The sequence below is a fragment of the Aulonocara sp. 'chitande type north' Nkhata Bay genome, linkage group LG3 (assembly GCF_057382095.1).
Source record: "Aulonocara sp. 'chitande type north' Nkhata Bay isolate Kocher_YH1m ecotype deep benthic linkage group LG3, A_spYH_male_GT1.1, whole genome shotgun sequence".
NCBI classification, from domain to species: Eukaryota; Metazoa; Chordata; class Actinopteri; order Cichliformes; family Cichlidae; genus Aulonocara; species Aulonocara sp. 'chitande type north' Nkhata Bay.
The window spans coordinates 32,265,787-32,399,750 of record NC_141346.1 but is presented as its reverse complement, the minus strand read 5'-3'; the positions used below and the strand labels follow the sequence as shown (position 1 = coordinate 32,399,750).

At 39.7% G+C, this 133,964-nt stretch overlaps 4 protein-coding genes and 1 pseudogene across 4 annotated transcripts in view; 4 read left to right on the top strand and 1 right to left on the bottom strand.

Moving 5' to 3' along the window:
• Positions 1–4,907: 4,907 nt before the first annotated feature.
• Positions 4,908–8,693, bottom strand: LOC147335223 (uncharacterized). Its single transcript, XM_086287465.1, has 6 exons — positions 8,599–8,693; positions 8,461–8,512; positions 7,849–7,899; positions 7,507–7,566; positions 7,365–7,427; positions 4,908–7,206 (listed from the first exon to the last, which is right to left on the bottom strand). The coding sequence occupies exons 1-6, from the start codon at positions 8,691–8,693 to the stop codon at positions 4,981–4,983; spliced, it is 2,547 nt and encodes an 848-aa protein (XP_086143591.1). The 3' UTR covers positions 4,908–4,980.
• Positions 8,694–12,065: 3,372 nt separating this feature from the next.
• Positions 12,066–15,579, top strand: LOC147335222 (G2/M phase-specific E3 ubiquitin-protein ligase-like). The gene is made up of 3 exons (XM_086287464.1): positions 12,066–13,759; positions 13,942–14,156; positions 14,448–15,579. The coding sequence occupies exons 1-3, from the start codon at positions 13,674–13,676 to the stop codon at positions 14,705–14,707; spliced, it is 561 nt and encodes a 186-aa protein (XP_086143590.1). The 5' UTR covers positions 12,066–13,673; the 3' UTR covers positions 14,708–15,579.
• A 21,918-nt stretch (positions 15,580–37,497) lies between these two features.
• On the top strand, positions 37,498–64,907 carry LOC147335221 (uncharacterized; annotated as a pseudogene).
• Positions 64,908–73,985: 9,078 nt separating this feature from the next.
• On the top strand, positions 73,986–107,988 carry LOC147335220 (adhesion G protein-coupled receptor F5-like). The gene is made up of 34 exons (XM_086276895.1): positions 73,986–74,011; positions 74,744–74,899; positions 74,996–75,163; positions 75,463–75,492; positions 77,121–77,168; positions 78,511–78,666; positions 78,766–78,933; positions 79,219–79,248; positions 79,756–79,794; positions 80,669–80,824; positions 80,918–81,085; positions 81,694–81,723; positions 82,034–82,072; positions 82,274–82,312; positions 84,504–84,659; positions 84,756–84,923; positions 85,539–85,568; positions 85,879–85,917; positions 95,943–95,981; positions 96,286–96,435; positions 96,568–96,735; positions 96,872–97,140; positions 97,234–97,286; positions 98,807–98,928; positions 99,025–99,237; positions 102,048–102,251; positions 102,436–102,567; positions 102,686–102,864; positions 104,143–104,319; positions 104,404–105,777; positions 105,872–105,913; positions 106,462–106,512; positions 106,633–106,699; positions 107,018–107,988. The coding sequence occupies exons 6-34, from the start codon at positions 78,516–78,518 to the stop codon at positions 107,074–107,076; spliced, it is 4,512 nt and encodes a 1,503-aa protein (XP_086133021.1). The 5' UTR covers positions 73,986–74,011; positions 74,744–74,899; positions 74,996–75,163; positions 75,463–75,492; positions 77,121–77,168; positions 78,511–78,515; the 3' UTR covers positions 107,077–107,988.
• A 9,009-nt stretch (positions 107,989–116,997) lies between these two features.
• Positions 116,998–133,964, top strand: part of LOC147335219 (uncharacterized) — a 17,983-nt gene continuing 1,016 nt past the window's right edge. The window contains exons 1-15 of the mRNA XM_086276881.1: positions 116,998–117,134; positions 118,315–118,335; positions 119,385–119,540; positions 119,637–119,804; positions 120,057–120,086; positions 120,878–121,033; positions 121,137–121,304; positions 122,999–123,028; positions 123,654–123,692; positions 126,603–126,758; positions 126,855–127,022; positions 127,164–128,029; positions 128,136–128,188; positions 131,338–131,459; positions 131,556–133,964. The exon at positions 131,556–133,964 is cut by the window's right edge and continues 1,016 nt beyond it. Of these exons, the coding sequence (XP_086133007.1) occupies positions 117,077–117,134; positions 118,315–118,335; positions 119,385–119,540; positions 119,637–119,804; positions 120,057–120,086; positions 120,878–121,033; positions 121,137–121,304; positions 122,999–123,028; positions 123,654–123,692; positions 126,603–126,758; positions 126,855–127,022; positions 127,164–128,029; positions 128,136–128,188; positions 131,338–131,459; positions 131,556–131,818 (2,454 nt within the window). The 5' untranslated portion in view covers positions 116,998–117,076 and the 3' untranslated portion in view covers positions 131,819–133,964. The remainder of the gene's footprint in view (positions 117,135–118,314; positions 118,336–119,384; positions 119,541–119,636; positions 119,805–120,056; positions 120,087–120,877; positions 121,034–121,136; positions 121,305–122,998; positions 123,029–123,653; positions 123,693–126,602; positions 126,759–126,854; positions 127,023–127,163; positions 128,030–128,135; positions 128,189–131,337; positions 131,460–131,555) is intronic.

The window sequence follows — 133,964 nt, the reverse complement described above, 5'->3', positions numbered from 1 at the left end:
GGCTTTCAGAATCATTCAGAATCAGCATACTTTATTAATCCCTGAGGAAATTATGTGGGTTACAGTCTGTTTCTGTTACAGTAAAATAACATAAACAAACTAGACTATTTAACAATACAATATGTTACAGATTTAAGAAATAGCACAATGTGTACAAATCACTCAATAATAAATATCAAGGATTGACAGAGGTGATAATAAATAAATATCAAGTATATTGACAGCAGCATTATTGAGTAGAAAAGCGCGTGTGCAAAAAGGGTGTATTTATGAAACTCATTACATTGAAAAAAAATTGTTCTCAGTCTGCAGCCCCCCCTCCCTGGACACAAGCATTTCACTGTATGCTGTACTTATATGACTGTGTATGTGACGAATAAAATGTCAATTTGAATTTGAACTTGATGAACATGCTATCGTATAAACAGTGTGTTTTGAATGAAGAGATGAGAAAATCCAGAGGAAAAATGAACTGTTTAAAAGTGTCCAGAGTTTGAAATGTAAAACATTTATTCTGTAAAAAAATAATTTTCACTTTCTATTGAGCTTCTCTGAAACATTACTTTTCCTGGAGATATCAGGTCAGTATCAGGTTAAAAAAACAGGTCTAACAACAATTGCAACATTCCTCCTACTGTTTGTTTTCAGTTTCACCACAGTTTGTTTGGAACATTCACACAAAAAACACAGATACATTTTTCTACTAGGAAAAATGAAGGTTAACAAGAAATGTCAAGAAGTCCTTCTAGCTACCTCTGACTGGTATCAACAATGAAAAAAGAGCTTCTGGACCTGCTGCTGCACTACAACAAAGCATTGCAATGAAACATTGTGCCATAATAGATCACATAAAATTACCTAATGTCTAAATGACTGTTGTTTTTAAGATTCACTGTAGGCCTATAGCTTTCACAATAATATAATGAGCAAGTTAACAAGAATAACATCGTATATCAGTTTTAAAATAGCATTTGTCACACCCAAGAGAGTTATCTTCTTCACAGTTTGAAGATTTTATTTTTAATGTTTTACTTTTTACTGTCAATTCAATCAAGATTTTTGGATTCAGTCTTACATTTTTTGCAGAGGTCTCACACACACACACACACACACACACATGATTAAGTTTAACAGGAAGAACAACGTTTCCACTATAAAACACTAACTTCATATTTTGAGTTGGCACTACTGCCTCACAGCAAGAAGGTCTCGAGTTAAAAACCACTCACTGGCAGTGGTCTTTCTGTGGAGTTTGTGTGGGTGCTCCAGGTTCTCCAGCTTCCTCCCACAGTCTAAACACCAGTGTAGTTGTTATGCCAAAATCAGGAACGCGTTAATCGTTACTGGGATTTAGATAGGGTCATTATTCGTTACTTCTGGCTATCGTGGAGCTTCCACAGATTCAGTAAGATTAGCAAGTGGTGGAGGCCAGCAGGTGGATGATGGAAAGTGGAGGCAGGAGGAGAGACCTGAGGCGGCCGCCGGACCGAGTGTCAGGTGAACTGAACTTCAGGTAAGAAGTTATGACCTGCAGTCTATCTGGGTCAGATATGAACCAAGTTTAGGTGGAGTTTATTTTTGTTATGCTGACTTTTTCGTACTGCGTGCTAGCTAGCATGACGGGGTTTCTATACACCTGGGTGGGTGCTGTTACTGATGTTGAACTTTATTTTGTTCATAAGGTTAGTTAGTAGAGTTGCCAACCATCCTGTAAAAAACGGAATCGCCTCGTATTCAGAGAAAATATTACGCGTTTCGTATTGAGGTGAAAAGGAACAGTTTGTCCCGTACTTCAGCTACAATGAAAAAGACACAAAGCTGGAGTTATTCTGCGTCTTTGCTAAACAGCTGCCTCTTCTTCTCTCATTCTCTCCCTCCCTCTCCTGTTGCTACTTCAATCATGAAACTGATCAATGATCAGCTGATCGGCTTATCTGTCGCAAGTCCGGTCTCTCTTGTTTGTTTATCGCCCACATTGCACCAGAAAGAAGAAACCAGCAGAGGTCGCGTTAAACAACAGCAGCATGATTAAGCTTGGTCAGCTGGTGTTAGAATTTATTTAATATTAATTTCTAGTATCAGCTGATGTTTCCTGAAACCACAGCCATAAAAGCTGCGGGTCATGATTAGAGATGGACCGATCTGATATTACGTATCAGTATCGGTCCGATACTGATGTAAATTACTGGATCGGATATCGGAGAGAAATAAAAAAATTTAATCCGATCCATTAAATATCAAAAAAGCACCTCACAAAACTTGCGACATGGTGTAACTCGACTCATAACCGTAGCACGTGGGAGCAGTGTGGTCACGTGATAGAGCGGCTGTGTGTATTTGTAGCCTCGCTACCAAACCAGCATTTCATCTCTGAGGAAGTTATCCCAGAGAGAAGTAAAGCAAGTGTGTAAGTTCATCTCTGAATGTTTGTAAAGCATTCCCACGTTAAGCTTAACAACCAATATATGGAGCGACTGCCTCTCTCCCTCCCTCTCCTGCTGCTACTTCAATCATGAAACTGATTAATGATCAGCTGATCAGCTTTTCTGTCGTGAGTCCGTCTCTCTTGTTTGTTTTTCGCCCACTTTGCACCAAAAAGAGGAAACCAGCGGCTGAACAACAGCAGCACGTTTAATCTTGATGAGCTGTTGTTAGAATTTATTTAATATTACTTTCTACACCAGGATCTTTTTCTACGTAGCTGACGGCTGGTAACTGTGCAGGGGCGGATCTAGCAAAGTTTAGCCAGGGGGGCCGATAGGGCATTAACAGGGAAAAGGGGACACAAAGACATACTTTTCTTTCTTATTCTCATTTAAAATGTCTAGCTTTTAATAAATAATTATCTGAATCTTACACCCAAAGTTTTAATCTTGTGTAAAATATATAGAAGTCCATTACTGTATATATTAACTGTTAAGTCTAATATACCCTAGTAAGTAGAGCAGGGAGATATGGCCAAAAATATTTATCACGATATATATTTGAAAATTTGCGATAACGATATAACTGATGATATAATTGATGCGAGACAAAATACAACTCCACAACATTACTAGCGCAAAAAGACAACCTTCCATTTATTTTCACTTAAAGAAGAAGCTGGTTTTTATGTACATTAAAGCTTTATAAAAATGTAACAGTGCAAATGCAAATTCCTTTAGTTTAACCAAAAGGCATTTCCAGTAGAAATGGGCTGACATATCCTGAGCATAACCATGTATAATATCCACTGAAGTTAAAAAGAGGTGCTTTGCAACATTAAACTGCAGTGTGCAGTACGTATTTTTCGGACCATAAGGTGCACGGGATTATAAGGCACATTAAGCGAAACAAAGCAGTCAGATAAATCAAACTTTATTAAACTCATTCTTCTTGCTTCCTCCACTTCTGTACCATTGATTCATTAATGAATGAATTCTGCTCTATTCCCATGTTGTTGCAGTATATTAATGACTAACCTCGTATTGTGGATGGATTATCTCAGTTGTTCTCCTGACTGAAGTTTGGTCCGTTTACAGCATCCTGCCGTGCGATTGCATTTGTCTCTAACCACGAGGAACCTTCACGTTAACTTTTATTAGTGGAAATGTGTTAGTGTTCGTCCTCCAGCTTCACTGTTTATATTATGCTAACATAGCTGTGTCGCTAGCGATCAGGTAGCACATCATTATATACCAGCTAGCCCAACTTCAGTAACCCTACAAACGTCACTGCTGTTTAGTTTCCTGTCTTCATTTATGTTGGAAGTGATAACAGAGCTGTACGTTTGAATTTTTTCAGAAATCTCTCAGTCAGAACATGCTATATCATGCTTAGGTAACTAGCGAAACTAGTGAGCTAACTTCTGCTAGCTTCCCCATATGGAAAAGATATATATAAATCTTGTAAGGTTTTTATCTGTCTTGTGTGAAACTTGTATGAAAAATATACAAGAGTGAAAATACATATAAGATCCCTTAAAAAATTATATAAATGAAACTTGCATGTTTTGGATACTTCTTAAAAAAATATATGACATTAACCCGACATATATTATCCTAAGAAGAAAAATGTAATATCATACTTATATGAGTTAGACAATCATGAGTGAAACTAAACTATTGTAAGTTTTTCATAGAGAACAAAAGATTTACTTGTGTTATCACAAACAGGAAACAACTAACAATTAACATTGAATGACAAAAAGATGTGGGGGAAAGCCACAAATTTACGAGAAGTTTGCTTTGAACATGTGATTAAATAAAACCCTACATTAGAATTTCCCTCTGGGATTGATAAAAATGCTTTTCATTCATTTGTGTAAAGTTTATTTATTTCTTTGTTTAGCATTTTTGCAAAACTAGGCATCCTATTCCTGACTTTCAAATAATGTTTTTTCCCGTTATTGCATTGACATTTAAAGAACAAACTTTTACAATAAGTTTGACAAATGATTAAATCAACACAGTAAATATTCAAAATACATCTCAAATGTATTCTATATAGATGGAAAAGATATTAGACAATATTCATATTGTAGAAATATTTTTAATTTTGCACAGAATCAGCAGATTACACAAAGATGTAGATAAAATACATTTTATATATAATATATTTCTGTCTTTTTACATGACCCAGATTCATTATGACAGTGCTTTAAGGACCATTTAAACACCACACCACTAGCTTAATGGAATTACATTGAAATACATAAATGTTGTGAACATGCATTGCAAAATGTTTTGACAGAATTATTTTTTTCCCCCAAGTCAGAAACCCATATTTCAATAAGAAATATGTTCAGAAATGACAGCGTGAATGCGCCACCTTTATGAACTGCTATGGCTTTAGACCTTGTTAGCTGCACATTTCACTCTTAATTAGAATGACATTTGACACAATTGAAAGCCTTTGAATCTCTCCCATAATCAACCCCATAATCAGTAGCTCCACCTTCACATTTGGATTGAATCATTTACAATAAGATTTAAGATTAAATTATTTACAATAGTACGTATTCAGTAGCTGACATACAATTGAGGTAGAGTCTGGACACTGTATGTACATACGTGGCCTAACTATCTGAGTAGCATTTATGGCTTTGTAAAAGCCTGTGGGAAAGTGAACAGTTGACATATAGCTCAGCTGAGTTCTTATAAGAGAACCTCTGGCTAACTTTTGCACTGTGCAATTACCATATTTTCCTATAGCATATAAACAATGACTATCCATTTCAACAAAGTGTGAGACAGCAAAAATACTTCCATTTTTTAAAAGCACCACATAATTGTTTCTTTGTTTTGTTTTGCTGTACGTGTAACCGTGAACAATGTCTCCATTCATAGAAATTCTCTTGTAGTAACTCACCACAGAGTTTGTGGGAACCTCTCTAACTGGGTGGAGAGCAGCTTGATCTCTCAGAGATATTTGTCTTACATTTGGTGAACCAAGGGCAGTCACCTGAGTAAACTTTTCATGCTTCTTGACATGCTGGGTTCCTTGTCCCATTTCATTGCAGAACTGTTTAACTTCTGCAGCTGCATTTGTTAAGAACTGCTTAGCTAAACGAGGAAAGGCACGGGAGACTGCCACTCGTTTGCATATTTGTTGTGGTACAGCTTGACTACTTTTTATTTGTTTCAAGAGGTACCCATTGAAACTTTCAAACATAAAGGCTGAGTGAGCCCATAAAGGACCCCATTGCACAACACTTTTACTCAAATGCAACAATGAATGAACATTGAATGTCATGTGCTGTTTTCCATACAGAGATTGTACACCTCCAACAAAGTACACTAATGCGTTGTGTGCGTGGCTTATCAGTTCAGTATTTAATTCGGACCCCAAGAGAATGCTTATCCCTTCTACCAGTAATGCCCAATGACAGTGATACTTCTGTGGAAGTATGCCTTTCAGAACTGGCAAGCTACAGTACAAAAGCCAATGCTGCCACTCATGAGCTTTCCAGAATTTGCGTTCAATTAAAGATCTTGGAACTCGAGCGACGATACCTGGAGGTTTAATAGCCAAGAGGTGTTTGTCTATGCTTGCTGTTTGTACACCAATGTACCATGGCTCAGAAGTGTTTTTAGAATCCATCCATAAAGATGCCATGTATCTGCACACACCAAGCAGTACACAGTGCATGTAGTCAGGGACCATTCCATTGATAAGATCAAACAATGGCAAATCTGCAAGAGGAGATGAGCCCTTTATCCCCAAAATAGTCTTCCCTTGTCTTTCAGCTATTTGTCCTATTTCTACTGTGGTTTTATGATTTCTGTCACTTGGCTTTTCATCAGGACATGCGTAAACCCTTGTTTTTCCATTCCCTTTCCTTGTTTGCATCCCAGGATGAAGGCAAACTCCACAGCCATATTCACCATTAAATTGCTTGAAATTCTGTAACAATGGTCTTGCTACAGCATCACACACACAGCACAATGTCTGTACTTTCATGTGTCTCCGTGCCTGATTGTTAGGATCTTGCCACTCAAAACCAACTTGAGAAAGATTTGCACACTCCTCGACAAATGGTTTAAAGAAGCAGGACATGTCTGGCTTTTTGGATCCAAACCATAAAGCACATAGAAGTACATGTTTGTCTCTACTCTCCGGTGGTATCTCATTAATGCAACACAATATTGGCCAAATACTAAATTTGGAAGACTGAAAAACTGGTACACCATCACAATTAAAAGTGAGGGACAGAAAATCATCTTTACTGGTAGACTTTAAGGTCTGATACAAGCTGCCATCACAGATGTCCTTTATTACATGGCTACCACTGGGATCACCTCTGAAACATAGATCATGCACATTGTAGTTCTCAAGAATGTCTTTTAGCTGATCTTTTAATAGTATACTAATAAAAAAGTTACCTTCCTCTAAACTGGCTTTCACTGTTGTGAATGAAGAACATGACACACAATTAAGTGTTTCCTCCAAAGATTGTGAAGACCCAATGTACTTAGTACAAACTCTACAGTAATGATGTTGTTTAAACTGGTTTGTAATATCAGCGAAGGGTTTCTCCAGAAAATACCTGCTTGATGGAACTACAGTAGTCCCAGCAGAATGTAACTTGAGCAGTTTCAGCAAGTCCTCCATTAATACACCTGTAGTGTTGTGTCTCAAAGCAAAGGAGAGGATTGACATGATGCTTTGATTTTCTGTTAGTCCACTGGAGCAGTTCACATCAACTCCTGCTTCAGGGACGTTCTCCTGAATGGTTGAAAAAGAATTGTGTTATATTTGAGCAGGTTTCACTTGTTTTCATATGTAGCCTTGTTTTTTTTTTTTGCAAAACTGCATTTACAACATAAACAGCAGTCATAGCGACGTTTGTCATAGTTAAAAATGCAATTAACCGCAAGTCTTACCTGCACCATTGTGACCATTTCTATTCTTTCCTCCTGTCTTTGGGTGGCATCTTCATTGTTTCCCTGAGAAGTATTCAAATTAACTACTCTTTAAAGAAAAGAGAGCCATAGAAAGGGAACACATCTTGCATTTGTTTCTTACCAGTGACACCGTTTGTGGTTCTGGTATCTGCTCATCTCTTTGGGCAGCATCTTCACTTTCCTGTGAGGAATACAACCCAAGTATTGAATATATATATATGAATTAAATATCCGAATGATATATTCCAGAACAAGTAGTGAGTCTGTCACTGACATATTTAAACAGCTTAATGGTGAGCTGTACTTTTCACTTTTACAATGTGATGGAGTAGCGTAGAAGAGACATAAGAATGAAAGTAATGCTTTATTGTGGCCTTTTTTCTGTATGTTGCTTTTAAAAGGAGAGAGAAAGAGAGAGAGAAAGAGAGGGAGAGAGAGACTATAATAATGTATTTTTATTTACCATTGGAACTGTGAAAGTTCCTTCTCTCTGGCTGTCATCTTCACCATTGTCCTTGAAATGATACAAATGAACAACTTGTTTAAGATACATTTTTCACAGCTCCGCTGAAAACAGTCGGGATGAAATTTCCATGTTGTTATTATTGTGATTGTTATTATTCTTAATGTTTTTATTGACCTTTAAATAAACACAATGAAAGAGGTTGTCTTCTAAGTAAAAAACTACATTTTTTTTATTATATTTATCATCTCACAATTACTTAAGTAGCACTTCAGATTACTTTCAATGCAGAAACATTATGAATATAGTCTAGATTCTCAAATACTTTGCATTTTCTTATCATAACTAACCTAAACAGAATTTATCAGTCATTTGGCAAACACAATAAATTATGTTGCATAACTTATCATTGAAAATAAATATCTATGTAAGTGTATGGAATTATTCGTTTGTTAACCTACTTAGTACACACAAGACAAAAATATAAGCCAAGTTATGGGTGTCAAATTAGAACTGAAATGTTCCACTTAACCAAAGTATTAAAACCCAAACACTTTGTATCAAGTGCTACTATGGTAGCTGATAAGACATTAACGATATACATTCACTTACTTGTTGTTGTGTGTTGTGCTGTCCGATGTCAGTCAAAGCTCTGTCGATTTTTATAAAAAAGTAAATAAATTCTTGTAGCTTTCATAACAATGACAGAAACTGACAACTGTATTAACTTATTGGCAAAGGTGCACATACCGTTTTTTCCATCTGGTCAAAGTACGTGAAGGAACGTTTTTCCGCATCCAGTCTATTTCACTTGTGTCAGATCTATAATGTTTTCTTTTCGGCATCACTGTCTCTTAAGTTACAAAACTCAGTTAGAATGTCAGTATAGTCTATAATCTGTGAAAAACATATTCTACCGCCAAATAGAGAAAATACTGACGTAGAGCATGAACTCAAAAATTTGTTTTCAGCTGTGAGTGCCATGATTGGTTAAGTGTACGGTCAAATATGAGGATACACCAATCAAAGGCAAAGTAGGGCGGGCCATGCTGCAGCGTACAGGTGGCCAGCTTTCACCGCGAGACCTCACACGGTCCTCATCAGGTAACGGCTTCCTTACGTAATTTAACAACAAGCGGGAAATCGGTCTAATAAAGTGTGTCTTGCAAAGATGGAGACTACGGAGACGAATAAAACTAATATCAGAGGTAAGTCGCCTAAATGTTTTCGAATTTGAATGACTTAGCTTAAGCTAATAGCTTGCTAAAAGTGGTTTGATGTTTTACGGGTCACATAGAAACAAGTGACCAACGTGGAAATGCTCTTTTCAGAGAATTATGCATGCGACATAGCACTTGGCGGCATTAAAATGGTTCAAACGGTAAAAGTATGCCTATAGAAACCATGTCAAATAGAATATTTTTTGATAAGAAAAAGCCTTTATTAGCATATAGCCCGTAGCATTCTAGCTAGGAAATAGCAACTTTTTTTCCTCCCCCTTCATTTACTACAGAACACGAGGAGAGGAAGTTTGCAGTGGTGCTGTGGAGTGAAGGGGAGGACTATGGAAAGCTTAGTGAAGTAAAAACTGTTAACATATGGGGGTATGATGACTCCAAGATGGACCAGCATGGGAATCCCATTTCCACTTACTCGGCAGTTATTGAATGGCGCCATGGGAAGAAACAGCGAGGAGGGTGGCCACACTACAGGGGCACTGTTGTTTTTGTCTCTGGTAAGTAATTGTTAATGATTTGAAATGTAGAATGTCCTTCTCTACTTGAAAGTAGTTCTGTAAAGAAAAACTGAATTCACTCTTTTTTTTTTTTTTTTTTTTTTGTGTCCCGTTTGGATCTTTAGCCATCAGAATTGTTGTCTTAAGGCCAAGAAAGATGCCAAGCGGATTTATTTTACCAAGTGGATCATCATGGCCTTGCCATATTGGTCCATTTGATTGACCTTTATTATAATTATGAATTTATTTTATTTTCAGTTGCTACAAACGGGACAGACATAACTGGGGGATAGGACAGGGAGAAAGAATGAAAGAAAGAGAGGGAGAGAAAGAAAACCAAAGGGGAGAAGAGACGGTGAGAAGGGGGGGGGGAAGAAAGAAAAAAAAACAAACAAAGAAAAAAAAAAAAACACCTGGGTCACCTGTATGGAGAAAAAAAAACAGAAGAGAAAGCAAACAACAAAGAGCAACATAATAAAAAAACACGGCACCATCACAATAAACTAGCTAGCAGTAGATATCAGTAGATACTAAATAATAAATGATATTGTGCAGCACGCAAGATAGACAGCGCACAATGTGCTTTGAGGCAGCAGCCAAGAAAGCTGTAGTCCGCGTCTGTGAATACCCGTGTGTACACCTGTGTGCACACCTGTGTGGATCAGCATGCTTGTATTCCAAAGGTTTCTCCATGTAACGATCTGCTAGGGAGTGTGGGGAGCCACAGCCCCGTCCTCCAGGGTATGAAGCAGGTATGGAGGAGATCAAAACTCCAGACATCCAGAGGCCCCCAGAACACAAGAGACCAAGGAAGACCCACAGAGGGGCAGCCGCGCCACTGTCCCAGTAAGAGCTGAGGAGAGTCCCAGATGAGGGCTCACTCAGCAGCCGCGGAGCAGAAGCCAGGGGGAGTTGCAGTGACGCGCCCGTGAGCTCCGCCGGCAGCCAGCTGTGCCTGAGTGACCGAGCCCCAGGCCGAGAGGCCGGGGGCACCCCACCTCCGAAGTGGCCCGAGCGAGCCCCAGGCTCCAGGCCCCGATAAGGGGCCGCCAAGGAGTGAGCCGGTGTGTACCCGGACGCCCACCCCCAGACACAAAGAACCACCAACGCACCGACACTTGAGGGAGTCCGCCACTGGCAGGGGAAGTGTTACATTCCACTTCCCATAAACACATGGAGCAACACAACAAGAACAGAGAGAGAGGTGAAGTAGATCAGATTTTCACCATTGCTATGTGTGGTTGGAATAACAGGGAAACTAGTAGGGACAGTAGTGTTAAAAAGGGTAGGAACAGTGGGAGTAATAATGGTAGGGACAGTGGTAAATTTAAGGGGAGAGATGGTTGTAGGCAGTGGCGGAGCGGGGGGGTGGCTTACTGGGCTTAAGCCCGGGTTGTTTTTTCAGAAGTCCGGGGTCTTTTGGAGTGTAATTTTTTCATAGTTATAACTATAACCTCTGCAGAGAGGGAGAGAGAGGAACAGAGTGGGAGATGGAGAATGAGGACAGAACAGAGATGGAACAAGAGCAGGTGAGACACACGTGTTAGTCAAATGGTTGTTTACCAAAAGTATCACCATATCATAGGTACTCATGTATCTCGTACCTAGTGTTTCTTTTTAGGTTTGTTATTTTTCAAATTCTGTATTTATTAAGTTATGCAGGCTAAATAATTATATAAACTTTTCTGAATCTAAATAGGGGTGGCACGGTGGTTAGCACTGTTGCCGCACAGCAAGAAGGTCCTGAGTTCAATTCCACCATCAGGCCGGGGTCTTTCTGTGTGGCGTTTGCATGTTCTCCCCGTGTTTGCGTGGGTTCTCTCCGGGTACTCCGGCTTCCTCCCACCGTCCAAAGACATGCAACTTGTGGGGATAGGTTAATTGGATAATCCAAATTGCCACTAGGTGTGAATGTGCGAGTGAATGTGAGTGTGAGTGTGAATGGTTGTCTGTCTGTGTGTTAGCCCTGCGACAGACTGGCGACCTGTCCAGGGTGTACCCTGCCTCTCGCCCTATGACAGCTGGGATAGGCTCCAGCGCCCCCCGCGACCCTGAAAAGGATAAGCGGAAGCGAATGGATGGATGAATCTAAATAGTGGACTTTGGTAGAATTAAAAAAATAAGTGTAGTGCAGGTCTATGATGATTTTTAGTGCTACTATCATCTAGTTCTGATTCTGGTTCTGTCTTGGTTAAATCCTAAGTAGTCCTGATTTTGAACTGTTGTAGTCCTGTTTTAATTCCGGATCAATTCTGGGTCTGGTTGAATTGGGGTTTAGTCCGCGTGTCTTGATACAGCCCCGACTTTGTTCTGCCTTGCTGCTTAATTAAAAAACTACTTTAAGGTGTCCTGCAGATGTGATATATATTTTTTTCCTATATGAAGTCATTCTTTTTTAAACAAAACTCAAAACAGAGCCTAATAATCTTTCATTCATTTCTACCCCTCCCAATCCCACATGCATACTACCCTTTAGGGCTAAGCCCCGGGTGTATCAAATGTCTGCCTCCACCTCTGGTTGTAGGTGGTGATGTTGGGCAGATAAAGTTTGAGTCACTGTCAGTTCCTGAGGAGGAGAATGTAACAAAGCCTAGTGGTGTCTCTGTGATGGTGTCACTGATCCATTTCTGGTATTGGGACAAACAAGTGTAGATTGAAGGTCCCCAACAAGTACTATAACTCGTAATTTCAAACTGGACCCAGACTGATTCTGCCTTTATCATGAGTGGTTCTCCTTGATCTACCTGTGAAAAGATATTCATAAAAACTGTGTAGACAGGTCAGTAACTTTTAGAAGAGGATGTGTCTAAGTAATATCTATCTTGCCGAAGCACTAGTCTTATCAACTTTAAACTAACTTGTTATTTTTATTTTCTGAATAGCAGGCGTGAGAAAATTTCTAAAAGTTTCATTTGACATCTGAGCTATTATTCTATTACTGGGTCTATTGTGTAACTGCAAGCAAGCTACTGACAAATGTATTAAAGAGTCATTTTACTAACAAGCTGCTTCCAGTGCTGAAAGTTTAAGCCAATCACTTAGCATTCCACCCTCTCATCCAATTATCCAATTATCAGAACTGGCACTAGTGTTAACTGAACTGGAGTTTTTTTCAGTTTCTTATTTTATCCAATGCTGGATATAAGCTACTGGCTTCATTCATCCCCCGCTGTCTTGTGCTAACATTGAGGTCATGAAATGTCCTTTGCAGTCAACTGTTTAGACAATCTTTAAATCTGGGACTCTCCACCATTGGACCCTAGAACTGAAGAAGCTTCTCGGATGAGAGGTGAAACGTCTTCAAGCAACTTAAAGAAATCCAGACGCTTTTCTCTCGAAGCTCCTTAGACTACGATGACCTGGATGACTGAGAACCTTCACAGACATATCTTTAATACAATTTCTACCAGAGGGCTGTGGACAAGGCCTTAAAAAGTCCAAATGGACATCTGGACTTGTTTCTTCGCTTCCTCCTTGGTCTTTCACTGCAGACCAATCACGATCTCCTACAAGGCCTGCTGACACAAACAGGAATCAGCTCACAGATAAATAAGAAGACAGTCCATTACAGTACATTAAAGAAAGGATGAATGGCACTCTCTCTCCAGAGAAGAGCATCAATCTGCTCCACTGTTTGATTTAACTGAACAATGACACTATAGTGAAGGAGGTCCAGCATCACCTGAGTTCAGGACAACTGTCTAAAGTTGATCTTTCTCCTGCTCAGTGGTCAGCTCTGGTCTTCATCATACTGTCATCAGAAACAGAACTGGATGACTTTGACTTGAGGAAATACTTAGCTTCAGAAGAGGCTCTTCTGCAGCTGCTGCCAGTGGTCAAAGCCTGTAAGAAAGCCCAGTAAGCATCCAGTTTGATCCTGGCAAGAGATTGCTTTAAAGCGTTTCTTTGAAGACTTTGGAGAGTTTACTAAAATGTATGTTTCTAGGCTGAGTGGCTGTAACCTCACAGAGAGAAGCTGTGAAGCTCTTTCCTCAATTCTAAGTTCCCAGTCCTCCAGACTGAGAGAGTTGGACATGAGTCAAAAGAACCTCTGCTTGATTACTTGACCAATGCAGGATGCCTGAGGCCTATGCGTTCACTAAGAGACAGGGATCTGCTGGTACATGACATTGTCATGTTTCAGGTCATCCACAGGGTTCAACGTCCATTTCAAAGGTATTTGGGTATTCTGTGTTTTTCAGATTAATTAAAATGGTGATAAAAATCTTACCTATTAATCAAAATGGCCAGTTAATAACCTAGTATAATTGATTGTGCCAAATTGATAATATACAATTAACTTAGAAGCATGAAATTGCAGAATTATTGAATAAAATTTCTTTGTGCTGTTTATCCAGATTTTGTGAAGGTCTGAAAACTCTTGGGGTTCTCGAGAAAATGAGGAGGCATCCAGACAGTTTTCGCCCTCTGTTCTGCTATGAGCCACATATGCTGACTGCTGACCAGGTGGATGATCTTTTTAACATTCATCTATCTCCAGAAGGAAGCAACAGAAGAGCTGCTGAGGAGATGGTTGTTACCTTCTGGAGAGACTATCTCCAAGATGCAGAAGGTAATTGTCACTTTAATGCACAATAAATAGATGTAACGATTTATAGGTTAGCATTTCTGAAATCTTTATTTTAAATAACATACTCATATAACAATAACACCACATTACCCTCTTGGTTGTAGTAACATTTTTACATAGTTCTTTGAGACTATTGAAAGATGAAAAGCATGCTCTATAGTCATTGCAATAACAGTCATTAAAATTCTTGCTTTAGATTAGTACTCACTGACAATTTATGTTGGCCAAATGAAATAACCTTTTAACACTTTTTTCCTTCTCTGTTTTATGCAGAAGAAGAAGAACCTTCCAAATTACAGAAGATATTGGCCTTTGCAACTGGAGCAACTGCGGTGTCACCTATTGGCTTTTCCCCAGCACCCTCGATTGAGTTCATTCATAGAGGAGACGATGACTTCTCTTCTACACCAATTTTCCCTCTTGCCAACACGTGTGTTAACTGCATTAGGCTGCCACTGCATGTTTCATACCAGCTGTTCAAGGAGAAGTTTGATTTTGCATTAGGTAACACTTACGGCTTTGGCAGGGTATGAACACATTATGCTGGAGGAGTTTGCGTGTTTCTCTTTTGTATTGGTCTCTCTATTGATTCAAAGTGAGTATTGAGTATTAACTTGTTAAGGTTTTAATATTTCCAAATTTACCTGCCTCAGTCAAATTGATGTTTTAAGACATCAATTTGACAAGAAGTGATTGTTCTTCAGGATTCATACAGGTAGATACCAATTGTTTAACAGCACGTCAGAAGTTAATTTAGATTGTTGAGTTTGAATATATAAAATTTGTGTCACTTTACTCATTTCATGTGTATGTCCATCGGTTTTTGATTTGGTTGTCTTTGTGTTTGTTTATTCTTCTGCAGTTTCTGTTTGACAACAGAGCTGTCATTTTATCAGTTTAAAGAAAATGGTTTCAATATGTTAGTTTCGATCACATATGTTTTCTGAAATGTTTGTTGTATAAATTTAATTTTTGCAAAATATTTTATTTAATTCAGAAGGTGTAAAAGTGAAGAAAACACATCTATTCCATGATTTCCATCATTTTCTAATGGATTCACTTGTTGAATTATGTTCATTGCAGTCTCATTTATGTTGATGTCAATATCTGGAATATTGACATTATTGTTTGTTTGAAGTTCTGGTAATGGCCCTTCTTTATCAACGCCATAATAGTTATCAACATGAAAAATGTCATTTATAAACGACAGGATTCCCACATTGTTTGTGACACCTGTATGCCACAGCTGAAGAGGGGTCTGTCCTCCTTGTGTAGAGAGACCATGGTTGTTCCACTGATTGACAAATTCTGTTAATGCTCTTTCAATCCTTGGCAAATAAACATAATGCAGACAAAAAAGATGTAGCTCATTCAGTGAATCCAACATACCCTGTTCTTCCATAAAGTTAAAGATATTTATAAAGTGTCTTGATACAACTCTGTTGAGTTCTGCCCACAGTCTTTCAATTCTTTGGTTATGTACTGAAACACCTGTAATAACACTGCCTACTCCTATTCTCTGTAACATAAAACGAGCAACCTGCATATTTTCCATACCATGATCACACCTGACCCTTAAGGGCAAACCAAAGTTTTGTATTCCTTCCAAAAATAATGATAAGACACTTGAGGCTCTGTTATTGGATAAGCAACGTAAGTATATGATAGTTCGGCTGAAGCCATCAACACAGCCATGCAGGACCAAGCGCCACCTAATCAACTTGTGGTTGCCGTCAAAATGCCTGTTGAGAGATCAGAAAGCATTACTACAGTTCCACATGTTTGTTCATATTATTTAGTAGTGAATTCCTGACCCTGTACTTAAACAAAAACTAGAGGTTTCATTTTGTACATTTACTTCAACAACAGCACACCTCTCTCTCTCTCTCACACACACACACACACACACGTGCTTACATGTGCACACACATACACACAGTGGCATAAAATGTCTTTTTCCACACTACGTTTACCTGGCACAATTGATGTTAGAGATTAAAATTGTGATGTAAAATAAAGGATTAAACAACTCAACAGTATATACATTAGAAAACATCTAAATTGATGTACTATGAATCTCCCAAATATTTAACATACTTATATCAATTTCAGTTTTTTTGGTTATTGTTATTTTTTATTATTATTATCTTATGCTGATCATATAGATTAACTTCAGTAATGTTTTGAATGAAGGACCTTTAATTTTGATGTATTGTGTTAATACTTTTAAACAGAAGGCCTGGCCATTTGTTTCAAACCAGTGAACTTACCATAAGTGGTTGGGGGGCATGAACACTATAGATCCTTCGCCTTATCGCATGACGACGTCTAAATGCACGTCCAATACGATCCACTTCCTGTAGACTTTGTCTGACCCTCCAACGTTGAACTCTTAAGCCACGAGATCTCAGACGTCCAAGAATGTATACTTCCCCTGCATTTGGAGTGTTCTGTAGGATATCCGTCACAAGGCCATTCAGTTCTTGATTTGAAATATCCACATAGCTTAATGGCTCAACTCCCAAAGTTTGTCTGTGTCTGTACAGGGTTGTTCGACTTATTCCAAAGCATGATGCAATTCTCTGCCATGTCATACCAATGGAAACAAAGTGAGAAATCTGTTCAGCAGATATAGTGTATCGTGGCCGACCTGGATGACCACTCAAGGTGGTTGGGGGTAACAATCTGTGGGTCACATAAGCAGATCTCTGTCTAGCATCATATTCATGTAGCAATCTGCAAAAGCATCTATACAAGGATCCTAGTAGGTTGGTGGCAACCCTATTATTGGGATCATATCGAGATACAGCAGCAAGAAATTCTGATAGAGTTCGTGTATGATCATCTAGCTCTCTATAAAGCTGCTCTTGTCTGATATTGTCCGAATTTTCATTTTGGAGCGCCCCAATACATTGCAGAGCACAAGTAAAAAAATCTTTCAACATCTTCTTCATTGGTTCTCACTTCAAACAACAAAGAATGTATGTAAAAAATGACAAAGATCCGATGTAATTTCATTGTAGATGAGGTACTGTCAGACACAGTCTTTCCAGATTATACGGGCAGCTAGCATAGCCAGGATGCCCCGACTTGTTGCAATAGGCTGCTACCCTACAACAATGTTTGGATAGTCACTGATGAAAGCAAAAGATTTTTCAATTATACCTCTAACAGACTGTTGTAGACGTCACCGCGGTGTTAGCTGTGCATTAATGTGTTATTTGTTTTTCCTCACCTTCCTGTGCAGCTAAAATACCTTCCTGTTCAATTGAAATCTTCTTGGTTTTCAGTAGTGTGTGTGAGAGCGTTTCAGTAGTGTGTGTGAGAGCGTTTCAGTAGTGTGTGTGAGAGCGTTTCAGTTGTGTGTGTGAGAGCGTTTCAGTAGTGTGTGTGAGAGCGTTTCAGTAGTGTGTGTGAGAGCATTTCAGTAATGTGTGTGAGAGCGTTTCAGTTGTGTGTGTGAGAGCGTTTCAGTAGTGTGTGTGAGAGCGTTTCAGTAGTGTGTGTGAGAGCGTTTCAGTAATAATGTCCCTTACGGCACCTCATAATTAAGAGTCTCTGCTGGTCCCTGGTTGGATTGGGTGAGCTGTTTTGGACTTGTTTTGATATGACAGCTACTGATTTTCCATTTAAAAAAACTGCCTCCAGCAGCCATTCCTCTTGCAGCAACTGGCAGCAGCAGCAAACCCTTTATTGTTTAACCCTGTGTGTGTGTGTGTGTGTCTGACGCACAAGGGTTTTAGTATGAGGGTAGCGCTTGCCTTTTGTTTGGCTTTTGTTTCTCGTAGGGTTTAGGTAGCACTACTGTGGAATAACTTGTTTTGCGTGTTGTTTTGACCTTGTTTAACTCTGGAGGTTATGCTTTCAGTTTTGGTATGATTAGTGTACTCAACCTTCAACCCTATCACCCTTTTTTAACCCTTGCTCTCCTGTACCCCCAGTCTAGGGTGCAACATGAGGTGGGGGCTTGTATGCGTTTTTTCTGGGGGAGGTGGGGGTATTGCCATGCAGGGTTTTCTGGCGTATCAACCATTGGCCAATGGATTACTATAATTTCCTTATGTGTATTATCTTTGCTTATAGTGGTAAATAAACTGCAGTGAACAGGATTTATGAAGAGCTCATATATAAAATAGAGCAATTATGCATTTGCAAGTGTCTTTTATGACTCCACCCAGTCATTTTTGGCCATATAAAGTATCTTTGCAAAACTGTTATAATTGTTGCTTATATTTCTGCTGCCCTCATGACCAGAGTGCTCTTAAAAGACATTTTAATGTCATGTTTTAATGTCAGTGACACTCTTTCATCCTCTTTTCATCATCCAGTCCTTAAGTGGCTGGAAAAACTAGAAGCTCTTGCAGCAGGTGGGTGCATGCAGCAAGAACAGCCAGCTCACAAGTACCTGGGAAGAGAGAGAGCAATACACAAAACTAAGATTGGGGAGTGGACCCCAGGAAGTGCTGGGACCATGACTATCCAATACAAGTTGCCAATACTACTGACAATAAAACAAAAACAAACCTGCATAAAAAAAAAACAAAAAAACAACAGCAACAATAGTAAAAACAATCATTGCTGAATCGTAGCTTTAAACACTACAGTTCGTTGAGGAACTTTGTGTAGAAATGTGGTCCAGCTGGCTACACAACATCACAGTGAATGCATTCTTTCAGCAGACCAAGTGAAAATATGAAGACCATTATGTTTGATCTTTATCTTGTATAGGAATTTCTTTTACTTATGTATTAATCACATTATTTTATTGTATGATACCTTGGTGCCACTGGATTTTAACAAGTCTCACACTCATACAGTAAGACAAATGGTGGGGGTGTAGTAAGGAAGTTGGGGGAAGCAGACCACTCCACAGGAAGAAACTTTTGTCTCTTCGAGGACTCTGGGAGTTAGCAAGGGAGTGTGAACCTTAACGCTGTGTACTGCCTTTTGTTCCTGAAGAAGGTATTTAACTGAGAGCCATGCTAGGCTCAGGGAGACTCTGTTGACCGTCTGCCCCGCGGTCATGCAGGGACTTCATCAAGCTTGGTTGTCTGTTGTTTGTGTGTTTTGATTAAAGATTGTTAGCTACCGCTCACCGCTCGTCTGCAGGCTTTATTTAAATGGAAAACTTCCACAACAAAATGGCGTCGTGAACAGGATGGTCCGTGTGGTTGCTGAACAACGGTTCCGTGGACGGGCTGATCACCCCTGAGGAAAAGGTACCTTTGTCCTACCGGCTGTTGAAGCAAAGGAAATGGAGATGTCACGGAGCCGTGTGTTTCAGCCACCACCGAGACCATAAATTTTGAGGGGACTCCTGCAGATGGGTGAGTTGTAGCTAAGTTGTATATACAGTCATGAGGAGTTTTTTGTCTGGCCGAGCCGTGAAGTGCCTGCTGCTCCGGAGTTCAAGTCTCCGTAAGGAAAATCCTGGGGTTCGAGTCCCCAGGCTTGTGTTCGGTTCCGGTGTTGTGCAAAAGAAAAGCAGTCGTCTGCCAGAAAGTAATTGCAAAAACACCGGTCCATCACAGGGAACGGTGGTTTGAGTCCACCGTTGATAATCACGTCTGCACAATACAGTGTGTGGAGTGATGGTATTTTAGCACTTTTCTGCCGAGAAGGGAAGAAGGCCATTGCAGGGGACGCTCTGAATGTAAATATGGGATCTAGATCCAGTAGCAGCGGACGTTTCACCCAGTGGCCAGAGATAAAACTCAATATCTGACTGTATGGTAAAAACTGAGTAAATGTGTGGTGTGTAAGACTGCAGAGAATGGTTGTGTGGGAAAAGTTGATGTGTGTGTAAAAACAGAAAAAATGGGGTTAAAAAATGTTGAAAATGGGGAACAAAAAGAAGAGAGAAGTGTAGAAATGTGTGTAAAAGTTGTTTCCAACTAGAGGGAGAGGGTGGTACTGCAGGCCACCAGCTCCCCTAGGAGCTCCCCTACACACATGAAAAGGTCTTTTTTAGCAGACTTGTTGATGAAAATAAGCAAAAAAGAAAAAAAAATAGGAAGAGGGTTTGGTGTTTTTCAATGTAGAACAACTACAATCTCTCTGGGTTTTTAAGAAAGGGGAGTTCAGAATCAGAGAGAGGAGATGTGTTGTTTTAAGCAGTGATAAGAATGATCAAAATGTCTCAGTGTGTCACAGGTGAAGAGCAGACCCGGATCAATTTTCCACGTGCCGCAGTCAGAAGAAAATTATAGCTTAACTTCCATGTGTTTGTCACCTTGAGAACACAAGCTCCAAGAATCTCTCCCTGAAGACAAGAAATGCAGTTCCAGAACAACGAGATGGATATCAAGAGCTTACAGCAGCATCCTGAGTAGTGAAGAAAAGGTCCAGCAGCAACTGTGCAAGACAGCGGCAGCAAGGAGAAAAATGGCATCATCATGACTGGATGGATGGATGTGCATTTCCAACGAGCTGCAACTTCACTGTGTGTGAATGGACTGCCTGAGTTGCACATTTGCCACTTTTGGAGCAAAATGGCAAGATGAGACAGTGGAAAACAGGACAAAGCTGAAAGACAACTGACTCTCACTGGACCGCCTTAAGGGGGGGGAGATGAGATGAGACCACAGTGGAAGGAGCAGGGCAGGACATGGAGGAAGGCTGTTTTAGTGTGGGAATGAAATTTGAGTTTAGGAAACTGGGAAGAAAAAATGACTGCCTTGTGTGGAGAATTGAAAAGTGTCTGGAGCACCGCAAAGAGGAGAGGTACACAAAAATTACACAAACAGAAAAATGCATTAATCCTACTAACACAAACACACATGCAATGAAGCTCATGAAGATCAAACAGTATTAAGCATGCATTTCTGTTACCATCATTTTGTCCGGTTCACTTAGCAGGTTAAGAAGTGATACATAGACTAGTGAACTAGTATTATTTTTGAGGAAGGATGATTGAATCATAGCAGGGGTGAACAGAATGCTGCAGGGGGTCAGATGAGTGGAGACTAATAGTTTCTTGTTTCTGATGTGTGGGGGAGGTTTTATCATGACACACATCTGGGTACATGGGGGAAAACAAAAACTCTGATAGAAAATCTGATAGAATATTGTCGTTGTGTGAGGTGTGTGACTGGTGGATGAAAGTTTTGGAGATTTACTGATGCATTTTCCTTTGGTACCACTTTGAACCTGCCAGTTTTGATCTATCATTCTAAGAGAGTATGCTTAGACAACTTCTAAAAAGAGGCCTTCATATTTTTTGATTTTTAACAGTGCACTGAGATTTTTTGTTTGGCAATTTTCTCTTTTTCAAGCAGGCTGCAAGATCGGAATCGAAAGCGCTACACAACATGTAGCAAGTGAGCTTCTCCAAAATGAAAATGGGCTCGGGAGAAAGCCACTTATTTGGGACAATCAGAAAACAAGTCCCTGTCAAAAAGGATTCAGCGAGGTAATCCAGTCTAAATTCTTTTTTTGTTTTTTGAAATGACATCATTGCTGGCAGTAGAAACTTATTGCGTCATGAGAGGTTCTACTGTCAGCAAATAAAAAATGGGGACTGACTGGACTGACAAAAAGCTTGACTGACTGCACCTCCACCCAGAGTGACAAAAGGGTGGATGTATGTATTGTTTCTTTTTATAGGAGCAGAAAGGTGACAGCAACAGGTTGCATGAGCTTTTGGGCCGTGCTGACTTAACCTTTTAATTGCCACTTTCAGTGTCTTTGTGAATTTACCAGCAGTGTGTTATTCATGACCTTGTATTGTTTACAGTGCAGAGTTCACTGTGAGAAAGTGTGCATACAGATGCGCTGCGCTAACATCTATATCACTTTTTCCACAGCAGAGGGTTAATCGTCGGATCTAATCACATGATTTACAGCAGGACACACTGCTGGCTAATGTTTCACCCCCAACTTCCTAATAAGCTGACATAGGGCAAAAGAGGGTTTTCCGGGGAGCTTTCATTTTTAAATTGCAGGGACCGTGACATGAGGGATACGGAAGGATTGACTGAGGTGCAAATGCAGACCGTGACTGGGAGAGAAGGCTTCAAGAGGACCAGTGAGAAGCAGGAACCATCTCCAGGACAACTGACAAACGACAGTGGGCTGCACCACTGGGCTTCCAAAAGATTGTCATGAGGAGAACAGCAAAATCTTAAAATAAAATGAAAGAGTTTCTACGTTGATGTTGAGGAAGACTACAGGAGTGTACAAAATGCTCTGCTCCTCATCTACAGCCGCGTTGGAATAGAAATGTGAAGAGAGCGTGCCAAGCTCCAAAGGTGACAGCACAGAGGGAGACCAGCATTGGAATTATGACTCTGTAGATGGCACAGACACCAGGAGCCATGACTGTGACTGAGAATGACCACCTAATGCTGTTTCACTTTGCCATGCAAAGTATTTTGACACTCTGGAGAAGGCCTTTCCTCTGTGTCATTGTTGTTTCCATTTGCATGTGACAGCTTAGATTGTGGGGGTGATTAAAGATGAACAAAGGGTGGTGAGAGAACAGTGAAGTGAGGATACACAGTGTGAAACTCCTTTAAGTGAACAATAATGTTGATGTGATATACAGAATGTCAGGAAAGAAATTCTGGTATTAATGTGATTCTTGATTTAAGAATCAAAGGGTGGGATTGTATAGGAATGTGAGGACTCAGGGCTGTGTGTCGGACAGGGTCGTCTGCAGTACGGGGGCCCCACAGGGAACGGTTCTGGCTCCGTTCCTCTTCACCATCTACACTGCAGACTTCTCCCACAATTCCACCCAGTGCTTCCTGCAGAAGTTCTCTGATGACTCTGCAATAGTCGGCCTCATCACTGATGGGGACGACAAGGAGTACAGAGGTCTGACCCAAGACTTTGTGGACTGGTGCCAGCTGAACTACCTCCAGATCAACGCCAGTAAAACCAAGGAACTGGTGGTAGACTTCCGCAGGCACAAGCATTCTCCACTGCAACCACTGAACATCCAAGGTATGGACATTGAGGCTGTGGACAGCTACAGGTACCTTGGTGTTCATCTGAACAATAGACTGGACTGGACTCATAACTCAGACGCCCTCTACAGGAAAGGGCAGAGCAGGCTGTACCTGCTGCGGAGACTCAGGTCGTTTGGAGTGGAGGGCCCACTCCTGAAGACCTTCTATGACTCTGTTGTGGCTTCTGCTATCTTTTATGGTGTGGTCTGCTGGGGCGGCAGCATCTCTGCTGGGGACAGGAAGAGACTGAACAGGGTGATCCGAAGGGCCAGCTCTGTTCTAGGATGCCCTCTGGACCCAGTGGAGGTGGTGAGTGACAGGAGAACGGCGGCTAAGCTGTCATCCCTGATGGACAACATCTCCCACCCCATGCAGCAGACTGTGACAGCACTGAGCAGCTCCTTCAGTGGGAGACTGCGGCACCCACGGTGTGGGACGGAGAGATTTCGCAGGTCTTTCCTCCCCACTGCTGTCAGACTCCATAATAAAGACTTTAACTGATCAAGCACACACATCCATACATATGCAATAATACTAAGTGCAATAATCCTTTCTGTCATCGTTGTATTTTTACTCAGTTGTGTATAGTATTTGTATTTGTATTCTATTTTTATCTTATTGTATATTTATTTTATTTTATTCTACTGTATATAGTATTTTATTTTATTCTATTCTGTACAGCTGTGTACTGTATTTATTCTTATTGTATTCTAATTTTTGCCTCATAACTTTTGCACTGTCCACTCCTGCTGTGACAAAACAAATTTCCCACGTGTGGGACTAATAAAGGTTATCTTATCTTATCTTAATTTATTTTACTTATGTATTAATCACATTATTTTATTGTATGATACCTTGGTGCCACTGGATTTTAACAAGTCTCACACTCATACAGTAAGATAAATGGTGGGGGTGTAGTAAGGAAGTTGGGGGAAGCAGACAACTCCACAGGAAGAAACTTTTGTCTCTTCGAGGACTCTGGGAGGTAGCAAGGGAGTGTGAACCTTAAGGTGTGAAACAGCTGTGTACTGCCTTTTGTTCCTGAAGAAGGTATTTAACTGAGAGCCATGCTAGGCTCAGGGAGACTCTGTTGACCGTCTGCCCCGCGGTCATGTAGGCTCTCCACAAGCTTGGTTGTCTGTTGTTTGTGTGTTTTGATTAAAAAATGTTAGCTACCGCTCACCGTTCGTCTGCAGGCTTTATTTAAATGGAAAACTTCCACAACAATCTCATGAAGCTACAAATGGTTTACGAGTCATGCACATGGAGTGCCTTCAGTCACGAAGTGTACATTATCAATATCACATGAACGTTTATGAGTATCTGCTGATCCAGTCCTTAATTAGCTGGAAAAACTAGAAGCTCTAGCAGCAGGCGGGTGCATGCAGCAAGAACAGCCAGCTCACAAGTACCTGGGAAGAGAGAGAGCAATACACAAAACTAAGATTGGGGAGTGGACCCCAGGAAGTGCTGGGACCATGACTATCCAATACAAGTTGCCAATACTACTAACAATAAAACAAAAACAAACCTGCATAAAAAACAACAGCAACAATAGTAAAAACAATCATTGCTGAATCGTAGCTTTAAACACTACAGTTCGTTGAGGAACTTTGTGTAGAAATGTGGTCCAACTGGCTACACAACATCACAGTGAATGCATTCTTTCAGCAGACCAAGTGATAGTATCAAGACCATTATGTTTGATCTTTATCTCATGAAGCTACAAATGGTTTACGAGTCATGCACATGATGTGCCTTCAATCACAAAGTGTACATTATCAATATCACATGAACGTTTATGAGTATCTGCTTTGAACTACGATATTAAGCAACATTTTTTTTAAATTTAGTAACCTGACCTGGGCTGCTACAGCGGGTCAAATATAAGCTCTAACAAAGTGTCTCAGACAGTGGAAGATTTAATCTGGCATCCTGCATTCAACAACATCACGTACGAGAATGACATTTGTCTTGTGAAGCTGTCAGCTCCTGTGACTTTCACAGACTACTTTCAGCCAATCTGCTTAGCCTGAGAAAGCAGCACTTTCCACAGTGGGACAAGCAGCTGGGTCACTGATTTTGGTGAAACTTGTAACTTACAAAATATTAATTTTATTTAATAGGAATATGCAGGATTTTTTAAAGCTGCTGACTATTTTTTATTTTTTACAATTAGGTAATGGTCCGTTCCCAAACATGTGAAAATGTGAGAATTCTGTATTACTTTATATATTACTTTCACACTGAATTGTTGGGGTGTGTTATTGTTTCAGTTTCACTGATATTATACACTGTTAGCTTTCATGACTTGCCCAAGATGATTTATTACTCATTCATTTGAGTTTCAGCAGAGTTGGATACATCTGTAGCATGTAAAATACCTTCCAATAACTTCCAGGGAAAATGAGCTCCTTAGTTCAACATGTCAATCAGATAAAGTGGCTTTAAAAGTATGTCTCTATTGAGACTGTTCAGTGTCTGCTTAGTTTTTCAGCACTGGAAGCAGCCTCTTGGTCAAAAGTAACCAAATCTTCAATATATCTTCAATATATTTATGATTAGCGTGCTAGCTATTAAGGTACAGCTCTGCCCTGTGAGCTCACTGCACCACCCCTCCTCTGCAGCAGGCCAAAGACCACACCTCCACCACACCAAAGCCCCCCAAAAAGGTAGGAAAAGCCCTGTAACTTACTTTCAAATGAAATATGTTCCCTAAAACAGTGGACAGAGCTACAGTGGCATGAGGCAGTTACTTACCCAGTTAGTTAGCAGCTACGACCCAGCACTACTTGTGCAGTTAAAAGAACAGGTAACGTTTTGTCGCGCTGTTGCACACACAGCATGCTAATTTCTTTCATTTCATCAGCTGCAACAGGACAACTCACCAATGTGTAAGTAATAACCTAATACTCCTTTGTGCTATAGACTACAGTATATGCTTATATAGATACCTTGTCACGGTACTGGGTCTCCGAACCAGTATATGTGTTTCAGCCCTTGTAATTATATTTCTTGACTATTGTTGTCCGTAGTTTTTGGTTTTCATTAGTTCTTAGTGATTTCTTCCTCCCTTAGTATTTATCTTAGCCTGTGTTTAGTCTCTGTTCCCATGTGTACTCTGTACTTTTCCTGTGTCACTCTTGTCTCTATCTTCCCTGCTTCCAAGTCAGCCATGTGTCTGTGTGAAGCCCGTGTCTCTGAGTCTGTGTCTGTGAGTTCAGTTGGTGTGTTTCCTGTCTTACTCTGAACGTCCGTGTCTTACGTCAGTGTAATCGGTTTTGCTTCTCCTGCCCAATTACTCCCAGCTGTGCTCTTCTCCTGTGCCTGATTTCCCTTGTTATCCCTCAGCGTATTTAAGCCCGCACGCACAAACACATCCTCCAACCACACACACCCATATTTTGCTCCATTGCGGGTTTTTTTTAACACCTCAAACATTTAGTAAACAATTAAGCAAATACAAGTAATCTGCAATAAATTACAGGTAGTAATAAAATAAACTACTAACTCTTATACGCTATGTCCACACCTACACGGGTATTTTTGAAAACGCAGCTGTTTCGTCCACACGTAAACGGCGTTTCGAATCACCAAAAACTGAGATTTTTAAAACTCATTTTTCGCGTTTACGTGTGCACGAGGAATACAGAGTTTGTCATGCAACGTCAAAGGTATGTGCCTTTTTTCACGTCACGCTGTGCTTTGTTTTTTACTTTTTCTACGTGCTGAATTGCAGAATGGCAGAGATGAAATACTGTTAATCTGACTATCTGCAGGTTTTACACGCTTACATAGACACGCAGTTAATGTCCCTCCATTTACAAATGCAGAGGCGTCACGGTGTGATTATTTTACGTGTAGTTGTTTTTTGTCCTGTGTAATAATATTCAACATTGCTGTCAATATGATCAATGCACGTAAAGCTCCGGGTCCTGACAACATTCCTGGTCGTGTACTGAGAGACTGTGCAGTGGAACTCACTGATGTCTTCACAGACATCTTCAACATATCACTCATCCAGGCTGTCGTCCCCACATGTTTTAAAGCCACCACAATCATTCCGGTTCCAAAAAAGTCATCTCCCTCCTGCTTTAATGACTACCGTCCTGTTGCACTTACTCCCATCCTGATGAAGTGCTTCGAACGACTAGTCATGCAACACATCAAGACTGTCCTGCCCCCCTCCCTGGATCCCTTCCAGTTTGCCTATCGGCCCAACCGCTCAACCGATGATGCCATCTCCACTGCACTCCACTCGGCACTCACACACCTGGACAAAAATGACTCATATGTTCGAATGCTGTTCATAGACTTCAGTTCAGCATTCAACACCATAATCCCCCAACAGCTCATTCAAAAACTGGTCCAGCTGGGGCTCAACACCTCACTGTGCAACTGGCTGTTGGATTTCCTCACCGGAAGACCTCAAGCAGTACGGGTTGGCAGTAATACATCCAGCACCATCATTTTAAACACGGGGGCCCCGCAGGGATGTGTGCTGAGCCCCCTCCTCTTCACTCTGCTGACCCATGACTGCACTCCATCATACAGCTCCAACCTCTTCATCAAGTTTGCGGACGACACAACGGTGGTGGGTCTCATTAGCAACAGGGATGAGACCGACTACAGAAGTGAGGTGAGACGCCTGGCCACGTGGTGTGCTGACAACAATCTCTCTCTGAATGTGGAGAAGACGAAGGAGATTGTTGTGGACTTCAGGAGAATGCACACCCAACATGCTCCTCTGACCATTGACGGAGCGTCTGTGGAGAGAGTGAGCAGCACCAAGTTCTTGGGTGTGCACATCACAGAGGATCTCTCCTGGACGTACAACACCACAGCACTGGCCAAGAAATCACAGCAGCGTCTCTTCTTTCTCCGCAAACTAAGAAGAGCAGGAGCACCAGCCCCCATCATGTACACTTTCTACAGAGGCACCATCGAGAGCATCCTGTCGAGCTGCATCACTGTGTGGTTTGGAGCCTGCAATGCGTCCTGTCATAGAACCCTCCAACGCATAGTGAGAGCTGCAGAGAGGATCATTGGTGTCTCTCTCCCCTCCCTCCAGGACATTTACAGCACCCGTCTCACTAAAAAAGCCCTTTGCATAGCGGCTGATCCCACACACCCAATGCAAAGCTTCTTCAAGCTGCTGCCGTCGGGGAGGAGACTGCGGAGTCTCCAGGCCAGGACCAGCAGACTGAAGGACAGCTTCATCCATCAGGCTGTCAGGAAGCTTAACTCCCTCCCGATTCTGCCCCCTCTCCCCTCTCTCCTCCACGGTCTCACTGAACTCTGTCACACACACACACACACACACACTCTCTGACTCACTCACTGGCCTGCACCAGTTACCAGTCACTTTGTGGAGCATTGGACTGCCATTACCTCATAAGACTTTGTTGTTACACTTTCTCTTACCGTACACTACTAAATCTCCATTTGCACTATTTGCCTATTTGCACTACTCTGCCTGGTTTACACTCAATGTCACTTACCCATTATATTGTATATTGTATAGCTTTCTTGTTATATGTAAAATTGTATTTATTTAAATTTTTACTTTTTAATTATTTTACTTGCATTTTTTAAATCACTTTTATATTTAAATATATTTAAATGTTCATTTGCTATTTATCTAGGGATTGAAGAGTAACGCAATTTCTATTCTCCGTATGTCCTGTACATGTGGAAGAATCGACAAATAAAGTTGACTTTGACTTTTGACTTTGACAATAAATTTTTCAAAAAATGCCTCTCTGTGCAAAATGGGTTTAAAAACATAAACAGCTGTGGGATCCTGTTTGTCCGTGATTTGAACCGAGGGAACAAATCGTGGCAGAATCCGCCTGATGTTATTTGTATCCAGCTGTAACTTTACTGTATAAAGAGCTAACATCTCCAAAATGTCAGGAGTAGTTAGTTATTATAACAAGCGTTTGTGAACTAAAAATCAAGAATGTGGGATACTGTTTGTCCGTGATTTAAACAGCCCAGCGGTGCTCCCAACGAAGGGAAAACCAATTCTGCAGGCGAGACCGACCTTGACACTTGTGCAGGTGAAACCAAAGGGCAGATATGCTTCACCATATTTTTTAGTCTTCGGCTTAGAATGAATTTGGTTTGGAAACATGTTCAGCGATGCTTCATCTCCTGCTTTGCGTTTCTGTGGGCGCCCCGTGCTAGCAGTGTCCAAGCGTTTTGTTTTTTTCCCTTTTCATACCGCACCCCCCCTGCCATGGCTCTGCGCTCCCCCTAGGGGGCGGGCCCCACACTTTGGGAAGGTCCGCTCTAGCAGATCATTACATGAAGGAACCTTTTAAATACAAGCGCGCTCATGCTCACAGGTGTACACACGGGTGCTCACACATACAAACTACATCCTTTTTGGCTCCTACCTCAAAGCACACTGTGCGCTGTCGATCTTACAATAATATTCAATATTTAGTATTTACTGTTATATTCACATAGATTCAATTCAATTTTATTTATATGACGCCAAATCACAACAAAAGTCATCTCAAGGCGCTTTATATTGTACAGTAGATACAGAGAAAAACCCAACAATCATATGACCCCCTATGAGCAAGCACTTTGGCGACAGTGGGAAGGAAAAACTCCCTTTTAACAGGAAGAAAGCTCCGGTAGAACCAGGCTCAGGGAGGGGCGGCCATCTGCTGCGACCGGTTGGGGTGAGAGAAGGAAGACAGGATAAAAGACATGCTGTGGAAGAGAGACAGAGGTTAATAACAGATATGATTCAATGCAGAGAGGTCTGTTAATACATAGTGAGTGAGAAAGGTGACTGGAAAGGAAAAACTCAATGCATCATGGAAATCCCCCGGCAGCCTATGTCTATTGCAGCATAACTAAGGGAGGATTCAGGGTCACCTGGTCCAGCCCTAACTATATGCTTTAGCAAAAAGGAAAGTTTTAAGCCTAATCTTGAAAGTAGAGATAGTGTCTGTCTCCCGAATCCAAACTGGAAGCTGGTTTCACAAAAGAGGGGCCTGAAAACTGAAGGATCTCCCTCCCATTCTACTTTTAAATACTCTAGGAACAACAAGTAGGCCTGCAGAGCGAGAGCGAAGTGCTCTAATAGGGTGATATGGTACTACAAGCTCATTAAGATAAGATGGGGCCTGATTAGTGAAGACCTTGAATGTGAGGAATCAGGATTTTGAATTCAATTCTGGATTTAACAGGAAGCCAATGAAGGGAAGCCAAAACAGGAGAAATATGCTCTCTCTTTCTAGTCCCTGTCAGGACTCTTGCTGCAGCATTTTGGATTAGCTGAAGGCTTTACAGCGAGTTTTTAGGACATCCTGATAATAATGAATTGCAGTAGTCCAGCCTGGAAGTAATAAATGCATGAACTAGTTTTTCAGTGTCACTCTGAGACAGGATATTTGTAATTTTAGAGATGTTGCGTAAATGGAGGAAAGCAGTCTTACATATTTGTTTAATATGTGCGTTGAAGGACATGCCCTGGTCAAAAATGACTCCAATGTTCCTCACAGCATTACTGGAGGCCAAGGTAATGCCATCCAGAGTAAGAATCTGGTTAGATACCATATTTCTAAGATTTTCAGGGCCGAGTACAATAACCTCAGTTTGATCTGAATTAAGAAGCAGTAAGTTAGCGGCCATCCAGGTCTTTATGTCTTTAAGACATTCCTGCAGTTTAACTAATTGGTGTGTGTTATCTGGCTTCATGGATAGATAGAGCTGGGTGTCATCTGCATAGCAGTGAAAATGTATGCTATGTCTTCTAATGATGCTGCCTAAGGGAAGCATGTATAATGTAAACAGAATTGGTCCTAGCACTGAACCCTGTGGAACTCCATAATTAACCTCAGTGTGTGAAGAGGACTCTCCATTTACATGCACAAACTGGAGTCTATTAGATAGATATGATACAAGCCACTGCAGTGCAGTACTTGTAATACCTACAGCATGTTCTAATCGCTCTAATAGGATATTATGGTCAACAGTATTGAATGCTGCACTAAGGTCTAGCAGGACAAGCACAGAGATGAGTCCACTGTCAGAGGCCATAAGAAGATTATTTGTAACCATAGATCATCGCGATGATGTTGTTTATTATATTGCTCTCTATTTTTTGTTTGTTTTCTCTTTTTTCTTTCTCAACAGGTGATCCAGGTGATTGATGTATGTATTTTTTGTCTGTTTGTTTTGTTGGTTTTTGTTTTTTGCCCTTTATCACTGTTCCTCTTCCACCCTGTTTTTCTTTCCCTCTTTCTTTCTCTCTTTTCTTTTCCCCGGTCAAGTCTGTCCCGTGTTTAGCAAGTGAAAATAAAATAAAATAAACATTAACAGCAAAGGTGAATCAAATAGACCAATACGGAAAGGCTGACGGTCCGTTTGGTAAAGCAAATCCATTGGGCATCTTTCTTTGCCTTTAGACAATAATTCTGATGGCAAAAGAACCAAACAGGACAGGTGAAAAAAAATGGTGGTAGTCCGACGTAATGTTCCTCGCACAGCGTAATCCCAAACTCAGAAGGTCCTGACGTAAGTGGACTCTACTCAATGTATAATAATAAAAGACACATACTGTCACGGTTCTGGGTCATTTTGACCCAGCATTTTCAGTTCTTATATTACTTTGTATTATGGTTTGTATCCTGATGCTTTTGTTATGCTTTGTTTATTAGTATTCTATGTTTCTGTTATTCTTAGTGAGGGATTAGTTCTTAGGTTGTGTCTCGTGTTTAGTATAGGTTCAGTGTCAAGTCTGCATCTGTTTCTTGTTTCCTGTATTATTGTGAAGGGTTGTCTCATGTCAGTGTGTCTAGCTTTGCTCCCAGTGTCTCGTTAGCCCTAACTCTCCCAGCTGTGTCTCCCTCCTGTTTCTCATTCCCTGATTACTTCCCTGTGCCCTGCGTTTTCCTGTGCTCTCTGTCGCGTCGTACCCTCAACAGGCTATGTGTTTTGCCTACGTGGTCCCAGTCTTATGTCTTCCGGTTCCAAGTGTTTGTTAGTAGCTTTGTATTTTCAGTTTAGGGTTGTTATTTGGTGGTCACGTCGTTCTGTCATGGTGTGCTCTGTGAGGGCAGGAGAAGAAGACCCAAACCAGGAGACATAAGATTGGGAACACGCAGACTTGACGCTGTAATCTTGACAAAGTAATATAAGAACTGAAAATGCTGGGTCAAAATGACCCAGAACCGTGGCACATGCAGCCACACATATGCACGTAGAAAAAGTAAAAAACAAAGTACACTATATGCAGAGCAGTGAGCCGCTGCATCTGTGCACGCTGCCATCTTGCTTGGTTACCGAACACTTACTTACTTACTTACTACCAAGTAAGAAAGGAGTGTGCGCAAAAGGATGTAACTATTGCAGCGTTTACAATGTATTAGATGGATGAGTTGTACAGAGAGATGCCACAGGCAGGAATGATTTCCTGTGTATGGGGATAGTGCTTGTCTTTTGCTTGTCTTTGTTTTGACATAGGGTTTAGGTAGCACTTCTTTTGAATAGCTTTTTTTGTTTGTTGTTTTGACTTTGGTTCACCCTGGAGATTATGCTTTCAGTTTTGGTATAAATAGTGTACTAATCAACATCACCTCTATCTGTGAATGGGCTTTTAAGTTTCTGGCTTTGGGGACCGAAGTGGAGGCACTTTTTTAAACTCTTATGTTGCTCTCCTGTCTCCCTAGACTGGGCATAACATAAAGTGGGGGCTGGTATGTTTGTCTTTTTTGTGGTTTTTTTTGTTTTTTTTACATGCAGGGTTTTCTGGCGTATCAAACTTTGGCCAATAAGTTACTATAATTTCCTTATGTGTCATATCTTTCCTTATATTGGTAAGTAGACTGTAGTGAACAGAATTTTTGAAGAGTTTATATATAAAATAAAGGAATAATGCATTTGCAAGTGTCTTTTTGCTTCTGCCTTTTGTATGACTCCACCCAGTCGTTTTTGGCCACTGAAAATATCTTTATATAACTGTTATAATTGTTGCTTATTTCTGCTGCTCTCATGACCAGGGCGCTCTTAAAAGACATTTTAATCATATAATGAGAGATATGTTTGGTATATGTTTCACAGATCATAGTCCAATAAGTCACAATAGTTTTATATACCGGAAAAACAACACCTGCTGTTGCTGGTCTGTCTTGGTTTCTGTCAAAAATATGTATAGACTGTGTTCTATGGACTTTTTAAACCGTGTCTCATTTTTTTATTTAGAAAAAGTTCTTTCTGGAATATTATCTTTATTGTTTTATCATCCAGTCCTAAGGAGGCAAGAAACGGGTATAACAGCTATAGGCTGGAAAAACTAGAATCTCTAGCAGCAGGCAGCTCCATGCAGCGAGAACAGCCAGCCCATAACTACTCCAGAAAAGAGAGAGCAATACACGAAATTAAGATTGGGGAGTGGACCCCAGGAAGTGCTGGGACCATGACTATCAAATACAAGTTGGCAATACTACTGACAATAAAACAAAAGCAAACCTGCTTTAAAAAACAAAACAACATCAACAATAGTAAAAACAATCATTTCTGAATCATAGTTTTAAAGACTAAAGTCCGTTGAGGAGCTTTGTGTAGAAATGTGGTCCAACTGGCTACACAACATCACAGTGAATGCATTTTTTCACCAGACTATACAGGTACCAAGACCATTGTGTTTGACCTTTTTCTCATGACGCTAATAATGGTTTAGGAGTAAAGAATGTCGCCATGGGTGGAGCAAGTTTTCTAGGGATTTAAAGTCTAAGACAATGTGAAAGAGGTGTAGTCGGCAATGGCTCTGCAACAGCTTGTGTGCTGGTTTAATTTGATGATCATACTCTTTTGCAAAGGTGAGGATTTTTCTTTACTTATTTCTTTCTCATTAACTAGTTTAATTAGAATTAATTAAAAGCATAAATGTTAACTATTCTAAACTATTCTAACTATTCTAATACTGTCATAATAATAATAATAATAATAATCATCATCATCATCATCGTCGTCTAACATTATAATGTTATAAAAGTAAATTAGTCAAACTCATTGACTGTTTAAAATCTGAAACCATACGCAAATGTTCACACTGAGAAGACATCTGAGAATATAATATGTGTTTGACTCAGTTTAGTCAGTTTCTTCTTTACTAGTTTAGGATTTCAGGTTAGTATGTTTTGTTAGCTGTGCAGGTTATATTTTGCAGTGTTCATACTGACAAGTGATCACTAGCAGTGCAGATTTAATGAAATTTCTAGTTTACTTAATTCCTAATTAAACTTGGGAAGATTATTTTATTTTATCATCCTGTTAACAATTTGTTGATTAACTATTAACATGATCCGTTGTGTTATTGTATAGTTGAAAATGGTATTTGTAATGTGGTTAATGATTTTTTTTGGATAGCTATCACAATAATGAAAATGAAGTTTGTAATACTGTTATTATCACAAATGATTTATGGTCCTGGCGCTGGTGTATGATCCAACAGTAAACCTGGAGGTGGTACAAATTCTTTTGGCAATTCAAAAATCTAAATAATTTTTTCTCTTTGTAAATGCTGCTGTAAATATCTCCATGAGATATGTTAGTGATCAGACAAATCTCACCTTTGGAGTGTCACAGTACCAAGGACAAAGCACACTTTGTCTGTGAAACACTTTGACAAGAGAGTGAGAATGAGCTCACTGTAAATCTGTCACAATTACAAGTTTTTATTAACAAATGCATAATATATAAAATAAAATAATTGTCGACCTGAGGCCATCAGAATATTATTAAGATAATTATTATTACAATACTGGACAGACTGACCTAAAACAACCATAAATTATAACTTAAGTGATAATTATTATTGAATTATTAAAATGTTTGTACATATATACACAAATGTCACGTGAGCGATGTCAAACGTTTTCTTCACTGTAGCATTTGGCATCTCCCAACAATACAATTTGATACCCAAATCAAAACACAGCCAATAAAACACAGTTCTCTTCATGTAAAAATCAATAACTCAAAATTAGCAGCCAAAGGGTTGCAGTTCCACACACTCATGAGAAGCTACAGTTTTCCCCTGGTCTCTCGTCCTCCTGCTCCTACTGAAAACACACCTAAATACACTCTTTTTACCACTAGGGTGAATTAGGCATTGGAAATTACTAATCCTAAAATAAGTCCAGTCTTTAATCTCAATTTTCAAGTCTGTCAAAACTTTAGTCCACATCGTCAGTCCAGTCACACGTATTCATTGACACGCATCCATACCAGGTATTGCTGATAATGGAGTCTCACGCGCAAAATATTTGAGTATCCATTAACAGCAAGATGATGTCATCAGTTTTAAAAGAAAAAACAATTCTTTATGATTTTGGACTGGACTGACTCGCTGCAATCCTTTTAGGCAGGGACTTACCATCTAATCGTGTCCCACATAGATAAGCTCACCTTATATTTGCTCTCAAGAAAATGTTTTACAGCGCTGTTAATTCCAATCTTGCAAGCCTGCTTAAAAGAGAAAGAGAAAGAGAAAGAGAGATGATTATTCAATTATCAACAAGACATCGCCACCGGAGGAATGATGCCTGACAGGTCCTTCTAAGTGCACTGTTACATATAAAGTATTAAGCCTATTTCAGGACACGCCCAAACGTAAACTATTTTCCTCTCACCAAATGAACCATAAAACCTTCCACTCCTAATAAGACAATATGATGTAGGGTCTAGAACTCTCGCTACCATAACAGGCAGTGCTATTGTCACTGCTCCTTGCTTTATTTAATTGCTGATGCTTACCTGGTCTGAACTGAGACTTGAGAGTCACTACCTCTGTTCATTTTCCCCACATCATATTTACTGGTTGCCCACAAGTGCTCCACAATTCTGGAGAGTATGGGGTCAGCTGGCATAGTTCCACCCAGGGCTGGACTGGGACAAAAAACCGGGCATTAGACTAGAGACCGGCCCACCAGGTATTATAGGAAAAGCCATAAAGCCTTTGAATGAAAACAAATGCTGTTGTGACAGTGATGTACAGTCTTGTTGGTATATGTATGATTTCTATACATTTTATATCAGATAAAAACTTTGGTTGTAAGATTCAGATAAGTATTTATTAAAACTTAGATATTTTAAATGAGAATAAGAAAGCCCCTACCTGGCCCCCTGGCCAAACTTTGCTAGACCCCGCCCCTGCACAGTTACCAGCTGTCAGCTACATAGAAAAGGATCCTGGGGTTATTTGTCTCTCAGAAACTGTTCATAACTTCCCTTCAACTCATCCATGTCACCTAAAAGCTAAACCTGTTTCTCCATCACCTGTTCAGCTCTGATGATCCAGTAAGGACATCTCCTGGTTTCATCTTCATGTTTCCCTCTCACCACATAACCAAACCGACATCATGACCAGCAGCTTTTACAGCTGTGGCTCCAACAAACATCAGCTGATACTAGAAATTAATATTAAATATATTCTAACAACAGTTGATCAAGCTTAAACATGCTGCTGTTGTTTAGCGCGACATCTGCTGGTTTCCTCCTTCTGGTGCAAAGTGGGCGATAAACAAACAAGAGAGAAAAGCTGATCATTGATCAGTTTCATGATTGAAGTAGAAACAGGAGAGAGAGGAGAGAGAATTAGAGGAGAAGAGGCAGCTGCAGCGTAAAGACAGAATAACTCCAGCTTTGTGTCTTTTTCCATTCTAGCTGAAGTACGGGACAATCTTTGTTCGTTTTCACCTCAATAAGAAATGCGTAATATTTTCTCTGAATACAGGACAATTTCGTTTTTTACGTGACCGTTGACAACTCTACTAACCTTATGAATAAAATAAAGTTCACTATCAGTAACATCATAGCACCCACCCAGCTGTATAGAAACTCAGTCATGCTAGCTAGTACGCAGTACAAGTTACTGTAACTGACTGTAAAAAGTCAGCACAACGAAAATAAACTCCACCTAAACTTGGTGTCTAGCCGTACCTCTTCAGCTTTGTCTTATGTCTTTCACTCTTTTCTTCCTTAGCCATTTCAAATGTGAGACTCAGAGCGCACACTCAGACTCATCATTCACACACAATGATGTTGCAGGTGATCCTCTCAGCCTGTGATCAAGAACGCATGCTTCCATCTGCAATAGTATTTGTACATTCTGCTGAACCCTTTGAAATTTAGGGCAGCGTTGTTATCTGTTCACTTGGTGTTGACTCTTGACGTTGATGCTTTTGCTCTGAAGCTGCCCCTTGTTTTCAGGGAGAGATTGACCGTCCTTGAAGCTTCTTTTCAGAATAACATATACATGAAGGTGAAGCTGTGAATTTTCAGCCAAAACATGGCCTCGTTGTGGTTCCAATTATTATATCTATCATTATGTTCTGGCCGATGTGCTCATGGAGGGGGTTGATCCAGGTCTGTAGTCACCTGTATTAACACACTAAGAGATTTATTTAATATTTCATCCCTCGTTATTTGACACTCTTGAAACACATTTCTCTTTGTTGCTAATTTAAATATTTTTCCAATTCATCCTGTTCTGCTTCAGCGTTTGTGCATAATTCATAATAATCACCCCCCCCCCCCCTTTTTTTTTTTGCTCTTGACTCTCTGTTTTAGGCACTTTTCCCCTGCAGTCACACAGACTGCTTCTCCTAGCTCCTCCTTGGTTCCACCTCACACTCAGCTCCTCCCCTCTGAGTTTGCTCTTCCTCCTTCTGTCAGTCTGGCTCACTCCACTCTGAGAAACACTTCTCCTCTCCTAGAATGTGACATGATACCTGTCACATTCTATTCCACACACACACACACAGCTGTGGAGATCTACTATGCCAATCCAACCCGCCTCTTTTCTCAACGCAGCTGCTATTTGACAACACAAAATAACTCACTTTCCTGTGAGACAGGTCACAACATATGAGACTCTTAAAGTCCTTTTAATCTAAACAGTCACAGTCAATTTTACACTTTATGGCCAGCAGACATCAACCTGCAGTTGTTAACAAAATTCTCTTGCTCCGCACTATTGTAGTGCTCACACACTATTGTAGAGCACGTCTCACTCTGCACACACCCAAACACACGGTTTTAGACGCAAGGTTCAACTTTAAGCCTAATTTACTAACCCAAAATTGACCCACACAGTCTCTAGGCACTACAATGAGCTATCTCAGCTCGGAATCCAACCAGCAAAAGAACTCGGGCCCACTCTCATACAGGCTGATTTCAATCGAGAATCTACCCCCCAAGGACATGTAGTCTAATGCCTTTATTTTTCAGGGCTGTGTCCACTTAATACTACACTATATGGTTATATGGAATTTTAGTTAATCCAAAGCATAGAATTGAGGTACTTCAAATAATTTAATCTCAACAGTATTCAAGAGTTTAATCAGTTATTAAATAATATATTATTAAGTACAATTTTTTTGTGCTGGGTGGTGAGAAAAACTATGGGTGCCAAATTCCTATCAGATATGACAGGGTAGCAGTTTAAAATTAAATGGAGTTTGTCGGATTTTGATTTTTTGTGAAAAATATTTTAATTTAAGAATTATGAAGAAAAGACTTTAATGTTAAGTTTCACCTATTTTCTTTCTCACAAGTGCAAAACATCTGCTCTAAACTGGGTTTGTCTTTTTCCACTTTTCAGGTTGTCACGCACAGCTGCCAGGTGAGCAAAAAAAAAGCATTTTGTTACAATTTACAAAATCATCAAGTTTCATGTTTGATTGTTTTTTTTTACATATTTGATAACAAGACAGAAATGCCACCATCAGTTACATTTTCTAATACAGCCCGTGACTTAGTGTGCTATCTTCTAAATTTAACCTTTTTTGGTGCTACGGTGTAATTTTAGTTTCCTTAAAAAATAATGAGTTCAGAAAGTTAAAAAAAACTCGATGAACAGAAAGACACAGAGGGAAACTCAAACATGCAGACACAGACTTACACAGAACAGAGGGGACACAGAGAGACATGAAGGGCAAGGGATCAAAACTAGAAACCCTAGAATAAATCACACACAAGTACAATAATACAAAAATCACAAAGAACTAAAAACGCTGGGTCAGGAGACCCAGGACTCTGACACTGACAAAACATGATGACTGAGGAACGACAGCGGGCAGGGAAAAACACAGGGTTGGTGTAATCAGAGTATCAGAGATAGGAGGGAATCATAGCTGGGATAACAGAACTGCAGAACTGAAACCATAAACATGGGACAAGGACTACCAAAGTAAAAAAGGAAACTCAGACAAAGTACTAAGTTGCAGACTAGACACTAAGATGTGGAAACATAGGAACCTGAAGCACAGAGATGATAAAAAACAGAAACCACAATCCAGGGACTGGATGTACCATAACCAGAGAACCATAAATCCTAATAATAATCTGAACTGTCAGTTCACCAATAAACACAAAGTACGGGTTCCGCGACCCAGTACCATGACACATCTGCTGTGATGTTTACACCTCTGACGAAGTTTCATGCGTGTCAGCTTTATTTTTATACATAGATATAAAAATATGGTTATGTACTGATAAATGATCATGATAATTATAATATTTCTGACTATATGAGTCAAAATTGAATCGAATGAATTGTAGAAATCAATTGTAATACCAAGCCCTAATACTGCATGTCACTGTGTTTTTGACTGTTATGCATCTATATTTTCTTTAAGGGATGTATATTGAAATATAGTTTGTGTTATATCTTTTACATACAAGGTGTGATCAGATTAATTGCAAGTAAGCCTTTTTTGTTTGTGTACTGCATTTTTGAAGAATACAATGTATTTTTCATGTTCTTTGCCTTTTAGATCTGATAGGGTTAGCTGGATCTGGATCGAGCCGATGTTCTGGCAGAGTTGAAATCTTTCACAATAACATCTGGGGAACAGTCTCTGATTATAACTGGGACCTAAATGATGCTGAGGTGGTTTGCAGACAGTTAAACTGTGGGTCTGCACTACAAGCTCCTCGAACAGCTTATTTTGGTGCAGGAACTGGACAGATTTGGCTCAGTGGTGTGAGCTGTTCAGGAAATGAAAGTTCTCTAACTGAATGCCAACACTCTGGATGGGGAAATTCCTACTACTACAACAACTACTACAACTACTACTACAACTATAGACATAATTATGATGCTGGTGTCATCTGTTCAGGTGACATCACTTTTTGACATGGAACATACTGCATGTTAATGTATTTTTGTGTGATATGTATCTTTGTTTTCTTTAAGGGACATATATTAAAACATCGTTTGTGTCACGTGTTTTTCATTAAAAGGTCCGATCGGATTAACTGGATCTGGATCAAGTCAATGTTCTGGGAGAGTTGAAGTTTATCACAATAACAGCTGGGGAACAGTCTGTGATGATGGCTGGGACTTAAATGATGCTCAGGTGGTTTGCAGACAGTTAAACTGTGGGTCGGCACTGGAAGTTCCTCAATCAGCTCACTTTGGTGCAGGAACTGGACAGATCTGGCTTGACAATGTGACCTGTTCAGGAAATGAAAGTTCTCTAACTGAGTGTCAACACAGTGGATTTGGTTCAAACACATGTGAACATGGTCAGGATGCTGCTGTCATCTGTTCAGGTGAGATATTCTTTTGATCATCAGATGAATGTTAAACACTGTAAAAACAACCTTTTTTTTAGACTTCTATCTTCCACTTATTAGTGTGTTTTCTAATGAAATTCAGTGTGAAACGTCAAAGTCATATGTGCAATAACCAAACTGTTGAGTATTTGAGTGGTAAAATGTTTGCATCTTTCTCTATAAACGCGGCTCAGATCCAGAGAGCTATACATTACTTTTTAAATAACTTACAAGATGACAGATTTCATTTTAAATACCTTAAAGGAACATTTTAATAGTTTCAAATGAACATTTATGAGTGGGACATGGACGATATTTTCAGAGGGAAAGTCAACCTGACATCTGCGTGTGTGTGTGTGTGTGTTTAAGGGACACCATACCCCTGAAAGATTTGATAAAGTTTGCAACTTGAAGTTTTCTTAGTTCTTTTCAGGTCTTGTAATTGAAACAATTCAAACAAAGTCTCCTGCTTCAACTTTCTTAATGTGGATGTTCTGCAGTCCTCACAAACTTTGTCATAATACAAATTTGGAAGCTGAATGTCTTTGTAGGTCAGGAGTGAATCCATTGGACTTTTTATAGACTGTTTTATTAGGGTTCAAGCTGTGTGGACTGACAGTATTACACCTTTCAGTTTACCGTTCTGCTATAACTTGGAATCTATGGCTGGACACTAAAATAATTCTATGTTTGGTCCTCTTCATATCATCTCTGTGTTTTGTTTTCAGCTGTGTCCATCATTTTAACTGGATCTGGATCGACTCGATGTTCTGGAAGAGTTGAAGTTTATCACAATAACAGCTGGGGAACAGTCTGTGATGATGGCTGGGACTTAAATGATGCTCAGGTGGTTTGCAGACAGTTAAACTGTGGGTCGGCACTGGAAGTTCCTCAATCAGCTCACTTTGGTGCAGGAACTGGACAGATTTGGCTTGATAATGTGACCTGTTCAGGAAATGAAAGTTCTCTAACTGAGTGTCAGCACAGTGGATTTGGATCAAACAGATGTGAACATGGTCAGGATGCTGCTGTCATCTGTTCAGGTGAGAAAACTGTCAGTTAGTCTGTTCATTTGTGTCTTCTATTAAATCTTTTTGATGTAAGGATTTACTATATCATTTTTCATGTTCTTTCCGTTTTAGATCTGATTAGATTAGCTGGTTCTGGATCATCTCGATGCTCTGGCAGAGTTGAAGTTTATCATGATAATGTCTGGGGAACAGTTTCTGATAATAACTGGGACTTAAACGATGCTGAGGTGGTTTGCAGAGAGATAAACTGTGGGTCTGCACTAGAAGCTACTCCATCATCTAAATTTGGTGCAGGAACTGGACAGGTCTGGCTCAGTGGTGTGAGCTGTTCAGGAAATGAAAGTTCTCTAACTGAATGTCAACACACTGGATGGGGAAACTACTACAACTACTACTACAGTTTACATTCTGATGATGTTGGTGTCATTTGTTCAGGTGATAACACTTTTTGATATGAATAATCTGCATGCTTATATTTTTTACAGTCATGCATCTGTATTTTCTTTGAGATATGTATTGAAATATAGTTTGTGTTATGTCTTTTACATAAAAGGTGTGATCAGATTAACTGGATCTGGATCGACTCGATGTTCTGGGAGAGTTGAAGTTTATCACAGTAACAGCTGGGGAACAGCCTGTGATGATGGCTGGGACTTAAATGATGCTCAGGTGGTTTGCAGACAGATAAACTGTGGGTCGGCACTGGAAGTTCCTCAATCAGCTCACTTTGGTGCAGGAACTGGACAGATTTGGCTCGGTGATGTGAGCTGTTCAGGAAATGAAAGTTCTCTAACTGAGTGTCAGCACAGTGGATTTGGATCAAACAGATGTGAACATGGTCAGGATGCTGCTGTCATCTGTTCAGGTGTGAAAACTGCTGGATCAACATGATATTGCAAGATAGTCATTTTTGAGGTAAGGCTGTATTTAAATGTTTTTCATGTTCTTTGCCTTTTAGATCTGATCAGGTTGGCTGGTTCTGGATCGAGCCGATGTTCTGGCAGAGTTGAAATCTTTCACAATAACGTCTGGGGAACAGTCTCTGATTATAACTGGGACCTAAATGATGCTGAGGTGGTTTGCAGACAGTTAAACTGTGGGTCTGCACTACAAGCTCCTCGAACAGCTTACTTTGGTGCAGGAACTGGACAGATTTGGCTCAGTGGTGTGAGCTGTTCAGGAAATGAAAGTTCTCTAACTGAATGCCAACACTCTGGATGGGGAAACTCCTACTACTACTACTACTACGACTACTACTACTATAGACATTATTATGATGCTGGTGTCATCTGTTCAGGTGACATCACTTTTCGACATGGAACATACTGCATGTTAATGTATTTTTGTGTGATATGTATCTTTGTTTTCTTTAAGGGACATATATTAAAACATAGTTTGTGTCACGTGTTTTTCATTAAAAGGTCCAATCAGATTAACTGGATCTGGATCAAGTCAATGTTCTGGGAGAGTTGAAATTTATCACAATAACAGCTGGGGAACAGTCTGTGATGATGGCTGGGACTTAAATGATGCTCAGGTGGTTTGCAGACAGTTAAACTGTGGGTCGGCACTGGAAGCTCCTCAATCAGCTCACTTTGGTGCAGGAACTGGACAGATCTGGCTTGACAATGTGACCTGTTCAGGAAATGAAAGTTCTCTAACTGAGTGTCAACACAGTGGATTTGGATCAAACAGATGTGAACATGGTCAGGATGCTGCTGTCATCTGTTCAGGTGAGATATTCTTTTGATCATCTGATGAATGTTAAACACTGTAAAAACAACCTTTTTTTTAGACTTCCGTCTTCCACTTATTAGTGTGTTTTATAATGAAATTCATTGTGAACAGTCAGAGTCATCTGTTCAAGAACCACACTGTAGAATATTTGAGTGGTAAAATGTTTGCATCTTTCTCTTTAAACACAGCTCAGATCCAGAGAGCTATACATTACTTTTTAAATAACTTACAAGATGACAGATTTAATTTTAAATACCTTAAAGGAACATTTTAATAGTTTCAAATGAACATTTATGAGTGGGACATGGACGATATTTTCAGAGGGAAAGTCAGCCTGACATCTGTATGTGCGTGTAAGTGTGTGTGTGTTTAAGGGAGACCATACCCCTGAAAGATTTGATAAAGTCTGCAACTTGAAGTTTTCTTAGTTCTTTTCAGGTCTTGTAATTGAAACAATTCAAACAAAGTCTCCTGTTTCAACTTTCTTAATGTAATGTGGATGTTCTGCAGTCCTCACAAACTTTGTCATAATACAAATTTGGGAGCTGAATGTCTTTGTAGGTCAGGAGTGAATCCATTTGACTTTTTATAGACTGTTTTGTTAGGGTTCAAGCTGTGTGGACTGACAGTATTACACCTTTCAGTTTACCGTTCTGCTATAACTTGGAATCTGTGGCTGGAAACTAAAAGTATTCTTTGTTTGGTCCTCTTCATATCATCTCTGTGTTTTGTTTTCAGCTGTGTCCATCATTTTAACTGGATCTGGATCGACTCGATGTTCTGGAAGAGTTGAAGTTTATCACAATAACAGCTGGGGAACAGTCTGTGATGATGGCTGGGACTTAAATGATGCTCAGGTGGTTTGCAGACAGTTAAACTGTGGGTCGGCACTGGAAGTTCCCCAATCAGCTCACTTTGGTGCAGGAACTGGACAGATCTGGCTTGATAATGTGACCTGTTCAGGAAATGAAAATTCTCTAACTGAGTGTCAACACAGTGGATTTGGATCAAACAGATGTGAACATGGTCAGGATTCTGCTGTCATCTGTTCAGGTGTGAAAACTGTCAGTTAGTCTTTTCATTTGTGTCTTCCATTAAGTCTTTTTTGATGTAAGGATTTATTATAATGTTTTTCATGTTCTTTCCCTTTTAGATCTGATTAGATTAGCTGGTTCTGGATCATCTCGATGCTCTGGCAGAGTTGAAGTTTATCATGATAATGTCTGGGGAACAGTTTCTGATAATAACTGGGACTTAAACGATGCTGAGGTGGTTTGCAGAGAGATAAACTGTGGGTCTGCACTAGAAGCTACTCCATCATCTAAATTTGGTGCAGGAACTGGACAGGTCTGGCTCAGTGGTGTGAGCTGTTCAGGAAATGAAAGTTCTGTAACTGAATGTCAACACACTGGATGGGGAAAGTACTACAACAACTACTACAGTTTACATTCTGATGATGTTGGTGTCATGTGTTCAGGTGATAACACTTTTTGATATGAAAAAACTGCATGTTAATGTATTTTTGAGTGTTATGCATCTGTATTTTCTTTAAGATATGTATTGAAATATAGTTTGTGTTATGTCTTTTACATAAAAGGTGTGATCAGATTAACTGGATCTGGATCGACTCGATGTTCTGGTAGGGTTGAAGTTTATCACAGTAACAGCTGGGGAACAGTCTGTGATGATGGCTGGGACTTAAATGATGCTCAGGTGGTTTGCAGACAGATAAACTGTGGGACGGCACTGGAAGTTCCCCAATCAGCTCACTTTGGTGCAGGAACTGGACAGATTTGGCTCGATGATGTGAGCTGTTCAGGAAATGAAAGTTCTCTAACTGAGTGTCAGCACAGTGCATTTGGATCAAACAGATGTGAACATGGTCAGGATGCTGCTGTCATCTGTTCAGGTGTGAAAACTGCTGGATCAACATGATATTGCAAGATAGTCATTTTTGAGGTAAGGCTGTATTTACATGTTTTTCATGTTCTTTGCCTTTTAGATCTGATCAGGTTAGCCGGTTCTGGATCGAGCCGATGTTCTGGCAGAGTTGAAATCTTTCACAATAACGTCTGGGGAACAGTCTCTGATTATAACTGGGACCTAAATGATGCTGAGGTGGTTTGCAGACAGTTAAACTGTGGGTCTGCACTACAAGCTCCTCGAACAGCTTACTTTGGTGCAGGAACTGGACAGATTTGGCTCAGTGGTGTGAGCTGTTCAGGAAATGAAAGTTCTCTAACTGAATGTCAACACTCAGGATGGGGAAACTCCTACTACAACTACTACTACAACTATAGACATTATTATGATGCTGGTGTCATCTGTTCAGGTGACATCACTTTTTGACATGGAACATACTGCATGTTAATGTATTTTTGTGTGACACAGAAGATGTTTTCTTTAAGGGACATATATTAAAACATATTTTGTGTCACGTGTTTTTCATTAAAAGGTCCAATCAGATTAACTGGATCTGGATCAAGTCAATGTTCTGGGAGAGTTGAAGTTTATCACAGTAACAGCTGGGGAACAGTCTGTGATGATGGCTGGGACTTAAATGATGCTGGGGTGGTTTGCAGACAGTTAAACTGTGGGTCGGCACTGGAAGTTCCTCAATCAGCTCACTTTGGTGCAGGAACTGGACAGATTTGGCTCGGTAATGTGACCTGTTCAGGAAATGAAAGTTCTCTAACTGAGTGTCAACACAGCGGATTTGGATCAAACAGATGTGAACATGGTCAGGATGCTGCTGTCATCTGTTCAGGTGAGATATTCTTTTGATCATCAGATGAATGTTAATCACTGTAAAAATAACTTTCTTTTAGACTTCTATCTTCCACTTATTAGTGTGTTTCATAATGAAATTCAGTGTGAACAGTTAAAGTCATCTGTGCAAGAACCACACTGTAGAATATTTGAGTGGTAAAATGTTTGCATCTTTCTCTTTAAACGCAGCTCAGATCCAGAGAGCTATACATTACTTTTCAAATAACTTATAAGATTAGAGATTTCATTTTAAATACCTTAAAGGAACATTTTAATAGTTTCAAATGAACATTTATGAGCGGGACATGGAAGATAATTTCAGAGAGGGAAAGTCAGCCTGACATCTGTATGTGCGTGTAAGTGTGTGTGTGTGTTTAAGGGAGACCATACCCCTGAAAGATTTGATAAAGTCTGCAACTTGAAGTTTTCTTAGTTCTTTTCAGGTCTTGTAATTGAAACAATTCAAACAAAGTCTCCTGCTTCAACTTTCTTAATGTGGATGTTCTGCAGTCCTCACAAACTCTGTCATAATACAAATTTGGGAGCTGAATGTCTTTGTAGGTCAGGAGTGAATCCATTGGACTTTTTATAGACTGTTTTATTAGTGTTAAAGCTGTGTGGACTGACAGTATTACACCTTTGAGTTTACCGTTCTGCTATAACTTGGAATCTATGGCTGGAAACTGAAAGTATTCTATTTTTGGTCCCCTTCATATCATCTCTGTGTTTTGTTTTCAGCTGTGTCCATCATTTTAACTGGATCTGGATCGACTCGATGTTCTGGAAGAGTTGAAGTTTATCACAATAACAGCTGGGGAACAGTCTGTGATGATGGCTGGGACTTAAATGATGCTCAGGTGGTTTGCAGACAGTTAAACTGTGGGTCGGCACGGGACGTTCCTCAATCAGCTCACTTTGGTGCAGGAACTGGACAGATCTGGCTTGATAATGTGAGCTGTTCAGGAAATGAAAGTTCTCTAACTGAGTGTCAACACAGTGGATTTGGATCAAACACATGTGAACATGGTCAGGATGCTGCTGTCATCTGTTCAGGTGAGAAAACTGTCAGCTATTCAATTCATTTGTGTCTTCCATTAAGTCTTTTTTTATGTAAGGTAGAGCTGGGCGATATAAGATTTTTCCATATCACGATATGTTTTTTTCATTTCAGGCGATAACGATATCTATCACGATATAATCCAAATAACTATATTTGTAAGATTTAAATGTGCCGTTGCTCACAAGTAAAATGTGAAATAATCAGCAGCTTGTTTTTATTTAAATATTTATTTCCCATAATAAGTTCAACAGGGTAGATGTACTTAAGGAACATGAGACTTTTTCAGATAAATAAAGGCAAATATTGCAAACTACACAAAAGGCAGCCGCTAAAGTGTTTAAGTTTCAAAATAGAACAAATGAAACAGACTAAATTGTCAATTCCACTTAGAAACAAAATATTAATTCTAAAAATAAATCTTAGTTTGTTTTACAGAAGAACAGACAAAACTGACTAACTTTTGTCAATATCAAATAAACTGAGAACTAAAAGGAAATTCTCAATCTCTCCTTGTTGTATAGCTTAGCTTTTCAAACAGTTTTATTAGTTACTTTAATCTGACAAAAGCCGAATGACAAATTAGCGCTTCCAGTCAGAGACTGAGGCTACGTCCACACGTACACGGGTATTTTTGAAAACGGAGATTTTCCGTTTTCGTTTTAAAAAATAATCCTGTCCACACATAAAGGCAGAAATGAAGGAAAACGCTGCTATGAACATGCCAAAGCAGCAGGTGGAGCTAGATTCCTAACCGTGCAGAAATGTTGGCCAATCAGAAGTCTAGAAGCCTCGGTGGGAAAAAGTAAACAAAGCTGGGGCATAGAAGCAGAACCGAGTCGTATGTGTGGACGGACAGTAACTGTGTGTATATGTAAGCATTTAAACACTGCAGAGAGTAGAATTAACAGTAACAGTATTGTAGAAATTCATTTCACCGAAACAATAACGTGGCGCACAGTGTGATGTCAAAAAATGCGCACACCTTTGACGCTGCGTTTTCTCCATTTTTCTAGTCCACACATAAATGAAAAAACGGAGTTTTTAAAAATCTTCGTTTTCAGTGTCCAAAAACGCTGTTTACGTGTGGACGAAAGGTGCAAACGCATAGAAAAATCTGCGTTTTCAAAAATACCTGGGTACGTGTGGACATAGCGCATGCACCAGTTTATTGTATTTCCAGACTTGCTTTCGGCACAATTTACAGTGCACGCTACTCTGTTTTTTGTCAGACTTGAAATAGCCGAAACACCTTCACACTACGGAACTTCTATGGCTCTTCCGTTCGACAATCTCTCCGGCATTGGAACCATCATCTGTTTTCTCTTCGGTAACCTTCGGTCACGCTCGGTTGATTTTTCTAGTCGGCACACTCATTTCTTCCATTACCCGCTGGCTCCATTACCCGCTGGCTGCTTCCCAAACAAACACACATGTGCGGCTTGGCACTTGTGCTGTACGTAACAAGTCACGTGACGTGACGCTGCGGCTGTGATTGGTTCGGCTCTGCGCTACTTAATTTGGATTGGCTGTTATTTTTATTTTTATTTTTTAAGAGGACAAGAGCGGCGAGGTCTATCGCGATAGTTTAATTTTTCTATCGAGAAAAAGTTATATCGCGATACATATCGTTATCGTTCTATCGTCCAGCTGTAATGTAAGGATTTATTATAATGTTTTTCATGTTATTTCCCTTTTAGATCTGATTAGATTAGCTGGTTCTGAATCATCTCGATGCTCCGGCAGAGTTGAAGTTTATCATGACAATGTCTGGGGAACAGTTTCTGATAATAGCTGGGACTTAAATGATGCTGAGGTGGTTTGCAGACAGTTAAACTGTGGGACTGCACTAGAAGCTACTCCATCATCTAAATTTGGTGCAGGAACTGGACAGGTCTGGCTCAGTGGTGTGAGCTGTTCAGGAAATGAAAGTTCTGTAACTGAATGTCAACACACTGGATGGGGAAAGTACTACAACGACTACTACAGTTTACATTCTGATGATGTTGGTGTCATGTGTTCAGGTGATAACACTTTTTGATATGAAAAAAACTGCATGTTAATGTATTTTTGAGTGTTATGCATCTGTATTTTCTTTAAGATATGTATTGAAATATAGTTTGTGTTATGTCTTTTACATAAAAGGTGTGATCAGATTAACTGGATCTGGATCGACTCGATGTTCTGGTAGGGTTGAAGTTTATCACAGTAACAGCTGGGGAACAGTCTGTGATGATGGCTGGGACTTAAATGATGCTGAGGTGGTTTGCAGACAGATAAACTGTGGGTCGGCACTGGAAGTTCCTCAATCAGCTCACTTTGGTGCAGGAACTGGACAGATTTGGCTCGGTGATGTGAGCTGTTCAGGAAATGAAAGTTCTCTAACTGAGTGTCAGCACAGTGGATTTGGATCAAACAGATGTGAACATGGTCAGGATGCTGCTGTCATCTGTTCAGGTGTGAAAACTGCTGGATCAACATGATATTGCAAGATAGTTACTTTTGAGGTAAGGCTGTATTTAAATGTTTTTCATGTTCTTTGCGTTTTAGATCTGATCAGGTTAGCCGGTTCTGGATCGAGCCGATGTTCTGGCAGAGTTGAAATCTTTCACAATAACGTCTGGGGAACAGTCTCTGATTATAACTGGGACCTAAATGATGCTGAGGTGGTTTGCAGACAGTTAAACTGTGGGTCTGCACTACAAGCTCCTCGAACAGCTTACTTTGGTGCAGGAACTGGACAGATTTGGCTCAGTGGTGTGAGCTGTTCAGGAAATGAAAGTTCTCTAACTGAATGTCAACACTCTGGATGGGGAAACTCCTACTACAGCTACTACTACTACTACTACTACTACTACTATAGACATTATTATGATGCTGGTGTCATCTGTTCAGGTGACATCACTTTTTGACATGGAACATACTGCATGTTAATGTATTTTTGTGTGATATGTATCTTTGTTTTCTTTAAGGGACATATATTAAAACATCGTTTGTGTCACGTGTTTTTCATTAAAAGGTCCAATCAGATTAACTGGATCTGGATCAAGTCAATGTTCTGGGAGAGTTGAGGTTTACCACAGTAACAGCTGGGGAACAGTCTGTGATGATGGCTGGGACTTAAATGATGCTGGGGTGGTTTGCAGACAGTTAAACTGTGGGTCGGCACTGGAAGTTCCTCAATCAGCTCACTTTGGTGCAGGAACTGGACAGATTTGGCTCGGTGATGTGAGTTGTTCAGGAAATGAAAGTTCTCTAACTGAGTGTCAACACAGTGGATTTGGATCAAATAGATGTGAACATGGTCAGGATGCTGCTGTCATCTGTTCAGGTGAGATATTCTTTTGATCATCAGATGAATGTTAATCACTGTAAAAATAACTTTCTTTTAGACTTCTATCTTCCACTTATTAGTGTGTTTCATAATGAAATTCAGTGTGAACAGTTAAAGTCATCTGTGCAAGAACCACACTGTAGAATATTTGAGTGGTAAAATGTTTGCATTTTTCTCTTTAAACGCAGCTCAGATCCAGAGAGCTATACATTACTTTTCAAATAACTTATAAGATTAGAGATTTCATTTTAAATACCTTAAAGGAGCATTTTAATAGTTTCAAATGAACATTTATGAGCAGGACATGGAAGATAATTTCAGAGAGGGAAAGTCAGCCTGACATCTGTATGTGCGTGTAAGTGTGTGTGTGTTTAACCCTTTAAGACCTACCATAGAACCAAGTCCGCCAGAGCTTATATTATATTTTTACATGCTGTGGAGCCATTTTTGGGAGCATTTCAAGTTGCTATACATCAATACAACCATTATAGCCCAGATTTTAATAATATGTATTCATTAAGTGCATAGTAATTACATAAATTGCAAAAAAGTGCAATAAACTACAAAAAAATTGAAAATCATTTTTGCTTTTTTAACATATATTTGTAGTTAGAGAAATTTAAGAGGCTTATCCCTCAAAACTGTAAATACAAAAAAGTTGCACAAAATAGTTTCCCACCACAGGAAATTTATTTTGAGTGTCTTCATAGTTTTATTTTTGAAATACACCAATTTTTATACACTGCAGGAAAAACAAAAATAAATATTATACTGCAAATTTGCAAAAAAGCAGCATATGCATCAAAATAAACTATTTCCAGCAGTGCAATATGAGTCCTAAGCATCCCAGAAACGACACAGAAAGGCATAAAGTCAAAGATAACTTTTAAAAAGACCAGTATATGCCCTGAGGCCCTGATCATAAAAAAGACTACATTTCCGCGAAAATGACATCACTTCCGGTTTCGGGCAGGTAATGGCGGAAATGCAAAAGTTCGCGCTGACGTCTATTCCAACGTAGGAAGTGTTATGAACAGCTGATCGGATTGGCAAAGCGTGTTTCTGGAATATTATGTTTTTGTTCCTGCAAGCGCTTTTTATGCAGTTTTTGCAAAGCTTTATGTGGAAGGAAACCGTGACCTAGGACAAGCTGATGGCATAAGATGTAAGTACAATTCCTCCGGTTTCATATGCAAAAAAATTTTTTGCGCTAGCTTACGTGGTTGCAGTGCTACTGGGATTTAAAAATAGTTACGCAAAACAGAGCGTGTCCGCTCCGATCGGCTCTAAAGGGTTAAGGGAGACCATACCCCTGAAAGATTTGATAAAGTCTGCAACTTGAAGTTTTCTTAGTTCTTTTCAGGTCTTGTAATTGAAGCAATCCAAACAAAGTCTCCTGCTTCAACTTTCTTAATGTGGATGTTCTGCAGTCCTCACAAACTCTGTCATAATACAAATTTTGGAGCTGAATGTCTTTGTAGGTCAGGAGTGAATCCATTGGACTTTTTATAGACTGTTTTATTAGGGTTCAAGCTGTGTGGACTGACAGTATTACACCTTTCAGTTTACCGTTCTGCTATAACTTGGAATCTGTGGCTGGAAACTGAAAGAATTCTATTTTTGGTCCCCTTCATATCATCTCTGTGTTTTGTTTTCAGCTGTGTCCATCATTTTAACTGGATCTGGATCGACTCGATGTTCTGGAAGAGTTGAAGTTTATCACAGTAACAGCTGGGGAACAGTCTGTGATGATGGCTGGGACTTAAATGATGCTCAGGTGGTTTGCAGACAGTTAAACTGTGGGTCGGCACTGGAAGTTCCTCAATCAGCTCACTTTGGTGCAGGAACTGGACAGATTTGGCTTGACAATGTCACCTGTTCAGGAAATGAAAGTTCTCTAACTGAGTGTCAACACAGTGGATTTGGATCAAACAGATGTGAACATGGTCAGGATGCTGCTGTCATCTGTTCAGGTGAGAAAACTGTCAGTTAGTCTGTTCATTTGTGTCTTCCATTAAGTCTTTTTTGATGTAAGAATTTATTATAATATTTTTGCATGTTCTTTCCCTTTTAGATCTGATTAGATTAGCTGGTTCTGGATCATCTCGATGTTCTGGCAGAGTTGAAGTTTATCATGATAATGTCTGGGGAACAGTTTCTGATAATAACTGGGACTTAAATGATGCTGAGGTGATTTGCAGAGAGATAAACTGTGGGTCTGCACTAGAAGCTACTCCATCATCTAAATTTGGTCCAGGAACTGGACAGGTCTGGCTCAGTGGTGTGAGCTGTTCAGGAAATGAAAGTTCTGTAACTAAATGTCAACACTCTGGATGGGGAAAGTACTACAACTACTACAACAGTTTACATTCTGATGATGTTGGTGTCATGTGTTCAGGTGATAACACTTTTTGATATGAAAAAAACTGCATGTTTTGAGTGTTATGCATCTGTATTTTCTTTAAGATATGTATTGAAATGTAGTTTGTGTTATGTCTTTTACATAAAAGGTGTGATCAGATTAACTGGCTCTGGATCGACTCGATGTTCTGGCAGAGTTGAAGTTTATCGCAGTAACAGCTGGGGAACAGTCTGTGATGATGGCTGGGACTTAAATGATGCTGAGGTGGTTTGCAGACAGATCAACTGTGGGACGGCACTGGAAGTTCCTCGATCAGCTCATTTTGGTGCAGGAGCTGGACAGATTTGGCTCGGTGATGTGAGCTGTTCAGGAAATGAAAGTTCTCTAACTGAGTGTCAGCACAGTGGATTTGGATCAAACAGATGTGAACATGGTCAGGATGCTGCTGTCATCTGTTCAGGTGTGAAAACTGCTGGATAAAGGTAATATTGCAAGATAGTATTTTTTGATGTAAGGGTGTATTAAAATGTTTTTCATGTTCTTTCCCTTTTAGATTTGATTAGATTAGCTGGTTCTGGATCATCTCGATGTTCTGGCAGAGTTGAAATCTTTCACAATAACGTCTGGGGAACAGTCTCTGATTATAACTGGGACCTAAATGATGCTGAGGTGGTTTGCAGACAGTTAAACTGTGGGTCTGCACTACAAGCTCCTCGAACAGCTTACTTTGGTGCAGGAACTGGACAGGTCTGGCTCAGTGGTGTGAGCTGTTCAGGAAATGAAAGTTCTCTAACTGAATGTCAACACTCTGGATGGGGAACCTCCTACTACAACTACTACTACTACTACTACTACGACTACAACTACTATAGACATTATTATGATGCTGGTGTCATCTGTTCAGGTGACATCAGTTTTTGACATGGAACATACTGCATGTTAATGTATTTTTGTGTGACACAGAAGATGTTTTCTTTAACCTACATATATTAAAACATATTTTGTGTCACGTGTTTTTCATTAAAAGGTCCAATCAGATTAACTGGATCTGGATCAAGTCAATGTTCTGGGAGAGTTGAAGTTTATCACAGTAACAGCTGGGGAACAGTCTGTGATGATGGCTGGGACTTAAATGATGCTGGGGTGGTTTGCAGACAGTTAAACTGTGGTTCGGCACTGGAAGTTCCTCAATCAGCTCACTTTGGTGCAGGAACTGGACAGATTTGGCTTGACAATGTGACCTGTTCAGGAAATGAAAGTTCTCTAACTGACTGTCAACACAGTGGATTTGGATCAAATGGATGTGAACATGGTCAGGATGCTGCTGTCATCTGTTCAGGTGAGATATTCTTTTGATCATCAGATGAATGTTAATCACTGTAAAAATAACTTTCTTTTAGACTTCTATCTTCCACTTATTAGTGTGTTTTATAATGAAATTCAGTGTGAACAGTTAAAGTCATCTGTGCAAGAACCACACTGTAGAATATTTGAGTGGTAAAATGTTTGCATCTTTCTCTTTAAACGCAGCTCAGATCCAGAGAGCTATACATTACTTTTCAAATAACTTATAAGATTAGAGATTTCATTTTAAATACCTTAAAGGAGCATTTTAATAGTTTCAAATGAACATTTATGAGCGGGACATGGATGAGGGGTGTGACCCACCAATTTCCGGGGGCGAGGTCACTGAGGCAGTTAAACAACTCCTTGGTGGCAGAGCCCCTGGTGTCGATGAGGTCCGCCCCGAGTTCCTGAAGGCTCTGGACGTTGTAGGGCTGTCTTGGTTGACACGTCTCTGCAATGTTGCGTGGAGATCAGGGGCAGTACCTGTGGACTGGCAGACCGGGGTGGTGGTCCCCATCTTCAAGAAGGGGGACCGGAGGGTGTGTTCCAACTACAGGGGGATCACACTCCTCAGCCTCCCCGGGAAAGTCTATGCCAGGGTGCTGGAGAGGAGGGTTCGTCCGCTAGTCGAACCTCGGATACAGGAGGAACAATGCGGTTTTCGTCCTGGTCGCGGAACACTGGACCAGCTCTTTGTCCTCTCGAGGATACTTGAGGGTGCATGGGAGTTTGCCCAACCAGTCTACATGTGTTTTGTGGACCTGGAGAAGGCATTCGACCGTGTCCCTCGGGGCGTCCTGTGGGAGGTGTTGCGCGAGTATGGGGTGTCTGGCCCATTGCTACGGGCCATTCAATCCCTATACAACCGTTGCAAGAGCTTGGTTCGCATTGCCGGCAATAAGTCGGACTCGTTCCCGGTGGGTGATGGGCTCCGCCAGGGCTGCCCTTTGTCTCCGGTTCTGTTCATAATTTTTATGGACAGGATTTCTAGGCGCAGCCAAGTGGCGGAGGGCTTTCGCTTTGGTGGCCTCAGAATCTCATCTCTGATTTTTGCGGATGATGTGGTTCTGTTGGCTTCATCGGGTGAGGGCCTCCAGCTCGCACTGGAGCGGTTCGCAGCCGAGTGTAACGCAGTGGGAATGAGGATCAGCACCTCCAAATCTGAGGCCATGGTTCTCAGCCGGAAAAGGGTGGAGTGCCCACTCCGGGTCGGGGATGAGTTCCTGCCCCAAGTGGAGGAGTTCAAGTATCTCGGGGTCTTGTTCGCGAGTGATGGGAGAAGGGAGCTGGAGATCGACAGACGGATTGGGGCTGCGGCTGCAGTAATGCGGACACTGCACCGGTCAGTCGTGGTGAAGAGGGAGCTGAGTGTAAAAGCGAAGCTCTCAATTTACCGGTCGATCTACGTCCCTACCCTCACCTATGGCCACGAGCTGTGGGTAGTGACCGAAAGAACGAGATCGCGGATACAAGCGGCGGAAATGAGCTTCCTCCGAAGGGTGGCTGGCCTCTCCCTTAGAGATAGGGTGAGAAGTTCGGCCATCCGGGAGGGGCTTAGAGTAGAGCAGCTGCTGCTCCACATCGAAAGGAGCCAGCTGAGGTGGTTCGGGCATCTGGCAAGGATGCCCCCTGGGCGCCTCCTGGGCGAGGTGTTCCAGGCATGTCCCACCGGGAGGAGGCCCCGGGGCAGACCCAGGACACGCTGGAGAGATTATATCTCTCGGCTGGCCTGGGAACGCCTTGGTATTCCCCCGGACAAGCTGGAGGAGGTGGCTGGGGAGAGGGAGGTCTGGACCTCTTTGCTTAGGCTGCTACCCCCGCGACCCGACCTCGGATAAGCGGATGAAGATGGATGGATGGATGGACATGGAAGATAATTTCAGAGAGGGAAAGTCAGCCTGACATCTGTATGTGCGTGTAAGTGTGTGTGTGTGTTTAAGGGAGACCATACCCCTGAAAGATTTGATAAAGTCTGCAACTTGAAGTTTTCTTAGTTCTTTTCAGGTCTTGTAATTGAAACAATTCAAACAAAGTCTCCTGCTTCAACTTTCTTAATGTGGATGTTCTGCAGTCCTCACAAACTCTGTCGTAATACAAATTTTGGAGCTGAATGTCTTTGTAGGTCAGGAGTGAATCCATTTGACTTTTTATAGACTGTTTTATTAGGGTTCAAGCTGTGTGGATTGACAGTATTACACCTTTCAGTTTACCGTTCTGCTATAACTTGGAATCTATGGCTGGAAACTTAAAGTATTCTTTGTTTGGTCCCCTTCATATCATCTCTGTGTTTTGTTTTCAGCTGTGTCCATCATTTTAACTGGATCTGGATCGACTCGATGTTCTGGTAGGGTTGAAGTTTATCACAATAACAGCTGGGGAACAGTCTGTGATGATGGCTGGGACTTAAATGATGCTCAGGTGGTTTGCAGACAGTTAAACTGTGGGTCGGCACTGGAAGTTCCTCAATCAGCTCACTTTGGTGCAGGAACTGGACAGATCTGGCTTGACAATGTGACCTGTTCAGGAAATGAAAGTTCTCTAACTGAGTGTCAACACAGTGGATTTGGATCAAACACATGTGAACATGGTCAGGATGCTGCTGTCATCTGTTCAGGTGAGAAAACTGTTAGTTAGTCTGTAGCTTGCCTCCACCAGTGGGTGAATGCGGGAGTGATTGAATAGAGGCATTGTAAAGTGCTTTGGGTGCCTTGAAAAGCGCTATATAAATCCAATCCATTATTATTATTATTCATTTGTGTCTTCCATTAAGTCTTTTTTGATGTAAGGATTTATTATAATGTTTTTCATGTTCTTTCCCTTTTAGATCTGATTAGATTAGCTGGTTCTGGATCATCTCGATGCTCTGGCAGAGTTGAAGTTTATCATGATAATGTCTGGGGAACAGTTTTTGATAATAGCTGGGACTTAAATGATGCTGAGGTGGTTTGCAGAGAGATAAACTGTGGGTCTGCACTAGAAGCTTCTCCATCATCTAAATTTGGTGCAGGAACTGGACAGGTCTGGCTCAGTGGTGTGAGCTGTTCAGGAAATGAAAGTTCTGTAACTAAATGTCAACACTCTGGATGGGGAAAGTACTACAACTACTACAACAGTTTACATTCATATGATGTTGGTGTCATCTGTTCAGGTGATAACACTTTTTGATATGAAAAAACTGGATGTTAATGTATTTTTGAGTGTTATGCATCTGTATTTTCTTTAAGATATGTATTGAAATGTAGTTTGTGTTATGTCTTTTACATAAAAGGTGTGATCAGATTAACTGGATCTGGATCGACTCGATGTTCTGGTAGGGTTGAAGTTTATCACAGTAACAGCTGGGGAACAGTCTGTGATGATGGCTGGGACTTAAATGATGCTGAGGTGGTTTGCAGACAGATAAACTGTGGGTCGGCACTGGAAGTTCCTCAATCCGCTCACTTTGGTGCAGGAACTGGACAGATTTGGCTCGGTGATGTGACCTGTTCAGGAAATGAAAGTTCTCTAACTGAGTGTCAGAACAGTGGATTTGGACCAAACAGATGTGAACATGGTCAGGATGCTGCTGTCATCTGTTCAGGTGTGAAAACTGCTGGATCAACATGATATTGCAAGATAGTCATTTTTGAGGTAAGGCTGTATTTAAATGTTTTTCATGTTCTTTGCCTTTTAGATCTGATCAGGTTAGCCGGTTCTGGATCGAGCCGATGTTCTGGCAGAGTTGAAATCTTTCACAATGACGTCTGGGGAACTGTCTCTGATTATAACTGGGACCTAAATGATGCTGAGGTGGTTTGCAGACAGTTAAACTGTGGGTCTGCACTACAAGCTCCTCGAACAGCTTACTTTGGTGCAGGAACTGGACAGGTCTGGCTCAGTGGTGTGAGCTGTTCAGGAAATGAAAGTTCTCTAACTGAATGTCAACACTCAGGATGGGGAAACTCCTACTACAACTACTACTACTACTATAGACATTATTATGATGCTGGTGTCATCTGTTCAGGTGACATCACTTTTTGACATGGAACATACTGCATGTTAATGTATTTTTGTGTGATATGTATCTTTGTTTTCTTTAAGGGACATATATTAAAACATCGTTTGTGTCACGTGTTTTTCATTAAAAGGTCCAATCAGATTAACTGGATCTGGATCAAGTCAATGTTCTGGGAGAGTTGAGGTTTATCACAGTAACAGCTGGGGAACAGTCTGTGATGATGGCTGGGACTTAAATGATGCTCAGGTGGTTTGCAGACAGTTAAACTGTGGGTCGGCACTGGAAGTTCCTCAATCAGCTCACTTTGGTGCAGGAACTGGACAGATTTGGCTTGACAATGTGACCTGTTCAGGAAATGAAAGTTCTCTAACTGACTGTCAACACAGCGGATTTGGATCAAATGGATGTGAACATGGTCAGGATGCTGCTGTCATCTGTTCAGGTGAGATATTCTTTTGATCATCAGATGAATGTTAATCACTGTAAAAATAACTTTCTTTTAGACTTCTATCTTCCACTTATTAGTGTGTTTCATAATGAAATTCAGTGTGAACAGTTAAAGTCATCTGTGCAAGAACCACACTGTAGAATATTTGAGTGGTAAAATGTTTGCATCTTTCTCTTTAAACGCAGCTCAGATCCAGAGAGCTATACATTACTTTTCAAATAACTTATAAGATTAGAGATTTCATTTAAATACCTTAAAGGAACATTTTAATAGTTTCAAATGAACATTTATGAGCGGGATATGGAAGATATTGTCAGAGAGGGAAAGTCAGCCTGACATCTGCGTGTGTGTGTTCCTGTCTAGCTATCTTTGTGAGCACCAACATCTTCATTCTACTACACTTGTGAGAACCAATAGTCAGTTGTGAGGACACACAAACCGGTCCTCAAAATTAGAAGGCTTTTAAAGGCATTCTTGATGCTCAACATGTGGTTTTAGTGTCAGGGTTACAATGAGGTTATGGTTAGGTTTTGGTTAAGGGCTACGGTTAGGCCAGCAGTCAGCAACCCGTGGCTCCGGAGCCGCATGCGGCTCTTTAGTCTTTATTTTGCGGCTCCGGGTGGTTTGGGAAAATAAATTAGAAGTATTTAGCTGAAGTGTATTTTATTTGTGTTTAGTTCTTTTTTTTAACTTGTAGTTCTAAATTGGGGATTATTGTGATTTTGAAATATAAAAATAAAATTATATCTTATTATTTTTTTCATCGCTCAAAATAAGCGTCACAGTCGCGGAAGCTGGTATACCCGCCGAAATGCTGTGCATTTATCGAGACTTTCGACCCCAGGTAGCCCAATTATGGATCTTCTGATCCTTATAATATCGTTAGGTGTTCTCCACCGTGAACTATGTTAAACACAAACACCGCTCACGCCTCACAGATGACAGCTGACAGTCCTGCGTGAAGATGAAAGTGACTTCATACAGCCCCGATTTGCAGAGTTTCGGGACCATAAGTCTTATTGTATACATATAGTATCACAGCAGACCCGACGATGTTTCCATGAACACGCTTTTCAGCATCTCTTTATCGACCGCTTTTCACACACGGTTGTTGTACGCATACAGCCGGCTGTAGCTTTTCAGCTCACAGCCCGACAACACAACAGCAGAGAGAGCACAGACTTTAAGGCGGCGAGGCGTGACTGCGGGTGCCGCTCAGGTGCGTCTGACTCCCATGCGCGGCGCTGCAGACCACGCCAATCTATTGCTGGAAACTAAAAGTAGTCTTGGTTTGGTCCTCTTCATATCTTCTCTGTGTTTTGTTTTCAGCTGTGTCCATCATTTTAACTGGATCTGGATCGAGCCGATGTTCTGGAAGAGTTGAAGTTTATCACAATAACAGCTGGGGAACAGTCTGTGATGATGGCTGGGACTTAAATGATGCTCAGGTGGTTTGCAGACAGTTAAACTGTGGGTCGGCACTGGAAGTTCCTCAATCCGCTCACTTTGGTGCAGGAACTGGACAGATCTGGCTTGACAATGTGACCTGTTCAGGAAATGAAAGTTCTCTAACTGAGTGTCAACACAGTGGATTTGGATCAAACAGATGTGAACATGGTCAGGATGCTGCTGTCATCTGTTCAGGTGAGAAAACTGTCAGTTAGTCCGTTCATTTGTGTCTTCCATTAAGTCTTTTTTGATGTAAGGATTTATTATAATGTTTTTCATGTTATTTCCCTTTTAGATCTGATTAGATTAGCTGGTTCTGGATCATCTCGATGCTCTGGCAGAGTTGAAGTTTATCATGATAACGTCTGGGGAACAGTCTCTGATTATAGCTGGGACTTAAATGATGCTGAGGTGGTTTGCAGACAGTTAAACTGTGGGACTGCACTAGAAGCTACTCCATCATCTAAATTTGGTCCAGGAACTGGACAGGTCTGGCTCAGTGGTGTGAGCTGTTCAGGAAATGAAAGTTCTGTAACTGAATGTCAACACACTGGATGGGGAAAGTACTACAACTACTACTACTACAGTTTACATTCTGATGATGTTGGTGTCATGTGTTCAGGTGATAACACTTTTTGATATGAAAAAAAACTGCATGTTTTGAGTGTTATGCATCTGTATTTTCTTTAAGATATGTATTGGAATATAGTTTGTGTTATGTCTTTTACATAAAAGGTGTGATCAGATTAACTGGATCTGGATCGACTCGATGTTCTGGTAGGGTTGAAGTTTATCACAGTAACAGCTGGGGAACAGTCTGTGATGATGGCTGGGACTTAAATGATGCTGAGGTGGTTTGCAGACAGTTAAACTGTGGGACGGCACTGGAAGTTCCTCAATCAGCTCACTTTGGTGCAGGAACTGGACAGATTTGGCTCGGTGATGTGACCTGTTCAGGAAATGAAAGTTCTCTAACTGAGTGTCAGCACAGTGGATTTGGATCAAACACATGTGAACATGGTCAGGATGCTGCTGTCATCTGTTCAGGTGTGAAAACTGCTGGATCAACATGATATTGCAAGATAATCTTTTTTGAGGTAAGGCTGTATTTAAATGTTTTTCATGTTCTTTGCCTTTTAGATCTGATCAGGTTGGCCGGTTCTGGATCATCTCGATGCTCTGGCAGAGTTGAAGTTTATCATGATAACGTCTGGGGAACAGTCTCTGATTATAACTGGGACCTAAATGATGCTGAGGTGGTTTGCAGACAGTTAAACTGTGGGTCTGCACTACAAGCTCCTCGAACAGCTTACTTTGGTGCAGGAACTGGACAGATTTGGCTCAGTGGTGTGAGCTGTTCAGGAAATGAAAGTTCTCTAACTGAATGTCAACACTCTGGATGGGGAAACTCCTACTACAACTACTACTACTACTATAGACATTATTATGATGCTGGTGTCATCTGTTCAGGTGACATCACTTTTTGACATGGAACATACTGCATGTTAATGTATTTTTGTGTGATATGTATCTTTGTTTTCTTTAAGGGACATATATTAAAACATCGTTTGTGTCACGTGTTTTTCATTAAAAGGTCCAATCAGATTAACTGGATCTGGATCAACTCGATGTTCTGGGAGAGTTGAGGTTTATCACAGTAACAGCTGGGGAACGGTCTGTGATGATGGCTGGGACTTAAATGATGCTGGGGTGGTTTGCAGACAGTTAAACTGTGGGTCGGCACTGGAAGTTCCTCAATCAGCTCACTTTGGTGCAGGAACTGGACAGATCTGGCTTGACAATGTCACCTGTTCAGGAAATGAAAGTTCTCTAACTGACTGTCAACACAGTGGATTTGGATCAAACACATGTGAACATGGTCAGGATGCTGCTGTCATCTGTTCAGGTGAGAAATTCTTTTGATCATCAGATGAATGTTAATCACTGTAAAAATAACCTTTTTTTTAGACTTCTATCTTCCACTTATTAGTGTGTTTCATAATGAAATTCAGTGTGAACAGTTAAAGTCATCTGTGCAAGAACCACACTGTAGAATATTTGAGTGGTAAAATGTTTGCATCTTTCTCTTTAAACGCAGCTCAGATCCAGAGAGCTATACATTACTTTTCAAATAACTTATAAGATTAGAGATTTCATTTAAATACCTTAAAGGAACATTTTAATAGTTTCAAATGAACATTTATGAGCAGGACATGGAAGATAATTTCAGAGAGGGAAAGTCACCCTGACATCTGTATGTGCGTGTAAGTGTGTGTGTGTTTAAGGGAGACCATACCCCTGAAGATTTGATAAAGTCTGCAACTTGAAGTTTTCTTAGTTCTTTTCAGGTCTTGTAATTGAAACAATTCAAACAAAGTCTCCTGCTTCAACTTTCTTAATGTGGATGTTCCGCAGTCCTCACAAACTCTGTCATAATACAAATTTTGGAGCTGAATGTCTTTGTAGATCAGGAGTGAATCCATTTGACTTTTTATAGACTGTTTTGTTAGGGTTCAAGCTGTGTGGACTGACAGTATTACACCTTTCAGTTTACCGTTCTGCTATAACTTGGAATCTGTGGCTGGAAACTGAAAGAATTCTATTTTTGGTCCGCTTCATATCATCTCTGTGTTTTGTTTTCAGCTGTGTCCATCATTTTAACTGGATCTGGATCAACTCGATGTTCTGGGAGAGTTGAAGTTTATCACAGTAACAGCTGGGGAACAGTCTGTGATGATGGCTGGGGCTTAAATGATGCTCAGGTGGTTTGCAGACAGTTAAACTGTGGTTCGGCACTGGAAGTTCCTCAATCAGCTCACTTTGGTGCAGGAACTGGACAGATCTGGCTTGATCATGTGACCTGTTCAGGAAGTGAAAGTTCTTTAGCTGAGTGTCAACACAGTGGATTTGGATCAAACAGATGTGAACATGGTCAGGATGCTGCTGTCATCTGTTCAGGTGTGAAAACTGCTTGATAAAGGTAATATTGCAAGATAGTATTTTTTGATGTAAGGGTGTATTAAAATGTTTTTCATGTTCTTTCCCTTTTAGATCTGATTAGATTAGCTGGTTCTGGATCATCTCGATGCTCTGGCAGAGTTGAAGTTTATCATGATAACGTCTGGGGAACAGTCTCTGATTATAGCTGGGACTTAAATGATGCTGAGGTGGTTTGCAGACAGTTAAACTGTGGGACTGCACTAGAAGCTACTCCATCATCTAAATTTGGTGCAGGAACTGGACAGGTCTGGCTCAGTGGTGTGAGCTGTTCAGGAAATGAAAGTTCTGTAACTGAATGTCAACACTCTGGATGGGGAAAGTACTACAACGACTACTACAGTTTACATTCATATGATGTTGGTGTCATCTGTTCAGGTGATAACACTTTTTGATATGAAAAAACTGCATGTTAATGTATTTTTGAGTGTTATGCATCTGTATTTTCTTTAAGATATGTATTGAAATGTAGTTTGTGTTATGTCTTTTACATAAAAGGTGTGATCAGATTAACTGGATCTGGATCGACTCGATGTTCTGGCAGAGTTGAAGTTTATCACAATAACAGCTGGGGAACAGTCTGTGATGATGGCTGGGACTTAAATGATGCTGAGTCGGTTTGCAGACAGCTAGACTGTGGGTCGGCACTGGAAGTTCCTCAATCAGCTCACTTTGGTGCAGGAACTGGACAGATTTGGCTCGGTGATGTGACCTGTTCAGGAAGTGAAAGTTCTCTAACTGAGTGTCAACACAGTGGATTTGGATCAAACAGATGTGAACATGGTCAGGATGCTGCTGTCATCTGTTCAGGTGTGAAAACTGCTGGATCAACATGATATTGCAAGATAGTCTTTTTTGAGGTAAGGCTGTATTTAAATGTTTTTCATGTTCTTTCCCTTCTAGATCTGATCAGGTTAGCTGGATTTGGATCGAGCCGATGTTCTGGGAGAGTTGAAATCTTTCGCAATAACATCTGGGGAACAGTCTCTGATTATAACTGGGACCTAAATGATGCTCAGGTGGTTTGTAGACAGATAAACTGTGGGTCTGCACTACAAGCTCCTCGATCAGCTCACTCTGGTGCAGGAACTGGACAGATTTGGCTCAGTGGTGTGAGCTGTTCAGGAAACGAGAGTTCTCTAACGGAGTGTCCAAACTTTGGATGGGGAAACTACTACAATGGACATTATTCTGATGCTGGTGTCATCTGTTCAGGTGACATCACTTTTTGACATTGAACATATTGCACGTTAATGTGTTTTTGTGTGATATGTATCTTTGTTTTCTTTAAGGCATGTATAATAAAATATAATTTGTTTTATGTCTTTTTTATTAAAAGGTCGGATCAGATTAACTGGATCTGGATCAACTCGATGTTCTGGAAGAGTTGAAGTTTACCACAATAACAGCTGGGGAACAGTCTGTGATGATGGCTGGGGCTTAAATGATGCTCAGGTGGTTTGCAGACAGTTAAACTGTGGGTCGGCACTGGAAGTTCCTCAATCAGCTCACTTTGGTGCAGGAACTGGACAGATCTGGCTTGACAATGTGACCTGTTCAGGAAATGAAAGTTCTCTAACTGAGTGTCAACACAGTGGATTTGGATCAAACAGATGTGAACATGGTCAGGATGCTGCTGTCATCTGTTCAGGTGAGATATTCTTTTGATTAATAACCTGTTAATATAAACTTTAATCGCCTCCGCCTCTCATTCATGTTCTTGCTAAGGCTCTGCAAATGTGTGAGACAATGAGAAACCCTGGGCACAAAACCTTAGACCACAAAACACACAATCTTGAGTTTTTTTCACAGATCATATCTGCGCTTATGTTTAGCACAAATTATTTTGTGTACGATGTATGTGGGAAGACTCTTGCTCTTGACGAAGGCGGTCGCACTTTTCTCCTCCTTCTCCTCTCCCTTAGCGTCCATGCTTAGCCTCTTATGTCCTTGTCTAGTCTCGTGTTTTTTGTATTACTTTTCCCTGGAACATTCTCTCACAGTCTGTTCTCTAAAACCTAAAAGAGGAATTATGGATTTGATCAACTGGTCCCTGAATGCAATTGACACCCTTTTCTCAACGAGAAGTCTATGCTTGGGTGAGCCTGAGTGCTGAAGATATCTACCTATTCGGAACCATGGTAATAGGGTTCTGGCTGATCGAAGCTAGTTTGGCCCTGGCTTATCGAAGAATTAAGAAAGCGGAACCGGCTGTTCAAACCCCCACAAGGCTGCCCGCTGGGATTGAAACGATGGAACTAGGCGTGAGTTTCTCAAAATGGGCTCATTGAGTGCAGCACGGATAAGATCTGGGAGAAGCTTATGGCTGCTGTGAATACTCAGAACAAGACCTCTGAGTGTACATTGGATTAAATCTTGGAGAAGCTCACTGCGGTTGTGAGTTCTCAGAATCGGCTCTTTGAGCACAAAAATGATAACATCACGGAGCGTAAGGTTGATAACATCATGGAGAAGCTCACGGCTCTCCAACGGGAGATTGAGAGACCAGCGTTGGACTGTTAGAACAGCTTTTAAATTCATATGAGTTGTTTGCACTAAAGTAAAAAACACCATCACTTCATGTGGATACCCTTTCGGCGCCAGCTGCGGTCTCAAGGCTGGAGCCGAACAAAGAACACCCTGATAACGACTGTGTTTAGACTGTTCACCCATTCTATGCAAGGCCACCTGGGTTGGCTGGAAGACTGTTTACTTAGCCTGGCAGGGCGAAGGACGCTGTCTCAGCTGAACTCTGGACACATACACGCACATGCCTCCGTCGCGCTGCCCAGGTTGCCTAGCAACCATGATACTAACAGCTGGAAATGTTTCATACAGCTTTGTTTGACAGAAATGAAGGAGAACATATTTTGTTTATTTGTTTCTACATGAGCTCTGTGTGATTTGATAAGTATCTGAGGCTGAGACCACAGGACTGTAAAACATGACTTTTGGGCTTCATTTCTGTACTGAACAGTCATTTAAGATTAGCTAGTAAATAACAATTAGCTAATGTTGTTCATGAGACTAAAACCATCTCACTTTGGTAATGTAAATATAATATGGCCAATATTATAGTTATTATATTAATCATTATTAGCTATTACAGCAGTGAACATGAATTCTGTGTCAAATACTGAGCTTCAGTACAGATTCAAGTTGCAGTTATTTATATGTCTTATCACCTTAAATCTTCACTCAAAGACAAGTATCTTTGACAGTGCATATATAGGTGTTGTTCCTTCAGTATGTTGGCATTACTAAATTTGGCTCATTGCTTACATATATTTATAAAAAGAAAATGTACGAGCTGTGATAACTGTTTCTGATAGAATGAAGAGTAGACTGATATATGAAATATTCCTTTATTGGGTGAGAAAATCAGACCATGTCATAACTGCTTTAAGTCATACAGAATAGATATCAGAGCCTTAAACAGGCTGACTTCTGCTAAATGGGTCAAACTGGGCAGAAAGTAAACAAACACATAACATCCTTATAAAATATGATGTAACACTATAGATCAACTTACCTCAGAATATATAAAGCATATAAACAATTACAGCAATATGATGCAACAAACACAGCAGTACTACTAATCCAAAATACTCAAAGCTTCATAGAACTGAAACAAACATTTATTTTTAGGTCTATTCTGCTGCAGATACATACTTTAGGTTTCTGAATGTTAAACTTGTTGCTGCCTTTCATAGTGTTTAACTTGAAGGCCCTGAGTACTTTCTGCCACACTGAAAACACTGGGAGGATAAAATTATTTGAACATTACCTAACAAGACTGATTCAGGACAGACAATTAGTGATTCTAAACTTTTCTAGCAGTCCTTCACAAACAGGGAACAGTCTGTCTATTCTCTCCATCTGTCAGCTGCTGCTGGCTCTTCCTCCTCCTCTTCCTCACACACTGCTGAGTTTGTCCTGGTGGATCATCGGGGGTGCAAAGCCTCACAGATGATGTGCAGCAGTGTGTCCCTCAGTCTGTCCTCACTCTGGACACTTGCAGTTGTCACACATGGAAATCAAATGTGTGATAAGCTGCAGGATTCAAACACAAGTGTAACTTATAAACACATGTTCATACTTTTATCCCACAATCAGAGAGAAAGAAACAGAGAGAGAGAGCAGGACAGACAGACAGGTGACAGTCTCAGGTGTATACACTGCTGCAAAACAGCACAAAAGAAGGAGGATTTAGTGTTTGTGTTATTACGAAACAAAAAGAGTTCCCAGATGGTACAGTGGACACATGTGTGACTCCTGTGATTAAAGCATCTTTCTTTCAGCTTAACAAGTGAACCGTCAGCTCGTTCAAACACACGTTAAAGTCCGTTTGGCTTGACACCACCGAACAGAGGCAGCAATATAACATAGCTAACATTAACAGTGCAGTGAATCCTGCTTGTGCCGTGATATTCAGGACTGCAAACCGAGCAGCATCACTGACTTTCAGCCTGTTGTGTTTGTGGATATATGACTGACTTTAATTATCCATAAAATCATCACATTCTCTGTAAGATTAAAGTCAACTATTGAACGGCGTATATTTTGAAGTAAAGGCTTTAAAACCAAGTTAGTACAAATGGTAAATGGTAAATGGCCTGTATTTATATAGCGCTTTTACTAGTCCCTAAGGACCCCAAAGCGCTTTACATATCCAGTCATCCACCCATTCACACACACATTCACACACTGGTGATGGCAAGCTACATTGTAGCCACAGCCACCCTGGGGCGCACTGACAGAGGCGAGGCTGCCGGACACTGGCGCCACCGGGCCCTCTGACCAAACATCGCTAATGTCACATAACTTTCCCGACATGTGGCCAACAGTAATGTTTTAATGTTCTTCATTATAAAAACATTTGCGCATAAATAAGTGACATAATATTCAGTACTTACTTCTGAAAGTTTACTCTTCGGCGGCTCCGCTTCCGCCGTTTTTTTCGGCAAAATTATCCACACCACCGCCGCGCTATGAAATCTGGGATATGTTGGGCCCATCCTTAAAATTCAGGGAAATTAAGGACACATTTGAGGGCCGCATTTCGAGCAGCCTTTGAATTGGGACAGCCTTCGTCGTGTCGCTGTGCCGTAATCGGCCTTAAAATGCGGCCTTTAAGGCTGCAGACCCTGAATTGGGATACAACCCAAATCCGGTCATTGGTAACTACACAAGCCATTCCTGGCTTGTGTAGTTACTGGATAACAAAAGCTCAACACTGCCCCTAGCGTCCTGGAGCACTTCCGTTGTGTTTTGGATTTTGCAAGTGTTTTGGATTTTGCATGTGTTTTGGATTTTGCAAGTGTTTTGGATTTTGCAAGTGTTTTGGGTTTGCAAGTGTTTTGGAGTTTGCAAGTGTTTTGCAAGTGTTTTGGATTTTGCAAGTGTTTTGGAGTTTGTACGTGCTTTGTCTCTAGGGGCCACCGTAGTATTAGACACCAAAACTTAAAATGACAAAACTTTTTTTTTTTTTGGCCTGTCCCGTTTGGCTCTTTTGCCATCAGAATTGTTGTCTAAAGGCAAAGAAAGATGCCCAACGGATTTACTTTACCAAACTGACCATCCCAGCCTTGCCGTAATGGTCCATTTGATTCACCTTTTATTGTTTATTTTATTTTCACTTACTGAATACGGGACAGACTTGACTGGGGGAAAGAAGGGGAGAAAGAAAGAGGGAAAGAGAAACAGCTGAGAAGAGGGACGGGGGAGAAGGGCAAAAGACAAAAACCAACAGAACGGGCAGAGAAAAAAAATGCATATATCAATCACCTGGATCACCTGCTGAGAAAGAAAAAAGAAAGCAAGCAGAAGAGAACAAGAGTAATAGAATAAACAACATCACAATGATATATGGGAATATGACAGTAAATACTAAATGTTAAACATTATTGTGCAGCACATAAGATCAACAGAACACAGTGTGCTTTGAGGTAGGAGCCAAAAAGGGTGTAGTTTGTGGGTGTGATCACCCATGTGTACACCTGTGAGCATGGACGCGCTTGTTTTTTGTTTTTTTAAAAGGTTCCTTCATGTAATAATCTGCTAGAGGGTGTGTGGGGGGGGGGGGGGGGGGGGGGGGGGGGGCCACAGCCCCGTCCTCCAGGGCGTGAAGCAGGTGTGGAGGAGATCAAAACTCCAGACATCCAGAGGCCCCCAGAACACAAGAGACCAAGGAAGACCAACAGAGGGGCAGCTGCGCCACTGTCCCGGAAAGAGCTGAGGAGAGTCCCAGATGAGGGCTCACTCAGCAGCCGCGGAGCAGAAGCCAGGGGGAGTTGCAGTGACGCGCCCGTGAGCTCCGCCGGCAGCCAGCTGCGCCTGAGTGACCGAGCCCCAGGCCGAGAGGCCGGGGGCACCCCACCTCCGAAGTGGCCCGAGCGAGCCCCAGGCTCCAGGCCCCGATAAGCGGCCGCCAAGGAGTGAGCCGGTGTGTACCTTGACGCCCATCCCCGGACACAAAGAACCACCAACACAAAGAACCGATGTCTGAGGGGGTCCGCCACTGGCAGGGGAAGTGGTGGTAGGGGGAGATAGGCCTCCAAACCTTGGAGGGCCTGAGATGTCCCCAGAGAGGTGGCGCCTGACACCCAACCTGACATATAGACACAGACATACAGGCACACAGATACAAACATCCATTCCCACCCTCATGCTCTCATATGCACTTACTCCACACTCAACCAACGTGGAGACAGACATAAAGAGACGTTGTACACACGATCACACTCCCCAAGCGTACTCTACAAACCGGGTCTAGGTGCCCCCGCCCCTGGAGGGGGGAACTGCACCCAGACCCAGGTGGTGTTTCCCTTTTCCCTGCGGTGGGGGGAGGCAGACCGCCCCGACTCCGCAGCAGCAGGAAGGCTCCACACTCCAGACCGCAGTCGGACTTTTTTGTTAATTTATGCTCCTTTCATTTCAATAAATGATCATTAAAGGCACCAAAAACAAATAATAATATCTTAGTACCGTATTTTCCGGACTACAGAGCGCACCTGAATATTAGCCGCACAAGCTAAAAATCAGGGGAAAATCCTGTTTTGTACATACATTAGCCGCACCTGACTAAAAGCCGCAGGTGTTTCAATGTTGACTTATCATATGTAAGAGAATATGCACAAAGGGAATTGTCAGTAAAGAGATGGCTGTTTGGAGACACACCCCTTTTATTAATATTTTGAAAAACAAGTTAGGGGTACATATTTGCATAACTTTTTAGGTATATGTAAAAGTAATTACAAGTACGAAACGTGTACTGTGCTTCATAAACGAGTAACAAATGTAGTACATAACAATAACCTACAGCACACCAGAAAAATAGATTGGACTACCTTTTAGGCTCAGGTAAGTAAGTAAGTAAGTAAACTTTATTTATTAAGCGCATTTCACAGACAGACAATCACAAAGCGCTGTACACAAATATTAAAATAAACAATAAAATCAGTAGACATTATATACAGTGTAAAAGAACAAATATAAATAATGTAAAAAAAAAAATATAAAAAATGTAGATCAACAAAAGGCTTGTTTGAACAGAAGAGTTTTTAACTGTTTTTTAAAAGAATCCACAGAGTCAAGCAAACATAAATGTAGTGGTAAACTGTTCCACAGCCTTGGTGCAACAGACTGAAAGGCTCTGTCCCCTTTTGTCTTCAGTCGTGTACGGGGAACAACTAAGAGACTCTGAGTCTGCGAGCGGAGAAGGCGAGCAGCAGTGTATTTTGTAAGAAGCTTGGATAAGTAATCTGGAGCCTGGCCATTTAGTGTCCTGTATGTTAAAACAAGAATTTTAAAGCGAATTCTAAACTCTATTGGGAGCCAACGTAAAGAATATAAGATGGGAGTGATGTGAACACGCTTGGTAGAGCGAGTTAGTAGTCTGGCTGCTGCGTTTTGTATTGTCTGGAGGCGAGAGAGAGATGATTTATCCAAGCTAGTAAACAGGGAATTACAGTAATCTAAGCGTGATGACACAAATGCATGAATGAGTTTTTCCAGTTCAGCTGAGGAAACCATATGTCGCAATTTAGATATGTTTCTTAAATGATAGAAACAGGAACGAGACAAAGATTTTACATGAGAGTCAAGGCCCAGAGAAGAGTCAAATATTACTCCAAGATTTCGAATATTTGACTTGACAGATGGACAGAAAGAGGCAAGAACCTGGCTGATTTTAGAATGAAGCTCAGGAGGAGCTATGATCATGGTCTCGGTCTTGTTAGTATTTAGAACAAGGTAGTTGCTTGAAAGCCAATCAGAAACCTGGGTTAAGCACTGGACTAGGGTGGACAGCCTATCCAGCTGATGAGGCTTAAAGGACATATGGAGCTGAATGTCATCAGCATAAAAATGATAAGACAGGTCGCTAAAAGATTGAATGATACCAGCTAAAGGAAGCATATAAAAAGAAAATAGTAATGGACCTAAGACTGAACCTTGTGGGACACCACAGGTCAGGGCAGCAGTGTTAGAGGAGAACCTATCAGTCCTAACAGAAAAGGTCCTATCTGATAAGTAGGAAGAAAACCAGTCTAGGGCAGAGCCAGATATACCAGCCAAAACCTTGAGCCTGTTAAGTAGGATTTTGTGGTCGATGGTGTCAAAAGCTGCACTAAGATCAAACAAAATGATCACAGAACAATTCCCTGCATCAGATGCCATTAATAGATCATTATAGACTCTTAAGAGAGCGGTCTCTGTAGAGTGCTGCTTTTGAAAACCAGACTGAAAAGGGTCAAGAATGTGTAATTTACATAATAGAGACCTGAACTGATTTTCAACAATTTTTTCAAGTAATTTACTTACAAATGGCAATTTTGAAATAGGTCGGTAATTACTAGCAGAGCTAGGATCAAGATTCTGTTTTTTTAACAGAGGAGTTACCTCACGCATGTTTAAAATAAGATGGAACACAGCCTTGCCTCAGTGAACTGTTGATGATGGATAGTAATGTGGGACCAATGCTGGTGATAGACCCGGACAGGACAGAGTGAGGTAATATATCTACAGAGCATGATGAGGATTTCATTTTACCTAAAACTATAATTAAGTCATTTAGTGTGATTGGAGAAAAGGAGGTAAATGATCCAAGACAGCAAGGAGTATCTTCATAAGGGGAGGCACTTGAGGAAATTTTGGATTTCAAGTCCATCACCTTATTTACAAAGTAATTAAGGAAAGTATTACAATCTTCATCAGAAAGCAACAGAGCATGCTGGGTTGGAGGAGAAACAATACTGTTGATGGTATCAAATAGAATTCTTGAATTATTTTTATGACGATTTATAAGATTATTGAAGTAAGAGGATCTGGCCTCTTTGACTGATTCATTATATAGGTAGTTCTTTAAAGTGCTCACGTGCAGTGACACGGCTTTAACAAGAAGAAAAGTCAGTCATTCGACACCATCTTCCTGCGCACTAAAACCACCAAAGTCCTCTTCTCCAGTGTCGGATACGAACAGGCTCAGGATGGCTTCGTCATCCACTCTCCGCTTCTCTCCTTTGTTGTCACTTTCAAAACCAAAGAAATCCTCGTTGTCAGTGTCAGAGTCGAACACCTTCAGAAGGGCCGTGGCGGTGTCCTCCTCTCCATCATGCAGCAGTCCAGCCCTTCGAAATCCGTTGGTGATCATGGATGTTTTCACACTTTTCCACGCTGTCAGAATCCAGTGGTGGAGTTGAGCATAACTTGCTTTTTGCAAGTTTATCGCCGCTCGTCATCCACGCCTCCCACTGAACGCATAGCGCTACTTTGAAGTTTGTTTTTCGCGCTACTTGTACGGCACTACGTTGCCTGGCGGACGGACATGTGACCAACATACCACTCTTGAACCCCGATACTGTGTGTCTGATCACATGCCCTTCCGCCAGGCAACGTAGTGCCGTGCAACAGCGGAACAAACAAAACAAATCCTCTTACGATATCACAAAAATCATGGACAATCCATAGAAAAGCCGCACCTGACTAAAAGCCGCAGGGTTCAAAGCTTGTGCAAAAAGTAGCGGCTTATAGCCCGACAAATACGGTGTATATTTTCCCAAAAATATTGTCTACAGTACTGATAGACCTACATTTCCTTACACTGAAAATCTTTCTTTACACCACCACCATAAAACATCACACCAATTTCTTTGTTCTATAAAAGAGTCATAATTCCTAACAAAAAAAAATCTGCATTTTCTATTTGTTACTAAAGGCTCACTCATGGCTATCACTTCAAACTGATGAGTTAATGTTTTTAAATAATTTTCAGTTTTAACAATAATAATAATACTTCTACTATTTAAATGCATGATATAAATAGCCTCCAAATTTATATTGTTAAATTGATTGTTTGAATAATGTTCGGAATTATCATTATAATAACAATTTGCATCAAAATCACTGTTGTTTTTTAAAATTAACTAATTTATGTTCAATTGGATCAGCTGCAGCTGCCCAGCCAAGGAAACTGGTGTCTTTAAGCTCATGCCAGAGAAGGTTTGGACTTCTGTAGTTAGTGAGTTAGTGAGCTATATAGAAAGATCCATTCTTTCATAGATGCTATTTTTAACAATTTTAACAATAGATGCTGTATGCTATTTTTTTCTTTTGAATCAAGAGATATGGGCCTGTACTTCTGTTCAAATAGCAAATTCTTAAGATGATGTATGTAAACCGTTATTGTGTTGTTTTCCTGGGTATTAAAAATAAATAATTAAATGTTTTATCTTGGTTTACAGGTATTTCTCCAAGTCCAACAAACCCTCCTGGTATGAAAAAAATCCATTTTCTTCTAATTATTGCTTTTACTTTAAATTTAACAGGGTGGGATAATTGTATGGCACCAATCTTCATTCACTTTAGAAAAAACAAGAAGTGTGTGCATATGTTTGATTTTTTTTTAAATTTACAGAAGTTTGCTATGAAATATGTTTCAAAAATTCTATAGCTGTAGTGACAAATATGTTGTGTATGAGAGACATCACCATATGTTATAACACATTTAATTTAACCTCCTAGGACCTGGTGTCCACATATGTGGACATCACATTTTGGGTTGTCTACACCAAATTACTAAATTTTGCTCTTCAAGGGCCTGATATCCACTTACAAGGACGTTATACTGCCACTGTTCTATCGAAATTTAAACCGAATGTCCTCATATGTGGATCTCATTTTTCTCAGAAACAAAAATCCGGTTAAAAAAAAAATCACATAGTTCTTTGTTTTTAAATTCATCAGGTCCCAATCAGCCCAAATAGCAAAAAGAAATTAAAAATGCATGCCACGAAAGAGTTCGGGTCTTGGGAGGTTAAAGCACGAATGTCTATTTACCACAGATTACTGTAACATGACAGCTTTTTCAATAGTCGTTAACATGTAAAGTCACAATAGAAGTAGAGACATGTTAGATAAATGTGATATAAAAATAAAAATAAATTATGTGAAATTGTTTCTCGTAATTGTGAAAGAGTTTTGTGATTTTCTCGTCTCCTCTACAGAGCCAGTGAAGTTTATTATAGACTTGAACTTGCTCTTCCCAAGATCCAGTCTACCCCCAAATTTCATTGATCTATTCAGAGGCTATGTGAGAAATGTGTCCTTCCCCCAAACCATCACTGAGTCTTTAATACTAGAAGACTTGAACTTCACCACATGTAAGAATTTTGTGTTCAATCACATTTAAATGTTTTCATACTCTGGTGCATGATTTATGAGCTGTGTTTGGTGATTGTCTTAAATGTGTTTATCAGGGTGCTATCCAAACTCCACTGGAGGACTGCAGTGTCAATGTGAGGACCAGTTTGCCTGGTCATGTGACAAATGTGGCCTATACGGTGCATGCAATAATGTCACCTCCCAAACCTGTGAATGCATCAAAGGGCTTCCTCCTGGTGGAGAGTTCTGTGAACCAATCACAGGTAAGCACTGAAATCTTCTAGCTGTTGCTACAGAAAAGTGCTTTCACCAAAGACCTTGTTGAATGTATCTGACCAGCATGTGTTCATCAACATATAGCATTGGTTATGGTCATTATGGTCATGTATTAAACATATGCTTCACTGTAAACTTTCTGTTGTTAGAAACAATGCTGTGTTCTTGTTCTTGTTTCCTTTTTTGTCTCTTTGTCATTTGTGTTTTTGGTTTTCTTTTTTGCTGTTAATCACTTTTGTCATTGACTAGAAAATGAACAGTTTAAAACCATAATTGTCCTCTACAGATATTGCTCCATGTCCACCATCAACTCCTGGTATGTGAACATTCTTCTTGCTTCATTGTTCCTTCTTTAAAGTATTGCTCTGCAGTAAATGTCATTACAAAAAGATGTGTAGTCACTGTATTTTACAAACCTAAAAAAATCTTTCAACAGTTCAAATTGTGTTAATAATTTATAAATGTTCAAATATAATTTTAAACTTCCTTTTATGACCAAAGCCTATACAGTGATAATATATAACCACGGCACATTAAGTGTTCTGCTTCATGTCCTTAAAACAAACACTTGATATTAAAGACATAATATGTAATGTTGCAAGGGTGATGTACATTAGATTCTGTGGCTGCATTTGAAAATATTAATTTGAAATATCAAAAAGTATGCTATAATCTAACTGTAGAGCTGGGCGATATAAGATTTTTTCATATCACGATATGTTTTTTCATTTCAGGCGATAACGATATCTATCACGATATAAGCCAAATAACTATATTTGTAAGATTTAAATGTGCCGTTGCTCACAAGTAAAATGTGAAATAATCAGCAGCTTGTTTTTATTTAAATATTTATTTCCCATAATAAGTTCAACAGGGTAGATGTACTTAAGGAACATGAGACTTTTTCAGATAAATAAAGGCAAATATTGCAAACTACACAAAAGGCAGCCGCTAAAGCGTTTAAGTTTCAAAATAGAACAAACGAAACAGACTAAATTGTCAATTCCACTTAGAAACAAAATATTAATTCTAAAAATAAATCTTAGTTTGTTTTACAGAAGAACAGACAAAACTGACTAACTTTTGTCAATATCAAATAAACTGAGAACTAAAAGGGATTTTCCGTTTTCGTTTTAAAAAATAATCCCGTCCACACATAAAGGCAGAAATGAAGGAAAACGCTGCTATGAACATGCCAAAGCAGCAGGTGGAGCTAGATTCCTAACCGTGCAGAAATGTTGGCCAATCAGAAGTCTAGAAGCCTCGGTGGGAAAAAGTAAACAAAGCTGGGGCATAGAAGCAGAACCGAGTCGTATGTGTGGACGGACAGTAACTGTGTGTATATGTAAGCATTTAAACACTGCAGAGAGTAGAATTAACAGTAACAGTATTGTAGAAATTCATTTCACCGAAACAATAACGTGGCGCACAGTGTGACGCATGCACCAGTTTATTGTATTTCCAGACTTGCTTTTGGCACAATTTACAGTGCGCGCTACTGTTTTTTTGTCAGACTTGAAATAGCCGAAATACCTTCACACTACGGAACTTCTATGGCTCTTCCATTCGACAATCTCTCCGGCGTTGGAACCATCATCTGTTTTCTCTTCGGTCACGCTCGGTTGATTTTTCTAGTCGGCACACTCATTTCCTCCATTACCCGCTGGCTGCTTCCCAAACAAACACACGTGCGGCTTGGCACTTGTGCTGTACGTAACAAGTCACGCAACGTGACGCTGCGGCTGTGATTGGTTCGGCTCTGCGCTACTTAATTTGGATTGGCTGACCTTTTTTTTTTTTTTTTTTTTTTAAGAGGACAAGAGCGGCGAGGTCTATCACGATAGCTTAATTTCTCTATCGAGTAAAAGTTATATCGCGATACATATCGTTATCGTTCTATCGCCCAGCTCTATCTAACTGCTATTTTTTTTCCTGTTTCCATAGCCACAACACCATCAACAACATCAACAACATCACCTACACCAACACACAGTAAGAAGTTTGTAATATATAGTGAAGAATGAAGGTCTTTGTGTGAGCTCCAGATTATTACAATACAGCTCTTTAAATCATCTGGGATGACATCTGTTTGGCATGTGAATCAATTAGCTGGGAGTATTTAAATTTTCAGTTTAAGTGGTGGTAGTCAATAAGGTTTGACAGTACCAGATTAGAACAGTGCGGACTAGGGCCGGGTATCGTCACTGATTTGTAGAATCTATTCGATTCTGATTCACAAGGTCCTGATTCAATTTCATCCCCGATTAGATTAGATTAGATTTGAATCAGAGAAATTTTGCCTCTGTCAGAAATACTTATAATTTTGATAATTTATCAGTACTGACACTTGTGAGACTTGATCAGACGTGTAAGTGTCCCAACATTACCCGATGCTGCTGAAGTAAAGCAGAGCAAAGTTACAGAGGTTTTATTAGATACACAGCTAAGTGTTTTGCAGTTCTGCATAAATTTTAAAAAGTTTACATTTCTTCAGTATTGAACAACAAAACTTACGTTTCCTTGTTGGATTCCATTTTTGAAAAAACAACAACAACAACAACAAAACAGCAGCTGACAGCACTGAACACAAACGGTAAACTGATGCATAATAAGCAAGTGAACAATGCAGAATATAGATTTGAGATGGGAATCTGTTCTTGAAGTACAAGGAGAGAGAGAGAGCTCTGCAGGAAGTGTGATTTTTCTTTTTTCTTTTTTTTTTTATCGTGGTTTAAGCAAAACAGCAAAAGTAAGAGGGAACTCATGACAATGTTTATCAAATGTGAAGTGTAGTTCTGATCTTCTTTTGCTGTTGGTTCAGTGAAATTTGGTTGGAGAGTGACGAACCGTGCAGCATCAGAGTCTGTGAGATGTGGACTTTTAGCCCTGACGGAGTGTCTGTGTATGCCGTCGAGTGAGAAAGGCAACACCTCAAAGATTCTGATGTGACGTGGCCGGGCTTTGTGTTTGCATCTTTGTGTGGAATCTGTTTATCTGCTCTCGATTGCTCTTTTAGCTGTTTGGCAGTTGTTGAAATGAAAGCTTTAACCTGAAATTCTGTTTTTTCTGGAAAAATACATTTATATTTAAAAATCGATTCAGGATTTAATGAATCGATATTGCGTTATTCAAACTAAATTCGATTTTAATTGGAAAATCGATAATTGAAACCCATCCCTAGTGCGGACGTGGGGAGCAGATGCATCATCAAAATTTTGACCGTGTGGAAACAGGGGGCATTAAAGTAACAGCTTTTGTTAGCATTTTCTTGTAAATATCTTCCATCATTGGGTTATGTATATGTGATGGGTTGTGCCCTTTTTTTCCTTCACAGCACCAATGGACTTTGATATAGTCCTTGAATTACACATCCCAACATCCAGTGTGGCCCCAGATTTCAGTGATGTACTCAGACACATTGTGAGAAATGTCTCCCTAAACCAAATCATCACTGAGTCTTTAACACTGAAAAACCTGACCTTCACCACATGTAAGGACTTGATCTTAATTGACTTTTGTACTCAGTCATATGTAATAGTGTTCATGTGATCCTGCATGACTTATGAACTGTGTGTGTTGTCTTAAAAAGGGTGCTATCCAAACTCCACTGGAGGGCAGCAGTGTCAGTGTGAGGACCAGTTTGCTTGGTCATGTGACAAGTGTGAAGTATACGGTGCCTGTAGTGATGTCATCTCCCCAATATGTGGGTGCATAAAAGGACTTCCTTCTACTGGAGAGTTCTGTGAGCCAATCACAGGTAAGCACTGAAATCTTCTAGCTGTTGCTAGAGAAAAGTGCTTTCACCAAAGACCTTAATGAATGTATCTGACCAGCGTGTGTTCATCAACATATAGCTATGGTTACTTAGAATCATTTATTAAACATATGCTTCACTGTAAACTCTCTATAGTTAGAAATAATGGTGTGTTCTTGTTTCCTTTGTCTCTTTTTCATTTGTTTTTGGTTTTTCTTCTTTGCTGTTAATTAATTTTTGTCATTCACTAGAAAATGAACATTTTAAAAGTATAATTTCCCTCTACAGATGTTTCTTCATGTCCAACAACAACTCCTGGTATGTGAACATTCTTCTTGCGTCATTGTTCCTTCTTTGAAGTATTGTTTTGCCGTAAATATCATTACAAAAAAAATGTGTAGTCACTGTATTTTACGGAAGTGTAGAGCTGCCACCCAGGGAAAAGAAAAATCGAGCCTATATCACGTCATAACGTGAAAAGTTTACTGTTGTAACATTACACTCTTCATGTCTGAACAATATACTATCATGCAAATACAATATACATAATTATCATGTTTGTGCAATATAATATTTATATTGTATGAACATAAAAGTTTTTTGTTATAACGTGATAGTAGTGATAGTATTGTACAACCATGAAAAGTATATTGTTAGAACAATAAACTTTTCACGTTATAATGTGATATACCTCTATTTTTCTTTTGCGTGGGTGGCAGCTCTACACTTCCGTAATATATAACAACAACACTTTCAGTGTTCTTAGTTTGAAATGTAAAACAGTATGCTGAAATCTAAACTGCTGCTTTTTTCCTGTTTTTATAGTCATAACACCATCAACGACATTAACTACAGCAACAACCGGTATGGCGTTTGAAATGTAAAGTAAAGAATGAATGTCTGTGTGTGAGCTCCAGATCATCAGTTGCTCTGTAAAATCTAAGACATGAATCACTTTTGTTGTACCAACACAGCTATTTATTTGGCTGCATTAGAAAAGAGAAATTTGAAATATAAGAAAGGTATGCTGAAATCTGAACTACTGCTTTGTTTTTCTGAGATTTTCAGTCCCAACCAGTGTTGGGCAAGTTACTTTAAAAAAGTAATTAATCATAGTTACTAGTTACTTCTTTAAAAAAGTAACTGAGTTACAAGATTCTAAAATAAATTAATTACTTGAAAAGTAACTATTGTTTTACTTAAAAAAAAAAAGTTTAACCCTCTGGGGTCCAGGGTATAATTGGACATTTTTAACAACTTTTGATTTTACCTCTACAGTTCACTTTTAAAAACGATTTACTTTGCCTTGTTTGGTATCATCCTTTTCAGCACAACCTCACGTGTCTGAATTTACAGTTTTGTTTTCATTTTGACATACTGTATTAACACAATTGATCTAAAATCAGACAAAAAACATAACATCCAAGTAGAAAAAGTTATATTTTTTACTGTAACAACCACAAACATTTTTAATGAATCATATTTCATAACTTTAAATGCAAATATAAATTGTCAATTTTAAAATCATATGTACAAGTTTTGCAAACAACAAAGTTATTTGCAGCCATTCAACTTTCACCCTTTAAAAAAAAAACATTTAAAGCTATTTACATAACAAGCAGGTGTTCTGCATTCAATAAGATGCCACACAAACTAACTCATAAACAATTTATGTAAATGTTGTTTCTCATAATTGTGAAAGAGTTTTGTGACGATTTTCTCCTTGTCTCCTCTACAGAGCCAGTGGAGTTTATTATAGACTTGAACTTGCTCTTCCCAATATCCAGTCTGCCCCCAAATTTCATTGATCTATTCAGAGGCTATGTGAGAAATGTGTCCTTTCCCCAAAACATCACTGGGTCTTTAATAATAGAAGACTTGAACTTCACCACATGTAAGAATTTTGTGCTCAGTCACATTTAAATGTGTTCATACTCTGGTGCATGATTTATGAGCTGTGTTTGGTCATTCTAAATGTCTTTATCAGGGTGCTATCCAAACTCCACTGGAGGACAGCAGTGTCAATGTGAGGACCAGTTTGCCTGGTCATGTGAGAAGTGTGGCCGATACGGTGCATGCAGTAATGTCACCTCTCACACCTGTGAATGCATCAAAGGGCTTCCTCCTGGTGGAGAGTTCTGTGAACCAATCGCAAGTAAGCCTCTGTCACAGCCAGTTTCTAACTCCTTGCTCTGCAGCACAGACACCCCCAATAATGCAAACCAACCAAAAATAATTATTATCCTGTTTTGTTTTTTAAACTCTTTTTACAGTATGGCAAAAAAAACAAAACTTCAGCTTCAACTTCTCTCCAGTCCTCTCTATCTTATGTTTTTCTCTATATTGTTTATTGCATATTAAGGTTCCTGTTTACTCTCCATAGAAAATAGAGAAACGGTACATTTGCAATAGCAAGATACATAAAATTCGATGATATTTCCGTCCTTCTAATGGAGAGTTTTGTAAACTAATCACAAGTAAGCACTGAAATCTTCTCGGTGTTGCTACAGAAAAGTGCTGTCACCAAAGACCTTATTGAATGTATCAGGCCAGGATGTGCTCATCAATATATAGCTACGGTTACTTAGAATCATCTATTAAACTTCAGTGTAAACTTTCTGTTTTTAAAAATAACGGTGTTCTTGTATTTGTTTTTTTTTGTCTCTTTTCTTGATTGTGTTTTTTTTTGTCTTCTTTGCTGTTAATCATTTTTGTCATATACTAAAAAAAAAAACATTTTCAAACCCTGAATTTCTTCCACAGATATTTCTCCATGTCCAACAACAACTCCAGGTATGTGAACAATTCTTGCTTTCCTTGTTCCTTCTTTAAAGTATTGTTTTGCAGTAAATATCATTAAAAAGTTGTAGTCACTGTATTTACTAACCTAAAGTCTTTCAACAATTTCACCAAGGCTTATAAGGTGATGATATGTAAGCACAGCACTCCTGTCCTTAAAGCAAACACTTGATATTAAAGACATAATATGTACATTGCAAGGGTAATTTAAATTAGATTCTGTGGCTGCATTTAAAAATATTAATCTACAGCACAAATAAAGTATGCTGAAATCTAAACTGCTGCTTTTTTTCCTGTTTTATAGCCATAACACCATCAACACCAGAAACTACAGCAACAAACGGTATGGTGTTTGAAATGTAAAGTGAAGAATGAATGTATGTATGTGAGCTCCAGATTATCACTTGCACTGTAAAATCTAAAACGTGAATCACTTTTGTTGTACCAACACAGCTGTTTATATGGCTGCATTTAGAAAAGAGAAATTTGAAATATAAGAAAAGTGTGCTGAAATCTGAACTGCTGCTTTTTTCTGTTTTCACAGTCACAACACCAGTAATAACAATGCCTACTACAACATATGGTATGATGTATGAAATGTGAAGCATAAATGTTTTTGTGTGAGCGCCTGATCATCACTTGCACTTTAAATTCTGAAAAACTGCATGACTGTTGTTGTAACTACATCCGTATTTAAATGATCTGCAACTACACCCTATTTATGTGATTTTGTTAATAAATTTAATCTCTGTTAATACTTTATATATTCATATGCAGTCCCAATCAAAAGTTTAAGACCACCTGCAAAAAGTCAAAAAATCATATTTTGCATGGATGGATATTAACAAGGTTCCAAGTGGAGCTTCAAAATGCAACAAGACAGAATGGGAGTGTAATGGATGTTTTCATTTAATAAAGCCTGGACACAAACAGTGAGCGGTCGCTGGACAGAACCCCAGGATTTTCCCTCTGGAGACTCGAACTCCTTTATAGGAATAAGATAAATCATTTTTTGAGCATGCAATTTATTGAAAAAAACTGAAACGGGCTGTGTTACTGCTGGATTCATTGTCATTTTCTGTCAGGTAGTCACACTGTAATTCCGATGGCCAAAGACAAAAAAGGTTTCTTTTGTTTAACGTAGTCGGGTTGTTTAACTGCATAAGCAGGATCTCTCACGGCGCACCATCGCTGCTGAGGTGGGCCGTAGTAAGACAGTCATTTGAAATTTCTTAAATGATCCTGAGGGTTATGGAACAAAAAATTCAAAGCTGTTTTGGTTGTCGCCATTACATATTCAGTTTACCATTCTGCTATCCCTGAGTATCTATGGCCGGACACTAAAACTACTCTGTTTTCTGTCCCCTTCATATCTTCTCTGTCTTTTGTTTTCAGCTATGCTCATCATTTTAAGTGGATCTGGATCAACTCTGATGTTCTTGTAGAGTTGACGTTTTTTTAGGAATTGCTACCTGATGTGGTCAAAGCATTTGTTCCATTCGATCCAGGTTTTAACCATGAGTTGTTGTCATGAACTCTGTGTAGTGACTGAACAAATTAGATTGTGGATATTAGCAGAAATAAGCTTATTATTTTAGTGTGTCAGTAGAGTCTCTCTTTTAGCAAAATAGTGAGGATTTTGGAAATTACTCACCAAGCTCTACTTGGTGTAGAGCTGCTGCACCAAGTTCTTAAATCAACTGCAGCAGGACTATATTATTATTATTATTATTATTATTATTATTATTATTATTGAGCAAGTAAATCTGAGCTGTCCACTTTGTACTTATTCTTACAAAAGATTTTTTGATATCTTCAAGACTTTTTAATATTCAATACTCTGACATTCTCACTATTTTAAAAAATAGTTTAAATTTTTTTTTCTTTCAACCAGCATTTCCTAATTATACATTGTATGCTTGACGTGGGTCATCAATATGGATACATCATTCTAAATTTCATTTATTTGATCAGTCTCCAATGCCATAATTCTTTCTTGTGACTCATTTTTAAGGTGGTTCACTCACATTAAATGAACACTTGACATCTGAATCATGTATAATCCAAAAAACAAGAATATGATAACTTCCATCACTTAAAATTAATCCACTTGTTATTGAAAAATGAGCATTTGGAAAAACCATTTTGTTAATAAGGGTTATACTTTCTTTGGTAATCTGACTAGGTTTACTAGGTCAATTGAAACCGATGACTTAATGTTTTTAAATAATTTACATTTTCAACAAGATTTATATAAATGCTTCTACTATTTAAATGCAATATGTAAATACTATTACATTTCTTCTTGAATAACATTTAGAATATTATTCATCATTATAATAAACAGTTGCATCAAAATCAATGTTGTTTTTAAAATTAAATAATTTATGTTCGATTGGAGCAGCTGCAGCTGCCCAGCCAAGGAAACTCATGTCTTTAAGCTCATGCCAGAGGAGGTTTGGACCTCTGTAGTTAGTGAGTTAGTGAGCTCTTTAGAAAGATCCATCCTTTCATAAATGTTTGAAAAAGGTGGACTGCATGGCTAGGTGCTCTTTTGTTTTGTTTTTTTTACACCTGTCACAATGGAGCTGAAAAAAATGTGAATTAAAAAGTGTGGCCCTTCACTTCTGTACTTCTTCTGATCCTGTACATCTCAAAAGAAGTAGAAACATGTTAGATCAATGGGATGTTTGTTCATAAACAATTTATGTAAATGTTGTTTCTCATATTTGTGAAAGAGTTTTGTGATGATTTTCTCCTTGTCTCCTCTACAGAGCCAGTGGAGTTTATTATAGACTTGAACTTGCTCTTCCCAATATCCAGTCTGCCCCCAAATTTCATTGATCTATTCAGAGGCTATGTGAGAAATGTGTCCTTTCCCCAAAACATCACTGGGTCTTTAATAATAGAAGACTTGAACTTCACCACATGTAAGAATTTTGTGCTCAGTCACATTTAAATGTGTTCATACTCTGGTGCATGATTTATGAGCTGTGTTTGGTGATTGTCTTAAATGTCTTTATCAGGGTGCTATCCAAACTCCACTGGAGGACAGCAGTGTCAATGTGAGGACCAGTTTGCCTGGTCATGTGAGAAGTGTGGCCGATACGGTGCATGCAATAATGTCACCTCTCACACCTGTGAATGCATCAAAGGGCTTCCTCCTGGTGGAGAGTTCTGTGAACCAATCGCAAGTAAGCCTCTGTCACAGCCAGTTTCTAACTCCTTGCTCTGCAGCACAGACACCCCCAATAATGCAAACCAACCAAAAATAATTATTATCCTGTTTTGTTTTTTAAACTCTTTTTACAGTATGGCAAAAAAAAAAACAAAACTTCAGCTTCAACTTCTTCTCTGCAGTCCTCTCTATCTTATGTTTTTCTCTATATTGTTTATTGCATATTAAGGTTCCTGTTTACTCTCCATAGAAAATAGAGAAACGGTACATTTGCAATAGCAAGATACATAAAATTCGATGATATTTCCGTCCTTCTAATGGAGAGTTTTGTAAACTAATCACAAGTAAGCACTGAAATCTTCTCGGTGTTGCTACAGAAAAGTGCTGTCACCAAAGACCTTATTAAATGTATCTGGCCAGGATGTGCTCATCAATATATAGCTACGGTTACTTAGAATCATCTATTAAACTTCAGTGTAAACTTTCTGTTTTTAAAAATAACGGTGTTCTTGTATTTGGTTTTTTTTGTCTCTTTTCTTGATTGTGTTTTTTTTTTGTCTTCTTTGCTGTTAATCATTTTTGTCATATACTAAAAAAATAAGCATTTTCAAACCCTGAATTTCTTCCACAGATATTTCTCCATGTCCAACACCAACTCCAGGTATGTGAACAATTCTTGCTTTCCTTGTTCCTTCTTTAAAGTATTGTTTTGCAGTAAATATCATTAAAAAGTTGTAGTCACTGTATTTACTAACCTAAAGTCTTTCAACAATTTCACCAAGGCTTATAAGGTGATGATATGTAAGCACAGCACTCCTGTCCTTAAAGCAAACACTTGATATTAAAGACATAATATGTACATTGCAAGGGTAATTTAAATTAGATTCTGTGGCTGCATTTAAAAATATTAATCTACAGCACAAATAAAGTATGCTGAAATCTGAACTGCTGCTTTTTTTCCTGTTTTATAGCCATAACACCATCAACACCAGAAACTACAGCAACAAACGGTATGGTGTTTGAAATGTAAAGTGAAGAATGAATGTTTGTATGTGAGCTCCAGATTATCACTTGCACTGTAAAATCTAAAACGTGAATCACTTTTGTTGTACCAACACATTTATATGGCTGCATTTAGAAAAGAGAAATTTGAAATATAAGAAAAGTGTGCTTTTACACCAGTAATAACAATGCCTACTACAACATATGGTATGACGTATGAAATGTAAAGTATAAATATTTTTGTGAGCGCCTGATCATCACTTGCATTTTATTTGATTTTGTTATTTTTTTTTTTATATATATTCATGTACAGTCCCAATCAAAAGTTTAGGACCACTTGAAAAATCTCAGAAAATCATATTTTGCATGTTTGGATCATAACAAGATTTCAGGTAGATCTTCAACACGCAACAAGAAGAAACGGGAGTGACACAAAACATTTTTTGAACGTGAATTTATTGAAAACAACGCTTAAACTGAAACAGGCTGTTTTACAACTTAAGAAAAGTTTAGGACCACTTGCCTTTTAAATGCCTTTGCAAAAATGTGGATTCACTGTCATTTTCTGTCAGGTAGTCACACTGTCATTAAGTTCTGATGGAAAAGGCAAAAAATGTTTCCCTTTTTCAACATGCTCGGGTTGCTAAACACTATAAGCAGGGTCTCTGGCAGTGCACCATCACTGCTGAGGTGGGACAGTCATTTGGAATTTCTTAAATGATTCTGAGGGTTATGGAACAAAAAAGTCGAGTGGAAGAAACAAACAATTTCTCCTGCAGTGAGCCACAGGATCCAATTGGCTGTCCCTCAAGACACTGGACGATCCGCGACCCAAATTAAAGCCGTTACTGGTGCCAACTGCAAACCCATAACCATCAGATGGCATCTGAGACTGAAGGGCTTCAAATATAAAAAAACATCTTCAAAGGCCTTGTGTCCTGGAACGCCACAGAACTGACTGTTTGGACTTTGCAAGAGAGCACCAAACACTGGACATTGAAAGGTGGAAGAAAGTTTTATTCTCTGAAGAGAAAAAATCCAAGCAGATGCCACTTCAGATGTTTTCTATGCACCACAGTGGTGGTGGCACCATAATAGTCTGGGGTGCTCTTTTTCTTCAGTGGAACAATGGAGCCTCAGGAGGTGCAGGGGTGTCAAACAGCCCCTGGCTATGTCCAGATGTTGCAGAGAGCATCCCTGATGACTGAGGCCCTCGTCTGTGTGGTAACAACTGGGATTTTCTTTTTTTTTTTTTTTTCTTTTTTTTTAAATGACATCAGAAACAGCAGTATGCGACATTACGTGCTGGCAGAGCTTCAGTTCATCCTTTGTCATTTTTTTTTTTTTTTTTTTAATAAATAGGACAGGGGGAATGAATGAGAGAGAGAGGGGGAGAGAAAGAAAGAAAACCAAAGGGGAGAAGAGACGGTGAGAAGGGGGGGGAAGAGAGACAAAAAAAAAAAAAAAAAAACTCCTGGGTCACCTGTATGGAGAAAAAACAAACAAACAAACAAACAAACAGAGGAGACAGCAAACAACAAAGAGCAACATAATAATAGAGAAAACAAAGCACCATCACAATAAACTAGCTAGTCATAGATATCAGTATTTACTAAGTAATAAACGATATTGTGCAGCACGCAAGATAGACAGCGCACAGTGTGCTTTGAGGCAGCGGCCAAGAAAGCTTTAGTCCGCGTCTGTGAATACCCATGTGTGCATACCTGTGTGGATCAGCATGCTTGCATTCCAAAGGTTTCTCCATGTAATGATCTGCTAGGGAGTGTGGGGGGGCCACAGCCCCGTCCTCCAGGGTGTGAAGCGGGTATGGAGGAGATCAAAACTCCAGACATCCAGAGGCCCCCAGAACACAAGAGACCATGGAAGACCAACAGAGGGGCAGCCGCGCCACTGTCCCAGTAAGAGCTGAGGAGAGTCCCAGATGAGGGCTCGCCCAGCAGCCGCGGAGCAGAAGTCAGGGGGAGTTGCAGTGACGCGCCCGTGAGCTCCGCCGGCCCCCAGCTGCGCCTGAGTGACCGAGCCCTAGGCCGAGAGGCCGGGGGCACCCCACCTCCAAAGGGGCCCGAGCGAGCCCCAGGCCCCAGGCCCCGACAAGCGGCCGCCAAGGAGTGAGCCGGTGTGTACCCGGACGCCCACCCCCAGACACAAAGAACCACCAACACACCGACACCTGAGGGAGTCCGCCACCGGCAGGGGAAGTGGTGGTGGGTGGAGATAGGCCTCCAAACCTTGGAGGGCCTGAGGTGTCCCCAGAGAGGTGGCGTCTGATACCCAACCTGACATATAGACACAGACATACAGGCACACACAGACACAAACATCCATTCCCACCCTCATGCTCTCATATGCACTCACTCCACACTCAACCAACGTGGAGACAGACATAAAGAGACGCTGTACACACAATCACACTCCCCAAGCGTACTCTACAAACCGGGTCTAGGTACCCTTGCCCCTGGAGGGGGGAATTGCACCCAGACCCAGGTGGTGTTACCCTTTTCCCTGCGGTGGGGAGAGGCAGACCACCCCGACTCCGCAGCAGCAGGGAGGCCCCACACCCCAGACCGCAGTCGGACGGCCAACTCCTCCTACTAGCCCTCCCGCTCCAGCAGGCCGCAGAGAATGGGGGTGGGAGAAGACTCCAAACCTCCCTCCACCCGCTCATTGTAGTGTTGATGCATATGTGTTCTAAGGTGCAATTAAAACCCAGGAGGGCATGGAGCTACCTGCCAAGGAGCAGCAGGTAAGCGCATAGTCCCTCCTGCTAACCCTCAATGACTAAGTGTATTTAAAATTGAGAGGTGGGCAACGACGTCAGGGGTGAGGTATACACCCTGATGGTGATTTGGACTCCGTGATTGTGCCCACCCCCAAGATCCTATATGTATGTGTAATGAGAGTGTGAATAATGTGAATGTCTAAGTTGTGGGATAAAATTGAGGCAGAGGCAGCCAGAAGGGGACGGGGGGGGGGGGGGGGTAGCCTCCTCTGCACCCTGGTGACATACCCCCACTCCAAGGCCCTGCATGTGTGGGTGGTTGTGGAGGAGCGGGAAGAGGGAGGCAGCTGGAGATGGGGAGGGAAGGAAGGGAGGGGCAGGTAACCCCTCCCTGGGGCCAGCTCCCCCGCTGACCCCAGTAGGCACTCCCACCCTCCGCGACCCGCCAGGGAAGGGGGGCCCAGGCCCATCAGACCGGGGCCCAGTGCAGTAGCGCCCCCCGGCTCCACAGAGCCCTGGACAGTCCACCCAACCCCACCACAGAGAAAACTGCACCCACCCCACCAACCACACATCTTCCAGACTACATAAGACGGTAAACGCCCAGGCTGAGATCTTCCTCCACCTCTCCTGTATCTCCCCCTCCTGCAGAGAGTTCCTGAGAGAAGAAAGCTCCTGCCAGATGTGACCATCCCCCCCACCAGTTGAAGAGCCCCCCAGGCGGCTCGATGCACCGGCGGCACCCTGCTCCAGGGCCGGGCCCCCATGCACCCACCCGCCCACAACCCCGGCAACACACCAACCAGGACCCGAGCCCCCAAGGCCCGGCCCGGGCCCCAGCCCAGAGACGGAGCGCCCCCAGAACCTCACGCCCATCCCGGACCCACCCAGGGGCAGCCAGGTTGCCAGGTCAGTAACCCGCGTCCGTCAGCACAGACCCTCCCCTAGCCCCGCTGCACGCAGCCGCGAGGGAACAGTCACCTGAGAGCCAACAGAGCCCTCAACCGGACGTGACCGCTACCCCGGGTTGAGCCCCCCAAGGAAGATGCCTCCGGGGAACCCCCCGACGCCCTAAGCCTGTCCCTACCCCCTCACCAATCACAACAGTGAAGGCGGGACCAAACTATGACCCCCCACCCCCACTAGGTGATGGAGCTGATAAAAGGGGCCCAGAGCAATTGATCTAATGTGGTGGCAGAGGCTGTGTCAAGACTAATGTAATCTAATAGATAATTTCTATATTGGTTAGAATTAAGATTATTTTTATTTTTCCAGTTCATGAGGACTGTTTTCTTGGCTATGCATAGGGCAGTGAAGATCATATGGGCTATATTCTTTTCTGAAGTGACATTATCTAAGCTGCCCAGTAAACACACTAAGGGGGAGGTTGGAATGTTACATTTCAGACATTTTGATAAGTCTTCACATATCTCGCGCCAAAACTTTTGCACTGGTGGACAGAACCAAAGAGCGTGGATGTAATTGTCTGGTGTATTGCCTTGACAGTGTGAGCAGTTGTTGGAAGATGTAAAGCCCATCTTGAACATCCGATGACCTGTATAGTGCACTCTATGAAGTATTTTGTATTGTATTAATTGCAGACTGGGATTTTTAATTAATTTAAAAGTTTTTAAGCAAATCTGAGACCAGAAGTTTTGGTCTAGGTTGACTGATAAATCTGCTTCCCACTTTGCAGTAGGAAGGGATATTGATTCATCTAATTTAGAAAGTGTTCTGTATATTTTAGATAATAATTTGGGGGATTTAAGAGTAAGAAAATGTGCCGCACTTAGTGGTGTTTGTAATTCAACTTGACTGAGGTTAAATTTCTTTTTTACTATGGATTTAATTTGTTGATATTCTAAAAACCTTGTCTTGTTGATCCCATATTGTTCAACTAGTCTGTCAAATGGAATAAATTCTGTTCCCTCTAATATATGTTCTAAGTATTTAATTCCTTTACAACTCCATTCTGGGAAATTAATCATATTATTGTTTTGTAATATGTCAGGGTTATTCCAGATAGGTGTACGTTTGCATGGGATTAATGAAGACTCCGTTATTTTTAGAAACTCCCACCATGCTGTTAGAGAAAAGCTGATGTTGATACTTTTAAAGCATTCATGTCTTTTGATGTTTGAGCTAATAAATGGTAGGTCTGAAATCTCTAGATCCTTGCATAGTGCCTGTTCAACATCTAGCCAGGGCTCATCTAAGAAGGTATGTTTTAACCATTCTGAGATGAACTGAAGCCTGTTGGCTAAGAAGTATTGGTGAAAATTAGGCAGATCTAATCCTCCTCTATCCTTGGTTCTTTGTAGCGTTTTTAAGCTAATACGCGGGGGTTTATCTTTCCAAAGGAATTTGGAAATATATGAATCCAGAGATCTGAACCAATCTTGTGATGGTTTGTTAGGGATCATCAAAAATAAGTAATTTATTTTTGGCAAGATCATCATTTTTATAGTGGCGACCCTTCCCATGAGTGATATGGGTAAAGATTTCCATCTAGTCAGATCGCCTTCTACTTTCTTTAGAAGTGGGATGTGGTTTAGTTTAGTTAAGTCTGAAAGCTTAGGAGAGATATTAATACCTAAATATTTAATATTTCCGGATTGCAGTGGGGCAGAGGAAGAATTATGGAAGGAGCAGTTAATGGGGAGAACTGTAGATTTTGGCCAGTTAATTGAATAATCTGAAACTCTTGAAAACCAGTTTATTAAAGTAATTACCTCAGAGAGGTTGGTTTGTGTGTTTTGCAGAAAAAGCAACACGTCATCCGCATAGAGACTGATTTTATGTTCTATGTTCTTACATTTTATGCCCTTAATTGTTGTAGCCTGTCTAAATGCTGCTGCTAGAGGTTCGATAAAAATTGCAAAAAGTGAGGGGGAGAGTGGGCATCCCTGTCTGGTGCCCCTCAGGAGACAGAAGCTGGAGGATGTCTGGTCATTTGTTCTGATACGAGCCGTTGGGGAATTGTATAATATTCTTATCCAGTTTATGAAAGAGTTTCCAAAACCAAATTTGTGTAAAGTTGCGAATAAAAATTTCCAATTAACTCTGTCAAATGCTTTTTCTGCATCTAGAGATAATATTATGGCTTCGATGTTTTTATCGTATGAGTAGTCTATTAAATTAAGTAATCTACGAGTGTTTGTTGAGGAGTGCCGACCTTTTATGAAACCAGTTTGGTCAGGATGAATTAAGAGGGGGGTCATTTTCTCTAATCTCTTTGAGAGAGCTTTGCAGATTATTTTAAGGTCTACATTTAAAAGAGAAATTGGACGATAGCTTGAGGGAAATAAAGGGTCTTTGCCTGGTTTTAGCAGGAGACTAATGTTGGCAGAATTCATATTTGGTGGTAGTCTGCCCTTTTCCTCGATTTCCTGCAACATGCTGTGGAATACTGGTGCCAAAATTGTCCAGAATTCTTTGTAGAATTCTGCAGGGAAGCCGTCTGGACCTGGAGCCTTATTATTGGGCATACTTATCAGGGCTTCCTGGAGTTCACTTGGCGTCAGTGGCGAATCCAATTCCATTGCTTGACTGTCTAGTAATTTTGGAAGAGTTACGTTGTCAAGAAACAGATCAATTTCATTTTTAGATGGGTTTATTTGTGGTGAGTATAAAGTTTCATAGAAATCCCTAAAAATGTTGTTTATTCTTCCAGGATCATATATTGTGTTCCCCGATAAATCTTTAGCAGCACATATAGTTGTTTTTTCTTTATTTATTTTTAGCTGGTTAGCTAGAAATCGACCTGATTTGTTACTGTGTTCAAAATTCTGCAAGCGAAGTCTTTGTATAAGGAATTGTGTTTTTTTATTAATAGTTTCATTTAATTCTAGTTTTGTTTTGCATATTTTGTTCAATGTTTCCTGATCTTGGTGGGACGCGTAGGCTTCTTCTAGTGATTTGATGTTTTTTTCTAATTCCTGAATATTTTTGTTTTCTTCTTTCTTTTTGTGTGATGAGAAAGAAATTATTTTACCTCTCATCACAGCTTTCCCTGCTTCCCATAGAACAGAAGCAGATATTCCGGGAGTGTCATTAAAGTCTAAATATGAAGTCCATTCCTTTTTAAAGTATTTAATAAAGTCTTCATCTTTAAGTAGTGATATATTAAATCTCCAGTTTTTACTTGGCGTAGTATTATTCTTGTGCATTAGTGTTAAAGATACAGGAGCATGATCGCTGACAGCTATAGGATGAATCTCAGTGTCTGAAATGTCACACAGCAGTGAGCTGCTGACCAAAAAATAATCCAGACGAGAGTAAGAGTGATGAACATGCGAGAAAAAAGTATATTCCTTACTGGTGGGGTGAAGAGAGCGCCATGCATCGCAAAGACCAAAGTCGTTCATATACTGTTTGATTATATTTGTGGACTGCCAATTACGCTGAGTTCCTGTTGTGTTGAGCCTATCCATTTCTTCATTTAGTCCAAGGTTGAGGTCACCGCCAAGAATGAGTGTGCAATCAAGGTGTTCAGAGAGTGCACTAAAAAAACCGTGGAAGAATGAGGGTTCATCAACATTTGGACCATATATACTAACAATACATAGTTTTTTGTTCAATATTGATAGTTTAATAATTAGAAATCTACCCTCTGGATCTATAACTGTATCGAGTACTGTAAAATTAACATTTTTATGTATTAAAATTGCTACTCCCCGTTGTCTAGAATTATAACCGGCTGCAAACACGTTAGGAAACTCAGGTGTTTTAAGTTCATTTAAACCTGTGACAGGTTTGTGAGTTTCTTGTAATAAAACAACATCTGCCTGTAGTTTTTTAAGCTGGTTAAATATTTTTAACCTCTTTCCTCTGGTGCCAGCTCCATTTACATTCCATGTGACAAACCTCAGCATGCCCTTAATTGTGCGTGTATGTTTAATGATGTATGCTGGGTGTTTCGTTTAGACAGGTGGAGAGAATATGGAAACATCCCTTGTTTGTAAATAGAAAGAGAAAAAGAAGTGTGGTGAGAGACTCCATAAGTCTGACTATGTGTGTGAATATTCACTAATATGAACAAGCGTGGCTTGCTTATGTGTCCTGCAAGTCTGTGCGTGCTGTGAGGCTGTTGTGAATGTGCTGCCGTTGAGCTGATGTGTTTGCGTGATCGTGTTGTGAAAATATGGAGAAATAGAGGGTGTTGTTTGTAGGTGAGTGGGGAAGTAGGTGACCACAGCAGTGAAAGACAAGAGAAAGAAAGAAACCACATGAACTGTGAGCGACAACAAAGAAAAGGAAACGAAACGGAAACATTCCAATTAAAGCAATGACGGAGGGTGACGGTGTTATATCTGCTATGACATCCTACTGATATTACTAGGTTAAACACATTTTAAAGGAGAAAGTGTGAATGAATAAGAAAAGAGTGTAGCGGGTTCTTATCTGGAGTGCAGTCAGTATAACCACGGTGTGGTGCTGGGGTCGCGGTACAGCTGTCCGTCCACGTAGAGCCGGTCCACAGCGATGACAGCACGGGAGCCTTTCTGGATAAAGCTACGTCGAACTGGGAACAGGACCTTGCGTCGTTCCAGGATCTCTTTGGGGAACTGGTCGTTCACGCTGAAGTCCGTTCCTTTCAGCTCTCTGCCGCGACTCTTCACCTGTTCCTTCTGTTTGAATTGACTGAATTTGGCCACAATAGGCCGTGGTCTCCCGGTCCGCGACCGCGCGCCCCCCAAGCGATGTACTCTATCGAAGTCGATGTTCTTTACGGTGTCCTCCGGCAGCTTCAGGTGGATTTTAATGAAGCTTTTCACCGTTGCCTCTGCGTCCTCTCCGGCAGTTTCTGGAATACCAGAAAACACAAGATTATCTCTCATGCTACGGGCTTGTAGATCGATAACGGACTCTTTTATTTTTTTATTTTCAATGTTTAGCTGGGTCACGTTATCGGTGAGAGATTTAACCGGCTCCCGTAGCGTGGCATTTTCAGCGGCAAGCGTTTCCACCTGCCGCTGGCTGAATTCCAGGGATTCTCTCAGAGATTTAAATTCCCGGTGTAAGATCTCCACCAGGGACAGCCTCGCATCGAAACTGGACAATCGCTTGTCGATTGACTCCAGGATTTCTGCGATGTCTTTGCCGGCAGGCGATGTTGTACCGGGGGAGTCTGCCTGGCGACTTCTCTTCGATGACGGCGTCTCGATTTTGGCCGGGGAAGATGCACTCTGGGCCTTATGCATTACTAAATCTTGAAAACAGCGGTCGATGTAATCTTGGAGAGCGTCTAAACTCTCCCCGTTGTCCTCCAGGGTGTTAGAGATGATAAAACAGATGTTGTTAGTTATATGACAATTGATTAGTATATTTGGTAATACTGAAGCTTGGAAAACCTTTGTTAAACTCTATGCTACCATTTGCTTTTTCTCCGCCAAAATCTCCGGCGTCTGACGTCACCTACAACATCACTTCCGTCACTTACCTCTCACTTCCGTCACTTACCTCCCACCTACCTCGCTGGGATTTTCAACAGGACAACGCTACAGTACATAAGGGCAAGGGACTTCTTTCCGGAGAATAACATCAGTCTTTTTTGGACCATCCTACGTGATCCCCTGATCTAGATCCAATTGAGAACCTTTGGGCATGGATGGCAAGGGAAGTTTAAAAGATGGACAACAATTCCAGACAGTAGATGTCCTCGGTGCTGCTGTCTTCACCACTTGGAGAAATGTTTCCACTCACCTCCTGGAAATGCTTGCATCAAGGATTCTGCAATAAAGTTTTGAAGTGATCGACAATAACAGTGGAGCTACTCATTACTGAGATCATGTTTGAAACTCTGATTTTTGTTCTTTTGATCAGCTGTTAAACAGCCTGTTTCAGTGTAAGCATTGTTTTCAATAAATTGCATGCTCAAAAAGTGAATTGTCTCATTTCCATTTCTTCTTGTTGCACGTTGAAGAACATTGTTAGGACCCAACCATGCAAAATATGATTTTTTGCCATTTTTAAAGTGGTCTTAAAATTTTGATCAGGACTGTATAAATTTAAAATGCTTTTGTGTCAAAGCTCACACAGTGTTAATATCAGACCAAATCACTTCAACTGTCAATAAATATGTGTGTCAACATGTCTGCTCATATGTTGATTGAAAAGATTTTAAGTGTTCTGTTTCATGTCCATAAAGCAAACACTTGGGTTTAAGATATAATATGTAGTGTTGCAGCATGTACGTTAGATTCTCAGGCTGCGTGGGAAAAGAAAAAATATACAATTTTAAAAGTATGGTGAAACCTGAACTGCTGCTTTTTTTTTCTTCTTTTTTTACAGTCACAACACCATCAACAACAACACCTACATCAACAAATGGTATGATATTTGAAATGTACAATGCTCCAGATTATCACTTGCACTGTAAAATCTAAATAAATCGAATCTCTTTTGTTGTAACAATACAGCTATTTAAATGATCTAAAAATGAATCTGTTTGCCAAGTGACTCGTGTAACTGAGAGCTGGGGTAAATTTAATTGTAGATTGCTGCCAACAGGATTTTGACCATGTGGAAATTGCTTTTTTTTTTTTTTGATATGGGAGCTTGTTGTCAACATTTTATTGTGTACCATCATTGTGACAGGTTCATGTGATGCATTCACTCATTTTCTCCTTCACAGCACCAGTGGTCTTCTATATAGCAGTTGAATTGCACATCTCTGCAGCCATTGTGCCCCCAAATATCACTGTTGTACTCAGAGAAATTATGAAAAATGTCATCTCTCCTCAAATTGAGTCTTTAACAGTAAAAGACTTGAACTTCACCACATGTAAGGACTTGATCTTATTTATGTGATTTTTGCGCTATTTTTATATAGTGCTATATGAATGAGCTTTGTTTTGTCATTCTTTTAACTGTCTTGAAAAGGGTGTTTGGTGATTGTCTTAAATGTGTTTATCAGGGTGCTATCCAAACTCCACTGGAGGGCAGCAGTGTCAGTGTGAGGACCAGTTTGCTTGGTCATGTGACAAGTGTGACAAATATGGTGCATGCAGTAATGTCACCTCAGAAACCTGTGGGTGCATCAACAAGCTTCCTCCTGGTGGAGAAATTTGTGAACCAATCTCAAGTAAGAATTCAGTAAATAATTTTTATGTGACCTGAATATGATGTATTCAAATATATCTTTAATACATTTATTTCTGTTGGAATTCTCTGGTGTTAATTTCCTTCTTTTTTCTTGGATCTTAATTTATTCTCCACAGCTTTCAATCCATGTATAACACCAAATACAACTACATTACCATCAGTGACAACTACAACAATGCCAACACCAACAACAACAACAACAATGCCAAACATAACAACAACAACAATGCCAAACACAACAACAACAACAACAACAACAACCACAACAACAACAACCACAACAACTACACCAATGACACAGACATTTGAAATAACTATGGATGTTGAATTCAAGGAAGAATACAATCAAGAAACCAGTGACTTTCACAAAACTGTTAGCAACACCGTAAGTCTTTGCCTTTTTTTCTTTGTTATTTAGTTTTCTCTTTTTCTCCTTCTACTAATATTTATTCCCTGTTTTTGCCACTGTCTCAAACAGATCACAGAAGAAGGACTGAATCAAGGAATACAAGCAAAATTAATTAAATTCCGGTAACTCACAGTGTCTTTTTTTATTACTACACAATTCCTAACAAGGTTTTTTCTTCACTCCTTTTATGGTATGGTTATTGAAACATTCCACTTGTTTTTGCAAAGTCCGTTCACAAAAACGGACTTTGCAAAAACGTTATGCAAAAGTGTTATGGGGGGAATATCATCATCCCCACCCTATGAGATTAGTTACCAACCTCCAAGAACAACTGATGTGTTGAAGGCACTGAATGAATTGAATTGAAGAAAGAAGTACACAAAAGAGTAAAGAAGTAGAACAACCTTTACATACCTGGGGCCTTAGAAACTGCCATTTTTTATTCCAAATGCACCCTGAGATAACTTCCTCCATTATGAGTAAAGTCACCCTATCCATCTTAACCATGTGTGGCACCACACACAAATGTGAGTTTTCTGCACAGTGAACTTAATCAAAACTAAATATCGGAAGTTGATTAAAAGAGGGGGGAGAAAGTGAGCCCCTGCTACTCTATAGTTATTAAGACTTAAGATGAGATTTATTATCTGCAAAACTGGTTGAGACTGTTTAGTCAGGATGTGAAACACAAAAGGGGAAATTTAAATTCTTTCCCAATTCATTTAATTTTTCTGAGGTTAGCCACTTAATTTGAAGGACAAAATTTTCAAATTTTATTATTTTCTTTTGTTTTAAAATGGAGCCTTACTTTAAATAAGAATGTTGTGGAATCTAAACGCAACATGGGTCCCAGTGGTAATCACAGCACCCGGGGCAGTGATTCCTAAAATGGGGAAAAGGGTCCAGCAGATCCCAGGAAAAACATCTGACACCTATATCCAGAAGTGCGCAGTCCTAGCAACAGCAAAGATCCCCTGTGCATGGCCCTCAAGCTGCCAGGATCTGAGCTTGAAGGATAAAGACTGCTCGCAGGTCGAGTGAGGAATTTATATGTTCAACATTTCAGGACCTAGAGAAGGCCTTTAACTGCAGTCCTCAGGGTGTTCTGTGGCCCATTGTTGGCCATTGTGGCTCATGAATATGGACCCATTGTTGCAAGATATCTGGCCTCACAAACAAATGGTTGGTTTGCATTGCCGGCAAGATGTCAAATTCATTCCTGGTGGGTTCTGGACTTTGCAAAAGCTGCAGTTTGTCAATGATTCTGTTCATTACTTTCATCACAATTAAGACATTACTGTAAACATTTCCATCTGTTAAGTTGTAAATTAATGTGACTGAGGGAAAACTCAACATGCAGTAAAACTGTCTCTACTACTCATTCTAAAAACATATAATCTGGAAATAGTCTGACATTTAGCCTTTACCCAGTAGAGAAAAAAATAATTGTTAATTATTTGCAATTTACTGTAATTTATTTTTATTTTATTTTTTTCCCATAACTAAAGGCATTTAATGTTTTTGTTATTTGAGATGAAACTTGTTTGGCCTGTGTGAGTGAACACATAGCATGAGAGAACTTAAGAGTTGGCAACTCTTTTGTGGTTACATTCTTTTAAAGGAATTCTGTTCTCTGTTGCAGGAGTGGAAGTACCATTGCCCAATATCAAGTCAGTGGTCCCTCTTCTATTACACCAGACTTTCAGGCACTAAAATTAAAAATATCTAACAACCTGGCAAAATTATATCCTGTAATATTTGAGGGTAAGGTAGTTTTTTACATTTATGCTTTCAAATGTTGTGAATATCTGTTGGTACAGATAGTTGTTTAATAATTGTGCGACATTTTTGTCCTTAAAGCCTCGGGTCCCCTGACATTTTCGCCAAATGATGGATTTTATGAGGAAACAGTGACTGTAACATGTGGCCCTCCACCAGGGGATTTTGGCACTGTCTCAGCAGCAGAGTGGAGACGTAATACGGTGCTCATATCTGAAGATGGAGGACACAGAATTTCATTTAAGGATGGAAAATCAACCTTAACTGTGTCCAGGTTTATTAGCGCTGACGATGGTAAGAAATGGGTTGCTGCATTCAATAGGAATACATTTTAATAGAATTTGTTTAATTAAAATTTAAATTAAAGTTCTGCATCACAGTTTTCTCTTAGTACTCAGGCCAGAGCAACAGCAAAATTCTGATTGGCTGGGTAAAATTCATCTTACAGTGCAACGCAAGCATTGTCAGTGCATCAATCAGTCTGACCTGCTTATAAAAGACAAATTGCAGCGAAAGTTTCACCCAAAAATAATTATAGTGCAGTCTGTCTTAGTGTAGTAAATATACCACTACAATTATTTTATGTATTGAAGAGGTATCCAATGGTTGTGCCTAAGTCTCTCACAGAAAAGCTAATATATATATATACCATTTAAATACAGTGCAGAAGAATTCTGCCATGTTACTGAACCACCGCAATAAACTCTGATGAGAGCAAAATGTAGGGTGCGGAAGACTCTGTATACAGTATATATGTTCAGTGCAGATAGATATATAGTGTATAGGTATACATGTCATCCAAAAAATCCACAACACAGATCATACAAAAGAAATATGGTACAAAAGCCAAAAAAATGTTTTCCTTTGCTGAGCTGTTACACTTCATGTGAGCAGTATATGCATTTTAACCAGTGATTTAAGGACCACAATAGCATCTAAACAAAGGGACGTGACATTTATACAGTGGGGCAAAAAAGTATTTAGTCAGCCACCGATTGTGCAAGTTCCCCCACCTAAAATGATGACAGAGGTCAGTAATTTGCACCAGAGGTACACTTCAACTGTGAGAGACAGAATGTGAAAAAAAAAAACATGAATCCACATGGTAGGATTTGTAAAGAATTTATTCGTAAATCAGGGTGGAAAATAAGTATTTGGTCAATAACAAAAATACAACTCAATACTTTGTAACATAACCTTTGCTGGCAATAACAGAGGTCAAACGTTTACTATAGGTCTTTACCAGGTTTGCACACACAGTAGCTGGTATTTTGGCCCATTCCTCCATGCAGATCTTCTCGAGAGCAGTGATGTTTTGGGGCTGTCGCCGAGCAACACGGACTTTCAACTCCCGCCACAGATTTTCTATGGGGTTGAGGTCTGGAGACTGGCTAGGCCACTCCAGGACTTTCAAATGCTTCTTACGGAGCCACTCCTTTGTTGCCCGGGCGGTGTGTTTTGGATCATTGTCATGTTGGAAGACCCAGCCTCGTTTCATCTTCCATCAGTGAACCTCCTTCACTGATGGAAGGAGGTTTTGGCTCAAAATCTCACGATACATGGCCCCATTCATTCTGTCCTTAACACGGATCAGTCGTCCTGTCCCCTTGGCAGAAAAACAGCCCCATAGCATGATGTTTCCACCCCCATGCTTCACAGTAGGTATGGTGTTCTTGGGATGCAACTCAGTATTCTTCTTCCTCCAAACACGACGAGTTGAGTTTATACCAAAAAGTTCTACTTTGGTTTCATCTGACCACATGACATTCTCCCAATCCTCTGCTGTATCATCCATGTGCTCTCTGGCAAACTTCAGACGGGCCTGGACATGCACTGGCTTCAGCAGCGGAACACGTCTGGCACTGCGGGATTTGATTCCCTGCTGTTGTAGTGTGTTACTGATGGTGACCTTTGTTACTTTGGTCCCAGCTCTCTGCAGGTCATTCACCAGGTCCCCCCGTGTGGTTCTGGGATCTTTGCTCACCGTTCTCATGATCATTTTGACCCCACGGGATGAGATCTTGCGTGGAGCCCCAGATCGAGGGAGATTATCAGTGGTCTTATATGTCTTCCATTTTCTGATGATTGCTCCCACAGTTGATTTTTTCACACCAAGCTGCTTGCCTATTGTAGATTCACTCTTCCCAGTCTGGTGCAGGTCTACAATACTTTTCCTGGTGTCCTTCCAAAGCTCTTTGGTCTTGGCCATGGCGGAGTTTGGAGTCTGACTGTTTGAGGCTGTGGACAGGTGTCTTTTATACAGATGATGAGTTCAAACAGGTGCCATTCATACAGGTAACGAGTGGGGGACAGAAAAGCTTCTTACAGAAGACGTTACAGGTCTGTGAGAGCCAGAGATTTTCCTTGTTTGAGGTGACCAAATACTTATTTTCCACCCTGATTTACGAATAAATTCTTTACAAATCCTACCATGTGGATTCATGGATTTTTTTTTCACATTCTGTCTCTCACAGTTGAAGTGTACCTCTGGTGCAAATTACTGACCTCTGTCATCATTTTAAGTGGGGGAACTTGCACAATCGGTGGCTGACTAAATACTTTTTTGCCCCACTGTAGGTACACTAATATTCTGATATACAGTTTTTCCCAGTTTCTATGGCTCACTTCTCAAATAATAGTTTAGTGATGCAAAAGAGTACCGCCATTGGTTGGGGGCAGACAAACAGTTTCCCCTCTTGGGTTTGCAAGCACATTATAACGGGTGTGCAGTTTATGACAATTTGTGGCCAAACAGAATATTAGGTTGTTTTTTTTTTACTGTACTATTTTATTATTAATGAGCTGATATTCTACTTTTTAGTTCTGTGCAGTCCAGTTTCTTTTCCCTCACAATACATTGTAAAGAGTCCTTTCATTTTAATACAGAATGTAATATGTTCTGCTTTTAAGCATTTAAGCTATATTTTTAAACAATCGCAGTTGGTTATTCCCAGAAAAATTAGGGTTGGATTGCTAAAAAGTAAAGTTTCAGTGTATGAGGGCGGAAAACCAGGAGTATTCCAAAAATGTTATTGTTGTTGTTATTACAAATATTTTATACCTCTTTTGTTGGTTTAATTTGAAATTTTCACTTTTAATTACAGGAGTTTATGAATGTCGGCTGATGCGCACAAATGACAAAGCATTTTTTCGTCAGAAATCTGCAACATCATTCAGTCTGAAAACAAAACCCACAATCACAGTCTCACCAATCAGACAGTATGTGCAATGTTCTGGAGGAAGTGTGGCTCTGGAGTGCAGTGTGAATGATGGGTATGAGGTTCAGTTTCGGGACATTTCTGCAGCAGGTAAGCCTGACACAAAAACACAAAAATCAACAAAAGGCAAATCTGTTACTGAGAAACATTTTATATCACAGCATTTTTCACAAAAGCATATTTAATGCAATTAATATTATTTTGTAACTTTTCGGTCTTGCTATTGTTCTACTCTCTAGGATATTTTTAACTTACCTTTATTGTTGTTGTTTAGGCACTGGTACTTCCATTACCTATAATTATCCTACACCTCAAGGTTGTCAACAAGGGGAAAAGACAGTCATCTGTCAGTTAAAAAACCAACCTTCATATGCAAATAGAATAACACTACAGTTATCCTCACAGAGTGAGTATTACTTAATACATTCAGATATTCACAAGTATGATCATGAACATGCATTCATACATACAAAATGAAAAATACATATTAAAACTGATGATGTATTTGTTCTCTCTCTGCATAGGTGCTTACTGTACAGATGACACATTTGGCCAAGGAGATATAGGTTACAAAGCTGCAGTGCCCTGTGAACCAAACAAGGTGGGAGAAATAACTGCAGTGTGTAAGGAAAATAGGAAATTTGGCGATGTTGAAGAGAACTGCATCCTGTTGCCAGTTCAGGAGCTGCTTGACCAGTCCCAGGTAACCTAGCTCTCTGGTTGTTTCCAACAACAGATAATGAATCATTGATTCAATTAAGGCAACACAATGCAAGTCAAATCAAATTACTTTTATTGTCACATCACAATATACTGGTACACTGGTACAGCACATGCGAGTGAAATTCTTGTGTGCAAGCTTCAAGCAACAGTCTTGTGCAAAATGCAAGAAACAAGAGAATTACAAGAATAGGAATATGAGAATTATAAGAATTATAAGAATAAATATATGTACAACTATAATAATGTATGCACATCATTAAGTGTGTGTGTGTGTGTGTGTGTGTGTGTGTGTGTGTGTGTGTGTGTGTGTGTGTGTGTGTGTGTGTGTGTGTGTGTACATATGTATAAAATATACAGAGGTCAGATGTAGTAATGGTCTGAGCCAAACCCTAATTTGGCAACTGTGATGGAGTTGGTGGGAGGTATTGTCCTGTATTGAACTTACCTTAGATAACATCCTACTCCCCATACTCCCCAACACCACCTAAAATGGGTACACCATGCAACATCACAGAGGAAAGCACTGCCCACAACAGATTCATAGAGTATTATCCAACAGATGTTAAAAGACCTCATCTGCCTCAGAAAATAGAGAAAACTCTGGCCCTTCCTGTAAAGTGCAGTTGTGTTTTTAACCCACTCCACTTTATTGTCAGTGTTCTCTCTGAGGTATTTATGTTGTGGTGATATCATGGTCCTCCTAAAGTCCACAGTCAATTCTTTGATCTTTCTCACTTTGTGGAAGAGACTGGGTACAGTAGAAACTCAGCCATGAAATAGAAAAATCATATGGTCACTGGACACCTCTGCACATAGTGTGCCAGACACAGCCTGCAAAAGGGACATGGGCCCATCCTCCTGTAGGCCCACAGTCCTGTAGGAGGTGCCATTGGGGGTCAGCTGCAATGGGTGTCGCACGTCAAATGGGAGCAGAGGCCCTGGCAGACTGATTCCCGGGTACCAAGACTAGCAAATAATTATGTGTAATAATAATTATATATCAGTATATTGGCTGTATGTAATGAATGAATATCTGTACTGTTGATGCACAGTGGTCCTGTGTGTGTGGTCCAGTGTTCTCCTTAAAAAGGGAATGAGAAAAATGCATCAGAAGCCTCATATGTGATTTTAAAGCAAGTGCATCACTTATGCTTAAACCTGCAGGAAAACTAGAAGAAAGTAAAATAAGTAGAATATATAAAATTATTAAGTGGAGTTAACATGTAACATTGTTCTTTCCTCTGTTCAAATCTCACAGTTCTTGACTGCCGCTACATTGCCAGTATTTTTGGAAGAGCTCAAGAACGTCACTGTCAATTTTACTGAAGAAGTGATTACATCTCCTCCCAACATTAAAGCTATTGTGAGAATACTCAGCAATGTCGCCAACAAATCTTCATCCCTCAATATCTCAATTAGCAGAGATTCAATGGAGGTATGTTGATTAGATTGCAGACGTTTTCACATTCTGAACAGTTAATGTTTTTAATCTAAAATCATTCTTTTCTCTTTACTATAGAATGTCTTGATAACAGCAGGGGTTCTCACCATCAATGGAACAAAGAAAACATGGAACATTCTCAATAACAATGACACCAAAAGCATCTCAAACAACACTGATGTTAAAAGTGTTAGCTCATCATTTTTGGACTCCCTTGAAATAATAACATCTCGTCTTGTCAATGCAACTTTTGACATTATGACAGGCTTTATTCAGTTAAACAGAACTACATTCACAGACACTTTCAATGCTGAATTTAATTCTTCAGTGACAATACAAATACCAGAGTCTAATGGAGATAACAAAACAATCACTATGATAGTATTTAACTCGTTAGATAACGTACTACCTGCAAGAGATGAGGCCAATTCATCGCTCAAGTCCATAAACGGCAGGGTTGTACTTGTTCAGTCCACTGGCCAAATCAATAATATCTCTTTCACATATGATATTTTAAATGGTACACTGGGAAACCCTGAATGTGTCTTCTGGAACTTCAGCCTCTTTGATGGTCTGGGAGGATGGGACGGCAAGGGCTGCGAGTTAGTGTTAAACATAAATGAAACAGAAACTGTCACCTGCAACTGCAACCACCTGACCTCATTCTCCATCCTCATGTCACCGAACAGTCCGAAGAAACTCTATTTGGACATTATAACCTACATTGGAGTTGGCATTTCGATGGGATCCTTGGTCATATGTCTCATCATTGAAGGCCTCATTTGGAGAAAAATAAGAAAGAATGAAACCTCTTACTTGCGTCATGTTGCCATTGTTAACATCGCCGTTTCCCTCCTGATTGCAAACATTTGGTTTATAATTGGAGCGGCCATTTCAGATGCAGAAGTTAAAAACCCCCCAGCATGCACTGCAGCTACCTTTTTTATCCATTTTTTCTACCTAGCCCTGTTCTTCTGGATGCTGGCCTCAGCTATGCTGCTGCTCTACCGTACAACTAATGTTTTTGGTGGGGGTTTGTCTAAAGCATCTATGCTGGCCATTGGATTTTTTCTAGGCTACGGAGCTCCTCTCATCATTGCAACAGTAACTATAGCTGCAACTGCACCTGACAACGGATACATTCGAGAAAATACCATATGCTGGCTCAACTGGGAAAAGTCCAAAGCTCTGCTGGCATTTGTGATTCCTGCACTTTTAATAGTGGTGATAAACCTCATTATCCTGGTTGTGGTTTTGTACAAAATCATAAGGAGAAGGGTTGGAACAACTGCTGCACAAGCAGAGGAAAAGCACGTCTTAGTGGTTATTGCCAAAAGCTTGGCTGTGCTCACACCATTTTTTGGCATAACTTGGGGTTTGGGAGCTGGAATTATGGCTGATCCAAGAAATGAAGGAATCCATATTGCATTTGCATTCTTCAATTCGCTACAGGTACAAATTCATTTTTCCCCTATCTGTATACCATGATAGTAGCATCTTTAATCACTAAATCCTTGATAACTCATGTTACTCTGTTTTTAAAAAGGGTTTCTTTATTTTGGTATTTGGAACACTGCTGGACGGAAAGGTACGTACAGCTCAATTTTAGTGCAGGTTATTTCAAGGAAAAATAATAATTTATATATGAATGATGTTTACGAATGAATATATGATTATTCCTGAATTACTTAAAAATTAAAGGTAAATGATATCAATTTGGTTTAACAACCAAGTGTGTACTGGAAAGAAATGTAGTATTTGTCTCCTGATCTTTACTGACAAAAGACTATAAATTGTAATAATATTACACTAAAATCGTCCTTTGTCAAGTCAAACTTCCGCCTTTACATTTCTTGAGACTTCTTGGTTTCTCTGTAAGTCCATTCAAATGACTACTCAGACTTGAGCATGAAAGTAGGAGACAGGCCCACACTTCAATAACTAACAGTTATGTGTATGTGGTCGCATTCCACACAAGCACACAAAACAGCACAATGAACATCTTCACAGAAGTGCAAAAATACAAGATGGTTTGCTTGTAGTGTTTGGCTTGGCCACATGAATAAATTAAATTTTAAGAACAAATTTATGTGACTTCCATTTTAGTAATCTAACATTTGACATTTCATTTATCAGGTGCGGTCAGCAATAGCATCATGGTCACAATCCTCCAGAAGTAGGACAGGGGTAAGAACAGGTTTCCTAGTCATGGGCTTCATGTTCCTTGTTTTTTTCCTTTCTTATGAATCACCGATAATTTGCTTCTTGTTAATATTGTATGATTTATTTTTATTTTGTTTTTTTTAGAGCACAAGTGCTGGAAATTCAACATCAAGTGGACTTCGATTTCTAAGGAACTGGAGACGTGGAAGAGGTAAAGAACCATCAAGGAAATTAATCAATTAAGGTTCCATATAAAAATGAAGTGAAAACTGTGTGTTTTTAGGTGTGCTTGTACTTTGATCAGGCAGTCCAACCGGGAAAATAATAATTAGATGGGTGGCACATCAACAGATACAAAATGTCATTTTTTAAACATTTTTATTCATACAATTATTTTAACTGCCACCGAAACTACAGCTTCCTGGTGTAGTACTGTTCCTACTGTTGTATTTTTTTTTTAAATTCATACAACACAGAATAACTGTTCTATTATTGTTTTGCTTTTTTTTGTTTGTTTGGTTTTTTTTAGATGGCTACAACATGACCTCCAGTGCATCCAGTGATGTGCATTCAGCTAGCAACACGTAATCTATGCAGAAATCTGTGGTGATTCAGATAACCAACAAGAAGTCAGCCCCACTCTCACCTTTTTCCCTATTTGCAATAAATTCAACTTTGATGGGTTTTATTTATATCTTACATAATATTGAATCCTAGAAGAATCTGGCTTGATTTAAAAAACAAAAAAAACCCAAAATAAATAAATATGTGATTGCTACACTAGTTTTTGAATGGCGTGATAAATGTTGGAATCATAATTATAACGTTTTAAATTTTTTATTCATCTTTGATTTTGATTTGAATGTATGATTATCACATGTCAAATAGTACATATTTGTAGTTACTAATACATTATGAATGTATGTTTGAACTGTTTTAGAAGAAAAGTGTTAAGTTTACTTATTCTAAAGAGTGAGCAGATTTGATTTCTGATGTAAACATGAGTTAAACATTGCACTTGCAACATCAGTGCATCAGCGAATCTTGGTTGCTAAAAAAATATTTAACATTTTCTACATGTAGTCATTATAAGCTAATTTTAAATATCAAACAACTTTTGTTAAAGAAAGTTTTGGTGTTAACCACTTTATAAGCTTGGCTACCACTTAGTTGTAGAAGGAAATCTGTCTCTAAATCTTGCGGTTTTAATTCCATCTGAATGTATTATAGTGCATGATCCCAAAATTAATCTCATGAAAATAATTAATTTAGCTTTAATAATATCATTAATTCTTACCAATCGCTGGTATTTTTTTAATTCTGTATATTTTATGCTGTATAATAATAATTTCTTAATAATTTCTCATACATCTTACTTTTACCCAATCCTTTTTTCTTTCCTGACCAAAAAATAGTTATACTAACTAGCACTTTCATGTTATAGTCACTCTCTTCTGGCTTCTCAAAATAAATTAAATATGCTTTTATTTTTTTTGCGCACTTATTGTTGTATATTCTTGCATAATTTTGCCATGCCTTAACACCTGACACTCGGACCAGCGGCCGCCTCGGGTCTCTCCTCCTCCCCTTTCCCTCATCCACCTGCTGGCCTCCAACACTTGCTAATGTTATTGAATCTGTGGAAGCTCCGCGATAGCCACCACACAAAGTAACGAATAACGACCCTCTCTAAATCCCAGTAACGATTAATGTGTTCCTGATTTTGGCATAATAACTAGTTACTGTGCTCGTTACCACAATAATAACGTAGTTACTGTAACGTGTTACTTAATAACGCGTTAGTCCCAACACTGACAGTAAAGCAGTCGTTTCCATTTAATTATATGTCATTTGTGATATTTGGGTTTTCTACACACATGGAGCAACACAACGTTGAAGTCACTGTCAGTTCCTGGGGAGGAGTAGGTAACAAAGCCAGGTGGTGTCCCTGTGAAGGTGTCCAGTGTTGGGAAGGTTACTTTTAAAATGTATTCCATTACAGAATACAGAATACATTCCTAAAATGTATTCTGTAACGTATTCTGTTACGTTACTCAATGAGAGTAACGTATTCTGAATACTTTGGATTACTTAATATATTATCATGCTTTTTACAACAACGTGAATGTACTATTGCTGTGTGATTTATTACTATTACTGAAGGTCCGCGACTCCGAACTGTAGTAAAGGGACCTCTGACTAATACGGCGGGGTCCCTGTCGGCTCGTAGCCGAAAAATAGCTTTACTTTGTTGCGTGGGTCAACTTTTCTTGCGAGAGACAGAGAGAGGCGTTGAAAGACTGCTCCAACGGAACTTATTGTTTTCGGAGGAAAACACGAACACGGTGTACAGTCGAGTCTTAATAGCTTACTTACAACTGGGCTCGTCAGGCACTCTTATTGGCTGAAGTGGTTATTATTATATTTACATGCTTCCAGCTCCCGTTTTTCCTCGATGACAACTCGTACCTTTCCACTCTCCTTTTTCTCCCTCCTCGCTCACAGACCCATAACGTGTATGGCAGTGCATTCTCCCTGCAACACGGACTACACTGCCCATGATGCTACATTCTTTAGAGCTATGCTTGTAGCATTCTGCCTTCACTGAGTGAATGGGTTAAATGCAGAGAGGAATTTCCTCAAGGGGATCAATAAAGTATAAAGTAAGTTAAGTATATATATCATGTTCTACCTGAGTAGCGAAAGACCGCGGTGACCTGAAAATGATGTGCCGGAGGTTTGCCATTCTCGCTGGCTCAAGTCACCATTGAACCCCCCGGCTAGCTATCGAGCTGGTGGGTGACTGATGTCTCCGAAAACGTTGGAGCACTTTTGCAAATATGTGATGTCTTGATAAACTGAGCAGATATTTGAAGTTTACACACCCACACCTCGCCTGGAAATATGTTAAAAGTTTATTTTGTGACCCAGAAAGAGTAATATTAAAACTGAGTAGCGGCCACCATTGTTGGAAACTGGAGTTTGGCTGGGCTGTGCTATGAATTCTGGAATATGGTAGGACACACCCGACCCATCCTTCAAATTTGGGGAAAAGGAGGACGCATTTGTCGGCTGCATTCGGAGGACGCTACGAATTTGGACAGCCTTCGTTGCGTCGCTGTGACGTAATTGGCCTACCAATGCAGCCTCAGGAGGCTGCAGCCCATGAACTTGGACACCCCCTGCATGTTATTCTCTAAAACACAAAGAGAGCCACGCGCTCACACGATGCTCCCAGTAGCTGCAGATCCTGATGCTGTGGTGAATATTTGACACACTTTTTTTGGTAATTTTTTTTTTTTGCCTGTTCCATTCGGTACTTTAGCAATCAAAATTGTTTTCTGAAGGCCAGGAAAGATGCTCAACGGATTTATTTTTTCAAGTGGAGAAAATATGCAAATGCCTTATTGTTCCACTTGAATGTTCCACTACTGTTAATGCTATATAGTGACAAAGCTCCTGTAATCACAAAGAGAACAGAATAATCACAAACTGTGAAATATAAATTTTATTAGCTATTTATTAAGAAAAAGAAAAGCCTAATATAATAATAATGGATTGGATTTATATAGCGCTTTTCTAGGCACCCAAAGCGCTTTACAATACCACTATTCATTCACTCTCACATTCATACACTGGTGGAGGCAAGCTACAGTTGTAGCCACAGCTGCCCTGGGGCAGACTGACAGAAGCGAGGCTGCCATATCGCGCCATCGGCCCCTCTGGCCAACACCAGTAGGCAAGTAGGGTAAAGTGTCTTGCCCAAGGACACAACGACCAGGACAGAGAGCCCAGGGATCGAACCGGCAACAGATGCGATTCCCAACCCCCTGAGCCACGGTCGCCCACAATATACTAGCAAGTTTCCAACATAATATTTACTTTTGAGTTGTTGGTGCTTTTTAAATGGAGATCTCCAAAGCTGAGACGATGGAGTGGGTTTCAGTCCTGGTTCAGTCTGCTCCTGCGTGGTGGTATTCAACAACATATGGAGATATTATCAGCATTGTTTGAGCTGCTGCCCAAGTATTGGACAACAAATATTATTAAAATTATTACTCTCACAGGATTGTACAGAATACTGCATATGCAACTTTTTGAACAATACCGCATTAAAAATCATTCTGACAGTTTTTAAAAAAAAAATCTGAATACATGAAACAAACTCAGTAAAAAAGACAATTGTACAGAGTCAGTGCTATAAATTAAACATACATTTTTGCGTACCTGCCAAGTGGCAGTAGTTGGTTTCAGTGAATAAATATTGGGCTGTGTTATTTTAATATTGATTAATAAGGGGTTACTAAATTGAAAACTTTTATTTAAGTTGGTGTTACTGTCGTTACAGATGTGGCAAGAGATATAGAAAATGCTGCTGTTTGTACATATTTAATAATTACTTATGCACAAGAGCTGAAGGGGTGTCTAGCCTGTTGCTCTTACAGCATAATACTCGTAATAAAAGTACGGTAACTGTAGTTAGTTAGTGACTGAGCAGCCCGGTGCATTTCTCCTGATTTCTTTAGTCTGGATAAATTGATTCACCTCCACAGATTAGTTAAACGAACTTCACAAAACAAGTTTCCCCACAGCTGAGTCCTCATCTTAGATAGCTAGCTAAGGATTGACTGTGAAGCACTATGGTCAACACTGTTGTTTTAATATGTGCTGTATAAATACATTTTGATTGATTGATTGATTGAAGGATGTTAGTTACAGTTTAGCTTACAAGCACATTTAACTTACAGCAAAAATTGCGGCAGGACCTTGGGTCCTTCTGGTCTGGTTCTTCATTAAATTGGTAGTCCACTTTAATGAAGAACTCCTCGTGCTGTCAGTTTAAAACAGTCAGTAACGTAAATGCTGGACCTCTTTTCTGTGTCTCCTCTATTTGCCACGGTCTGGAGTATCTGGCCATGTTTTGTGTTTATTAATATCCAGTGTTTTAGTGCTCTATGTGTTATGAGTGGCTGTGTGCAGACAGGAATAGGACCCAAGGTGCAGACTCCGTAGACAGTCATGAACTCAAAACAGCTTTAATGTAAAACTCAAAATATAACATAACTGGAAAAAATCAAAATAAACTTAAACCGGAGGACTGAGAGAACACACAGCTAGGTAAACGGTAGATCGGTAAACGGACACAAAAAAACACAGGGCTCAAATACACAGAGGGAGCAATCAGGGAATGGGTAACAGGAGGGAAACACAGCTGGGGCAAATCAGACCTAACGAGACAAGGGGAAGCAAAACCAAACACATTAACATCAGACATGGACTTTCAAAGTAAAACAGGAAACATAACACAGACTGAACAAAAGACACAGACTCACATGCAGGCACTACAACAGAGGGAACAGAGACGTGGGAACAGGGCAGACACAGACACTGACTGGACACGGGGATATAACAACTAAGGATACACAGAGACAAGGGGATACAGCTGACAGGGGAGACAGAGCAACTAGAGAAGACGGAGACATAAACCATAAGACAGAACTCAAAGAAACCAAAGACTGGAAATAATAAATAATAAACTCAAAAACCTTGGGTCAACGACCCAGGCATGCCTTGTGTTGTGTCTAGTGTTTTTGCTTCTATGTTCATGTTTTCTGTTTTGCTTCCTCCCAGTCTCGTCTGATTAGCGTCAGCTGTGTTCCCTGCCTGTCTGCCATTTCGTCATGTGGGTATATATAGTCTGTGGTTCCCTTTATTCCTTGTCGGTTCGTCTGCATTACTTTGGCGTCTCTCCGGTGTGTCATTCCCTCTATGTCTCAGGCTTTCTAGCTTGTTAGTTTTCACAGTATAGATTACTTTTACAAAATAACTTGTATGACATTGACCGATATATACCATATTTTGCAGACAAAGAGTTACAGGACTCCCAAATATCCCAAATATGACCCTAGCCATATTTAATCATAGAGGAGTGTCTCATTATGTCTGTAAATTATTTCTGCTTGTGTTCTCTCTTTTAAGACTCTGCTGGTCCCTGGTCTCCTGGTCGCTGCTCATTGGCCATTGAAAAAACTTCCTCCAGCATCAGTCATTGCTAGTGATGGTAAATTCTATTCTTTTCTTAATCAAGCTTGAATGAGTCACTCACCAAAATGAATCGTGTTATTTGAGTCACTGAGTCAGTTGCCCAGAGAGTGCAAAAAATTTAATAAACATAATTTTAAGCTAGACATATTTCTACTAATGAAATTAGTTTGCTAACAGTAACAGGGATGAGTCAGTGAATGAGTCAGTTGGGCTTGTGAATAATGATTCATGAGTCAGTAAAGTGATTCTCGAGTATTGAACGATTCGTTCCTGATTCGCACATCACTAGTCATTACTCTTGCAGCAACTGGCAGCAAACCCTTTAGTGTTTAACCCTGTGTGTGTGTGTGTGTGTGTGTGTGTGTGTGTGTGTGCACGCATCTGTGTGTCTTCTGAGCATAACTAGCTTTGGTATATAGTATTGTAGTGTTCGTTTGTAAATAGCACTGAGGCAGAAGGGGTAAACTGCATTTATTTTGTATGACGGTAGTGCTTGTTAGCAATGGCAATTCCGGCTCTTTTTAGAGAACCAGCTCTTTTGGCTCTTCAGGTTGTTTTGTTGCTTTAATTAATTTATTATCAACAACAATATAAAATTATGCACAAAAGGAATTACTAATGTAAAAAAAACCTGTGGTTTTATTTATATATGTTTATATATAAATATATAAACATAAAGCACGTACAAACTCCAAAAAACATTGCTAGCGTTAACTAAACTTCCAAAACAGAGCTACTAGATCACTTAAATATACAATTGAAAGCATGTGTGTATTGTTTGTGTATTTATACACAAGCACTCATATATATTCAAGTAATTAAAAAGAAATCTTCATTTACCTCTTACTACCACACACCAAATCCGGTCGTTGGTACTTCCTGGCTTGTGTAGCCACTAGCTAACAAAAGCTCAACACTGCCCCTAGCATCCTAGAGCACTTCCGTTGTGTTTTGGAGTTTGTACGTGCTTTGTCTCTAGGGGCCACCGTAAATATACTTTTATTTATTCACTTTACATAAAATGTAATAAATAAATTATAACATATAAAAACAACTATTTACATTTCAACTTTTAACTATTTAAATTTTAGGCTTTTTGCTTTTAAAGAAATTTAAAGTGAAACAACACAAAACACTGCAAACCACAAAATAATAAAATATAAATTAAAATATGCGAAACAAAAAGAAGAATCACTGCATGAATACATTTTCTGAATATTTTATCATGCGCAACTGAAAATAGTTGTGGATGATTACTATAATAATAATAATAATAATAATAATACCACACCTTACTAATGTGACGATGTTGTCTCTTGTTGTCCCTGGCTCTCTTTCTCTCTCTTTCCGTCCTGCTCTGTTCCTTTGCTACTGTGAGTGTAACTACTGCCCCTCACCCCTCTGCTCAGCGCAAAGCACAAGACTCGCGTGCGGAGTGAAGCGGGAAAAAAGAAAAAAGAGAGAGGGTGGCAGAAAGAAAAAAACCCATGGATCCCAACAAGGAAATGGAGGCAAGAAATGTCATGTTTTAAGAATGATAATGTCTAAGCTTATGTTGTTCAGCAGGTTTCCAAAAACACTGATGTAAAACAAAAACTAGTCATTGGCAGATCTGCCAACTTAGCTGGCAGAAAAACAAATGTCAAGTTCTTGTTTATGTGTTACTTGATGGAAGTTTCCATTAGCATATACTTCATGGTATTTATGCCTAAGGACATTTTGTGCATGTCTCTGAGACACCTGTGGCTTTGATGAGAGAGCAGAATATGATCGTGCCATGAAAAAGTGAACTGACACAGTGCTGATCAGCTGTTTCTTGAAATTGTATTTTATAAATTGTCAAAATAAATCATCATTAGCTAGTCATGACAAGAAGATTTCAGAACCACAGTAATAACCCAAAGGGTTCAGAAAGATCCTTGTATTAGATGCTGAGGAAGACAACAAGGGTGTACGACGTGCTCTGCCCTTTCATCCTACAACTGCTTTGGAACAAGAGAATGAGGGGTGAAAAGCGCCCTCCTCCAACAAGAGCATGCCAAGTTTCAACATGCAGAGCGAAACTGTGTCACCCATGAGGGATTAACAAAGAAACACAAACAACGCCTGATTAAACAGTCAGGCTATTTTTGCCTGAAAAGTTCAGTGTGTTTTAGGTTAAGGTGATCATTGATGGGACTTTTCTAATCATTTTTACAAATGATAAAAATGTACATGTCTTCCCAAACATCACAAACAAAGGAAAAGTGTATATGAATTCCTGAGTTTCTAACTTTTCTCTAGTCCTGATATGATTAAATGTAACTAGTGTAAATATAATATGCAAATTTCACAGCTACTTGACTAACAATTATTTGTGCACACTCTGCATGGGCTAGACTGTTTCGTAGGGTGATACCAGTTCCTGACACGTAAGAAAGCTGTGCATTGGATCTTAAATACCATAGTGAATATATCAACAGTTTGTTAAACAGTTTCTTTGACATATCTAATGAGTCCTGACACATTATCTGACACCCTAAAAATGATTTTGGGGACATCCCATTTCATTGAGGGATTTTACTAGGCCTCAAGCATGCTTTAAAAGTCATGTTTGGCTTTATATTCTTTTCTGTATATTTCCTGGGATGCTTAGAACTCAAATTGCACTGCTGGAAATAGTTTATTTTGATGCACATGCTGTGTTTTTTTGAAAATTTGCATTACAACATTTATTTTCATTTTTCCTGCAGTATATAAAACTGGTGTATCTCAAAAATGAAACTATGAAGATACTCAAAATAAATTTCCTTTTGTTGGAAACTATTTTGTACAACTGTTTTGTATTTACAGTTTTGAGCAATAAACCTCTTAAATTTCTCCAAGTAGAAATATATCTAAATAAAACCAAAAACGATTTTCAATTTTTTTGTAGTTTATTGCACTTTATGCAATTTATGTAGTTTCTATGGACTTAATGCAGACATATTACTAAAATTTGGGCTATAATGGTTGTATTGATGTATAGCAACTTGAAATGCTCCCAAAAATGGCACTACAGCATGTAAAAATATAAAGATAAGTGCTGGCGGACTTGGGTTAATGTCATGCACTACCTGCTCAAGAATAGATCTTATACAAGTCAGCTCAGCCACCACACTGTCTTGGGATGAGCTCCTAATGTCAGCTCCATCAGGTGCCTTGGGTGCCACTGATTCTTATATAGCGCTTTTATACTCTAGAGGAGTATTCAAAGCACTGTATACAACATGCCTCACTCACCCATTCACACACACTCACACTCCGATGAAAGCATCGGCAATTTGGGGTTAGTATCTTGCCCAAGGATATTTGGCATGCAGACTGGGGGAGCCAGGAATTGAACCACCAATCAGTAGCCGATCTGCTTCACCACCTGAGCCACAGCCACCCACAGTTGGCTGGTTTCGTGTCAAATAATGACTCTTCTGACTGCACTTGCAAACTCTAGACCTAAGGAAAACAAGTCCATCTGGCATACCAAACACTGGCCAATAGGTTACTATAATGTTCTTATGTATAATATCTATAGTTGGCCTCTAAAATATCTAAAATATCTAAAATATCTTTGCAAAACTGTTATATTTGTTGTTTATATTTCTGCTGTCCTCATGACCAGAGTGCTCTTAAAAGACATGTTAATGTCACTGACACTCTTTAGATGGATACATGAAGGATGTACTGTATAAAAGTCACTTTGCCAATAACTGATTGCAGCTTGTGACAGGAATAATGTTTGTGGCTCAAAATTGCTTCATATCATTCCTGATAGATATGTTTGGCATATGTTTCACAGATTATAGTCCAACAAGGAAATCAACTATTGGCACAAGACCTGTTGTCACTGCACACCAGCCCTACAAACACTGATGCTGGCACCGGCCTTTCTTGGTTTCTGTCAAAATATGCATAGACTGTGTGCTATTGACTTTGTATTGACCATGTCTCATATTTATATTCAGAAAAAAGTTGTTTCTGGAATATTATCTTTATAGTTCTATCATTAAGCCATTAGGAGGCAAGAAACAGGTATAACAACTACAGCCTGGAAAAACCCGAAGCTTTACCTGCCGGCGGTGGTACGTAGTGACAACAGCCAGCCAGCAACTACCCGGGCAGAGAGAGAGCAATGCGTGAAACTAAGATTGGAGGTGGACCCCAGAAATTGCTGGGACCATGACTATCCAATACAAGTTGCCAAAACCACTGACAATAAAACTAAACTAAACCTGCATAATAATAACAAAATAACAGAAACACAAATAATAACAAAAAAATCATAGCTGAATCATAGCTTAACATATTACAGTCTGTCAGGGAGTCATGTGGAGAAATGTGGTCCAACTGCCTTCACAACATTACAGTGAATGCATTCTTTAACCACACTAAGAGACAGCAGGAAGAGCATTGTGTATGACTTGGTTCTTTTACTCATAAAGCTGATAATCATTATGGTAAAGAACGTCATGCGAGGAGCATATTTTTTAGGAAAGTCTAAGAAAGCGTGAAAGAGGTGTAGTCAGCAATGGCTCTCCAACAACTTGTGTGCTGGTTCAATGTGATTATCATACTTTTTTGCAAAGGTGAGAAACAAACACAATTTTTCTTCAGTTATTTTTTTCTCATTAGCTAGTTTAATTAAGATTAATTAGAGCTATAAATGTAAACTATTTGAAACATTTTTCTGTCAATACTGTGATAAATATCTAAGATCGTATTTATAAAAGTACATTTAAACAGTTTAAAATCTGAAATCATCGGAAATGTTCACAGTGTGAAGACGTCTGGGAATATTAATGTTTTTGAATCTGTTTGGGGTAAATATGCAGTTTATCATTAATAAAATAATAAAACACTAAGTTTTTGTACAAAGTATTGGTATCGGATCAGTATTGTCGATACCACGCTGCTAATATGATACAACAGTGAACCTGGAGGTGGTACAAATACTTTTGAGCTTACAATTCAAAATAATAAATAATAACTTTTTCTCTTTATAAATGATGTTGTCTGTTTGACACCAAAGCATATTTAGATTAGGTTTAGGAAACATTTGGTTTATGATGCTTTACTATATTAACCCTTTACACTGATACACTATTGGGGTGTGACAGTACCAAGGACAAAGCACACATCATCTGTGAATTGCTTTGAGAAGAGAGCTCTGTTTGATTACCTGAGTGTGTAAATCTCGCTGTAAATCTGTCACAATAACACTTTTTTATTAACAAATCTATAATATAAAACATAAAATAATTGTTCAGCTGAGGTTATCAGAATATGATTAACATAATTATTACTACAATACTGAACAGAGTGAACTAAAACAACCATAAATGATTGTAGCGTAGGTGGAGCACATAAACTCGACGCAGCAGTTGTCAGAGCACAGGCGCTTTATTGTGTGACAAATAATACTGTGGTTTCAACCCTAGGCTCCGGACAAAGGCACTGTGTCTCGCTGCCACACCTTCCCAGCCAGCTGTCACTGTCAGAAAGCAGACACAGTCAATTTATGTACCTGTTCTCCCCGCCTCCGTGCCGCCCCATGAGCTCGCTGTGACGCTTTCTCCCCCGCAGCAGGCCAAACACCACACCCCCGCCACAATGATATTATTTTTTATGGAATAATTATTAACAAAGATCAGCATTTTTTGTCAAAAATGTTTTGATTTAAGAATTCACTGCAACGTTTCATATGTTTGCTTTCTCACAAGCACAAGATATCTTCTCTAAACTAGTTTTGTCTTTTTCCACTTTTAGGTTGCCACTCACAGTTGCCTGGTGAGCAAATGAAGGCATTTTGTTAAAAATTCTTCAAGTTTCATGTTTGTTTGTTTTTTTAACATGTTTGATAACAAGACAAAAACACCATCATCAGTTACATTTTATAATATAGCCTCTGACTAAAAACTCTCTTAACTTTACCATGCATTTTTCATATAATTATGTGGCGCTATGGTGTAATTTTAATTTCCTGAAAATACTTAGCAGAACTTAGTTGTAAGGATTTCATTTTATTAGGAAAAAACAAAGTATACAAAGTATTTTTTTTAACACTGGTGTCATCTTTTTAGGTTACAAAACTGCTCAATATGGAAAAACCTGCATGTTAATGTGGTTTTGTGTCATATGCAGCTGTATTTTCTTTAAGTGACATATATTAAAGAATAGTTTTTCATTAAAAGGTCTGATCAGATTAACTGGATAGTACAGGAAAGTACTGTCTTTGGTAATCTGACTAGGTTTACTAGGTCACTTGAAACCGATGATTTAATGTTTTTAAATAATTTCCAATTTCAACAAGATTTATATAAATGCTTCTACTATTTAAATGCAATATGCAAATACTATTACATTTCTTCTTGAATAACATTTAGAATATTATTCATCATTATAATAAACATTTGCATCAAAATCAATGTGTTTTTCAAAATTTAATAATTTATGTTTGATTGGAGCAGCTGCAGCTGCCCAGCCAAGAAAACTCATGTCTTTAAGCTGATGCCAGAGGAGGTTTGGACCTCAGTAGTTAGTGAGTTAGTGAGCTCGTTAGAAAGATCCATCCTTTCATAAATGTTTCAAAAAGGTGGACTGCATGGCTAGATACTGTTTTTACACCTGTGAAAATGGAGCTGAAAAAAATCTAAATTAAAAAATTAAGAGGTGTGGCCCTTTACTTCCCTACTACTTCTGGTCTTGCATGTCTCAATAGAAGCAAAAACATACATGTTAGATAAATGTTGTGCTTGTTCATAAACAATTTATGTAAATGTTGTTTCTCATAATTGTGAAAGAGTTTTGTGATGATTTTCTTCTTGTCTCCTCTACAGAGCCAGTGGAGTTTAATATAGACTTGAACTTGCTCTTCCCAATATCCAGTCTGCCCTCAAATTTCATTGATCTGTTTAGAGGCTATGTGGAAAATGTGTCCTTCCCCCAAAACATCACTGAGTCTTTAATAATAGAAGACTTGAACTTCACCACATGTAAGAATTTTGTGCTCAGTCACATTTAAATGTGTTCATACTCTGGTGCATGATTTATGAGCTGTGTTTGGTGATTGTCTTAAATGTGTTTATCAGGGTGCTATCCAAACTCCACTGGAGGACAGCAGTGTCAATGTGAGGACCAGTTTGCCTGGTCATGTGAGAAGTGTGGCCGATACGGTGCATGCAGTAATGTCACCTCCCAAACCTGTGAATGCATCCAAGGGCTTCCTCCTGGTGGAGAGTTCTGTGAACCAATCGCAAGTAAGCCTCTGTCACAGCCAGTTTCTAACTCCTTGCTCTGCAGCACACGCACCGCAAAAGTGCAAATTAACCAACCAAAAATAATGATTAAACTTTGGTTTGTTTGTCTTTTGTCTTTTGTCATTGTTAGAAATGAGGGTGTGTTCTTTTTTCTTTTGTCTGTCTTTCATTTGTTTTTTTCTTCTTTGCCATTAATCATTTTTATCATTCACTAGAAAATGAACATTTTAAAGTCATAATTTTCCTCCATAGATGTTGCTTCATGTCCAACAACAACTCCTGGTATGTGAACATCCTTCTTGCTTCTTTGTTCATTCTTTAAAGTATTTTTTCCCCAGTAAATTTCATTACAAAGATGTGTAGTCATTTTACTTACAAACTGTACTTAAACAATCTTTCAACAATTCAATTTGTGTTAATAATTTATATAGCTTCAAATATAAATTTAAGCTACCTTTACTGACCAAAGCTTATACGGTGAAAACATATAACCCCAGCACTTGAAGTGTTTGCTTCATCTCTTTAAAGCAAATACTTGATATTAAAGACATAATATGTAATTTTGCAAGGATGATGTAAATTACATATTATGGTTGCATTTGAAAAAAATAATTTGAAGAATAGAAATAGCTTCGTTCCCTGTTTCCATAGTCACAACACCATCAACAACATCACCTACACCAACATACAGTAAGACATTGGAAATGTATAGTGAAGAATGAAGGTCTTTGTGTGAGCTCCAGATTATGACTTGCACTATTAAATCTAAAAAAAAAAAAAAAAAATCACTTTTGTTTCAACAATACAGCTCTTTAAATGATCTAGAATCACATGTGACTTGTGACTCAATTAGCTGTATTTGAACTTTCAGTTTAAGTGGTAGTAAATAAGGTTTGACAGTGCCAGATTAGAACAGTGTGGAAGTGGGGAGCAGATGCATCATCAAAATTGTGTCTATGTAATAAACAGGGGCCATATAAGTGACAGCTTTTGTCAGCATTTTCTTGTAAATATCATCTCCTATCATTGTGTTATGTATATGTGATGGATTCCCCCCTTTTTCTGCTTCACAGCACCAATAGACTTTGATATAGTCCTTGAATTACACATCCCAGCATCCAGTGTGGCCCCAGATTTCAGTGATGTACTCAGACACATTGTGAGAAATGTCTCCCTAACCCCAGTCATCACTGAGTCTTTAACACTGAAAAACCTGACCTTCACCACATGTAAGGACTTGATGTTAATTTAAACTTTGTAATCAGTCATGTGTAATAGTGTTCATGTGATCCTGTATGCCTTATGAATTGTGTTTTGCGTTGTCTGAAAAAGGGTGCTATCCAAACTCCACTGGAGGACTGCAGTGCCGGTGTGAGGACCAGTTTGCCTGGTCATGTGACAAGTGTGGCCGTTACGGTGCATGCAGTAATGTCACCTCCCAAACCTGTGAATGCATCAAAGGGCTTCCTCCTGGTGGAGAGTTCTGTGAACCAATCGCAAGTAAGCCTCTATCACGGGCCAGTTTCTAACTCCTTGCTCTGCAGCACACGCACCGCAAAAGTGCAAATTAACCAACCAAAGATAATGATTAAACTTTGGTTTGTTTGTCTTTGTCTTTTTACAGTATGACAAAAGGACTTTAGCTTTAACTTCTCCGTTCCAGTCCTCTCTTTGGTCTTTCTCTCTATTTTTTGCATATTAAGGTTTTTTTTCTCATCATAGGAAACAGAGAAATGGTATATTTACCGTAGCAAGATACCCTACGATCCAAACTGCACAGACAAATTTTGTATTTGCTTACATTTGTTGAGCTTACTTTTAAATCTCATGACACCTGAAAAAAGTTACTCTATTGATTCTCACGTCTCTTGAGCAGTACTGCTAAATGCATAGTGTTGACTCCAACTTTATTAATTTCCACCATGACCACATAGCCATGATGAGAAGGGCAAAAGGGTTGTTTTGAGGGTGTACACAGGACTGTGGGATGGCATTACTTTCTTATTAGGCAAGTATCTCCAAGCTGTCCACTAAAAGCAAAACCAGACTGCAGACAACAAAGAGTAAAATAATAGTGCAATTAATTGATCTTGCACAAATTTTATTTAATAAACTCTGTGCCCAAGCTACATTACTGATTGTTCCCATCCAATTGTAATTATAGGTCTGAGGTTATTTCAAAACATTAAGACATGAGTGTCTTAATGGCTGGCTGGCTGGCTGGCTGGCTGAACACACAGCAAGATGAGAGTAGATAAGGGAGATCATGACACGGACAGATGAAAACACAGGGCTTAAATACACAGAGGGAGCAATCAGGGAATGGGAAACAGGAGGGAAACACAGCTGTGGCAAATCAGGGCTAACGAGACAAGGGAAGCAGACATGGACCTTCAAAGTAAAACAGGAAACATAACACAGAGACGCACGGGGATCACAGATCACAAACCAGAACACTAAAACTCTAACAAAACCCACACAAAGAACCTAAAGTAAGAATAATCCTTTAACCCATAAGGAAAAAGCTAGAATATAATGAAATAAATAAAATCAAAGAACCAAAACCACAAACCACTGGATCGATGACCCAGGCACTCTAACAAATAGTTGAACCTGAGGAGCCTGGCAGGTTGAGTCCTGCCATCCACAGCTGTTAATGGAAGCTCCAACCTAGATCCATACATTTGTTTATATAACTGTGTCAGTTTTAGTTGCCTGGAAAGGAGTTACACCAATACAGATCTACATATTAAATGATGTTGTTTACATTAAATCATCCAATGTCGAGGCACAACCTATCATTCTCTCAACCCTCCCAGTCTAAACTCTAAAATCACTTTAATACATTTTCTATTTTATTCTTAACATAGAAATCCCTTCACATTTCCTTCCTTCTAAGGGAGAGTTCTGTAAACTAATCACAAGTAAGCACTGAAATCTTCCAGCTGTTGCAAAAGATAAGTGCTTTCACCAAAAACATTAATAAATGTGTCTGACCAGCACAACATAGAATTATGGTTACTTAGAATCATTTATTAAACATGTGCTTCAGCGTGAACCTTTTGTTGTTAGAAATGAGGGTGTGTTCTTTTTTCTTTTGTCTGTCTTTCATTTGTTTTTTTCTTCTTTGCCATTAATCATTTTTATCATTCACTAGAAAATGAACATTTTAAAGTCATAATTTTCCTCCATAGATGTTGCTTCATGTCCAACAACAACTCCTGGTATGTGAACATCCTTCTTGCTTCTTTGTTCATTCTTTAAAGTATTTTTTTCCCCAGTAAATTTCATTACAAAGATGTGTAGTCATTTCACTTACAAACTGTACTTAAACAATCTTTCAACTATTCAATTTGTGTTAATAATTTATATAGCTTCAAATATAAATTTAAGCTACCTTTACTGACCAAAGCTTATACGGGGATAATATGTAACCACAACAATTGAAGTGTTCTGCTGCATGTCCTTAGAGCAAACACCTGATATTCAAAACATAATATATAAGTTGCAACAGACATAATATGTAATGTTGCACGGATGATGTACATTAGATTTTGTGGCTGCATTGGAAAATATGATTTTGAAAGATAAAAAAGTATGCTAAAATCTAAATTGCTGCTGTTTCCATAGTTATAACTCCATCAACCCCACCCTTTACTACAGCAACAACTGGTATGGCTTTCGAAATGTAACGTGAAGAATAAATGTCCTTGTGTGAGCTCCAGATTATCAGTTGCACTGTAAAATCTAAAACATGAATGACTTTTGTTGTACCAACACAGCTATTTATTTGGCTGCATTAGAAAAGTATGCTGAAATCTGAACTACTGCTTTTTTCTGTTTTCACAGTCACAACAACAGAAGCAACAATTCCTACTTCACCATATGGTATGACGTACGAAATGAAAAGTATAAATGTCTTTGAGCTCTTGATCATCACTTGCACTTTAAAATGTAAAAAACTGCATCACCGTCGTTGTAACTACACCGCTATTTAACCGTCTGGTTTTGTGCACCCCATCCCCTTACTTTAGAGTCCCCGGTCAAAACTGACCAGTCAGTGTTAACAGCTCTTAAATTAACATAACAAACATTTTTCACCACCAAATTCAGTTCAGTGGGTCGTCAGTGGGTCTTTCATTTGGTCATTCAGTGGGCCATTCAGGGGCTCACAGGCCAAAAATCTGTGCAAAAATGTGGATTCATTGTCATTTGTATTTGTCTGTTTAAGGGAAACCACATTCCTGAAATATCTGATTAACACTGCAACTTGAAGTTTTCTTAGTTCTTTCCAAGTCTTGTAATTCTAACAGAGTCCCATCCTTCAACTCTCTAAATACTGTATGAATGTTCTGTTGTTTTCACAAACTAGTCCTAGTTAATGTCTTTCTGAGTCAGGAGCAAATCCTTTGGAATTCTTATAGTGTTTTTATGGTGAAGCTCTTTTGACTGTCACTACTACATCTTTCAGTTCTGCTATACCTGGGTATCTATGACCTTAAATATTCTCCATGTTCTGTCCCCTTTATATCTTCTCTGTCTTTTTTTTTAATTTTTTTTTTAGCTGTGCCGATCTTTTTAACAAGGTCTGGATCAACTCGATGTTCTTGTAGAGTTGAACTTTTTCAGCTACCTGCTGTGGTTAAAAGAGCTGATCTTTAAACATTCGAATCAGGTTCTAACCGTGACACTGTCATGATCTTTGTGTAGTGACTGAACAAATTAGATTGCAGATATAAGCAGAAATAAGCTTATTGTTTTAGCGTGTCTGAAGTGTCTCTCCCTTAGCAAAATAGTGAGGATTTTGGTCATCTGGGAGGCACTCTCAAATGACCTGTAGAGCTGCTGCACCAAGTTCTGAAATCGACTGCAGCAGGACTATATTATTATTAGTTGTAGTAGTAGTAGTAGTAGTGTTAATTAGTGCTGCAACTGATCAAAAATGTCACGGTTCGGATTGGATCACGGTTTTAAGTCAGGGATTGGATCAATTTTCGCATCAGTAAAAACAAAAAAATTAAAAAAATTAACATTTACTTATTGAAGTCTTTTTTGCCTGTTCAAAACATTCAACTCAAGACTCATTCCATGCAATTATTTAAAAAAAAGCAATTATGGTTCAATATAGGACAGTATAAGGCTTTGTATCTACCATTCAATTCAATTCAATTTTATTTATAAATCGCCAAATCACAACAACAGTCGCCTCAAGGCACTTTATATTGTAAGGTAGACCCTACAATAATACACACTGCTCATTATATTGCACTCCGCTGTGATATAATGAGCAGTCACGGTCACGTAGCTTTCCGTTGCTACACCTATTTGTAGTAGTTAGGGCAATAGAAGATGCCTGGGACAGTTCAGCCACAACTTAAATCTCTTCCTGCTCATACATGCTTGAAACGATCTTGCCACTAAAGTGGACGCAAACAGGATATCATAGCGTGGCTCAAGCAGGTTCATCATAGTTTAAACCCCTTGTTTTGCACAATGAAATATGGCCTCCCGTCTGCAGCTAAACACCCCAATAGCTTTTGTAATAGCTTTTGCCTGGTCGAATGGGCAGCAAAGGGCTATTTAAATACCGCAAACTCCTCTGCTCCTCCACTTAGACCGCTAGCGCTGGCCATATCTATCACTTGGCAGACCCACCACGCCCACCATACACGTACTTTTTTTCTTCTTTTTCGAATCTTCGGATCACGTGCGTGCCGAACTGTAGAGTGGGATCGGTTCGGATTACGGATCAACCGTGATCTGTTGCACCACTAGTATTAATGTTAAGCAATTATCTTCAAGCTGTTCACTGAAAGCAATTCCAGGGTGCAGCAGACAGAAAAAAGATCATAGTTTTACCAGCCAACTTTGGAGTTATTCTTACAAAATATTTATTGATATCTTCAAGAAAACTTTTTCACATTTTCATTTTATGTTTGACTTGGGTCATCAATATATACGTCATCCCAATTTTGATTTATTTATATGTCTTCAATGCCGTAATTCTTTCTTGTGTTCTTAGCCTTACTATTTTTAAGGTGGTTCACTCACACTAAATGAACACTTAACATCTGAATCATGTATAATCCAAAAAATAGGGAGATGATAACTTCAATAAGTCAAAAGAAATCCACTTGTTATTGAAAAATGAGCATTCGGAAAATCAATTTTGTCAATAAGGATAGTACTGTCTTTGGTAATCTGACTAGGTTTACTAGGTCACTTGAAACCGATGATTTAATGTTTTTAAATAATTTCCAATTTCAACAAGATTTATATAAATGCTTCTACTATTTAAATGCAATATGCAAATACTATTAAATTTCTTCTTGAATAACATTTAGAATATTATTCATCATTATAATAAACATTTGCATCAAAATCAATGTTGTTTTCAAAATTTAATAATTTATGTTTGATTGGATCAGCTGCAGCTGCCCAGCCAAGAAAACTCATGTATTTAAGCTGATGCCAGAGGAGGTTTGGACCTCAGTAGTTAGTGAGTTAGTGAGCTCGTTAGAAAGATCCATCCTTTCATAAATGTTTGAAATAGGTGGACTGCATGGCTAGATACTGTTTTTACACCTGTGAAAATGGAGCTGAAAAAAAATCTAAATTAAAAAATTAAGAGGTGTGGCCCTTTACTTCCCTACTACTTCTGGTCTTGCATGTCTCAATAGAAGCAAAAACATACATGTTAGATAAATGTTGTGCTTGTTCATAAACAATTTATGTAAATGTTGTTTCTCATAATTGTGAAAGAGTTTTGTGATGATTTTCTTCTTGTCTCCTCTACAGAGCCAGTGGAGTTTTATATAGACTTGAACTTGCTCTTCCCAATATCCAGTCTGCCCTCAAATTTCATTGATCTGTTTAGAGGCTATGTGGAAAATGTGTCCTTCCCCCAAAACATCACTGAGTCTTTAATACTAGAAGACTTGAACTTCACCACATGTAAGAATTTTGTGCTCAGTCACATTTAAATGTGTTCATACTCTGGTGCATGATTTATGAGCTGTGTTTGGTGATTGTCTTAAATGTGTTTATCAGGGTGCTATCCAAACTCCACTGGAGGACAGCAGTGTCAATGTGAGGACCAGTTTGCCTGGTCATGTGAGAAGTGTGGCCGATACGGTGCATGCAGTAATGTCACCTCCCAAACCTGTGAATGCATCCAAGGGCTTCCTCCTGGTGGAGAGTTCTGTGAACCAATTTCAAGTAAGGATTTAGCAAATAATTTTTACGTGACCAGAGTGTGGTTATATACTCACAGAATGTATTCAAATATGTCTTGAATAAATTAATTTGTTTTGGACTAATTTCCTTCTTTTTCCATGGATTTTAATTTATTCTTCACAGCTTTTAATCCATGTCCAACTATTACAACTACACCGTCAATACCAACAATTACAAACACAACAACAAACACAACATCGACGACAACACCAACAACAAGCACAACATCGATGACAACACCAACAACAAACACAACATCAGCGACAACACCAACAACAAACACAACATCGACGACAACACCAACAACAAGCACAACATCGATGACAACACCAACAACAAACACAACATCAGCGACAACACCAACAACAAACACAACATCGACGACAACACCAACAACAAGCACAACATCGATGACAACACCAACAACAAACACAACATCAGCGACAACACCAACAACAAACACAACATCGACGACAACACCAACAACAAGCACAACATCGATGACAACACCAACAACAAACACAACATCAGCGACAACACCAACAACAAACACAACATCGACGACAACAACAACAACAACAAACACAACATCGACAACAAGCACAATATCAGCAACAACACCAACAACAAACACAACATCGACGACAACAACAACATCAACAACAACATCAGTGAAAACACCAGCAACAAACACATCATCAGCGACAACACCAACAACAAACACAACATCGACAACAAGCACAATAGCAGCGACAACACAAACAACAAGCACAATAGCACCGCCAATACCAACAGCAAACATAACATCGACGACAACTCCAACATCAACAACAACAACAACATCGACGACAACAACATCGACCACAACAACATCAACGACAAAAACAACTACACTGATAACAAAGACATTTAACATAACTATGGATGTTGAATTCAAGGAAGAATACAATCAGGAAACCAATGAATTTCACAAAACTGTTAACGAAACTGTAAGTCTTTATTTGCTGTTTTTCTGTGTCATTTAGTTTTCTTGTGTTCTCAATCTACTAACTGTATGGGATATTAATTCTTGTGTTTTGTCATTGTCTCAAACAGATCAGACTTGAAGGAACAAACCAAGGAATAGAAACAAAATTAATTAATTTCCGGTAACTCACAATGTCTTTGTTTTATTAACTTAACTATTCCTAACAAGGTTTTTTTTTCTTCCTCTTCTACTCCTTTTATAGTATGGTTATTGAAACATTCCACCTGTTTTTGCAAAGTCCTTTCACAAAACTGATATTTTAGTGTTAACTAGTTATGGGGGGATATTATCATCCTAACCCAATGAGATTAGTTAACAACCTCCAAGAACAACTGGTGTGTTGAAGGCACTGAATTCGAAAGCAGGTGACCTGAAAGAAAGGATTATGCCTAAGTTGAAAACCTACACCCTCTGTGGCTGAATTTTAGGACTACATGAAGGGAAAGTCTCCTACATCATTACGTATAATCCCTAGTGTGACAATCACTAAAAACTTACCAGCTGATCTATAGTGGTCCTTGAGTGACCTTTTGAGATACTTGGCTACAATACGCAGAACACTCCATGGAGAGGAAGAGACTAAGATCAAAGCAGACTAGAGAGAAGTCAGCTAGGGGCGATCGTGACTCAAGAGTTGGGAGTTCGCCTTGTAATCGGAAGGTTGCTGGTTCGAGCCCCGGCTTGGACAGTCTCGGTCGTTGTGTCCTTGGGCAAGACACTTCACCCGTTGCCTACTGGTGGTGGTCAGAGGGCCCGGTGGCGCCAGTGAACGGCAGCCTCGCCTCTGTCAGTGTGCCCCAGGGTGGCTGTGGCTACAATGTAGCTTGCCATCACCAGTGTGTGAATGGGTGGACGACTGGATATGTAAAGCGCTTTGGGGTCCTTAGGGACTAGTAAAGCGCTATATAATACAGGCCATTTAGCTATTGAAATTACAGAAAGGTATGATGAAGAAAGAAGTACAGGAAAGAAGTACAACAAGCTTTATATACCTGGGCCCTTAGAAACTGTCATGGTGCATTTTTTTTTATTCCAAAAGCACCTTGAGATAACTTTCTCCAGTGTGAGTAAAGTAGCCCTATGCATCCTGGAGAGCACCTGAAGTTACACAGAGGACTCCCACCTGAAGCGGGCGAGCCTTGGGTGCAGGCGGAGCAACAGGTGGGTGCTTTTGCCAGCTCCGGGGACCTCCGAGAGCCAGCTGGGTCCCACGGACAATGCACTTGTAGTTGGCAGCATGCCACGACTTCCCGTGGAGCTCTTCCTCCAGCTGAGTGAAAGCTGCCTCCCGTCTGCTGAGTCCATTATATGGTCAGGTCATTCTGTCACAGTCTGACTGAGGCAGACTGCATGTATTGTGAAGAAGGACTCAAAAGCAGACCAAAACAGAATGTGCAACGTGACGTGGAATAACAAAAAACGAGCCGTTTATAAAGGCTCAAAATAAACTAAAACTCAAAATGCTGGGTCAAAAGATCCTACTGACACTACTCTTCAGTTGTTAAGATTTCAGATGAGATTTATTATCTGCGAAAGTGTCCCCATTCATTTTAAAATAATTTTTTTATTGAATTTTTCTGAAGTTAGGCACTTCATTTGAAGGCCACAATTTTCACATTTTATTTTCTGTTATTTTTAAATGGAGCCTTACTTTTAATGAGAATGCTGTGGAGGGTGAATGCAACATGGGTCCCAGCGGTAATCAGAGCACTTGGGGCAGCGATTCCTAAACTGAGCAAAAGGGTACAGCTGAGCCCAGCAACGACATCTGAGGTCTACATCTAGAAGTGGGCAGTCCTTGGAACATCAAAGATCCTGCAAAGGACCCTCAAGCCTGCAGGCATCTGGCAGAGGACCTGAGCTTGAAGGGTCAAGACTGCCCACAGGGCGAGTCGGAAACTGATCATGTTGAACATTTCATAACCTACAAAAAGCCTTTAAATGAAGTCCTCGGGTGTTCTTTTGTCACGTCGGCTATGACAGACGTGTGGAGTGGAGAGAGTGTGGACCCAAATGCAGACACTGACAACAAACTTAAACTGAAAACATTCCTTTAACTGGAGCAGAGCGAATAAAAATACAGGAATGCAATGACTAAACTAATATGACCTAAACAGAGAGGAAACTAGAAACAAGTAAAACGAAACTAAACAACTGAAACTCAAACTATGGACCATGGGACCCTTAGACCTGCAGAGAGTGATACACAGACAACCCACCAGCAAACAGCAGAAGATAAAGGGCGTAAATACACAGAGGGATAATGAGGGAATTAGACACAGGAGGAGAGCACAGCTGGGAGTAATCACACATAACGAGACAGGGAGGAAGCAAAACTGAAAACACTAGCATAGGACATGAGACCATCAAAGTAAGAGGAAACACGAGAGAGGCACAGAAATACGAATTTGACAGTGAAACAAGGAGAAGCACAGACATGAAAACATAACTTGACTAGATGTGACACAAGGAAGACAGGAGTGGCACAGAGACAGAAACCTAAACATTACAAACTATAAATAACATAAGCAGGAAACAAGAGCGACAATCAAAACCACGAAAAACAACAAAACCAAGAACTAAATAAAAAAACAGAAAACATTGGGTCCCAGACCCAGTACCGTGACATCTTTGGCCCACTGTTGGCCATTGTGGCCCATGAATATCGACCTGTTGATGCAAGATATCTGGCTTCACTAACAAATGGACTGAATGCTTGGTTTGCTTTGGCAGCAAGATGAAGAGTGCTGGCCAAAGGCTGCGCTTTGTCACTGATTCTGTTTATTACCTTCAGCCATGAAGTGTACAATATATTTTATTTAATAAACTAGGAGGAAAGAATAAAAAGTTATTAAAGCAGTAAACGTAGGTTACTTTTATGTGATGAAATGTCTTAGTCTATCCTGCCTCATCACAACGAAGACTTCACTGTAAACATTTCCATCTGTTAAGTTGTAAATTAATGTGACTGAGGGAAAACTCAACATGCAGTAAAACTGTCTCTACTACTCATTCTAAAAACATATAATCTGGAAATAGTCTGACATTTAGCCTTTACCCAGTAGAGAAAAAAATAATTGTTAATTATTTGCAATTTACTGTAATTTCTTTTTTTTGTTGTTGCCATAACTAAAGGCATTTGATGTTTTTGTTATTTGAGATGAAACTTGTTTGGCCTGTGTGAGTGAACACATAGCATGTGAGAACTTAAGAGTTGGCAACTCTTTTGTGGTTACATTCTTTTTAAAGGAATTCTGTTCTCTGTTGCAGGAGTGGAAGTACCATTGCCCAATATGAAGTCAGTGCTCCCTCTTCTATTACACCAGACTTTCAGACAACAAATTTAAACATATCCAACAACCTGGCAAAATTATATCCTGTAATATTTGAGGGTAAGGTAGTTTTTTACATTTATGCTTTCAAATGTTGTGAATATCTGTTGGTCCAGATAGTTGTTTAATAATTGTGTGACATTTTTGTCCTTAAAGCCTCGGGTCCCCTGACATTTTCGCCAAATGATGGATTTTATGAGCAAACAGTGACTGTAACATGTGGCCCTCCACCAGTGGATCTCAATTTTGGCAATGTCTCAGCAGCAGAGTGGAGACGTAATACGGTGCTCATATCTGAAGATGGAGAACACAGAATTAATCCAATTGAGGATGGAAAATCAACCTTAACTGTGTCAAGGTTTATTAGCGCTGACAATGGTAAGAAATGGGTTGGTGCATTTAATAGGAATACATTTTAATAGAATTGCTTTAATTAAAATTAAAATTCTGCATCACAGTTTTCTCTTAGTACTCAGGCCAGAGCAACAGCAAAATTCTGATTGGCTGGGTAAAATTCATCTTACAGTGCAACGCAAGCATTGTCAGTGCATCAATCAGTCTGACCCGCTTTTGAAAAGAACAAATTGCAGAGAAAGTTTCACCCAAAAATAATTATAGCGCAGTCTGTCTTAGTGTAGTAAATATACCACTACAATTATTTTATGCTAATTGGCCACACCTAGTCAGGTGTGGATAAAAGCATACCTGAGGCAAGCATTCCGGCAGTGCACTAGTCTTTGCCTTGGTGGCACCAGCCATTTTAGCCAACCTGGTTTTCCATTTTAGGATGAAACCTCTTCTCACCCACACTCTGTTATTCATCTCCTTTTTTTTATGTTGTGGCTTTTGAGCCGGGTCGTAACAGGCTTGTTGTATGTATATTTCGGGATGATATGGCTCTGGATGGACTAGTTACCAGGGCATGGAAGGAGGACAGACTCATTAAATGAGGAGAAGGAATTTCTTGGGATTGAAGATCCTCTGGGTGAGTGGTTGACTGACGGCATGCATAAAATAAAAGCTATTTTTTGTTATTAATTGGTAATAGATTGATAATTGGCCACATTTACAGCTGTATTGACTTGTTGTGGATGTAGTCTGCTTCTTGTTCAAGCACTCTAATTAACAGATTGAAAATAGAGACACTAAAGGAAGAATATGCAGCGCCACCCTGTCAGATGCCAGTCACGGTGGGGCTCAGTGATTAATTAGGTGAGCTGCATTCATGGCTGAATCAAAACAGAGTTTCCCCTGCTGTGGTCAGTGAGGGAAAAACAGGAGGAGGTCAAATTTAAGAGAAGCATCTATAAACGTTTATGTGTCCAGTTAAACGGGATAAAAGGGGGTGTTTTACTGTTATTTTAACATCAGCATTATTATTGCATCAGAATCATATAATAAGTATTGCATTAATCATTTATTGACGCTTTTGACCTTATACTAACATTTGTGTTCCAGTGATTGTTATAACCTCAGATTAATCTTCTATTTACAGGTGTTAGGATAATCATATAATCTTTCATTGCAGGTGTAACCATGATCATTTTTATACATATTGCAGTTTGTTGCTCATTATAGAGTTGTGCTCAAGTTAAAAAGGGTTAAAAGCTACAGTCAGCGCGATGTTTGGCTGATCTATGGACTGGAGTGACTTCGAGCATAGAAGGCCGCACGCCCTTACATAACACTGATATCATGTTATTCTTTGTGATCTTTTATTCAATTATATCTTTGAGTTAAGTCTTAAGTAGTGGCAGTTGATTAAACGACATTCATTAAAATATTAAATACCTGAGTCAGAACATTACACGCAGATCACCTTAACAATCTGGGAACCCTTGTAGCTGCCTAACCTTTTCTTTAAATGTTCTAGCTCCGTTGATTTGACACATTGGAATGTGTCAAAAAGGGGGGGGGAGTTGAGTTTTAACATCAAACAAGGGTTAGATGAACATTTCTATGACTGCATTTTATGTTTTTAATAACTTAGATATGGTAAAACTTAAGCTAATAGTGACCCAGGAGGTTTCCGGACTTTTGTAGAGAATCAGTGAGAAGCATAAGTCATTATTTCCATGTTCAAGCATTAATCATTGAAATAAACTGAATAACGTTTAGAGGATAAAATGCCTGTGTTCATGACAAGCTGAGTACCACACTGGAGAGGAAACCGTGGGACAGTGGGCGGAAGCAAACACATGATTTTTGGGGGGCAAATGTTAGGATTAAAAATGGCTAATTTGTTTTTGATGTCTTTTCTTAATATGAGTGGTTTTAGTAATTTTCAGCGAATGTGCTTATAATGAGTTGGCACTCGGTTTTTTGGAGGTCATAAGCTTCGTTCGGCGTGATGGTCCGGACTGATAAAGTGTAGGAAATGCCTTGAGTGCAGAGGGCTAAATGCAAACACGCTTACACACACATAGGATATGATTAGAATAAGTCCCTGGGACATTCTGCATATTCTAAACCAATTCTGAATCACCACAAGGTCAGTAGATAACAACATTAGATTATTAGGGTTAGGAAGAGAGGTGTTTTGGTTTTCTGTCTCTTACAGAGAAA

What these genes read in the sequence shown, in the direction of transcription:
- LOC147335223 (XM_086287465.1), bottom strand. Translation starts at nt 8,693, where the DNA reads ATGCCGAAAAGAAAACATTATAGATCTGACACAAGTGAAATAGACTGG. An exon ending in TTGACCAGATGGAAAAAACG is followed by an intron (nt 8,513 to 8,598) that starts GTATGTGCACCT and finishes TTACTTTTTTAT; the next exon opens with AAAAATCGACAGAGCTTTGA. An exon ending in AACCACAAACGGTGTCACTG is followed by an intron (nt 7,428 to 7,506) that starts GTAAGAAACAAA and finishes AATACTTCTCAG; the next exon opens with GGAAACAATGAAGATGCCAC.
- LOC147335222 (XM_086287464.1), top strand. Translation starts at nt 13,674, where the DNA reads ATGCGTTCACTAAGAGACAGGGATCTGCTGGTACATGACATTGTCATG. An exon ending in GTTCAACGTCCATTTCAAAG is followed by an intron (nt 13,760 to 13,941) that starts GTATTTGGGTAT and finishes CTGTTTATCCAG; the next exon opens with ATTTTGTGAAGGTCTGAAAA. An exon ending in CTATCTCCAAGATGCAGAAG is followed by an intron (nt 14,157 to 14,447) that starts GTAATTGTCACT and finishes TGTTTTATGCAG; the next exon opens with AAGAAGAAGAACCTTCCAAA.
- LOC147335220 (XM_086276895.1), top strand. Translation starts at nt 78,516, where the DNA reads ATGGACTTTGATATAGTCCTTGAATTACACATCCCAACATCCAGTGTG. An exon ending in AGACTTGAACTTCACCACAT is followed by an intron (nt 84,660 to 84,755) that starts GTAAGAATTTTG and finishes TGTCTTTATCAG; the next exon opens with GGTGCTATCCAAACTCCACT. An exon ending in ACTACAGTTATCCTCACAGA is followed by an intron (nt 102,568 to 102,685) that starts GTGAGTATTACT and finishes CTCTCTGCATAG; the next exon opens with GTGCTTACTGTACAGATGAC.